This window comes from Mus musculus, chromosome X (genome assembly GCF_000001635.26).
Source record: "Mus musculus strain C57BL/6J chromosome X, GRCm38.p6 C57BL/6J".
Classification (NCBI taxonomy): Eukaryota; Metazoa; Chordata; class Mammalia; order Rodentia; family Muridae; genus Mus; species Mus musculus.
This window is the reverse complement of record NC_000086.7, coordinates 105228259-105372437: the sequence shown is the minus strand read 5'-3', so window position 1 is coordinate 105372437 and position 144179 is coordinate 105228259. Positions and strand designations below refer to the sequence as shown.

At 39.3% G+C, this 144179-nt stretch overlaps 1 long non-coding RNA gene, 1 other non-coding gene and 2 pseudogenes across 3 annotated transcripts; all 4 read left to right on the top strand.

Annotated features, from left to right (window-relative positions):
- Window positions 1–28068: 28068 nt before the first annotated feature.
- Window positions 28069–28156, top strand: Mir384 (microRNA 384). Its single transcript, NR_029910.1, has one exon. It is a non-coding gene; the product is annotated as a microRNA 384 (primary transcript).
- A 4784-nt stretch (window positions 28157–32940) lies between these two features.
- On the top strand, window positions 32941–85485 carry Gm50594. 2 transcript variants are annotated; one of them, XR_001782837.2, is made up of 4 exons: window positions 32941–42297; window positions 50800–50891; window positions 75481–75534; window positions 84691–85485. It is a non-coding gene; the product is annotated as a predicted gene, 50594 (long non-coding RNA). The 2 variants fall into 2 exon arrangements; XR_001782838.2 differs by lacking the exon at window positions 75481–75534.
- On the top strand, window positions 43962–44728 carry Gm14824 (predicted gene 14824; annotated as a pseudogene).
- On the top strand, window positions 93385–93855 carry Rpl30-ps9 (ribosomal protein L30, pseudogene 9; annotated as a pseudogene).

Genomic DNA, 144179 nt, shown 5'->3' with positions numbered 1-144179 from the left:
ATATGCCCCAGTACAGGGGAATGCCAGGGCCAAAAAGTGGGAGTGGGTGGGTAGGGGAGTGGGGGGAGGGTATGGTGGACTTTTGGGATAGCATTAGAAATGTAAATGAAGAAAATACCTAATAAAAAATTTTTAAAAAAAGAAAAATTAAACTAAACCCCATTTTTGAATGGGGAAGAAAGAAATAAACACAAACTCCATAAAACAACCAAGCAAAGCCCAGCAAAAGCAGAGTAAAAGTAAAGTATACTAAACAAGAAAAACTTTACCAAAAATAGAACATAAAGAACAAGGAAATCTAATAAGGAGAGAAAGGGGAAAATATTCTTAGCAAGAACAATGAAAAACATTGCAAGAATAAAGAAAAAAATGTAAAAGGCATTAAGAGAAGGAAAACTCATGATAAATATACAAGAAAAGAGAAAAGGAATGAGGCAGGGGGACTGGGTGTGTTAAACAAAAAAAAAAAATACTTTGGGAAAGATAGGAAGGATTTGCTTTTGATAGGTTTGTGGAGTGGGAGGTAAACAGCCAGAAAACATGGCTGGCTATAGTGCCCTTTGGGAGCTGTTGGAAGGAATGAAAGGGCATGTTATTGTAACATAGGCAGACAGGCATTTAAGTGGCTCATTACCACCATATTAACTTTCCCATGTGAGTCTGAGAAGCTGGCTGTTTTATACAAAGCCCCTGAGTCCTGTTTTATTTCACCAGGGTCTGAGAGATAACCATTTGTTGATGGGCCAGATCTATAATCTGTACTGGGCTTCTGCCTGCCCAGAGATAGATATGAATTCAACTTTTTCATTTTCAAAAGCTATTTTGACCCTGATATAGCTGTCTCTTGTTGAGACTATGCCGGGGCCTAGCAAACACATAAGTGGATGCTCATAGTCAGCTATTGGATGGATCACAGGGCCCCCAATGGAGGAGCTAGAGAAAGTACCCAAGGAGCTAAAGAGATCTGCAACCCTATAGGTGGAACAACATTATGAACTAACCAGTACCCCGGAGCTCTTGACTCTAGCTGCATATGTATCAAAAGAAGGCCTAGTCGGCCATCACTGGAAAGAGAGGCCCATTGGACACGCAAACTTTATATGCCCCAGTACAGGGGAACGTCAGGGCCAAAAAGTGGGAATGGGTGGGTAGGGTAGTGGGGGGGGGGAGGGTATGGGGGACTTTTGGGATAGCATTGGAAATGTAATTGAGGAAAATACATAATAAAAAATTATTAAAAAAAAAAAGAAAATGATGCAGGTTCTGTCTGGGCCATATCTAGGTAGGTCTTCCCTCCAAGTACTTTTGCTGAGTCAGGGTCCTGGAATTTGCCAACCAAACTCACCAGGAGCTAGAGGCCATTTTTGTATTCACTTAAAAACATGACTCTTCCCCACAGAAATGGGTATGTATATATCAGGATCATCATAAACAGCTAGGATTCCAACTAGAAACAGCCCGAAACAGTCACAGTTCCAAATAGGAATCTCAAAGGCATTCAGCTTTGGATTTAGAAGAGTGTGTTTATTTGGTCAGTATTATTCATTCTACCTTTGAAATTCTTCCTGGTTAAGATTAATATTTAAATTCCCTTTCATGATCACATTGCCTTTTAATTCATCAGTACAGGGTTGTGCCTAGAAGGAAGCATATCCCTAACATATCCTTTAGTTGTGTCCTCCCAACAAGGATCAGAATTTGATGACGATGATCATATTGGATGTACATTTGGACATGTAGGTTTCCTGATCTGTCTGGCCTTTATCTGGCTGGAATTGATAGCAACAGGACAGATGCAGTGATGGGACAACTTGGGAACAAATTTCCTACAGGTCACATCAGTGTGTGGTCAGGAGGCTGACATCTTTACACACACCACTCCCCCGCCACCAGCAAGGCTGTAATTTTTCTGTGACCTGAATCCTGGTGCTTCTTGGTTCTGGTATGCAGAATGGTGCTTCTGAGCACTTGGAGGGAAGAGAATGGGGAGCATTGATAGCACATGTTTCAGTGCCATCCAGCTGATGGATCATACTAAGAAGCTAAGTTAACATACATGGAATAGACATGGAAACTAGGGGAAGGACTAAGATCTAGAGTGAAGCCCAACCTGGAGGAATCATGTAATTTCAGGCAAGTCCCATAACCTCTCTAAACTTCTAGACAAGGAACATACCACATGGAAAATGAGTGTTATGACTTTTTTCCCTTGTGAGGAAAATTTTCAAACAGCTCCAAATAGAAAACATAACTATATAGTAGCAGAGATATTGGCCATTAAAGCAGGATGTAATGGTAATTTGAAGTTGTCATCATACAACAACAGAAAACAAAACCTAACAGGCTGAGAGATTGAGCCCAAGGCAGCTTGGTTCTCCACAGTCTTCCAAGTGCTCCATCTCTTCCATAGCTCACCCCACAAACATCCCATCCAAACCTTCCTATTTCAGATGCAGCATTCCCTGACTAACACTCCGGTGGCATTTTCAATGGATTCCAAACTTACGCTCGAATGAGAACTTGGGTAGACTGGTGATAGGCAGCAGGGGACTGGACTTGATTATTGTTTTTTCATGCCAAATATTTGCCCCCAAATACTGATGTGCCATGTGGAGCTTCTAATTTAGTTCCGCTGGTTATATTATAAAACATAGAAGACATTTAAAAAGAACAGTAACTTTCTAGGGTCATTATTTGCTGAAAGAAAAGATATTTTGACATTAAAAATAAATGATAGAGATGATACAATATCAGGATTAGAAAATTTAACTTTATGAAATAATCTGTACAGTCTTGCCTTTCTCATTTTCTTTTGGAACAGTGAAATGTTCAACATGAACAGCTGGCAGCTGGGTGCCAGTCTTTTCTCCCAGGCTAATATTAACACTCAGCTGTGCTATTTTCCCATCTGGGGCCTCACTTTTCTCATCTCTACAATAGGGGTGATTAGTCTGAATGAAATCCAAAGAGCTATCCAGATTCTAGAGCGTCTCTCTAGTCCTCATAGTCTTGAATTCCTGCTAGACACAAAACCTCACTTCTAATTACCAAACCCTGAACCAGGTGGCAGGTACTTCGAATTCCTGGCATGCATGAAGGAAAGGCTTTGCCAGCAGCCATGATGCAAGGCACCAGGCCTTTTGATGTCCTTCACAGTTTGGGAGGGGTTGCTTCTGTGCCTCCACAGTGCTGTTTCTTGAACTTTCCCTGTGAACTATCTTTTAGACTGTTTAGCTTCATGCTCACCCCCAAGTTGTCCAACTACAAAGCCTCTTGGGCTGCCTCTGCTCTGTGTGTATGTTTGGACTTAGTTGCTATAGAGAGATTTTTACCTCTTGTCTCTTTCTTCTCTCCCTTTCGTCTCCCCCCAATATGTACTTTCCATGAATTCCTCCCTATTGCTTTTTCCTCTTGAGACAGAAAGCATGACCTCAACTGTTGGCATGGTCCATAAATGGCATTATCTGAATTCTTGGCAAAATCCCAATTGGGAAATATTGGGCTCTAGTTGGTTCTAGGTAGTTGGAGGAAATATAAAATTAATTAGTAACATAATTTCAGGCTTTACCTGCCTTGTAAAAGTGCACTAGTGTTTGTACTAGAAAGCACTTTCTGGCTCTAATCCGTCTCCGCTGTTTTCAGAAGACTTGGAGTTTAAATGAGTCGTTTTGAGCTGAGTGGTCATTTTACTGGCAACCCAAACTTTACTAGTCCTGGGCAAGAAACACAAGAGAAAATGTGGGACTTGAAGACTACTGTCTTGGAGTTTAAGGCTAGCTCAGTCTGCACTTGTCTTCATTTGTCAGTCCTGCTTCCTTGCCTGTTCCCTGCATCCACTATCTCATTTCAGATTGTTTTCTTGGCATCTTACTGTGCAACATATAAAGAATGGGCCACTGAGAGAAAACAATAACCAATGAATGAATGAATGAATAAATAAACAAATAAATAAATAAACCAAAGAACCCCAAACAACTGTGACGTTCAAGAGGCAGCCCAAATTACAATGATTTCTATCATCATCATCATCATCATCAAATTTACTTAAAAATAAGCCAAAGTGATACAATCCCGAAATTCAATTTGGATTCAGTTCCTGTAGTTGTTCACTGTTCTGGGTGATGCACTGTTTTGTCTCTGGGAAGGCCCTACTTGAGGCAATTTCCCTGTGAGCCACAGCCTACCCAGCCCCCTGCCTTCCTTCCAATCCCAGCCTTCTTCAGTGCCTTAGATTTGGGCCTTCGAAGCCCAGGGTAGTAGAAACATGGCACAGTGCACTTCTGGATTCTTCCAGCTGTACTCTCACTGGGGAAAATCAACTTTGAAGTAAAGCTGGGGGCCTGCCAGGAAACTGAAAAGGGGTTATTAAAAATGGCCTTTTTCAAACCACCAGTGATGTTTTGCTAGCAGAGGGTAACAGGTTACTTGGAATCTGAACTGCTTTGGGTTTTGGATTAAATTGCAAAGTTGGCTGAGATTTCAGACCCCCAGGGTCTTGAGGGCTGAAGACACAATTGAAAGCATATTAGATGCTGGCTGCATCTATACAATACCAACCAATGAGTTAAAAAGGGAGAATTCACTAAAATCTGTTTATTTAGTGTCATGAACACAAAAACATAAGCTTGAGTTTAGCCTTGTTCTTTTTAATTTAGTTTTATTTTAATAAATCCAGACTAGAATATTTCGAAAATGAAAATAGCCTGCATTTCTACTAAGCATTATACTGCTTTGAATTCCACTATATTCTCCCTCTCAGCCCTCCCCCAACTTTAGGTAGGGAGCATTCTATCTTAAGGAACAATGAAGAGAGTCACATGGGGTTCTCTCCAGTGCTGCTGTTTTAGTCTCTCAGCTCTTCCTTGCTACACCCCAATGCACCTGCAATTGTAGAATTAACCCTTTCACCCTTTGTTTATTGAGGTCTTGGAAAGGCTTTGGTTTCCAAGAGTTGCTGTTCCAATATTTATGTTTGTCCAGGCTTTTTTCACTATCTCCTCTAGCTCATAGTTGAAATCCCTGGTAGTTCTTGAGCCACTTTCTTCAAGGTATTTCTCACTCACCTGGGATGTTAGTTCGGTAAAATTCTTAGGGAAAAAAAAATCTACTACAAATTTTATTAGTGTATAAACTGGCATCTCTGGCCAGAAAACCTGGAGTTTTAAGTTATTCTTGCTTTGAACAAGGCCACCTGGACTTTTATAATGAATTTGGTGTTACATGGCCCACTTGTGCTTCTCAGGACTTGGAGACCTCCAAGAAACATGTCCAAAGAGACCTGTGGCCAAGGGCTGTCAAGGTTGATAGGCTTTGGGTATGGGGTGGACAGTAACTTGTGTGTTTTCACAACTCAAGACCCCAGAAGTGACTTAAACCACCTGATTGAAGGAGGTCCCCAGAAGTCACCTCACATTTCTAAGATGGGAGAACCAAGGTTGCAATCCCTGTTTGGCTGAGGCATACTGTAAGTCAGTGGAGAATAAGGATGAGGGCTTTGCTCTGTGGAATAAGTTGTTTTAGTCTGTAGTTGGAAAGCAAGCAGTGCTTCTGAGTGTCAGTCTGTGGCCAGTTCTTCTCCCAAGAAACTTGATGCATTCTTCCTCCCAGTGTCCATTTACTAGGAGCAAAGGTAACACACAAAAGCAACAAGGACACAGAAGATGCCAACTCAGAGTTAGCACTTCCCATGTCATTCTAGTCCAGTTAAATCATCTTAGGCTCTGCCCTGGTCCTCCTAGTTGTCCCTTCCTATAGGATATCTGAGGTGGGGGGCTTGTCCTTCATTCTCCAAAAGCAGTTGATGGAGGGAAGGTGGGGGAAATTTTCTGCTGCCATGGAAGGCCAGTGCTGGCCAGAGGCCAACTTTCCTGAGTTTCTCCCAGGCGGATTCCACAATAGATGGGGGTAGGAGGAGGCACAATTGGCCCAGACTGTTTTTATTTGGTCTGCAGTGTGGGAGATCAGACGTTCTAAAGAGAATTGAAAACACTTTTTTCTTTGGATTCCTGGGGCTATGTAGGGGGAGCTTGGGCCCCACTTGGCACAGAGTTGATTACAACATTAAAAAAAAAAAAAACTCCAATATTGTTGCCCAAGGCTGAATGGAAAGTTTTCCTTCTAGTCAGAGCTGAGTCCTAAACCCCACACCTTCTTAAGCCTTTGATTAGCAGACACCTGCCACCAAGGAGACTAGAAAACAATTAAGTTTCAAGAGGCTGCTCACAAAGCTGCCCAGGGTGGATAAGCACCAATGGAGGCTGGATGGGAGAACAATGCTCTACCACCACTGCTAGACCCCAAAGGAACCCAAGCTCAGAACTCGTATTCCAATTAACAAAACAAACAAAACAAGCAGAAAAACAAATCTCTTTAAATATGCTGAGTTTTAAAAAAATTTTTCTTATTCATTTATATGTACTGAACTTACCAAAAATATGATTTCATTAAGTGGCACTGTGTCCAAACCATAACTTCAGCTGAAGGCTCTGTCTGAGGCAGGAATGCCAACCACCTCCCATTTTATCATTGCTTTTTACTCAGAATGTTTTAAGAGAAGAGAAGAGAGACAGGAAGATTGCTATGTTACTGATGACCACTTTGGGGGAGTTTGTGGTTGACAAGATGGTGCTGGAAGAAAGTTATGTAAAGGGAGAAAAATAACAAGGACTCACAAACAGAGGAACCTGCACTTATTAGATCTCTTGAATTAACTGGCAAACAAAAAACCTCTGGAGCTAAGCCACTTTTCATCAGTGCAAAGAATTTTGTGAAAATATTAATGATTACTTATTTATAACCCCATGTACTTTCAAAACATATTTTGGATCACAAGACATACGGATTTTGATCCAATGGGAGGTCATTGTAAAATGGCTCCTTCTGCAACTAGCCCTGATGATCTATTTACCCAGAGCAAAGCACATTGGCCCAGTTGTCTTGGTGATAGACAGCTTGGCAACAAGAGCTGTCTGCACAGCTCTGAGGTGGGGTTGAACTGTCTGTAATGGCTCCATTCAAGTTTGGCTAATTGAAATCAGGAAGAAAAATTAATGTAGAAAGAAGGAGGAAAAAAAAAAAAAAACAAACCTACACCTCCAGTCGGGTTTTGCACGCCTGTTAATGTGCTAGTTTTTTTTGAATGGTTTAGGGAATTCTGTTCTGTTATTTCTACTGTGTTATTGTTATACACGAGATGGCACATTAGCTTCCAAGACAGGGCTAGCAGTTGTGGCAACATGCTAGTTTCCCAAGGACCCCAAGTCAAGTTGAGTTAAGTCACTATCCACACTCCATCAGCAGAACATCTGAGGCAAAGAGCAAGGGTAAGTATGGAACCTGTTTCTGGAAGGTTACACTGCTAATTCCCTACTAAGAATGTTGTATGCATAGACAAGAAAGGAAACAATGTGTTCAGAGCCAAAAGAAACCAAGACGGGAGCCCTTAACATCAAGCCTATGGACCTCCAGAATTACATGCAAAAAGTTGTGTGTATTCATATTCATTTTTTTCTTGAGTCCTTGACTTTGATTATATTCTCTAAGGATGTGGGCTACTTCTACAGGTATTCCTGTTCCCAGGCTTAACCCTGTTTAGTTTTTCTGGTATGCAGTAATAGGGAGATAGGGAAATGGGTAGAAACTTTAGATCCATTATGTAGACATGCTATGTAGTTCAAGATAACTCGATGTGGAAATATGTAACTTAGCATATTATCTTTCAGATAAAATGAAAAGAAAGATTTCCCTTCCACTTATCATAGTATGTAACAGAATAAAGTTTAGACAAATGTAAAACCATATACAAATTTAATATTTTTCTGATTTTTAACTTATTGACTTCTTTCTTTATTATCTTATCTTTCACTTCCATGAGGTATTGAAATATTTCCTCATGTCTCCATTTCGTAAAGTTGATGCATCTTTAGGCAGCTGTTCGTCATAATGGCACCTCATTTTATGACACAGTTTCCCTTACTCTAGTACCACTAGCTAACCAGTTTCTTTTATTCTGGACCCTCATCATTTCCAGCTTAGTACTGGAGGCAGGGATTATGACTCACTGATAGAGCTGTTGTCTAACATTGGCTTTCTCTCTACCTCTCTGATGCAAACCAAACCTGGGGTCTTGCAAATGCAAACAGTGTACCACTGAGGAATATGTGTCTGCAAGTTGACTTCTAGGTTGTGTCAATCATACTTTTGAACATCCCCAGTTAAAGGAATGTTAAAACATCATGCATGAAATTGCAGTGAGGAATCCAACTGAAGATTTTCTGTAAACTCTGAGACAAAGAACAAAAGAACATAACGTTGCTCAAGTATCATTTCGGTTTGGAGTCATTGAATATATATAATCTAAAGATCTATGTAAACTCTCAGAGAATGAGAATATGGTTTTAAGATTTATTGATAGAATTGTTGAACTTTAAAGATGAGTAAAGGAGGCCAGGCCACCATTCTTTGTAAATGGAAAATATAAATATGCCAGCTCTACTCTGCACCCTGTATTTCACCTTCTGGTAAAGGCTAGCATCGGGGCAAGTCTCAGGGTAAGGACATCTGTTTTACACATTACTTGGTAATTTATAAAACTGACGAAAGCATGATGGTTTATTTATCTTAAGCCACATCAAAATGGCTGGGTAAAAGTAGCCCGGTCAGAAAGTTCCTGGCACAAAATGGGTGCATAAAAACTGGAACTGATGCATAAGTGCTGCCCTTTTCAGGGGTCTTTCTTAAATACCCCAGTCAAAAGAAACTGCTGTCCTTCTACTCCCGTAGGCCCCCTTCTGTATTCTATTCCAGCACATATTTTATAACCAACTAAATTACTTGTATGGATTCTTATGTTGTGAATTCTTAGAGAACATACATTCATCATGTCTGCTGGTGACTTTATGCCTTGTAGGAATTGACTCATTTATTTTTAAAATGTTTTATTTTTAAGCATATATTTAAAACTTTTATATATGTATATAAACACACACACATATATATGTACTAGACATTCTGATGTTGGGGGCTTCCTGATGAAAACATGTAGTTTTGCCTCTCAGCCTAATGAATATTTACTTATGTATTTTCCTGCTTTATTCTATTATTTTGGTTTAGAATAAGACAAAAATTGTGCAGGAACGTGTCCATATTCTTTTATCATTCTGAAGAACATACTATTTTCTGATTTTAGTCATTTGAAAAGAACTCATGATCATAGATGTTTCTTCACTATTACTAAAGAACATTTTGGTGCTAATATGGGCTGAGAAATTAAGGCCTTAAGTGCAACATTTTATCACAGCCAACTTAATTAGAAATTGTAATGCATTGTGGATGGAGGCAAGGTAAGACAGAGAAGAATGCATCCTAGAAAATGTAGAATGTTTCAGGAAATGTAACACACGGCTCTGTGGTCTTCATGTGAGTGGATGAAGAAAAAGTAGAGGTGTAAGAACATCTGCTTGAACATGGGTTTCCAACCTTATATATTCTGTAATTAAATCAAAGAGAGTTGGAGACACCCATGGTATGACAAGGGTATATATACTCATGAGATATATTCACTTTTGAACTAGAAGCATACAGGTTAATGGTTATACACATTCTGGATTTAATATTTAAGTGTACCTTTAAAATATTTACTGTATATCTACCCTGTAGAAATTTTGGTCAAATTTTCCTGAGTGATAGCTTTCTTACTAAGTAATCGTCAATGCACTGATGATATTGAGATTCACTTATAAAGTGATTTGTTACACATATAAATTCATTGAAAAAATCATTCTTTCAGTGGAATGTAAAAACTGGAATATTTCAAAATGTCAGCGATACAACCAAAATATCCCCACAGGCTATCATGAACTCATGATTTTTGTTAATGAATAGTCATTATTGGCAATTTTATTTTTTTTACAAAATGTTCTTTAAGGTTTTTATGAGTTTTCTTTAACTTGGCACACCCAGCACTTGTGAGACAGAAGCAAGAGGACTGGGCCACATCTCAAAAACACCCACCAGGATGTGTGTGTGTGTGTGTTTACATACACCCACAAGGAAAGTAATTTATCTCTAAGTTCATTTGTCAACATCTTTCCAGAACTCTGTGCCTTCCTGTCCTAAGCATCTTTTTTACTTATTTATCCTATGGAATGAATACAATCTATTATTAAATTTTGACTGACTGAATGGATTGATAAAACTAAAACAATGTTATACTGAATTAATTAGTTGTGAGACAGAATCCAGCCATTATTAAGCTGAATTATGTATTTGAATAAAGTCATCAATTATCCTGATTAATTGAATGGTTTTTAGACCAGAGTGACCTAGACATATACTTGGACATGAAAAGGTAGACTTGGATGTTTTTATGAGTAAATCAATTATTTTCCAGAGACAACTAACTTAATAACTTTAGTTTATCTGATAACTATGTTGGCTGTATGCAAAATCAGAAAGCACTTGCAAAACTGAACATTTTACATCTACTTTAAATATATGAATTTTAAAGGAATAACAATTAAAAGGCTGCTTGATAAGTTCAAAGCTTAAAAGGAACCCCATAGCCCCTGTTAGTTCTTTATCTACAGGCCCATTGGTCTGGTAAATTAGAGGCTCATGCTTCACTTTTCTTTTGAGAGAGTGCAGTTTTCCAAAAGCAACAACAGCAACTTTCTGTTGGGCACTGGCTTATTCCTGGAACCAGATAAAAAAGTTAAAATTAGTTATTGGGAATTGTGTGTGATCTACAGAAGCAACCAAAATAGCTCATTTCAAAAGTAACATCAGAAATAAATGTGTTGGGGGAGAGAAGAGAGAGAGAAAAAAAACATGTACTAAAAATATACTTAGAAGTACACTGCAAGTGTCATAAATTCAATTTTAACAGACTGTTAGAAACCAAAACAATACTTCTCTATCTGCTGTCAGATGAATGATTCTCATAGAGGTGAGGCAAGTTGAGCTAAGCCAACAGAGTGACCTTCCATCTTCAGATCAGGTTTTTTGACATGAAACTATCTGATGCAGTCCTTCCTCTCCATTTTGAGGTTTGTCCACCCAGAGGTTAAAATAAAGGTCATTTTTTTAATCCTTTAAAGTCATCCTTAACTCTTAACCTACATTAAAGCTCTGCCTTTCAAAGTACCTATTGTTTCAAGACCACACAACACTCTTCCAAGGACCACGGATTCCCTGTACACTGAGAATTCATGTGTAAAAATTAAACATTTGTTTTCTGAATACCATTCACCCTACTCTTTCTTTTTCTTCAGTTTTGAGTCAAAAATCTTGATGGTCTCTTCTGAACAGGTTTGGGAAATCCATAGTACATAGTCATGGCTGAACTGGCTTAAGAGGGTTGAGTTCCTCTTATTTACAATTCTAAGACAATGAATTGAAAAGTATGGGACAGTCATCTTTCATTCTCTGGTACTATTGCTGAGCCAAGAAAGCTTTGACAGTTGGTTTTCTCATCAAGCAGGAAAGCTCAGTAGGGATTGGGAAACAGCTTTTGAGGAAACCTTTATATCATCACATCTATTTGTGGTGTGTGTGTGTGTGTGTGTTGTGTGTGTGCATTTGTGTTTGTATGTATGTAGTTGGCTTTTATATTGGAACTATGTAAACCTGGTTACTAGAAAAAAAACACAGATTCCAAATTAATGAAAATATACTTAATCTTGAAGACCAGATGGCATACCTGAAGTGTTGGAATGCTCTCACGTGTTGGCCATATATGTTACAGTTTGAGACTGAGAATAGAATTTAGAGGCAATTCTCTCTCTGAGCATACTATGGTTCAGTTTTTAGGGTCTAGGCAGCCATAAAGCATGTGCATCTTATGTCTTTACTTTATGGATAACTTGACAGTCACTACCATAATCAAGTATAAGATAACTGCAAGAAGTAGTTGGTGTCAAAGTATCTATGATGCGCTAGGGTAATGTTTTAACTACTTCATATGAATTTTCTCACTAACCTTCAACAGAACTCAAAGAAGTATGTTTATTCATTCCATGTTTCATATGAAGAATGTGAGAAAAAAAATAGTCCCTAATCAGGTGACTGATCCAGGATTGAAATCCAAAGCAGCCTTTCTCCATGCAGTCAGCTCATATTAATTACCAACTATAACCATGAGTCTGCATTTATAAAATTACTCTATTTTTCCCACACAATATTTGAATATAAGACTATTTGTACCAACTTAGCCCAGAATGTATAATAGCTTAGGAGTTAAGTAATGAACAAAATGTAGGTGATATAATTTTTCTAAATGAGGAGACATGTATACAGATAAATTGATGCAGGGTAGATAGGACTGTATGCTGAGTTTACTGACTCATACAGAAATATATATATATATATATATATATATATATATATATATATATATATACGCACACACACACACACATATATATATATATTTGACAATTCTTGCAAAGCAAAGTTAAATGAAAGAGAATTTGAGGATAATTGAATGTGTAGTAATATTATTCCAATGTCATTAGAAGATACTGCTAGATCTTTAGTAGGAACTGAGATACACCATTTTAGTTGCTGGTACCACACAGACAAATGGGATGAAATTTTTACCAGCAAGGAACTTGCAGTGCACATGGAGAGTAAACTAGGGTTACAGTGGTATGACCCATACTATAGTGAGAATTGAGGCATACATAGAGCACATTATAAATGGCCTTCGGGAGTTACAGAGACAAAATTTGGAGCTGTGACGAAAGAATGGACCATCTAGTAGTGATTGCCATATCCATGGATCCTTCCCATAATCAGCTTCCAAACGCTGACACCATTGCATACACTAGCAAGATTTTGCTGAAAGGACCCAGAAATAGCTGTCTCTTGTGAGACTATGCCGGGGCCTAGCAAACACATAAGTGGATGCTCACAGTCAGCTATTGGATGGATCACAGGGCTCCCAATGGAGGAGCTAGAGAAAGTAACCAAGGAGCTAAAGGGATCTGCAATCCTATAGGTGGAACAACAATATGAGTTAACCAGTACCCCGGAGCTCTTTTCTCTAGCTGCATATGTATCAAAAGATGGCCTAGTCGGCCATCACTGCAAAGAGAGGCCCATTGGACTTGCAAACTTTATATGCCCCAGTACAGGGGAATGCCCAGGCCAAAAAGGGGGTGTGGGTGGGTAGGGAAGTGGGGGGGGGTGGGTATGGGGGACTTTTGTGATAGCATTGGAAATGTAAATGAGGAAAATACCTAATAAAAAATTTTAAAAAAATAAAAAATAAATGGCCTTCAGTATTCATAAAAGGTTCATGTTTTTATCCCCAAAACAATGCAGAACCATTTTTCTAATGCAGTAATCTTATTAAATCTGCAGGAAAAATTCACTCTAAGTAGAGCGAGCAGATTGGAGAAAAATGAGATTATATGCTCCCAATTTTGACCTTTTCCTGGTTTTATTATATAATTGACAACAATTTTATTTATTAGTATCTTGATCTATCCAAATATATTGATATGTCTAGTATCTTTGCTCGATGTAACAAATAAAAGAACTACCTTCAACAACCTCACAGCCAGCTGTGGAAACATTTATTACAATCATAGGTAGAGAGCAATACAGCCACCAGTATGTTTTTCTTGTTGTATATGCAGTCATAAAGAAACTAATGTGCCAAGTCTACCCTGTTGGTATGTAACCCTTCCTTGAGATCACACAAGTGTGCCTTTTGTCTATATTCTAGAATAAAGTGCAAGTAGATAGTAAGAGCTCAGAGGAAAGGTTTTGTTGTAATTTAGTATCTAGTATTTCCATTGACAATGAGCCCCATAGTGGCAGCTCAGAACTTAGATCTGTTCCCACTTCATTCTTATTTCAGATAACCTTTTGACCCCTTGGTAAATTAACTGTGTAAAATTGTGTTAAAATACTTTTATGGCTCATTCTTTTCTTCTTAACATAATATACAGAGTGGCTGGAAATTTTCAGTCACACATTGAGTAAGACCCGATTTCAGATGCCCAGATCTGTGACCTTATTCCTCTGGCTTTGGAAGCCTTGTTAGATAGGTTTCACGCTACATAAATTCAGAATCCTTAGGAGTTTTTAAGGATGGTAAGAGTCAAGCTCATCTATTTTCCAATATCAAGTTGGTATTCAGTAGAGGAATTTCAGCTGGACACAGAGAGAACTGAACTTACTGTCTTCAACTTAGTAATAGCCCTTTGGGAAGGCTTTGGAGGACTCCTCAAAGAAATCTGTTCAAAATCTGCCCTGGAAACCTTTCAGTTGTGCTCAGTACTGGAAAAGACTGTTGGATATGGACAACTGCTTTCATTTTGCCCTGGTTCAAAGGCGTTCACCACAATCCTGCAACTTGTGACTCCAACTTCCCTTTAATTTATAGCCAAATGGTAGTTGTTGACCCCAAGCAGTTTTCCAAACCTTTCAATACAAAAGCTGTATCATATCCTGAGTTTTCATGCAAAAGGATATAGTTAAAACCCAGGAGTGTACATTTAATGGAAACCAATATTTTCAACTTAAAGAATTATTATTTTATAGCCTTTTGTTAACAGGGGAGCCTCAAGTTGTCATATTGTCATTGGTGTTTTTTGAGTTGCTGTATGCTCTGTTAGGGGAGAAGTAGTTCCCATCTCTCATGCATAATTTCATAAGGGAGCTTAGTAGGTGATCTGAGAAGGAGGGAAGAATGATAGAGGAGAGAGAGAGAGGAAGAGAGAGAGAAGAGAGAGAGAGAGAGAATTTTCTATAATTCAATAGAAAGTAAAGGAATTCTGAAGAAGTCTAACAGGAATGTTGGAATTAGGCTATACTAAGCAAATGACAAAATCGTGTTGCCATTTTACAAACTATTCCTAAATTCCATCTTTCTGTCTGAGCAAAAATTTGCTTCTGGTAGTCATTCCCGTTCCAGGTGACTGACCCAAAACTCAGAGGGTGGGAGTGGAGGGAGATGAAGCAAGATGTTGTTTTTGACAGCAGTTCAGGCCTGATTCAAGCTGTCTTTATTTCTGCCCAGCTGTCTGAAGCAGAAGACCCATTTTGTTGGACTTTATTTGAGTGCTGTAGCTCTGAAATGGCAAGATATGTGGGAGCTGGCATGAGAGGACAATCTCAGAGGGTGCATCACCAAAGTTACTTTTACAATCACAGCACAGTACTTGCCATGTATTGTAAATAGTCATTTTTAAGTTCTAAATTAAAACTACTAAGAATATTAAGCAAAAGCAACATTGTAAGATTTGAATCATTTCCCAACTCAGAGAAATCATTGAAATTTTTTATTTGATTTGAACGTACATGACCCAATTTCCTTCATGGTATTTCTTTTCTTTTATTTTATTGGATATTTTCTTTATTTACATTTCAAATGTTACCCCATTTCCAGGTTTCCCCTCTGGAAACCTCCTATCCCATCCCTGCTTCTATGAGGGTGTCCCCCCAATCTCGCCTCCCTGCCCTGGCATTCCCCTACACTGGGTCATCGAGCCTTCACAGGACCAAGGGACTCTCCTCCTATTGATGCCTGACAAGGCCATCCTCTGCTACATAAGCAGCTAGAACCATGGGTCCCTCCATGTGTACTCTTTGGTTGGTGGTTTAGTCCCTGGGAACACTGGGGGCTCTGGTTGGTTGATATCGTTGTTCTTCCTAGGGGGTTGCAAAATTACTACAGTGATAAGCACAACCATTTCTTACATTTTAGAGTACTTACCAGACAGCCATTTTACAGTGGAGAATCTATGACAACTTGAGGTTTGTCTAGAGGCTTTTGCAGGATCCACATTTCCAAGCATAAGACCCAGTAATTTATTTCAAACTAGGAAGCCTGTAAGAGCTGACATTTGCAGCTCAGAAAACCCCAGAACATTGAGAAGCTGAAATGAAATTTCAAAGGAAGGATATGTAGTGGGGAATTTTGTTAGGAAGAAAAAAAAGTCCTGTTGTTTAGTGTGTACATAAGTGTTCACTTGTTTACAAATCTACTCTATATGGCAATAAAGCATGTTCTTAAGATATTTATATTAGATGACAGATTCTCAGAGTTGATAGAACTTTTTAATAGTATCAAGTCTATCTACCTTCTTAACCCCATGTTTGAATTATAATTGTAACTTCCTTTCCTGATAGTGATCTAGGGACACAGAAGTCTGTCTGTCTGTCTGTCTTTCTTTCTTTCTTTCTTTCTTTCTTTCTTTCTTTCTTTCTTTCTTTCTTTCTTTCTTCTTTCTTCTTTCTCTCTTTCTTTCTTAATTTCTTCTTTCCTTTCTTCTTTCTTTCTTTTTTTCTTTCTTTCATAAATCATAGTTTCATTTAAATAATATGGTCTTTGAGAGTTAGACATGAATTTGTATCCAGGATCCACATTGGGTAATATTATAAAAGTTTTTTTTTTCTCTCAGTTTGGACTTCAGTTAGCAAATTCTCTCACACATATGCCTTTATCTGGGTTCAAAGAATGCTTCAAGATCTTATAAGAAATCTTCTTTTAAAAAGATATTACTTTATACTTATAGAGAATGTTTCTTAAATGCTTCTCATGTTTGCACTTTAGGATAAAGCAGGTTGGAAGAATATGTACTATGAGTATTTTGACCCAGACTATGTTCCCTTTTAATAAATAGCAATCAGGATCATTCTATGTTTAATTTCCATAGTTAATGTACTATAAGCCCAGTAATCCATATTTTGATTTTCTTAGTATACGTAGTACTCCAAGTGAAAACCTGGATTTAAAATTAGGACCTAGTACTGAGTACTGGCAGAGAAACATTGCTCAACTGTGTGAAACTTTAGTCATTGTTTGTTATTGACTTGGTTTCTTCCAAGCTGAGTGTACTCCTTCCATAACCATATTTAATCAGTTCTATAGTTTGTCAGTGTCTTCAAAGATCTCAAGTCATGAAGCAGTCCCAGTTATGACTGTCATTTTTAACAGTAGAAAGAACATTGTCTTATTCTGTTTCTGCAGCTTTGCTCATGCTGTGCCCAAAACTTGGAATGCCATTTCATTCTCCTCTGATTCAACGTAAATCCCATCCATTCTTCAGGGTAATATTCAGTTTCAGCTTCCATCATGAAGCCTTTCTTGGTCGTTCCAAAACATGATGCTCTTTCCAAACACATGGAATTGATCATACGCATAATAACATTTACCCCACTCATTATGAAAATCCTTTTAAAGAAATTTCCCATGTGTGGAATACCTACTATGTGCCAAATTCTATAGTGAACACAAAAATTGAATGGAGTCTTAAAATGTATACATGGACAGAGCTAATTATTTGGGCTTAAAACAAAGCCACATTAACGGATTAGCATGAATGCTTTAACTGGCTTCTATCAATAGGTACACATTTATGAGAAGCATGGGCAGGATTGTTCTGACATGAAAGGGAGACATATTTGTAAGGGAGCTTGAAAAAAAAGCTGGAGAGGCTTGAAGATTTCCTAAGGCTAAAGATTCCAATAACAAGAAAGAGAATCTACAGGGGGAAATAATTGTATGTAGAAGAAAAGGTAAGAGAGATGTCTGATATTTGTTCTCAGAATGAGCTTGTAGGTCACCATTCTCATCCTCATAACCAGAAAAAATAAAAAATTAATTCTTCTTACATGTACCAGAGAACTGAAGTCCCAGAGAAAGTGCATTCCATTAGTTGGACAGATGGGCAGATACAGACGACCTTGGCTCATAAGAACAGAAATCTAGGAGAAAAACATCACCATTAGAGCCAGTTGTGGGATAGGAAAACAAACTTTAGTTGATGAATTGCTAGAGGCTCAGAATAGACAAGCATGAGAATTAAAAACTCCAATAGAGACAATTTTATTTGTATGAGTTTTATCCACAGGATCTGTTTGAGGTTATGCAGTCAAGATAGGGGGTGGGGAATCCCCCCTTTTTTTTCTCAAGGAGTAAGCAAGAGTAACCATTTGTAAATATACTCAAAGCATTCTACTAAATGCCTATAGTTCAGGGAAACTGTTCTGTCAGATCCTGACTGAGTGAGGTTTTATGAGTGCCCAGCTGACTTTGGGAAAGATAAATGCTCAACTCCAATCACCTTTATCCTTCCTGTATCATCTAAACAGGGGGGTAGGGGAAATCAACCTGAGGAGCACTTATGAAGGGAACACAGGCTTATGAAAAGATTGAGACCATGTTATAGGACTGCAGCATACTTCCCACTGCATCACCAAGAATTCTAAGCAACAAGAGACAATTTAGAAATATCTAGAGAACTGTGGGGGTAATTTATCACCAGTAGACCTTTCTTACAAGAGGTGTTGAATAATGTTCTCCAGAAATAGACAAAAATAATGAGATAAGAAATGTGGATATCTGCGAAGAAAGGAAGACTATTACAGGGTGAGTATATAGAGGTAAAATTTTTCATTTTTTATTTTCTCAAATATATGTTTCTTATTTATTCTTCTCTCATACACTTAAAAAAACAAAATTTCATTCTTATTCTCATTTGTCTACTAGGTGACAGCAATATTATAATTGGTGATTATCTTATAGCTAGGCAAAATGAATGACATCAGTATTATAAGGAATGAGAGGAATAATTTTGGAATCTTGTTATAAGATGTTTGTAATACTTGTTAAGTAGTGCAGTGTTAATTGAAAATGGAATCTGATCAGTTGCGAATATATGTTATAACATCAATTGCAAACAATAAAATATAAGGCTGTAATTGATCTAATGTAAACCCATGGTTTTATCTCCAGCAGTAAGGAAAAAGTATAGCTTACAAACCAAGAAAAAATGAAATTGAATCATAAATGATATACTGAAGGTAGAAATGGAGTAGAAGACTAAATAGAGTCTAAAATGGAGAAGCGACTAAGCAAGGAAACACATAAAATAGAGAAATAGTAGGAAATATGGTAGACACTAATCCAACTTTACCAGTTGTGGTTTCAACATCAATAGATCTAACTACTCCCAATTAAAAGTCATCTGGGGCTGGAGAGATGCTCAGTTGTTAAGATACATGTGCTACACTTGGATAAGACCCATATTCAGTTCTTCACTCCAATATTAGTCAGCTTATAACTACACTTCTAGGAGTAATCAACTCCTCTGTGCTACACAGGCTTCTGTACTTGTGTGCACATATCCACACAAATACATATAATTAAAAATAGTAAAAGTAAACCTTTAAAAATGAGATTGTTATTGTAGTTTTAAAAAAAAAAACAAGATTCAAAAGTAGGTAATTCTGTTAGTGTATTTCAAGATTTTCCTAAAGTTTATTAGTTCTTGACAGATACGGTAGGCAGAAAATCAGCAAGAATATGGTAGAAATAAACAAGACCACCAATAACTAGATCTAGCTGACATCTTATAGTACATCAACAACAGAGAATATTTCCTTTTATAGATCTCAAAGAATACCACATGGTTCACTTTCAGGATATAAAAGGAAACATAAGTTTTAAAGAAAAGAAACCATACAGTGTATGCTCTTAGAAAGTAATATGATTAAAATATAAATGGACAACAAAATGATAGTTTAAAATATCCACAAATACTTAGACCATAAAGAACAAAATTCTAAATAACATGTAGGCCAAATAGGTTTTTAGAGGAAATAAAAATACTTTTCATTAGATGAAAATGTAACTTATATCAGGCCTTGTGGGATTCAGCCAATGCTGAATTCATAGGCAAATTTATAGTACTAAATACTAAATATTATTAAAAAGTTTTAAAATCTATCATTTAAGTTTCTTCCATAGGAGACTATTTTGAAGAGTAAATGATACACAAAGAAATAAAAACATATAGATAATAAAAATTTTTAAAAATGAATGAAATAAAAACTGCAAATAAATGTAGAAAAATAAATGAAATTGAATGGTATTTCCTGGAAAAGATTAATAAAATTGATAATCATCCACCCAGATCAGATAACAAAGAAAAATGGTACATCTATACAATGGAATATTATCCAGCAACAAAGAATAATGAAATCATATCATTCTCAGGAAAATGGATAGAACTGGCAATTATCATATTAAGTATAATAATCCAAGTTTATAAAGACAAATATCACATTTTTTCTGAGATACAAAGTGTAGATTTTAAAACAGAGACAGAAAGTAGAAAGGGAACTGCTTGAGAAGAGAAAGAAGACTGGCAGGAGATGGGGGATGGTTGGAAATGAGAGGACAGCAGGGGATGAATAGGAAGGATTCAATTATATTATTGATATGTATAAAGATGTTTTAATGAGTAATACTTTGTGCAATTAATATATACTCATAGACAGTTCACATAAAAATATGAAAGAAAAGGCACAAATGACTGAAATCTGAAATTAAGAAAGGGGCCAAGCTATGGGTTTCATTATAGTAAGAAAATACTGTATCCACAAATATTATAACCTTGATGAAATGGACCATTCCCCAAAAGACAATCTATCAAACCCATTAATATCTAGCCTAACTAAAATTTTAATTCAAAAGGACAATCTTTCAAAACTCAAAGGGAATTGATTATTTTTATAGCCTTCTATCTACTCAGAAAATTAACTTGATACTTATCTTCCAAAAGGTATTAAACCAAAGTGAACTTGCCAGTGAATTTTACCAAAATTCCTCATAGAAGAACCTATACCAATTCTATACAGCCCACCTAAGAAAGAAACCAAAATCAGAAAGCTGTGTCCTAATTCTTTCAATAAGACAATATTCGGCATACCAGAAAGAATGCAGGATCATTACTTAACAGTGTTGAGTTCTGGTCTTGACCTCAGCTACTTAAGGCTATATGCAAATCACTAAGCCTATTAGCCTATTTCAGCTTCAGTCCTTATTGGTAAAGTTCAGGTAATAAGCTAGAGGTATACACCTATGATTCAAGTACTCAGAAGGTAGAGGGAGGAGTTCAGAATTTCAAGGTCAATGGGCTACATGTTACCTTGTCTCCAAAAACGTTTATTTGACAAAACTGCTATGGATTTGATTGTGCCCTCCTCCAAATTGATAGTTTGATGCCCTAACCTTGATGTGACTATATTTGGAAACAGAGGTTTTAGGAAGGTAACTAAGGTTAAATGAGATCATATTAGTGGAACCCTAATTTACTAGAACTGCAATCTTTATAAGAAGAGAAGAGACATCAGATCTCTCTCTCCCTCTTTCCCTTTCCCTCTCCCCCCCACTCCTCTCTATCCCTCTTTCTCCTCCCCTCCTCTCTCTGCATGAATACAGAGGAAAGTCCATTTGAGGACAGAGCGAGAAGACGATGGTTATCCACAAGCCAGAAAAAGAAGCCTCACCAGAAATCCTGATACTCTGAGTTTGGGTTTTCAAGCCCCTACAACTTCGAGACAATGAATATCTTCTTTACAGTCTATGATATCTTGTTTGGTAGACCAAGGAGACTAATCTATTACTTAATATTGGGAACATTACTTAGAAGCTAATGATCTTCGAAAATGGTAAAGTTATTTATGTTTGCTACTTTCATTCTTCCTTTCCTCTGTTGAGCCATTTAAAACAATGATACTGGCACTCATTTCTCTTTACCTTTCAGTATTTGATTTCTAACAGATGGCTAAGGTCTGACAAACACTGTCTTGATAATACACTACAGAGCGTTAGAGACAGACCCAGATTTCCATCCAAAGAGAGTATTCTAAGCTTGGGTGGTGGCAATGGAGCACTCTGACCTGTGAAGCACCATTCTTTGAAGGCTTCTTTTGTGATCCTCTTTAGATCACAGTTTGGAACTGAGTTACAGACTAGATCATATCTCCTCATTCGCTCCATTTGATCTTTCTTCCCTCATTAATTCCAAAGTATGCAAGCTATATGCTTTCTAGTGTTTTTCCCCCTTCACAGCCATTGTCTAGGCACCAAAAATAGAGATGGAAAGAGACAGGTTTAATCCAAAGCACCAGTTTCCATTACCTTAAGCTTCCTCAATGATTTTTCTGATGAGATGAAATTTCTTATACTTGGTCTCAGGCCCAAGGTATATGCAATACGTCAATGAAATTGATTGCGACACATTGAAGTGAGTGCCTGGGAACTATGAGTTCCTTAACTATTAAAAAAAAAAAAGGACTCAGAACTTCTTGTATAGGCACTGAATACAGAGTTTTCAGTTGCTATAAAGATCTACCCTGATGTTGAAAGTGTTTTGTTCTGTGACAAAAGTGTAAATTCCACAAGCTTCATGTGAAATCCTTCACATTATGGTGCTGCCCTCCCTCTCCATTCTAATCTCCTGTTATTCTGTATACTTCAGTTGACTTGCATATTTGTTTCTTTACAGTGTAGTTGTTGGCCACATAGTAGTCCTTGGGGCTAGAAAGACAACTCTATCTACAGGCCCTTCTTCCACACAGGCCAGAGTGCTTGGGCTCACAGGGGAACCTTCTAAAATGTCTCATGTGGCTAATGGCACTATAGAAGCTTGTTTCTCATAGAGAAGTCCCACATGAGGAATTCCATTTATGACAGCCTCATAGAAGGGATAAGGACCAGGGAACAGCCTTTTTTCATGTACAGTATTAAGTCTTGTTTTCTAGCTCTCTTGTGTTGGGTTTGAGCGATTACCTTTATGGGGCATACACAGGTAATAATACAACTTTTCTACTTCAACATAGGGAAGAGTTTAGCAATTTCACGGATTGAGATACAAGCAACAATGAATTTTCTCTCAGCAGTGAATATTTGTTCCTGAGGAAGATGTTTGGTTTTCATTTTAAGAAGTCCAGAAAACTATGGAAAGTGCTGACAGTCCAGAACACACACATTCAAAGGTCTCACCTTTCATCATCTGGGAATAATAGGTGCTCAAGTTCTACCTATTTTCCTTGATGTCCCAAGGAAGATCCTTGCTGCAACAGAGATGTGGATGTCCTGGCTGAGACAAGAGAAATGTGTTGAAGAATGTGGGCCAAGGGCTGCTGCATATCAAGGGGATGTGAGATCATGTCTAGTTTGACTTTGGCTCTTTAGTACTGTGCCCTATTGATAGTTGGGCCTGGGCCTCCAGGGGTCTCCAAAGCAAAGGATAGGGATGAGATACATGATGAAGGGGAAGAAAAGCTGCTTCCCAAATGGATGCTTGTTGTTTGGAGATGGGATGTTTGTTAAGGTCAAGATAAGATCCCCAGATTCAAGGCCTAGATCTGCCCTTGACTTCATGTATGACCTTGGGTAAGCCATTTCTAGGTTTTGAATCTCAGTTTCTTTACATCTTTAAAAAACGGGTTGGAGGCCAGATGTGGTGGTTCACACCCTTAATCGTAACACTCAGTAGGCAGAGGCAGGTATCAGTTGAGGCTAGTCTATATAGTGAGTTTCAGGCCAGTCCGGAATACATAGTGAGACCTTGTCTCAAAAAAAAAAAAAATCAAGAATGGTTTGAGGCTGGGACTGTAACCCAGTTGGTAGACTTCTTACCTAAATTGCACAAAGCTCTAGGTCCAAACCCCAGTGCTATATAAACAAGGCATGGTGGTAATATGCTTGTCTGTAATCCTAGATCTTAGGTGGTAATGGCAAGAGAATCAGAGGTTCAAGGTCATCATCAGCTACATTTTAAGTTTTGGGACATCCTGGGATATATAAGATACTGTCTTAAAAACAAAGAAAAAGTTCAGTTTATCTTTGAGGTACTCTCTCACACTGACCTTCAGTATTTTTGGACCCTCAAGTTGTCTAAGGAAGGAGCAAATGGCAAGACTATTATATTTAGACTGGAAGTTATAGAGTATGAAAAGACTAAAAGAAAAAAAAACATTTAAAGTACAAAACCACAAAGTATACAATGTTATTGGCATTTATCGGTATTTCCCACTATAAGTATTTTGTCCTATTGTTCCTGGGGAACAGTTGAAATGTCTTGGGAAACACAATTTTCATTGTTTCAGTTATATCTCCTAAATTGTTCATTCAACCAGCGAGGGCATCACCAAGTTTTTTGTTTTTTGGGTTTTTTTTGTTTTGTTTTTGTTTTGTTTTGTTTTTTAACAGGGACCAGTGTCAAATTTTTGTTTAAGGAAATATGGTCACCATAACTCTGTACCACTCGCCTTATCTTCTTTCAAGGTTGTTCTCATATGTGACAAGTTTTCTGTCTGTGTAATAAATGTTCAAGGAAATGGAAACTGATTAATATAATCTGTTGGGATCATTTATTATTCCCATCTGACATGTGTTTGGGAATATAAAAGAGTCATTCTTCTAGATAGGTATTACATGTATTGTGATTGCGATGGATGAAGAACCCAGTAGGTTCTTTTGCTATAACATTCTGGAGGTAGAGGGCAGAAGAAACTGGGCAGCAGGAGAAATTAGCAGTGGAAGCAGGAAGGCAGGAATTTCAAATATCCATTGTTTGGTGTAGCCTCTGCTGATAGTGAGTGGGGGACCAGCAGGTTTGGACTTAAGTAAAGGAACAGGCAAGCTGTGTCTGCCTGAACATTTGTGTCTAGCCCTGACCTCTCTCCCAGGCCAGAAAATAATTTTAAAATGTGTATTCTAATGCTGAGTCTGGCATTTGAAACATATTTTCTTCTCCTAAGATCTGTTCTTTTCCTGAATTCACTGTTCATGTTACTGGCATTACTATTTTCCTCTTATCACTATAAATGATAAAAATGGCATTTACATTTTTTCTCCATTGCCCTGATAAATCTAGTGGGTTGCTAACTCATGATACCAATCCTTCACCCATATTGCACTTCTGTACTTTTTATTAGGCCTCCATGACTTCTCATTGCAAACGCTGTGATTAACCCTTACCTGGTTTGTTTTCTCCAAACTTTATCTACCCTAGTCAATTAAAACACAGAATCCCATGTAACCACTAGCATTCTTTTCTCCCAGTTGCTAGGCTAAGTGTATGGAGAGATGATGTTAGTTTTCAGCAGTACATATGCATCTTACTTTAAAAGGAGGGAAGAAGGGGTTGTTTTTCAAGAATATTTGGAGGCAATTTCAGGAGCTCATACTGGCTTAAGGAAATACTGTACCTCTGAACTTGAATGTTCAAGCAGGTCTGACACCTGAGTTCTCCCATGCCCATGGCAGACTTGTATTCTTCATTTCTTTCTGTGAACACTTAGAACTGCTAAGTGCTTTCTTTTGTTTTTTACCCCAGAGCCTCATCTGATCTTTCTCACAGATGTTGGGGACTCAGGGATTCCCCGTAGGTTTGAGTGTCTTCTCCCTCATTACTGGCCTTGGACTCTTCCCATAGCTGTGTTTCCATCACTCACATGGACTTGGCCATGTGGCAGCTTTGCGGATGGGCTCTTCAGCCATCTTCCACAAACCCAGGCCAAGAGGTGACATTCAATCTATCCTCAGTGTGTACCTCCATCCTGCCAAAGTTGTAAAACTGTCTGGGATTATAGTCCCTACCAGTTATGTGCACGAGGAGGCATTGATCAATTCCCTCATGATCTCATGGCACAGCAGGTAGAGCTCATGTGGTTTGCAACAGGAAAGCCAGACTGTAGCAACTAGCCTAGTGCTTGCTTCAGGCTCAGAGCTCCTGAAACTCTCAAGTCATAAGGCTTGGGAAGTTCACTAGGTATTTTGGAACCCATCCCAAACACAATTAAATATGCAGGCAAAGGGGGAAAGAATACTTAGAATACAAATGGTCTAGCTTAATGAGGGTTATGGGGTGACCTGTCCAACTGGTGTTCCCATCCCAGTCACTACAGCTCTGCCATCTTCTCAGTGAGTCTGCTGGAGTCAGGCTTGTCTGTGTCTAGGGGCAGCTCTAGTGGGCTTGCCCAGTATCCCAGGCATGTGCAACACTTCCACCTAACTCAAACCACATGCAGAAGATCATGTCGTACTTGGCGCATAACCAATTGAGAAAGGCATCAGAGGGTGTCCAGACTTTAGCTTGTTTGAACAAATGTTCAAAAAAACATTTCTGAAGGGATATTCCAGAAAAACATACCCGCTCAAGGTCTTAAAACAGATGTTAGGGCTCTAGGAATGGGTTGCTTTGCAGCTACTATTATCAAATACAATAAGGCAGGACCAAATCACTTTAAGGTTTGAACGAGGGTGTATGTTTAACTTTCTTTTACATCTTTATTGTCCGCCATGGGAGGATGTGTCAGAGGGCAGAACATAATACCAAGAGGCAACATGCTATTGTGATTCACTCTCTGGCACAAAAGTAAGGCAGGCAAAGGCTTTGACCCCTGACTGGCTTTGTGTGTTAACCTATCATAGTCTCACTTTGTTAAACTACAAAACTAATAGCAACAGGGCTAACTCTATTGTTTTGTCAAGAGAACTAAAAACTGCATTTAAAGAGAGTGTATACCATGTATTGAGCACTCAGCAAGTATAGCACCACTATCAACTCTATCACCAGCAGAGCTTTAATGTTTATTATTACTACTACTTTTATACTATTAGCACTGCTGCCACTGCTGCCACTAAGACAGGAAACAGGATCTATTGCCAAGTTAGATGATGAGCTGGAGAGGGCCTCAGCTTTGTTTTTCTAGCTTATAGAGAAGGTAAGCATGCTGAGAAAGAAGATCACAGGATTATAATTCTGGATTGAAAGGAAAAGAATGAGAACAGTACAGAGTTCTTGTAGTTTATTTTCCTCATCTCAGACCAAAGCTCTACTATCCTTCATTAGTTTGCTGTATAACCTAGTTGAAATCACTTTAGATAATGGATCACTGGATCCTCTTGAAAGTAAAACCCCGTGGCACTTGTTTGCTGGCAAGTTGACCTGTATAAGAGGATAGTCTGTGACTGGAATGTGTATGAGCAACTGGTCCAAAACAGGCAAGGCAATAACTTCTAATTCTTATCAGCGAACCAGCTCACAATCCAGGTGTATGCTATAACCACCACCAGAATCATTTTTAGCTACTGACCAACAGTGATATCCTGGGCTCACTCCTAGAAGGGAAACTTTCTATATAACCATCAACTTTGTCGTGGTATCTATTTTATTATGTTGGAGATATGACCCCAGGAACTTGTATATGCTAGGCAAGTACTCTATTACAGAACAATATCCCAAGATATATCTGTAATAACTCTTTAGTGAACTTTATCCATCTATCCATACATCCATCATCACCTCCCCTACAACCATCCATTTACCATTCAACAGATATTGTTAAGCAATGACAACATCCAAAACATGGCTATAGGTGCTAGGAATAAGGCAGTGAACTGCTGTCATGAAGCTTACAGTCTAGCTGCCTCATCTGGACAAACACAGTGTATCATGAAAGTTCACTGGAAAAGTTTAGTCTAGATTTTTGAAACAAATGTTAGCCAGTACTTTTCAAAAACTGGACATGACTTTAGGGTGCTTGGGTGGAGAATGAAAGACTGTCTCGCATCCAGCCTAAGTAAAGGTTCTCGGGGTGGCCTGGGACAGGGCTTTAGGAACAATGTGGCTGGATTTTTGATTTCTTTGATGAACCTGGTTGAATCAAATTGTGTAGTTACTATGCTGTATAGCTAAGTTTTAAAATGTGATAAGAAAACAATGTGATTTTGTTACTGTCTCACTCATAAACTGGCTCGGAAGGCAGTTAGTTCTCAAAGCAGCATTTTAAAACTATTCTGAACAATGGCAACATCAGAACACATTTTCAGGGGGACTGCTTCAGACAGTTCAGTACATATCTTGAGTGTACAGATCCTAATCTATTTAAAAATAAAAATAGCTAGTAGGCAATTTGTTCAAAAATAGTGCAAAGAAAGAAATGTAGACTTACATATTTTAATTCATTTTTGAAATATTTATGCATTATATGTTTGGATTTGTGATTGCTGTAAAATTAATTCACTTTAAAAATAATGAAAGGAATTTTCCTTGGCATTTTTCTTCAGTCAGTTGATGCATTGTCTTCTGCATGTGACTCTTCAACGTGAACAGCCCAGCTACTTAGCCATTGTCTAAGTTTTATGTAAAAGTCAATCTTCCCATTACATGGCAGGCCTGCAGAAATGCTGCCTTCTGCTTTGAAGCCAGTGTATGATCAAATTTAAGTTAACTGGTTATTTCTCTTGCAGCGGAATGTTAAATCAGGAATTGTAAACAATTCCTAGGCAATGTGTATAATGTTGGTAAGTCATTCCTAGAAATTGTTCACAATGCCTGTAACATATATTCAGCTAGCAAGATTCCTGAAATACATAGGAAGCCTTCAAGAAGCTAACTGTACATTCCTAGAACATCTCTGGATCATGACATTTGTTTTTGTAATCAATTCTACTTATTTATTTGTTAATGTGTCTAGGTGTTAATAATTCTGATAATAGCACTACTACTTGATTTCCATAGTTCCCAAGGGTATCTGCATTATTTGATAGTACTTTGGTGATGCAGGGTTTTAGACATGCTAATTTTAAGAGGCATTAGAAATAAAAAAATCAATAATTAGGAGCAAAGGCAATTGTACTTCTTAGGTGAGCCAAAGCCCTAAACTTTCTTACTCCTTTACAAAAGCTTTAACTAAAGCTTCATTGCCTTTCTCCAACCTCACTTCCAAACAAATTTTGATATTCTAATTCCATAAGTCATGGGAAAGAAACAATAATATCTATCAACCTTACTGTCATGATTTTTTACCTTACCCTGTTCACTTATATGTTAATATGTTGATGTTTGCATAGTCATTATTTAATATGTATACTTGATTACTATTTATAGTTATCTATTTTCATTTACTATTTTGAAATGATCTGCCTACTGGTTTATATCAGCATAGCTGTGGGTTGTATCTTTTCTTAAATCAATTTAGAAATGAAAACAAAATGTTGAATGAGTTTTGAATGAGTTTTGGCCTTGAGTGTTATGATCATATCAAGCCACTGGTTGGGTTTCTTTGCATGTAGACAGTTAAGTGGATTCCCTTGACTTCTATTTGACTAGTGGAAATGGACCATCCTGGCAGCCCACTCAGATGAAGCCAAGAAATGAGCTGGCTATGCGGGCTTTGGATCAAGAAATATCAAAAGTATGGACAAAGTCTTTTGACAATTGATTTCAGCATCTGTACTGGTATACATTGGCTGATATAGTAATATACAGCTGAGCAATATTTTAAATGGTCCTCAGTTTGGTTAGATGATGACACTCAACCCCAGTCTCATCCCTACTGTATTCAGACATGACCCATTTCCCAAGGCCCAACGCATTTCTGTCTGTCAAAGTCCATCTAGTTGTTTTGGTCCTCTCTGGTGTATCTTCTTTTAATGCTTCTATTCACTTAAGTCCATTTTGCCTTTCAAACTGAATTGCAATGATCTATGTACTGTGTAATTTTCAAGAATGCCTTACACTTATGGTGACCATATTTTCTAACCAAAAATTAGAATATATCTTCTGAAAATTTAGGTAGGCTATTTGAAATTAGCTGTCCTTGGGAAAACATATGCTTATTCACTTCAGTGTCTCCTACCCATTGAACAGTCAGCATTGGGTATGACAATAGGAAGATAAAGACTGTAGATAACATTCACTAAGTTGCAAGTAAAAGGAATGGATGTTTTTGGAGTGTCTTGTATAGGCAGGCATAGCTTAAGTGCTTTGTTACTGTGCCTTAGGAATAACATATTGGTCCAGAAAATAAAAATAATAGAAGAAATGAAGAGGGACAACAAAAATACCCATAGTGGGAGACATAGTGGAAGGATTGTATCATACAATGCAGCAGGTAAGGGAAGTCTAAAAAGAGGAGGCCTTGTCAGAAAGACAAATACAGAAGTTCTTTGCTATATTTCTTAAAGGTATGATTAGACAGATTTTTCAACATCTCTGTGTACTGCTGATCTTTTTACCTTTACTCCTCAGATTCTGCCAATGCTTGGATTACAGGAGATGCTCCACCCCCACAAGTACAAGTGTGGGTTTAACAGCTTCGAGTAGAATATAAACACTGGCTCACTACTGAACATTATGTTATTGTTCAGGCAACCCAACTTTACATTTTGAAGGTTTTGTGTTTCATCTTGAACTCAGAATGAAAGACCTGGACCTTCATCTTCACAGTCCTTGATGTTTCATAGGGAATCTCTCCAGTCATGCTGCTATACTCTTTGAACCATACATGAGGTTTGATATGTAGAACAAGCATTTTGGAATTAAGCAAAAATATTTGAGGCAGAAATTTAGCTTCCAAAGACAAAGCTGTTTCTTGGGCTGTCTGACATGCAAAAAAGTGATGGAACATTCTTTTATATCTTTAGGCATTTTTTTTCTACTTGCCACACCTCTGTCCCTAATTTGAACCTTCAAATATACCTTGCTTATGTCATATTGACAGGGACTGCAATCTTCTGCCTGCAGTTTCCCTATACCTCTTTGCCATGAGCTGTAGATTTCTTTCCTTCTGAGCCTGTTCAAAACCATGGAACAATATACTGTCATTCCTTTTCTCCCTGAAAATGAAAAGGTAGCACTGCCAGATGATGCCAAAAAGATGGGAATGTTAACTTTGGGATGTGGGTAGATTACTTACAGGATCAGTAAGGATAAGCATGTTAAAGTAAATACTCCAAGGCTTTTTACCAGAGGCTCATCCCTTCTGATGTGTCATTAGAAGGATGAGTCACGAGAAATTACTGTAGCATGATTGAGTATTACTGAATTCCTAATCAAAGTCCAGCTGGGAAGACCAGCTGAAGGGAACTGGCCCATGCTAGCATCCAAGAAAGCTGTGGATTTGGCAGGGTGAAGAACTTCTTGGCTATGGAGGAATGAATCAGGGTTAACAAAATGTTATGCATGGTTTTACCAAAAGGCTAGCACTGTATATATGGCAGGCCTGTTGTCTTCTAGTGCTCTCTGACTGGTAGGTAAGACAAAGCAAGATCAACACCTGAAGCTTTTGAGATGCATGGCTAAGATCTGTTGTGGTGTGTCTTGTAAAATATAGCCAATGAATTAGATTCTCTCTGCAATTATTTCAAGATATTACTTGGGGATAAGACAAAAGTTAGAGTATGTTCTTCATGTACCCTTTTCTTCTTGGAACAGCCATATATCCTATGTTCATGTTGTACACCCTCTTCTATTTTTCAACATTTACCCTACTCCCCTGACAGAAAGCAGGTCTGAAAGATTTGTTCTTGCAGAATAACATCCTTCTCAGAAGACTTATCACAGAAGCCACTGGTCAGGTAGGCCGCCTCTGTCCTATTTGCTGGTAGAGTTTCTAAAGTTTCCAGTATTATTACCCACTGGAGACTGGGCAGGACTGGGAAGCAGCTGTCCCTAGCAGAAGTCTGTATTAGGAAACACTTTGCTTGGAAGTTAAGGTGAGAAATCATCAGGCAAGGAAAGTGTATGTTCTTAAGATCCAAAACAACTATAAAGTCACTTTTCCCAAAAGGTACATTGCATTATTTCTTGGACTGTGGTATTATGAGGGTGACAGTGGGAGTGGGGGTGGAGCTATGATGAGTAACGGTTTTGGAACATAAAGCCCTACAGTTTTTCCATTTTCTGTCTAGCTGAGATGGAATTAAAGAGACAAAAATAAATTTAAAACTACCTCAAGAAGCTCCCCCCAGAACATTTTCAGTTCTGTGACCTTGGGAAAGAATCTAATAAGAGTCCAAGTTTAATCACTTCCTGTGAAAACTCTGGCTTTCCGGGTCTCCTACAATGTGATGAGTTTTGTAAACTTGAAGGGAAATAGAGAACACCCACCAGTGTTCCACTTTCTTTCCTACCTCTTAACTTACTCCTGTTGTTCACTTTAAATAACGACACCTTGGGAACATGGCTGATGGTCATAAAAAATGTAGATGCCACAGAAAGAAGCGATCTTGAGTTGGGGTTGGAAGAGAACATAATAGAACACATGTGATTTATAAAAGCAGAATAGGGGACTATGTCGGGGAAAGGAAGAGAACCAGCCAGAGGGGGAGGGAACTATGGGTAGGGCAGTGGGGGCGGGGAGCAAATAAGAAGAAAGAATAAGAAGAAAGATACATTAACTAATGACAGAGTAAAGGCCATTACTTTATATGCTAAGTTAAAAATTTAACTAAATGGGACTGACCTAGGACCTCTACACATTTGTTACAGTTGTGGAGTTTGATTTTCTTGTAGGACTCCTGACAGTGGGAGCAGGGGTTGTCTCTGACTCTGTTCCCTGCCTTTGGGACCCTTTCTCCCTACTGGGTTGCCTTTCTGGCATTAGTAGAAGAGAAAGTGCCTAATCTTACCACAACTTGATATGCCATGGCTAGTTGAAATCCACTGAGGCTGGTCTTTTTCTGAAAAGAAATTGAGTAGGGCTAGATCTGGGGGGAGGGGAAGGGAAGGACTTGGAGGAAAGACAGGAGGGGAAACTGGTCAGGATGCAAAATAAATAAAATTAAAAGAAAATAAAAAGAATATTTCCAATAAATAAATAACAATCCCTGAAGCTGAAAACAAAACAAAAAATTAATTAAAAAACAATGTAAATATATTGACAGTTGATTGGGAGCTCAAATGTTAGCTCTTTGCAATACTTACAATATCTGTGATCATGGATAATCTATTTAATTTTCTTATAGCTCAATCTCCTTGATTGTAGAGATAAGACCTATCTTTTGAAGTTATTGGGTTGATTAAAAATATGTCTTGTTTCTTTATAGATAGACATCTAAATAAAATCAATGCTTGAATGTTCTGCTCTTATTAGGTGTGGGGGAGAGGAAATTGATAAATGTGGTTTCTTGCAGCCTCTTTCAAGTGAACAATTCTGGGTCTTTTTTTTTTAATCCAGGTTGGGACTGACAAGATGGCTCAGTTGGGTCACAGTGCTTTATACTAACTAAGCCTGATTACCTGAGTTCAATCCTTAAGATCCATAATGTAGAAGGAAAGAACCAACTGCTACATGATGTCCTTTGATCTTAACAAAGTGTCTCCTCCCACAAATAAGTGAGTAAAATGTAATGAGTTAATATGTAAACCATGCTAACCTTGAATTTGCAGTCATCCACCTGCCTCTGCCTCATAGGTGCTGGGATTAAAGATGTGCTTCATCAAACTTAGCTTGCCCATTTTTTAAAGGCTGGTGCATATTTGCAGTTCTATAGCTATGTACTTCCATCTTAGAATTTATAGTTTTTATTCATTTTGCATGGTCTCTGTTCCCTTTAATCTAACCTAGCAGTATTTCTGTTGATATAACCCATAGTTTCTTAATCAAGAAATAGAGTTCCATTTATCTGTAGGTATAAGGATAAATATTGAGAATACAATTGGATAATTACATTCGCTTAGGGAAATAGTAGATTCTCCTCTAAGGTCTATAACATCACAAGCCATGATTAGCTGTCTAGGCTGAAAGTACCAGGCAGAAATTCCTTCCTATTAAGGAAACCTTATGTCCAATTAGAGAGCTGTTGGTTACCTCCAAGATAAAGTGTCACTATTGCACAACTGGAGAGAGCTTGCTGGGCCAGTCATTGTTGTGATTCTTAGGCTTTACATCTAGATAGGACTATTGTTTGTTTCTCCCTTGGAAGTTTGCAAGCACCTCTAGATACTATGAGAGCTCGTCTTCAGGGAAGAGGCTTCCAGGTCAGTTCTGGCTCATTTTTCCAAGTTGTGTGTCCAAAGTGTCTAATGTCTTCTACAATAGAATCTTACCTTCAGCCTATGGAAGAGAACCACGGGAAGGCAATGGCAATAACCTAAATTGTTGTGGAAGTCTCTTGGATGCCTATTAACCAACAAGTCAAAGGAAGGTTTCCCCTGTTCTGCACTGTTTTGTTTTGTTTTGTTTTGTTTTGTTTTGTTCATCTATTAGGTAGCCTACAGCTCTTGTGGGGAACACTGCACCATGTGTCACTTACTATCATTAAAATATATGTATACCTCCAAATATGCATATACATATGTGTGTGATATGAAATTTTAAGGAAGCTTACAAAATAACATGCTTCCTTATGACATTTTGAAATTCCTGGGAGTGTGGAAAAGGTGCAGGTGAGTGGGGGTCTAAGTAATTTACCAGGATGGATTTATATACAGACTATGCATGCAAGGATGTAGACAGAGGAGGTGACCGAGGATCTAGATGGCTCACTAGGCTTGGCCATAGAACAGTCTGCTGGACATAGATAGGACTTCTGGGAGTATGAAGATGACAAGTGTATGAAAACGATGAGGAACATTCACACACACACACACACACACACACACAGAGAGAGAGAGAGAGAGAGAGAGAGAGAGAGAGAGAGAGAGAGAGAGAGCAGGATAAGCTGGTGAGCAGGCTGTAGGACCCTCAGCTAGGCATGACACTATGGTGATTATGTAAGCACTTAAGAATCTATGTCACTCACTTTGAGCTGGTGCATATGCTGCATGACCCTAAGTAGGCTGAAAAGTTTAGGGATAGTGCGCATGGGTGAAATTCTAGGGATAAATACAAGGCTATGCTGATAAGCATGAAGCTTGTTAGAAAGGATGGAAACAGACAGGGTGTGTGGAATCATTATCACTCACCAGGAAGTGATGTTACATTGCACAGGTTTTAAGACTTGAGATAAGTGTGGAATATGGGCACCATGCTGCCAGGCTGGAAATTGGGTTGGTTCCTAAGAAAGGCCAATGTGCAGGCTACAGGTAATTAATGAAGTCAGCAAATGTGGGTGCTGGTGAGATCATAGCCAATTCTGGGAAGAGGGCACACAAAGGACCCTTCAGGATATCAGAGCTGTGTGGACTGATGTAGCTATCAGATACAACCTAGGGCCATGCCCGTGTCCAAGACCTGGAAATGTCTGTGTTAGTTTCACTAGATTGGTCTACAACACAGATTTTCAGCAAGAATGTGAATTGCAAATTTAGGGGTAGGTATGTAAGGAATCGGAGTTCTCTCTCTGCTAGCTTAGTATGCAGGATGTATAAATGTATCTAAACATGAGAGTAGAATACCAACGAGGTCTTGGTGTGGGCCTGATTGAGGGAACAATGTGACTAGGCCACTAAAAAGGGTTGAGTTCTGTAAACATTTACAGAGCACGTGGATTATGGCAGTTGTTCTAAAAGTGTGGCCCAGATGAATTGTCTGAAAACACAGACTCTGTTACATGGCAATTCAGAACAGGAGGAAAATTAGTCATGAAGTAGAAAAAAGATAATATTAGGATTGGAGGTCACCACAAAGTGAAGAAACATATCATTCAGGACTGTTGAAGCATTGGGAATGTTGTGATCTGCTGCCTTATGGTGATAGAATATGTAGGGTGGCTTGGCTGATGTCAGGCTCAATGTCCCAGGAAGCCCTTTGTCCTGGGTGTGTTCTAACAATGGTGGTAGGTATTTACCTGTGTCACTGACTGAGCTTTGGTGTTGCATGGGCTTTTGGACTATAAGCAGGCCTTTATGGGGAACACATGGGTGAGTGGAAGGCACAGTCTACCTACCTCCAAGGCTGGTCTGACAGAGAACAATGGGATCCCATTTCATTCTGGGATGATTAAAACTGGGTAAAATACAGAGTTATAAGAACCTCAAATGACTGGCCAGGAGCACAAAACTGAGCAACACCAGCAAGTCCAGGGGACAATGGACAAAGTCAAGGAGAGTAGATGGGGTCACTAGACCCCATCTGATCCTGGGTGGTGAGGACTGCATGAACATGAACAGATGTGGGACTCATATAGATGAGGAACTTCCCACCCTAGGGCTCTGACCTTGGCAATCTGCTGCAAATGTGTATCCTAGGCACACAGAATCTGTATCCTCAACTCGGTCATGCATTGTGAAGACAGGGCTAGGCATGTGGAGAAATGGACTACTCCCTGACGGGTCTTGTGCACAAGGGGTGCAAATTCTTCTCGACCTGGCGGTTTGTGAACATAATCCTGTAAAGGCAGGTCTGTCTTCTTAACACTGCACAGTTTGAGCATAGGCTGTGGACTCCCCTACCCTGCCTGCACAGTTGAGTGTCTGGGGCACTCACCTTGCTGGGCTGTTGCACATGGCACCCTACCCAAGTTAGGTCTAAGCCCATAGAACACTGTAGGTGTATCATCTCCTGGACAGTGACAAGGCCTTGCTGGTTTGTAGGCTGTGTGACCCCAAATAACTTGGGATACATAGACAGCAGGTGTTGTGGGAACTTAGGGAGCCTGTGCCAAGGGATATTGTATGGCCATCTTGACTGGAGAAAGGCCTCTAATTACGAAACCCTGCTGGTGGACAGAGGTAGAGGTGATCCTCCTTGAGAGAATATTATGCAATCTTTAAGACACCAGCAAGGTCTAGCAGTATGGGGCCTCTTGAGTCCCAAGAAGTTTGTCCCTTTTTGGCCTATGGTGCTCTAAAGACTAAATTGTCAAGGCCTTGATGTGGGCCTGATAGAGGGAACCAAGGGATTAGACCACTTAACCTCTTGAGTACTGTGGAAAACCACAAAGTTTATGGATTATGTCAGTGGCTCTCAAACTGTGGGTCTTAAGCCAGAAATGATTATCTGAAACCACAGATTTATTTCCAGGACTATTCAAAATCATAGTCGTGCAGTAGCAATGGAAATAATTTTATAGTTGCAGGTCATCAAAATATTAGGATTTATATCATAGAGGTTTGAGGCACTGCAAATTTTGAACCACTTTCTTAAGGTTTTAGAGAATGTACAGTAGAGAGAACTGTGTCAAGATCTAGGCTTGGCAGAGGTAAGGCTCAATGCCACAGGAAGCCCTCTGTGCTGGGTGTGTTGCAACAATGATGGTGGGTATTTACATGTGTAACTTAAGTTTCGGTGTTGCACGGGCTCCTGGACCCTAGGCAAGCCTTCCTAGAGTATAGAAATCCCATGGGTGAGGGAAGATACAGGCAACCTCCCAGGCTGGTCTGACCTGGAGCAATGGGATCCCATTTCATTCTGTGATGATTAAAATTGGGTAAAAATACATAGTTAGAAGAACCTCAAATGACTGGCCAGGAGCACAAAACTGAGCAATACCAGCAAGTCCAGAGGACAATGGACAAGGTCAAGGAGGGTGAATCAGGGTCACCGAACCCCATCTGATCCTGGGTGGTGAGGACTGTAAGATCAGGTGGGGGTGTGGGACTCAAAGCTGGCTGGTCTGATGCAGATGAGGGACCACTTCAACTAGGCATCTAACCTTGGTGATCTGCTGTAACTGTGTGTCCTAGGCACACAGAATCTGTACCCTCAGCTTGGTCATGCATTGTGAAGACAGGGCTAGGCATGTGGGGAACTGGAGTGCTTCCTCATGGGTCTCATGCACAAAGAGTACAAATCCATCTAGACCTGGCTGCCTGTGAAAACAATCCTGTAAATGTATGCTTGTGGTCTTCACATTGCCAGGGTTGAGCGTAGGCTGCTGACTCCCCCTCTGCCTAGGGTTATGGGACTGTGTCTGTCGTCGATGATCTGGGGTACTCATCTTGCTGGGATGTTGCACATGGTATCCTACTCCAGCTAAGTCTAAGCATGTGGTACAGTGTAGCGGTGTCATGTGCTGGACACTGACAAGGTCTTGCTGGTTTGTAGGCTGCATCGTCCTAGCAACTTTTGGACAGACAGATACCAGGTGGATTGCAATCTGACACAGACTGGGCCATGCATGGGACATTGCATGGCCATCTCTACCCAAATAGGGCCTCAAATGTGGGAAGCAGGGCATTCAGGGTAGGGGTGATTCTTCCTGATAGACTATTATGCAGCCATCAAGACACCAGCACAGTCTAACAGCATGTGGCCTCATAAGTCCCATTGTGCTCTTTATCCTTCTCTGACCTGTGAGCTGTCCAGACTACATTGACTGAGCCTTGGTGTGGGCCTGGTGGAGGGAACTATGGCACACAACTGGTTGACTGCTGGGAAAATCCACAGAGCCCATAGATTATGGCAGTGGTTCTCAAACTGTAGTGTGTGTTTCTGAAAACACATACTGTTTTCCATGACAATTCATAACAGTAGCTAAATTGTAGTCATGAAATAGCAACAGGAATAATGTTACTGTTGCAGGTCGCCACAGTGTTAGGAATTGTATTGTATAGGGTGGAGGCACTGAGACTGTAGAGAATGGCTGTCTTAGGCTGATAGAGAATGTAGGGTAGAGAAAGCTGGGGCAAGCTCTAGGCTTGGCAGATGTAAGGTTCTATGCCCCCCAAAAGCATATGTATTGGTTAGTGGGCACAATTTTGTTGGATAGTTCCTGTGTCACTCACTATGCTTTGGAGTTTCACAGGCTAGTCAGGCCTTCATAGAATATGGGAATCACATGAGTGAATGAAAGTCTGGCCCATGCCCTAGGGTAGATAACCTTGAGCAGTGGGACCCCAGTTGATTCTGGGATGAAATGCAGAGACATAAGTGTGTCAACAGACTGGCCAAGAGCAGAAACTGAGCAACACCAATTAAGTCAAGAGAGCAACAGACAGAGCCAAGGAGGGAGAATTGGGGTCACTCCATATTTTGGGTGAGGGATGTAGTTGTATCGGATCCTGGGTAATAGGGTCTGCATGAACCTGAAAGCATGTGAGACTCAAAGATGGCTGGCCTGTTGCATATGTGGGACTCCAGCTATGCCTCAGTCTGAGGCGATGGGCTACAAATACATGTCTTGTTCCAACTCGATTGGACTAGCACAGAGAATCTGTGTCGTCAGCCTGGCCATGCATTGTGAAGTTAGGACTAGGCACGTGGAGAACTGGAGCACTTCCTTGCTGGTCTAGTGTATAAGGTGCACAAATCCATCTAGATCTAAGTGTCTGTGAACCTACCCTTTGACGATTGCTCTGGGTTTTAACATTTTTCAAATGGAGCTGGGACACTGGATCTGTAGTGGCCCTTTAAGCTGGATATTGCCTGAGGAACTGAGTAACTGAGGCATTCACCTCTTTGTTCTGGTACACATGACTTATGACCCTTGCTTGGGCTAAGAATATGGTGGATTATCCTCTTAAAATATGTCTGGATATGTAGAATACATGCAGAAATTGGTACTTGATGGTGTGGGCAAAGGTGTTAGATCATTTTGGGGGTGTCCATCATGAAGTCTTTTTCGCTGGTTACCATTTGCTTGTTTTCTCTGATGTTATTTTCCCTGTATCTGCCTTATAGTTTCCAGGGTTTTTTCCCTTTGATACTCCTGGTTAGGTATAGAATTTTTCTTGTTGTTCCAGCGTGTGCATTTTTGAACTATGAAGTCTGACCAAGGGATGTCTTTTCTGTATACATATTTTTTTCCCCGCATCCTCTTGTCTAACAGTGAAAGATACATTTCAGCTGTGTGGTTTAGCTATCACAAAACTTCTTAGACATAACAATTACCTTTTTGGTATTTTATGGTTCCTACTCTGTCTTTCATTGGCACTTCTGTTCTGATCTCTATGGCTCCCTCATCTCTTCTTACTTTATATTAGAAGAAGCTTTCCATGAGATGTTTTTCAAATTAAGATTAGCATGAACCCTGAAAAAATATTCTCTGCATTTTACTATTTCTGCTCTTTCTGCTTTGATCATTAAGTGTTCCAGATCCAGTTTTTTTTATCTAGTTGCCTGTGTTCTGGTCAGGAAGTCAGTCTTTTAAATCAACCATTTCCAAAGAGGTCATGTCATGTAGCTTTCAAAGGAAGTTTGCTACTTTTATATCTTCACCATCATTATTTATTCTATTCAGTGAGGAATTATTGCATGTGTCTTCCATAGCTGGATTTGTTTTGGTCACACAAGAGTCATCAATCTCTATGTCCTCTCAAGCTATAGCTGCCTTCAAATCATATTGATATTCATCAATATCTACTTCATATTCTTGTCCTTCCCATATATATTACTTTAATAGCTACTAAAATCTTCAACTTTCCCATCTTTCAAAGGCATAATTGTTTTGAGTGCTCCTATCCATGGCAATAACTGTGTGATGATGAAAATGGCCAACATTTTCCTATATACTTCATGAAATATATTCTACATGCTACATTTTCTACCATAGGCAATATTTTTAGCAAATATGACTATCTCATGCCTTTCTTAACCACAGCTTCTTGGTGTGGTGAAGAAGTTTTTCATATTAACTTTTTACTGAAAATGAGTAATCATAAGAGATATGATCCAGGTCTAAGTTTTATATTATCATTATGGACTTTGGCTTCAAAAAGAATATCTAGAATGATTTATTCACTCAAGGGTTTTTAAGTCATGATATAATTTTCCATGCCTATATATTTATAATTCACAACTACTTTCACAATAAATTGAATTCTTTGCACTCATATCCTCCCTGATGCTGGAATAAGCCATCTGTCACTATGTGTTTTCCTTGATATAGATGCTGTTGACAAGAAAGTGATGCTCAACTTCTATGTCCTCTCATTCAGTGCAGGGTCATAGCTGTAAAGTACCTTCCAAATCCATTTCATCATGAGCTAAAGTTGCTTGGTAAAGTAAGAAGTTTTCCATTACCATATCTTCCCATTTTATATCCACCCTGCTTAAGGAAATTCTCCAGCTTCTCTTCTCCCCTAGGCTCAACAAAGTTGGTCAGGAAAAAAATGTTTCCACCTCTGGCCAAGAAATAAGTTCTTTACCTGCATGCTTTTCAGGCACATATGCTTTGATAATGCAAAGAGCCATTCCTAGCTCATGCCTCTCAAAGTCTGTCTACTCTGCTTATGGGCTTGATCTTTATAAACATTGTATGTTATGGCTCCTTCCAGAAAAAAAAATGTATCTTTCAGTTTCCCCCAACTATAGCTATCTTTGTCACAGAGTTATTTTTCCATTATCATGGCTTCTCAAGTCATGGCAGTTTTGATCATGGGAGAAGACTTTCTACAGCCCATTCCTTGCAGTTTAGGATTTATGAAGTCTTCTAACTCCACACCTATCCAGCCATATCTATTTTTGTCAGATTCTAGTTTTGGTTTCCTTGGTTTCTTCATCCATACCTGTGTTTTCAAGTAGTAAAGTGTCTTGAGATCTAGGACTTCTGCTCCAGTTGCTGTTGATGTGAATGAAATCTGTTTTAGTGGCCACAGCGGAAATTTCCTTTTTTCCTCTCTGGCCATTTCTGCTCTGAGCACTGAAGATTTTTTTCTGGTTGTACATCTTATATGAGAAGAGCAGCTATTGATGTGTTTGTATTGAGATAATGTCTCATCAGCCAAGAAGACCTGAACTCACTATATTCTCCTACAATGCTAGCTAACAGGACTTTGATATGTGTATCTTAGCTTTAAAGCATCCACATATTATTAATAGATCTATTATCTCACAACCTTATTATTTATAACAAGAGCAGCTAAAATCTAGTTCTTTTTAAAAAAAACTAAGTACAATATGGTCTTATTAACTATAGTAGCCATGCTGCATTACATTATGTCTCTACACTTACTCCTCCTACACATCTGCTACTTCAGGATCCCCTTAGAACAGTTCTCTCAACTACAGCATAGTGGAGGTTCTTTTGCAGAGCAAGTATGAGTCCATCCTCCCACATTTCTAGCTTCATCCATGTCTTTGACAGTATATAGAGAAATATATAAAGGATATGTTAATCAGTACAGAGTTCTAGCCAAGGACAGCCAGGTAGATGAGCCCAATTTGTTCTCTTCTGTACAGTTTTGCATTTCTATCTTTGTCTATTTGTATTTATGTGTTTCATTTTCATGCTGTGTATTTTGGCACTTTACTCTGTATCCTGACTGCATCCAACCTAAGAAGGAGACTACACATGTAGCACAGGGAACATATTGTAATCATGACATGACAATGGCCAATTCAGCAGCTACTTCTCTAAAAGGTGAATCTCAGAAGCAAGCACAGAAACCTAAAATATGAAGAATTCACTGGAAGACGATGAGGCTTTCTATGGGCAAAGCCAATGTCTGCCTAGGATAGATGATCTGGAGATGTCTATCTGTCTCAGTTCAGCCCCTTCATCAGACTAAACGTAGCAAAAAAGGTCAGACTTATAACTTGTAAAAAGTCACCTGTGGGTGAAATATTCTTTCCATATACCATGAATACTGGCCTTGGTGGTATACACCTGAAATCCTATGACTAAAAGGAGCAAAGCAGTAGGATTACAGCCTAGCCTGGGTTGCATAAGAACCTGTCTAAAAAATGGTTAATATGTATTACTCTTACTTATATTTGCTGTTTTTTCTTTGGAATATCCCTGGATCTCTGAACCCCATTTGGCTCAACGTCATGTCTTTAACTCAACCGAGCAACATCTTTGGACACTTGAATCTGGATTTCCCTCAGGCTTGGATTTTGGTGTCCACTATGTAGACCTTCACACTGTAATTACAGGTAAGCGTCTTTCATGACTTATACCAAATTGCCTGATTTGTCTTTTTACCTAAAATTCCTGCCATAACAGCTTGGTTATACTGCACAAATCAGGGAGAATGCTAATCTAAATGTGGAAATGCATGCAAACTGCCAGATCAAAGGGAGCTAGAACAACTCCCCTGCTCCATTAGCCACTGCAACAATGCCAGTCTACCTCTGGCTCTCAGAAAAGGAAAGTGGGGCGCTCCAAGGACTGGCATTTTCATAAGTACTCCAAATATTATGCACTCCAAAGCACGTGGAGGAATAATCACAGTCTACTTGGAGCTACTGACAATTGTTAGCAGCTGATAGAAAGAAAGATAGTTTTCTTTAAGATTGGAGCCACTGGTAAGTTGACCATGGTCCAGTGCAAGACCTCAGATCCAAAACTATTGGAGCAGCATAAACTGGTCTTGAAAGGCTTTTTAAAAGATATAGAATTTAGGTGGATAGAAAAGGGGTGGATGGGAAGAGTTGCAGGAGGAGGGGTAAATATTATCAAAAAGTCTCAAAGAACTAGAAAAAATATGTAAATTATGCAACTGAAAGGCTGGTATTTCTAGAAGCTTGACTACTGAAGGCGCAGTTTACTATGAGAGATGGTCCTGTTTATTCCCTTGTATATGGAAAGATATTTCCTTAGTCACAGCACAATAATTATTCAAGGCTTACAGCTGCCCTCTCCTAACACTTGTCTTATTTATGTCAGATGTTTCTAACCAGAACTGTCACCTGTTAGCTCTGTCAAAAGGAGCAACCAGTCAACATGCCCCCTCATTCCAACAACTTACCTAGAAACTGACCACAACCCAAAGTTCCAAGATCACCTGGACATCAAGAATTACCTCTTCATATTTCTGTAAATGCTAGTTTGGCCGTACTTTTAATCCACACTACTTGGGAGGCTGAGGTCTCAAATCAAACCCAATAAAACATCAGAAAAGAAATCCACAGACTTTCTAGTGAGCTCACTGAGGAAAAAAGATTTTATTGTTCACTGTTAAGGGGTAATGCATTAATATTTTATATTGATGCTATTTTATTATTTAACCACAAAAATACTCATTCTGAACAACACACATTCTTGACTGATCTTTTAAAATGGGTGAGGTACTGGTGTGCATACATGTGATTGGGTAGTATTTATGGTATTTTATACTGATATTGTTATGTGTAGTATAATGATGGTGTGTTACAGAGCTTTTTCACTGTTCCTTAAGTTATGTAGGATTTGTATGTTGGAATTTAAAGGTAAGATGGTAGATTAGAAGCTACATCTGAGCCAGTGGATAAAGAATGTGAAGATAAAAACATAATAAATCCTATTTATATATAAGAAAGACTAAGAGAAATAAAGAGAAATAAGGCAATGTCTGCATTTCTCAATGAGCTGGGTCCACAAGAAATGAGTTGTGGTATTATTCCTGCTGACTAGCATCAGCTGTAGCTGCCAGCAGTGAATTCTCACAAGTGATGTCATGAAAGCCCAAGACAAAAGGTCTGGACTGTGTAAATACAACTGGATGGATAAAGAATCAATACACAGAAGAGGTTGGAGCATTGTAGGTGCTGGAGTGAGTGGGAGAAATGTGGTTTGAAAACATGAAGTTGAAGATCACTGCATATTAATAAAGGAAACACTGTCCTGATGGATATGCTGGAAGGTTCTGTGAGACAGATCGCAGTGGGTGTGCTTCTAGTCTTTACCACAATGGGGCTGTGTTCTAGGATGGAATCAATGGCTACTCCTGCTTCTGGGTGACTGGATACTAAGGCAAGCAGTGTGACTTGGAAGTGGATGAACGTGTTTCTGACTCATGCATGAATGAGAATGAGGCTGTATGCCTCAATGAGATAGAAAGATTCTTGTGTGTTTGCCCTCAAGAGTATTCTGGTGTACACTGTGAGTTGGAAAATGTGGATTCCAGCTATGTCTACATATTGCCATGTGCCAGAATGCTCTTGGGGCCTACTTCTGTGACTGTTCACCTGGATCCCTTGGAGATCACTGTGAACTCAACTCTGGTGAATGGGTCAGTCAGCCATATATCCATGGAGGTCTACATGTGGATAGAGGAAAGAACTACTACCATGACTGCACAGGTAGTAGATTCACAGGGACATACTGTGAGACTTTCATGCCTCTTTGTTGGTCAAAGCCTCATCACAATAATATAACATGTGAAGACACTGTTGATAGCTATATTTGTCACTGCTGGCCTGGATACACACAGATGACCTGTGCGAGACAGACATAAATGACTGCAGTAGCAAACCCTGTCAGCTAATTTGGGAGTGTGCCAAGTTGTCCTCAGAAGATCAATAGGGGATACATTGCAGGCCCACCTTCCTCCTTCAACAACCCTGGATCCTCAGGCTGTTTATATTTGTCAGCCTGAATGAACAGACAGAAGCCTAGCATAACTGTCCTCTGAAAGACTCCTCCCAGCAGCTGACTGAAACAGAGGCAGAGACTAACAGTCAAACATTAGACTGAGCTCAGGAACTCTTGTGGAAGAGTTGGGGGAAGGACTGAGGAACCTGGAGGGGATATGTACTCCATAAGAAGACCAACAGAATCAACTAACTTGGATTGACCTTGGGGCTTCCCAGAAATCAGTCCACCAACCAAAGAACGTATGCAGGCTGGACTTAGACCCCCTGCAGATGTGCATCTCAGTCTTTATGTGGTCCCCCAACAACTAGTGTGGGTTCTTTCCCTTACTCTGTTGCCTGCTTGTGGATCCTGTTCCCCTAACTGGGCTGACCTGTCTGGTCCCAGTGGTAGAGGATGTGGCTAGTCCTGCAGTGACTTGATATGCTAGGATGGGTTGGGACCCAAGGGGTCCTCCCCCTTCTCAGAGAAGAGGGGGGAGATCAGGGGCCATGTGAGGGGGACTGGGAGGAGGAGAGGGTCTACCGTCAGTATATAAAATGAGTAAATAAACTAATGGAAGAAAAAACATTAAATATTGTTAACATTTATATACCAAATATCAGGTACAATCAGTGGGAGATTTCAGTACTTTCATCTTTAGGCACTTATTTCAAACTAAAAATCAGCAAAGGAGCAGCATAAGTAAACAGCATGATAGAGCAATAGTGTTTAACAGATACTTAGAGTATTCCATCCAATAAATACAGAATACAATTATTCTCAACTGCACATGGGCCCTCCTTTATAACTATTCACATTATAGGACACAAATCAAAATTGACATAATTACATTTCATCAGATAATAGTAGAATAAAAGAAGCTAAGTAGTATTATAAAATACATTTTTGAGTGAACAGTGGGTCATTGAGGAAATCAAGGAAGTTTTTGAAATCCTATGAGTAAATGAAAATTATGACACAGCCTACCAAAGCAAGTAGAAAAAAGAATTCTTAAGAAGGATTATAGTTATAAGTGATTACATTAAAAAAATCAATGAGATCACAATAACCTAATTATACACCTCGAGGTTCTAGAAAAACATTAAGTCAAACTCAGATGACATGAATGTCATGAAGTAGAGATAATAAAACAGCAAATCAAACAAAAAGTTAGTTATTTGAAAAGATAAGTAAGTTGAGCAAATTTTAAAGAAAAATAGATACTATCCAAATTAAGAATACAGATAAAAAGGAAGCTATTACAGCGGTTTCTTATGAGATCCTGAGGTATATTAGGGAATACTTCAAAACTATATATTCAATGAAAGCTAGAAAAGTGGGGCTGGAGATGTAGCTCAGGGTAGAGGGCTTGTCTGGCATGCTCAAAAGCCCTGAATTTTATCCCTAGGATTAAAAAAACTAAAATGTTAGAAAACTTTAAAAATGGATGTATTCCTAAACTCATGTAACCTGCCAACAAAAATTCAAGGAGATAAGAATAACTTCAAGAGATGTAAAATAAGCAGTGATATTGAAGTCTTCCCACATAGTAAAGGCAGGGGTTGGATGGATTCACTGCTGAGTTCTAACAAATCTTTAAGGAAGTCTAGCATCAGCACTTCTTAAACATTTTTTTCATAAAATAGAAATGGGGGAGACAACATTAAACTTACTCTGTGAAGCAGGTATTATCTTGATGACACATTTCCCTGGTGAATAGATATTTAAAAAAATCTCAAAATACTTGTAAACTAAACTCAAGAACACACTAAGAAAAACATATACCATCACCTAATTGGTTTCATACTAAGGATTCAACTTTGGTTTAAAGCATGCAAATTAGTTAACATAATGCAGTATATTAATATACTTAAGTACAGAATCAGATGATAATTTCCAAAGACCAAGAAAAACCACTTTAAAGTTTAACATGTGTCCATGTTAAAAAGTCATGAATCTAGTAATCAAAGGAACATTTTTAACTTTCAAAAGGCTACATATGATAAACCCATAGTTAACATTATATTACATGGAGACAAATCAATACAATTTACTCTAAAATCTGGAGTAATACAGTGCCTACTTTTACAACTCTTAGAAAATATAGTGTATGAAGCTTTAGAGCAATAATACAAGAGAAAAAAATAAATGGATATAAATAGGAAAAGAAGTAAAATCAAATTACTGTTATTTGCAAATGACATGTGCTTCTACTTAAAAAACCCTTGACACCACAACCAAAGACTCTTAGATCTTATATTTTCAGCACTCTTTGTTAGAATATAAAATGATATCGTTACTATAGAAAATATTATGGTGATTCCTTAAAATATTTGTAAAAAATTATATAATCTAGCAATACTATTTGTGGATATTTACCCAGGAAGATTGAAAATAGGATCTTCAAGAGAAATCTGTATATCTTTAGTCATAAAAGCTTTTATTTACAACAGTAAAAAGGTAGAAATATCTCAAGCATCTACCAGTGGAAAAATAGATAAATTTGGCATAAATATATAGAAATGTCTTATTTACCCTTTCAAAAAGAGGGATAATTTACAGCTGTCACGATGTGGATAAACTTTGCAGATACTGTAGTAAAATAAATTAACTCACCAAAAATGATTTAGTGAATGGTTTCTTTAAGATGAATATCTGAAGTAGTCAAATTCATAGAAAAGGATATTAATAGAATAGTGGTCACCAGGGTAATTGTCTTAGTCACTGTTTTACAGCTGTGATGAGACACCAGGACCAAGGCAACTCTTAAAACATTTAATTGGAGCTGGCTTACAATTTCAGAGGTTTAGTCCATTATCAGCATGCCAAGAAGCTTGGCGGCATGTAGCCAGACATGGTGTTGGAGAGGAGCTGAGAGTTCTCCATCTAGATCTGAAGGTAGCAAAGAGAGAGAGAGGAGGAGGGGGAGAAGCGGCTGCAGCGGCACCACTCTGGAAATCAGTCTGGCGGTTCCTCAGAAAATTGGACATAGTACTACCGGAGGATCCAGCAATACCTCTCCTGGGCATATATCCAGAAGATGCCCCAACTGGTAAGAAGGACACATGCTCCACTATGTTCATAGCAGCCTTATTTATAATAGCCAGAAGCTGGAAAGAACCCAGATGCCCCTCAACAGAGGAATGGATACAGAAAATGTGGTACATCTACACAATGGAGTACTACTCAGCTATTAAAAAGAATGAATTTATGAAATTCCTAGCCAAATGGATGGACCTGGAGGGCATCATCCTGAGTGAGGTAACACATTCGCATAGGAACTCACACAATATGTACTCACTGATAAGTGGATATTAGCCCCAAACCTAGGACACCCAAGATATAAGATACAATTTGCTAAACACATGAAACTCAAGAAGAATGAAGAATGAAGTGTGGACACTATGCCCCTCCTTAGAATTGGGAACAAAACACCCATGGAAGGAGTTACAGAGACAAAGTTTGGAGCTGAGATGAAAGGATGGACCATGTAGAGACTGCCATATCCAGGGATCCACCCCATAATCAGCATCCAAACGCTGACACCATTGCATACACTAGCAAGATTTTATCAAAAGGACCCAGATGTAGCTGTCTCTTGTGAGACTATGCCGGGGCCTAGCAAACACAGAAGTGGATGCTCACAGTCAGCTAATGGATGGATCACAGGGCTCCCAATGGAGGAGCTAGAGAAAGTACCCAAGGAGCTAAAGGGATCTGCAACCCTATAGGTGGAACAACATTATGAACTAACCAGTACCCCGGAGCTCTGGACTGTAGCTGCATATGTATCAAAAGATGGCCTAGTCGGCCATCACTGGAAAGAGAGGCCCATTGGACACGCAAACTTTATATGCCCCAGTACAGGGGAACGCCAGGGCCAAAAAGGGGGAGTGGGTGGGTAGGGGAGTGGGGATGGGTGGGTATGGGGGACTTTTGGTATAGCATTGGAAATGTAAATGAGCTAAATACCTAATAAAAATGGAAAAAAAAGAGAGAGACACTTGGCCTGGTTTGAGCCCTTGAAACCTCAAAGCCCACCTCCAAGCCTATCCCCAGTGACACACTTCCTCCAACAAGGCCACACCTACTCAAAGAAGGGCACACTTAATCTCTCTCAAGTAGTGCCACTGCCTAATGACCAAGCATTCAAAAATATGAGCCTATGGAGGTTATTCTTATCCAAAGAGATGGAGAAAAGGACTTTTGTTGGTTTTGTCACTCTCTTCCTCCTCAATTTTCTCATTTTGTTCTTTTTTTTTCTTTTCCGACAATAGAGATTTACTTTTGCAACATGAAAAAAATTCTATAGATCCATTTTCACATAATGTGAATATAGTTATTACACTTGTGCATTTTAAAATGTTACAGATGTTTTATACACACCTATTACATTTGCCACCCTAATATTGGAGTCATTAGAAAAATGGATTGAAAAAATCAAACTATATTGTTGGGTGACTTTTCTTGGAGGATATAAATGTACTGGTTAGTTTTGTGTGTCAATTTAACACAAGCTGGAGTTATCACAGAGAAAGGAGCCTCCCTTGAGGAAATGCCTCCATGAGATCTAGCTGTAAGGCATTTTCTAAATTTGTGATCAACAGTGGGAGGGCCCATTGTAGGTGGTGCCATCCCTGGACCGGTAGTCTTGGATTCTATAAGAAAGCAAGCTGAGTAAGCCAGGAGTAGCAAGCCAGTAAGTAACATGGCCTCTGCATCAGCTCCTGCTTCCTGACCTGCTTGAGTGCCAGTCCTGACTTCCTTTGGTGATGAACATCAATGTGGAAATATAAGCTGAATAAACCCTTTCCTCCACAACTTGCTTCTTGGTTCTGATCTTTTGTGCAGGAATAGAAATCCTGACTAAGACAATCAAGAAATGACTATCCCACATAGAGTATCACTTATACACTAAAAACCTGACTCTACCTTAGTTCCAAGTGTTGCATCAGTGAATTGATTGGAGTTACTTATAGGAACATGGAGAGCTGAGCAGCTACATCATCAACAAAGTCCAACCCCAACATGAGTGGCCACTGCACGGGTGATTTGGGTAGCTGATTCACTGAACAATCCTACTCCAGCATATGTGACCACTCACAGAAGAGGAGTTCTAGCCTTAGTCATCCTTCCCCCTTCTTTATTCTCTAGAACATCCTAAGACCACATACAGATGAGAGGTAGGGAGTAGTGGGTAATGGTGCAGTGACCTTCCTTCTAAAAGTTAATGTTAACAATCTGATTATAATTAACATGTTATTTTGTTACTATGACTGCAGAGAGATAGGTCATCACAGCAATCTATAGGTCATCACAGCCTCACCACTGCTAAGCCATCAGTTGCTACAGAGCCACAGTCATACCTCAATGTAATGTTTTGATAACATGTTCATTATGAATGAATGTAGCCAAGCTAATTAACATATGAATCACTTCACATAGTTTCCATTTGGGGTAAGGAAAAAAATCAAAAAACTTACTTTAGGTAAAATGGTGAAAATAAATTAAAAGTGAAGCTCTTGACTCTAGCTGCATATGTATCAAAAGATGGCCTAGGCGGCCATCACTGGAAAGAGAGGCCCATTGGACACGCAAACTTTATATGCCCCAGTACAGGGGAACGCCAGGGCCAAAAAAGGGGAGTGGGTGGGTAGGGGAGTGGGGGTGGGTGGCTATGGGGGACTTTTGGTATAGCATTGGAAATGTAAATGAGCTAAATACCTAATAAAAAATGGAAAAAAAATTAAAAGTGAAATTAATAGTTGTAAAATATATTCTATATAAATAGTAGCTAAACTGGAGCTTAAAGGTTCCTGTTAAATAATAATCTTAAAATATTTAGAGTTCTAGAAGTTAGATTTAGATTATTACCCATTAATCTCTTTGTAAGCCCTTTGGGAGGTCACATGTCTTTCCAGGGCCAAAGGTATCACTCAGTTCTCATGTTTCTGACTTAAAACACAGACTGTGTCATCTATTAACAGACCTGAATATAGAAAAGGGTACCTATAAGGTATTTTAAAAGATTTAAGCTAGGAGTTGAATGAAGGTTTACATGTTTACATGGACTCTAGTTATTTGTAGTATTTCCCCTCCAGGTAAGATGAGTCTCCTGGCAAAGCTTTTTAATGGATAACTGTAGGATCTGAATAACACATTCAGAAGACTTAAGTCTATAAGAAGAATGAAGGTAATAACTAAGTCCCAGTGACTTAGCTACAGGATAAGTGATCTATAATAGAACTAGAATAATGATAACTATCTATGGAGGTTGGATGAAGGATAATCTTCTGAAAGTCAACCTGCAGTATTATTGAATTGTTATTTATACAAAACAGCATTAACTCCATCTTAATTAGTTAAGAGTTACTCTAAAGCTGGCTTGTGGTCTAATATAAAATTGGATGGTGATTAATTGGTGATGGTTACAGCTTGTACAGCATCTCAGTGAAGGAAGCTCAAGTGACCATGTTTTTAGGGAAAATTTTAGAGTATCTTTATAGTACAAGATGTAGTAACATTTTTTAATAGGATGAACAATACATTTTGCAAGAGCTACTGTGCTGGAAGTCTGGAATTTTTAATGAATGCTGGTTAAGAAGCCACCAGTGTAGTTAGCATCTGTACAAATTTGTTAGTTTTTCTCTGTACACTCTGTGCTCTCGTGTTCTTCTGAGTAGGTCCTATAAAAGTTGGCATAGTATTTAGAATCCCATTTAGAATCTAGTTTAGTTCACTTATTACTAATTACTCTCTTTTTTGTTTATTCATTTCTGAAGGATGTTTTAGACTCTGTACGTAAATAAAAGTTAACTTTTCTTTCTGTTGTTATTAAGGTTATCTGAGGGTCCCTTAGGGGTTAATTTTTACTGTTGTTAGTGGTGGTGGTCAACTCCTGAGAAAATTTATTGTTTTTAAAAAGTATATGTCATTTAGTATTTTATTTTATTCTGTATTAATGTTATTTTATTTTTATTGGATATTTTCTTTATTTACATTTCAAATGTTATATCCCCTTTCCCAATTCCCTACCCCCACCCCCAAAACCCCCTATCCTATCACTCTCTCCCTGCTTCTATGAGGGTGTTCTCCCACCCAGCTACCCATTCCTGCTTCCCTATCCTGGTATTTCCCTAAAACGGAGCATTGAACCATCACAGGACCAAGGGCCTCTCCTCCCATTGATATCCGACAAAGTCATCCTCTGATCCATATGTGGCTAGAGCCATGGGTCTCTCCATGTGGAATCTTTGGTTGGTGGTTTAGTCCCTGGGAACGTGGTGGGGGAGTCTGGTTGGTTGATATTGTTCTTCCTATGGGGTTGCAAACCCCTTCAGCTCCTTCAGTCCTTTCTCTAACTCCTCCATTGAGGACCCTGTGCTCAGTCCCATGGTTGGCTGCAAGCATCCACTTTTGTATTTGTCAGGCACTGCCAGAGCCTCTCAGGAGACAGCTATATCAGGCTCCTGTTAGCAAGCACTTCTTGGCATCCACAATAGTGTCTAGGGTTGGTGACTGTATATGGAATGGATCCCCAGGTGCAGCAGTCTCTGGATCACCCTTCTGTCAGTCACTGCTCCACACTTTGTATCTCCTCCTGTGGGTATTTTGTTCCCCTCTTCTAAGAAGGAACAAAGTATCCACACTTTGCTCTTCCTTCTTCTTGAGGTTCATGTGATCTGTGAATTGTATGTTGGATATTTTGAGCTATTGGGCTAATATCCATTTATCAGTGAGTGCATACCAAATGTGTGCTTTTGTGATTGGGATACCTCACATATGATGATATTTTCAAGTTCCATCCATTTGCCTAAGAATTTCATAAATTCATTGTTTTTAATAGCTGATTAGTACTCCATTGTGCAAATGTGCCACGCATTCTGTATCAGTTCTTCTGTTGAAGGACATCTGGGTTTGTCCAGCTTCTGACTATTATAAATAAGGCTGCTATAAACATTGTGGAGCATGGGTCCTTGTTATATGTTGGAGCATCTTTTGGGTATATGCCCAGGAGTGGTATAGCTTGGTCCTCAGGTAGTACTATGTCTAATTTTCTAAGGAACCACCAGACTGATTTCCAGAGTAGATGTACCAGCTTGGAATTCCACCAGCAATGGAGGAGTGTTGCTCTTTCTCTACATCCTCGCCAGCATCTGCTGTCACCTGAGTTTTTGATCTTAGTCATTCTGACTGGTTTGAGGTGGAATCTCAGGGTTGTTTTGATTTGCATTTCCCTAATGACTAAGGATGTTGAACATTTTTTAGGTGCTTCTTGGCCATTTGGTATTCCTCAGTTGACAATTCTTTGTTTAGCTCTCTACCCCATATTTATTAGGGTTATTTGGTTCTCTGGAGTCTAACTTCTTGAGTTCTTTGTATATATTGGTTATCAGCCCTCTATCAGATGTAGGGTTGGTAAAGATCTTTTCCCAATCTTTTTGTCCTATTGACAGTGTCTTTTGCCTTACAGAAGCTTTGCAATGTTATGAGGTTCCATTTCTCAATTCTTTTTTTTTTCCATTTTTTATTAGGTATTTAGCTCATTTACATTTCCAATGCTATACCAAAAGTCCCCCATATCCAACCACCCCCACTCCCCTGCCCACCCACTCCCCCTTTTTGGCCCTGGTGTTCCCCTGTACTGGGGCATATAAAGTTTGCAAGTCCAATGGGCCTCTCTTTCCAGTGATGGCCGACTAGGCCATCTTTTGATATATATGCAGCTAGAGTCAAGAGCTCCGGGGTACTGGTTAGTTCATAATGTTGTTCCACCTATAGGGTCGCAGATCCCTTTAGCTCCTTGGGTACTTTCTCTAGCTCCTCCATTGGGAGCCCTATGATCCATCCATTAGCTGACTGTGAGCATCCACTTCTGTGTTTGCTAGGCCAAGGCATAGTCTCACAAGAGACAGCTACATCTGGGTCCTTTCGATAAAATCTTGCTAGTGTATGCAATGGTGTCAGCGTTTGGATGCTGATTATGGGGTGGATCCCTGGATATGGCAGTCTCTACATGATCCATCCTTTCATCTCAGCTCCAAACTTTGTCTCTGTAACTCCTTCCATGGGTGTTTTGTTCCCACTTCTAAGGAGGGGCATAGTGTCCACACTTCAGTCTTCATTCTTCTAGAGTTTCATGTGTTTAGCAAATTATATCTTATATCTTGGGTATCCTAGGTTTGGGGCTAATATCCACTTATCAGTGAATACATATTGTGTGAGTTTCTTTGTGAATGTTTTACCTCACTCAGGATGATGCCCTCCAGGTCCATCCATTTGGCTAGGAATTTCATAAATTCATTCTTTTTAATAGCTGAGTAGTACTCCATTGTGTAGATGTACCACATTTTCTGTATCCATTCCTCTGTTGAGGGGCATCTAGGTTCTTTCCAGCTTCTGGCTATTATAAATAAGGCTGCTATGAACATAGTGGAGCATGTGTCCTTCTTACCAGTTGGGGCATCTTCTGGATATATGCCCAGGAGAGGTATGGCTGGATCCTCCGGTAGTACTATGTCCAATTTTCTGAGGAACCGCCAGACTGATTTCCAGAGTGGTTGTACAAGCCTGCACTCCCACCAACAATGGAGGAGTGTTCCTCTTTCTCCACATCCACGCCAGCATCTGCTGTCACCTGAATTTTTGATCTTAGCCATTCTGACTGGTGTGAGGTGGAATCTCAGGGTTGTTTTGATTTGCATTTCCCTGATGATTAAGGATGTTGAACATTTTTTCAGGTGCTTCTCTGCCATTCGGTATTCCACAGGTGAGAATTCTTTGTTCAGTTCTGAGCCCCATTTTTTAATGGGGTTATTTGATTTTCTGGAGTCCACCTTCTTGAGTTCTTTATATATGTTGGATATTAGTCCCCTATCTGATTTAGGATAGGTAAAGATCCTTTCCCAATCTGTTGGTGGTCTTTTTGTCTTATTGACGGTGTCTTTTGCCTTGCAGAAACTTTGGAGTTTCATTAGGCCCCATTTGTCAATTCTCGATTTTACAGCACAAGCCATTGCTGTTCTGTTCAGGAATTTTTCCCCTGTACCCATATCTTCAAGGCTTTTCCCCACTTTCTCCTCTATAAGTTTCAGTGTCTCTGGCTTTATGTGAAGTTCCTTGATCCACTTAGATTTGACCTTAGTACAAGGAGATAAGTATGGATCGATTCGCATTCTTCTACACGATAACAACCAGTTGTGCCAGCACCAATTGTTGAAAATGCTGTCTTTCTTCCACTGGATGGTTTTAGCTCCCTTGTCGAAGATCAAGTGACCATAGGTGTGTGGGTTCATTTCTGGGTCTTCAATTCTATTCCATTGGTCTACTTGTCTGTCTCTATACCAGTACCATGCAGTTTTTATCACAATTGCTCTGTAGTAAAGCTTTAGGTCTGGCATGGTGATTCCGCCAGAAGTTCTTTTATCCTTGAGAAGACTTTTTGCTATCCTAGGTTTTTTGTTATTCCAGACAAATTTGCAAATTGCTCCTTCCAATTCATTGAAGAATTGAGTTGGAATTTTGATGGGGATTGCATTGAATCTGTAGATTGCTTTTGGCAAGATAGCCATTTTTACAATGTTGATCCTGCTAATTCATGAGCATGGGAGATCTTTCCATCTTCTGAGATCTTCTTTAATTTCTTTCTTCAGAGACTTGAAGTTTTTATCATACAGATCTTTCACTTCCTTAGTTAGAGTCATGCCGAGATATTTTATATTATTTGTGACTATTGAGAAGGGTGTTGTTTCCCTAATTTCTTTCTCAGCCTGTTTATTCTTTGTATAGAGAAAGGCCATTGACTTGTTTGAGTTAATTTTATATCCAGCTACTTCACCGAAGCTGTTTATCAGGTTTAGGAGTTCTCTGGTAGAATTTTTAGGGTCACTTATATATACTATCATATCATCTGCAAAAAGTGATATTTTGACTTCCTCTTTTCCAATTTGTATCCCCTTGATCTCCTTTTGTTGTCGAATTGCTCTGGCTAATACTTCAAGTACTATGTTGAAAAGGTAGGGAGAAAGTGGGCAGCCTTGTCTAGTCCCTGATTTTAGTGGGATTGCTTCCAGCTTCTCTCCATTTACTTTGATGTTGGCTACTGGTTTGCTGTAGATTGCTTTTATCATGTTTAGGTATGGGCCATGAATTCCTGATCTTTCCAAAACTTTTATCATGAATGGGTGTTGGATCTTGTCAAATGCTTTTTCTGCATCTAACGAGATGATCATGTGTTTTTTGTCTTTGAGTTTGTTTATATAATGGATTACATTGATGGATTTTCGTATATTAAACCATCCCTGCATCCCTGGAATAAAACCTACTTGGTCAGGATGGATGATTGCTTTAATGTGTTCTTGGATTCGGTTAGCCAGAATTTTATTGAGGATTTTTGCATCGATATTCATAAGAGAAATTGGTCTGAAGTTCTCTATCTTTGTTGGGTCTTTCTGTGGTTTAGGTATCAGAGTAATAGTGGCTTCATAAAATGAGTTGGGTAGAGTACCTTCTACTTCTATTTTGTGAAATAGTTTGTGCAGAACTGGAATTAGATCTTCTTTGAAGGTCTGATAGAACTCTGCACTAAACCCATCTGGTCCTGGGCTTTTTTTGGTTGGGAGACTATTAATAACTGCTTCTATTTCTTTAGGTGATATGGGACTGTTTAGATGATCAACTTGATCCTGATTCAACTTTGGTACCTGGTATCTGTCCAGAAATTTGTCCATTTCGTCCAGGTTTTCCAGTTTTGTTGAGTATAGCCTTTTGTAGAAGGATCTGATGGTGTTTTGGATTTCTTCAGGATCTGTTGTTATGTCTCCCTTTTCATTTCTGATTTTGTTAATTAGGATTTTGTCCCTGTGCCCTTTAGTGAGTCTAGCTAAGGGTTTATCTATCTTGTTGATTTTCTCAAAGAACCAACTCCTCGTTTGGTTAATTCTTTGAATAGTTCTTCTTGTTTCCACTTGGTTGATTTCACCCCTGAGTTTGATTATTTCCTGCCGTCTACTCCTCTTGGGTGAATTTGCTTCCTTTTTTTCTAGGGCTTTTAGATGTGTTGTCAAGCTGCTAGTATGTGCTGTCTCCCGTTTCTTCTTGGAGGCACTCAGAGCTATTAGTTTCCCTCTTAGAAATCCTTTCATTGTGTCCCATAGGTTTGGGTACGTTGTGGCTTCATTTTCATTAAACTCTAAAAAGTCTTTAATTTCTTTCTTTATTCCTTCCTTGACCAAGGTATCATTGAGAAGAGTGTTATTCAGTTTCCACGTGAATGTTGGCTTTCCATTATTTATGTTGTTATTGAAGATCAGTTTTAGGCCATGGTGGTCTGATAGGATACATGGGACAATTTCAATATTTTTGTATCTATTGAGGCCTGTTTTGTGACCAATTATATGGTCAATTTTGGAGAAGGTCCCGTGAGGTGCTGAGAAGAAGGTATATCCTTTTGTTTTAGGATAAAATGTTCTGTAGATATCTGTTAAGTCCATTTGTTTCATAACTTCTGTTAGTTTCACTGTGTCCCTGTTTAGTTTCTGTTTCCACGATCTGTCCTTTGAAGAAAGTGGTGTGTTGAAGTCTCCCACTATTATTGTGTGAGGTGCAATGTATGCTTTGAGCTTTACTAAAGTGTCTCTAATGAATGTGGCTGCCCTTGCATTTGGTGCGTAGATATTCAGAATTGAGAGTTCCTCTTGGAGGATTTTACCTTTGATGAGTATGAAGTGTCCCTCCTTGTCTTTTTTGATAACTTTGGGTTGGAAGTCGATTTTATCCGATATTAAAATGGCTACTCCAGCTTGTTTCTTCAGTCCATTTGCTTGGAAAATTGTTTTCCAGCCTTTCACTCTGAGGTAGTGTCTGTCTTTTTCCCTGAGATGGGTTTCCTGTAAGCAGCAGAATGTTGGGTCCTGTTTGTGTAGCCAGTCTGTTAGTCTATGTCTTTTTATTGGGGAATTGAGTCCATTGATATTAAGAGATATTAAGGAAAAGTAATTGTTGCTTCCTTTTATTTTTGTTGTTAGAGTTGGCATTCTGTTCTTGTGGCTGTCTTCTTTTTGGTTTGTTGAATGATTACTTTCTTGGTTGTTCTAGGGCGTGATTTCCGTCCTTGTATTGCTTCTTTTCTGTTATTATCCTTTGAAGGGCTGGATTCGTGGAAAGATATTGTGTGAACTTGGTTTTGTCGTGGAATACTTTGGTTTCTCCATCTATGGTAATTGAGAGTTTGGCCGGATATAGTAGCCTGGGCTGGCATTTGTGTTCTCTTAGTGTCTGTATAACATCTGTCCAGGCTCTTCTGGCTTTCATAGTCTCTGGTGAAAAGTCTGGTGTAATTCTGATAGGCCTTCCTTTATATGTTACTTGACCTTTCTCCCTTACTGCTTTTAATATTCTATCTTTATTTAGTGCATTTGTTGTTCTGATTATTATGTGTCGGGAGGAATTTCTTTTCTGGTCCAGTCTATTTGGAGTTCTGTAGGCTTCTTGTATGATCATGGGCATCTCTTTTTTTATGTTTGGGAAGTTTTCTTCTATTATTTTGTTGAAGATATTAGCTGGCCCTTTAAGTTGAAAATCTTCATTCTCATCAATTCCTATTATCCATAGGTTTGGTCTTCTCATTGTGTCCTGGATTACCTGGATGTTTTGAGTTAGGATCCTTTTGCATTTTGTATTTTCTTTGACTGTTGTGTCGATGTTCTCTATGGAATCTTCTGCACCTGAGATTCTCTCTTCCATTTCTTGTATCCTGTTGCTGATGCTCGCATCTATGTTTCCAGATCTCTTTCCTAGGGTTTCTATCTCCAGCGTTGCCTCACTTTGGGTTTTCTTTATTGTGTCTACTTCCCCTTTTAGTTCTAGTATGGTTTTGTTCATTTCCATCACCTGTTTGGATGTGTTTTCCTGTTTTTCTTTAATGATTTCTACCTGTTTGGCTGTGTTTTCCTGCTTTTCTTTAAGGGCCTGTAACTCTTTAGCAGTGCTCTCCTGTAATTCTTTAAGTGACTTATGAAAGTCCTTCTTGATGTCCTCTATCATCATCATCATGAGAAATGTTTTTAAATCTGGGTCTAGATTTTCGGTTGTGTTGGGGTGCCCAGGACTAGGTGGGGTGGGAGTGCTGCGTTCTGATGATGGTGAGTGGTCTTGATTTCTGTTAGTAGGATTCTTACGTTTGCCTTTCACCATCTGGTAATCTCTGAAACTAGCTGTTTTAGTTGTCACTGTTAAGATCTTGTTCTTCAGGTGATTCTGTTAGCCTCTATAGGCAGACCTGGAGGGTAGCACTCTCCTTAGTTTCAGTGGGCAGATTATTCTCTGCAGGCAAGCTCTCTTCTTGCAGGGCAGGTACCCAGATATCTGGTGTTCGAACCAGACTCCTGGCAGAAGTTGTGTTCCACTCACTAGAGGTCTTAGGATCTCGTGTGGAATCCTGTGTGGGCCCTTGCGGGTGTCAGGCGACTCTGCTGGCAAGGTAGCCCGGGGCTCGAGTGGAGCGGAAGGGGTTTGTGCCCCAGATCAAGCCCAGGTAGCCTGCTTCCCTATGTACAGCAGTCTCAGGTTCCGCGCGATTGGATTGGGGCAGGCGCTGTGTTCCACTCACCAGAGGTCTTAGGATCCCGTGGGGAGTCCCGTGTGGGCCCTTGCGGGTGTTGGGCAAGACTCTGCTGGCAAGGTAGCCCGGGGCTCGAGTTGAGCGGAAGGGCCATTTCTCAATTCTTGATCTTAGAGTATAAGCTATTGGTGTTCTGTTCAGGAAATTTCCCCCTGTACCCATGTGCTCAAGGCTCTTCCCCACTTTCTTTTCTATTAGTTTCTGTGTATCTAGTTTTATGTGGAGGTCCTTGATTCACTTGGACTTGAGCTTTGTACAGGAAGATAAGAATGGATCAATTTGCATTCTTCTACATGTTGATGGCCAGTTGAACCAGCACCATTTGTTTAAAATGCTGTCTTTTTTCAACTGGATGACTTTAGATCCTTTGTCAAAGATCAAGTGACCATAGGTGTATAGGTTAATTTCTGGGTCTTCAATTCTATTCCATTGATCTACCTGCCTGTCACTGTACCAATACCATGCAGTTATTTATCACAATTGCTCTGTAGTACAGCTTGAGGTCAGGCATGGTGTTTCCCCCAGAAGTTCTTTTCTTGTTGAGAATAGTTTTCACTATCCTGGGCTTTTTGTTATTCCATATGAATTTGCAAGTTGCTTTTTCTAACTCTACGAAGAATTGAGTTGGAATTTTGATGGGGATTGCATTGAATCTGTAGAATGCTTTCAGCAAGATGGCCATTTTTTACTATATAAATCCTGCCAATCCATGAGCATTGGAGATCTTTTCATCTTCTGAGGTCTTCTTTGATTTCTTTCTTCAGAGACTTGAATTTCTTATCATACAGATCTTTCACTTGCTTAGTTAGAGTCACACCAAGGTATTTTATATTGTTTGTGGCTATTGAGAAGTGTGTCATTTCCCAAATTTCTTTCTCAGCCAATTTATCCTTTGAGTAGAGGAAGGCTACTAACTTGTTTGAGTTAATTTTATATCCAGCCAATTTTCTGAAGTTGTCCCTGATTTTAGTCATTTTGCCTCAAGTTTATCTCCATTAGGTTTGATGCTCGCTACTGTTTTGAATTTTGAATGAATTTTGTCAAATGTTTTTCAGCATCTAATGAAATGATAATGTGGTTTTTCTTTGAGTGTTTATGTAGTGGATTACATTGATGGATTTCTGTATATTGAACCATCCCTGGATCCCTGGAATGAAGCCTACTTGATTGTGGTCAATGATTGTTTTGATGTATTCTTGGATTCAGTTGGCGACAATTTTATTGAGTATTTTTCATCGCTATTCATAAGGCAAAATGGTCTGAAGGTTTCTTTCTTTCTTGGGTTTTTGTGTGGTTTTGGTATCAGTGTAACTGTGGCTTCATTGAATAAATTGGTCCTTCTGTTTATATTTTGTGGAATACTTTGAAGAGTATTGGTATTAGGTATTTTTTGAAGGTCTGATAGAATTCTGCACTAATCTCATCTGGTCCTGGGCTTTTTTTTTTTTTTTTTTTTTTTTTTGGTTGGGAGACTATTAACTGCTTCTATTTCTTTAGGGGTTATGGGACTGTTTAGATCATTTATCTGATCCTGATTTAACTTTGGTACCTGGTATCTGTCTAGAAAATTGTCCATTCCATACAGATTTCCCAGTTTTGTTGAATATAGCCTTTTATAGTAGGATCTAGTGATTTGTTTTGAATTTCCTCAGTTTCTGTTATATCTCCTTTTTCATTTCTGCTTTGTTAATTTGGATACTGTCTCTGGGCCCTCTGATTAGTCGGGCTTAGGGTTTATCTATCTTGTTGATTTTCTTAAAGAGTCAGCTCCTGGTTTTGTTGAATCTTTGTATAGTTCTTTTTGTTTCCACTTGGCTGATTTCAAACCTGAGTTTGATTATTTCCTGCTCTGTGCTCCTTTTGGTTTATTTACTTATTTTTGTTCTAGAGCTCTGGCCTTGACATTTATTTGTGTGCAATGATATGCACAATCCCATATATCACATTTATACTCCATGCAAGACGTACAAGACTGACACATAACTACACACACACACACTCTCACACACACACACACACATACACACAACTGGTACAGTGGTGTGGTGTTGTTGAAAAATTCCACAAAAGTCAAGTCAACTTTGGTTAATTACTGGTGTGTAGAGTAGCCCCAGAAGGAGCTGGTAGAAAATTCTAGATGTGGAATCTAGTGAGAGTTCCTTTTATCTGTGGGGATGAATATTGCTGTGACTCTTTTGGCATTTCTTGTGAGAAGGTTGTTGTGATGGTTTGTATATTTTTGGCCAAGGGAGTGACATTGTTGGGAGGTATGGCCTCGTGGGAGTAGGTGTAGACTTGTGGGCATGGGCTTTGTTCACAGAAGTAAAACCTTAACTAAGACAAGGAAAAAGCCTGGCTTAGCCCATTCTCTCTCTGATTCCACTATAGGTGTGATTATATGGTCACACATGTGATTCCTTCATGATGTACTATTCTCTGGGGCTGTTTGAACTCAGACAATCTGAATTTTCAAAAGTGTGATTTAAATAAACCCAAAGCAAGCACCATACTCTGTAATAGAAAACTAATACTGAAAGAATGCAAAATAGCCTTTGGAATGGTTGATATGAAGGTGATTCTGGTGAGGGTCCAGATGACCAGAATGCTGATAAAAATTTAAGGGCTAAAGGCTATACTGATGAGATCTTGGAAATAGATGAAGATTCTATTGGGAACTGGAGAAAAGGTCACTTGTTAAACTGTAGAAAAGACCTTGGCTATATTGCACTCATGTGCTAAGACTTCATGGAAAGCTAAATTTAAAGTTGACAGATAAGTTTGGCAGAGGTGGTTTCCACCCCCACAACCCCCCCCCCCAAATCTTTCAAACTGAAACATGGGTATTCTTGGCTATTTTCTGCCAGTTTTATAGTGATCAAATGGACAGAGTGGAAAGATTTAGAATTTCAGAGTCTGACTAATCTGATGATGGAAACAGCAAAGAAAAAAAGCCAAGGATGTTGCGGTTGAACAGCAGTTTTAGGCGCATTGGCAGAACTCATCATCATCAGGACATCAGGAAAGATGTTTTCAGGGCATTTCAGAAATGTTTGGAGCTTCGTCCTGACATGTTCTTTCTCTTTGAGTTTTTTGACATTTAGTCTTTTCTTTTGGTCAGGTTTCTCAAGGCACATAGTTGACCTGGAGTTGTCTTCCAGCTTCAGCTTACTGAATGTGAGAATTGCTTTAGTTTGTCTAATTAGGGTTTTTCTTTTTAATCTTTCATTATTAATTCTACCATTGGCATATAGGCAGTCCTGGTGCTGGAGGAGCTGAGAGTTCTACATTTTCATCCATAGGCAGCAGGCAGAAGACCTGCTTGTGCATATATGAAACCTCAAATCAACCCACTAGTGAGACATCTCATCCAACAAAGTCATGCCTATACCAACAAGAACACACCACCTAATAGTGTCACTCCCTATGGGCCAAACATTCAAGCACATGAGTCTACGAGAGCCACACTTATTCAAATCACCACAGATACCAATAACTTTTAATGGAGAAAAGAGATCAACAAATTTTGCTGAGATAAATTGGTACCTGCGTAAAGAATGATTAAGTCAGCCCTATTTCACATCGTACACCAAAGTGATATCAAAATGGATTGGTGACTTAAATGGAAGAGCTGAAATTATATTCTTCCACACTAATGTAATAAAACCATCAGAGAAATAGCAACAACAGGATATATGTATCTTTAGAGATAGATCTGGATTGTTTAAGGATGGAATCCACATAGTCCATAATACATAAAACTGGCTGGCAAGCTGGATATTCAGTGAAGAGCCAAAGTTGACATTGAAATCTAAAGTTCATCTGCTGTAGACTTCCCCCATTCCTTGGAGGAAGGTCTCTCCCCCACCCCCTCTCTCTCTTGTTAAGTTGTCAATGGCTTGGGTGCAGTCCATACACATTACAGAGGGTAACAATTTACTCAGGGACCACCAATTTAAATATAAACTTCATCATAAAATGCACCAAAAGAAACATCCAGAATACTGTTCCATCACATACTCAGAGTTATGTGGTCCAGTCAAGTCTCCAGAAAATTAATTACGACAATATTTTTTTAAAAATAATTTTCATTATTTGGATGTTTAATACACTAGGGCTGGAAAAATGGCTCAACAGTAAAGAACATTTGCTGCTTTTGCAGATAATTGGCCAGGTTCACTTCCCAGAATTCACAGGATGGCTCATAAACACTTGAACTATAGAGCTAGGATATTGTTCTGGCCTCTGTGGTTGTACATGTACATGGTGCACAGACATACATATAGATAAAACACACACACATAAAAATAAATCTTTTAAAAAAATGAATCTAAGAAGACTTTAGAAAGTTCCATACATGTATACTTTTAAAAGAAAATACAGAGTCTCTTCCCCATCCCTGTAGCCAACTACTTACTATGGCCTGGCCTACCTATCTCCATTAACTTGGTCCTTGAGTCAGACCAGCCTTCCTTTCTAGCCCCATCCCTTTGTGTCAGCCACCAGAACCCTGAGGCATTCTCTCCCTGGTAACTCATTGGTCACATGCCTAGGAATCAGGTAGTTTATCTTTCTTTTCCTTCCTGTTCTCCTATTCAAATTTCCCAGTCTCATCCACAGCTCTCTCACAGTCTACTTGCAGGGACGTGTTCTCCCTCTTTTACTCCACTCCCTGGGAAGACTCAGATTTCCTCCTCCCTGGAGGACCTTCTCAATGCCCCTTTGTAGATGATTCCCATTCTCTCCTGAGAGCCCTTAATACCTAGTGTCTTAGTTAGGGCTTTACTGCTGTGAACAGACACCATGACCAATGCAAGTTTTATAAAAGACAACATTTAATTGGGTCTGACTTACAGGTTCAGAGGTTCAGTTCATCAAAGTGGAGACATGGCAGCATCCAGGCAGGCATCGTTCAGGAGAAGTTGAGAGTTCTACATCTTCATCTGAAGGCTACTAGTGGAAGAATGACTTTCAGGCAACTAGGGTGAAGGTCTTATGCCATGCCCACAGTGACACACCTACTACAACAAGGCCTCACCTCCTAATAGGGCCACTGCCTGGGCCAAGCATATAAAAAAATCACATCTATAACTATGTTTTACCTAGAACCCCCAGGGGCTACACCTGTCAGGGACTCAGAAGCACTCTCTACAAGGCAATCCACACTCATTACACCTTTTTAAGATCTAGAAAGGGCAATAGAAACCAAGGAATGGAACATCCACCCAACAAGACAAGACCAGATATTAACATCTAGAATTCCAATAATCTCAAACCTGGATGCCTAGACACCAGTGTGAAAACACAATTATTAACACCCAATATGTTATCTTCATAACCCACCAACTCAACTACAGGAAACCTTAATGCAATTTAGCTGAAGCACAAGACAGGGACTTCAAAAGTAGCTATTGTGAATATGGTAAAAGACTTTAAAGAAAGTATGAATAAATCCCTCCAATGGAGTCTGTCAAGCACAACAAAAAAAAAGAGTTGAAATGATAAAAACAGTCCAAGACATGAAAGTAGAAATAGAATAACTAAAGATAACCAAAACTGAGGTGAAACTGGAAATGTAAAATTCAGGAAATCAAACAAAATCCTCAGAGGTAAGCCTTATCCACAGAATATAATACATAAAATAGAGAATCTCAGACATTGAAAACAAGATAGAAGAAATGGACACCCCAGTTAAAGAACATGTTACAACCCTAAAAAATCTAGGCACAAAATGTCCAGGAAATCTGGGACACTGTGAAAAGACCAGATCTAATTAGGAAGAAAGGCATGACAGGAAACTCAGGTCAAAGGTACAGAAAATATTTTCAACAATATCATAGAAGAAATTTTCTCTAACCTATCCAAGAATATGCCTACCAAGGTACAAGAAGCATTCAGAATACAAAATAGACTTGATCAGAAAAGAAATAACTCATTGCACATAATAGTAAAAACTTTAAATGCACAGAACAAAGAAAGATTATTAAAAGCTACAAGGGAAAAGGAACCAAATAACATATAAGGACAGACCCATTCAGAATAAGACCTAATTTAAAAATACCTGACGTTAAAAGCCAGAAGAGTCTGAACAAACTGAAGAGAGTATAGATGCCAGGCCACACTACCATACCCAGAAAATCTTTCAATCACAAGAGATGGAGAAAGAAAAAGATTCTATGGTAAAACCCAATTTAAGAAGTATTGTATAGAGAATATCTTGTGTATTTATATAGATGCACCACCTGTCAATTAAAAAGCTGATGGCCTTTCAGCAAACGCTTGCTAGTGTATGCAATGGTGTCATCGTTTGGAGGCTAATTATGGGATGGATCCCTGGATATGGCAGTCTCTAGATGGTCCATCCTTTTGTCTCAGCTCCAAACTTTGTCTCTGTAACTTCTTCCATGGGTGTTTTGTTCCCAATTCTAAGAAGGGGCAAAGTGTCCACACGTTGGTCTTCGTTCTTCTTGAGTTTCATGTGTTTTGCAAATTGTATCTTATATCTCACTATACTAGGTTTTTGGGCTAATATCCACTTATCAGTGAGTACATATGCTCACAGTCAGCTATTGGATGGATCACAGGGCTCCCAATGGAGGAGCTAGAGAAAGTATCCAAGGAGCTAAAGAGATCTGCAACCCTGTAGGTGCAACATTATGAACTAACCAGTACCCCGGAGCTCTGGACTCTAGCTGCATATGTATCAAAAGATGGCCTAGTCGGCCATCACTGGAAAGAGAGGCCCATTGGACATGCAAACTTTATATGCCCCAGTACAGGGGAATGCCAGGGCCAAAAAGTGGGAATGGGTTGGTAGGGAAGTGGGGGGGGGTATGGGGGACTTTTGGGATAGCATTGGAAATGTAACTGAGGAAAATACGTAATTAAAAAAAACAAAAAAGCTGATGGCCTATGGCTTACGCAGGAAATAGAGAAGGGGAATCCTGTAGAGAGAAAAGATTGTAGAATAGAGGGAGTTTTGCTGGGGAGTGTCTGGAAAACCCATAACATAACAACAAAGTTACAGGACTCAAAAAACACTGCTTACTGATAACTCTTAACATCAATGGTCTCAATTCCCTCATAGAACGACATAGACTAATCAATTGGATTAGAAAACATAATCCATTCAGCTGCATTCAAAAAACACACAACATTAAAGATAGACATCACTTCAGGATAAAAGGTATAGGAAAAGATATTCCAAGAAAATGGATCCAAAATGCAAGCAGGTGTAATTATTTAATGTCTGACAAAATAGAATTCAAACTAACTAATCAAAAGATAAAGGGAAAGACACTGAGATAATATTCAGCTGCTAAAAATCATGGAATTCACAGGTAAATGTATCGAGCTAGGAAAAAAATCATTCTGAGTGAGGTAACCCAGACCCCAAAAGAGAAGTATGGGATGTACTCTTATATGTGGCTATTTTTGATAAGCATGGTACAATTTATATAGTCACAAAGTTATTTATAGAATAAGGAACTAGGAAAGGGAAGAATTTCTTTAGGGAGTAGAACTAGAATAAGATAGCCATGGATGGAGAGGAGAGGTGGGAAATTGGAATTGGGTGGTCAACTGAGGACGAGGAGAGAAGAGGTGAATAAGCACAGCTAAACCAAAGGCAATTTAAGGGGTTGTATGAAGAGTAAATACAGTAGAAGCTTCTTAAAATATATAAACATACGAGAAAATTTTAAATGAGATCACCAAATAACAGGAGAGACAAAGCCTCAGCTAGCCATCTCTCTCCAGCACATGAAACTTTACGAATGAGGATGAGTTACATCTAATCTAGTTGTTGGCCAATGGGGGCTATTTCTAAGGTTATTGGTTATTCTCCACAAATTAATGGTAATACCTATCGCTGAAGACAACACTTACATGACTTATTGAACATGTAAAATTTGAGTTGGTGCCTACCTACAACCTTCACCCCTACTGGCTAGTTTCATGGTACTGAAAGGTACTCTGCATACTACCAGAGAAGAAAGGTGAATACAAACCTACTTACAAATTCTTTGATCTACATTAGTGACCTGCCTTCAAGATATGCTGGTACAGTAGGGGCACAAGAGTTGTGGGAGTAACTATCTACTATCTAATTGGGATTAAGGCCCACTACATGAGAGGGAATCCATCCCCATCTTGGTCAGGTAGGACTAGACAGGCCATGGACCTGTGGGAAAACCAAATACTAGTGTTCTACTAAAGGAATGTGGCAATAAAATGATATTAAATAACATTCTTCTATACTTATAGCAGTGCCTTGCTCAGCCATCATCAGAGAAGCTTCCTTCTGCAGTAGATGGGAACAAATAGAGTGATAATATACAGAGAGTGAGAGATCTTGAAACATTCTAAAAGTATCTTTTATTTGCCTGATGTAACTGTCCTCTATTACTGTCTTTGTCTATTAACCTAGGCCTAGTTCTGAAAGCTACTATTCTCCATAAAATCTTATCTGTGCTCATATGTTTTTAGTATCTGAGACTTATTTGTCAATAAGCTCACCCTTTCTAGTTTTTTTCTGAGTTCTGGCTGGCTGACTCAACTCAGTTGTTCTGGATCAAAACTCTTCTCCATGCTAACTGATTCAATATGGATTCTTTCTCTTGGCCTCATAAAAACTTTGTTAATCAATTCTAATCTTGTGACTTCTTCTCATTCTCTGGCTCATTATGTCTTCACTTGTGTCTAGCTTGTTCTCTCTCTCTCTCTCTCTCTCTCTCTCTCTCTCTCTCTCTCTCTCTCTCTCTCTCTCTCTGAAACAAATACAACTGTGCCAGTAAAACTGCATTCCCTGTCTCCCTGCACTGCCCCTCAAGTAGCTTTCCTCTCCTCTCTTTTCTTCTGAGAGTTGGGCACATCCTATTCTGTCAAATCTTTCTCCAGTTTGTCACTTTGTCTGCCACTCAATAGGACATCACTTTCAAACATGGGTGCCTTCTTCTACACACTAAACTTTACCTTTATTTATACAAATTAAAGGTGTATGTATTCCAGCCAGAGGGAGAAAAAGTGTGTACTAAGGGCCTAGCCACACCATAAGTAGAAACAGTTTTTTTTTTTCAGTAATAAAAAAATCTCAAGGTTCACAGTGTAATCAAATATCCTACATACTCAGTTCTAAATGAGATTTATCCATGAAATACCCCTCCTCAGGACTCAGGGAACCCTGTGGAAAAGGAAATGGAAAGATTGTTAAGAAGCAGTTGGGATGGGAGGCATCAAGGAAACAAGGCTTTCTAGGCACAATAGGATGAATGCTCAATGAATGCACAGAGACTGTGGCAGCATGCCCAGATGGGGATCCCAGTGTTTTTAGAAAGGAAGTGGATGGACATAATCTCCCATGCCTAACCTAGAAGCTATCTCCAAATTCTCACATGGGAAAAATTATATTTCTCCAACTTAATTTCACTGGGTTTACAAGCCACACCTAAAGGGCATGCTCTATACCCAGGCACAAATGATCAATACAAAATGAATTCAGTGGTATTTTGGGAGGTTTCTTATTCTTTGTTTGTTTTGTCTCATTATGCTTTCTCTTATAATTCTTTTTATCTTCCAAGTCCTTTGCTTATATACTATTGCTTCCAATTTTGTGTTTTTATGGGATTTCTCTGTGTGTAAATGAGTATGTACCTGTGTCTATATGTGTTTCTTGCGCTTTTTCTTTTACTCTTTCTCCACATTTGTTTTGTCTGGCTCATTTTTATTGTGTCTTATATTATTATTATTATTATTATTATTATCACCATTAATTATTATTATTAGTTTAAATGCCTGTTGTTTTCTAGTTGGAGAGAAAAGAATGTGTAGATTTGGGTGGGTGGAAAAGTAGGGAGGTTCTGAAAGGAATTATGGTATGGGAAACCACACTCAGAATATATCATATGAAAAATCTACTTTCAGTTTAAAAAATAAAAAAAAATAGTGATGAAGCTACACTGTTTTGTATTTGGCAATGGTTTGTTACCCCTGATACCATTATCACAAGCAATAAAACAAAAAACAAAATATATTTGAAAATTAAAAATCTGTGGATCAATGATATTATGAAGAAAGTGAAAAGAAAACAGAGTGTTTGAAAATACTTTCAGGTTATATGTTACATGTGGTTATAGTGTGGATAACTGAAAAACTTTTACAATTCCAAAACAGTCCTATTAGAATTGACAAAGAATTTTAAAAGGCATTTCTCTAAAGAAGATATGTGAGTGGTCAATAAACACTTGAAAAATATTTAACATCATTAGTTGTCAGGAAAATGCTAATGAAAACCACAATGAGATACTATGTCACACTCACTAAGGTAACTAAAGTGACAAAGGGAAAAATGGTGGTGAGGATGTAGTGAAATTGAAACTCTCATACATTGCTGTTAGGAATGTGAAATGGGGCAACTGCTATAGAAAACAGTAATTTGTTCCTCAAAAGTTAAATATATAATTACTATATGACTCAGCAGTTCCGTTTGTTGGTACAACTCTCCCCAAATAATTGAATAAACAATCAAACAAATAACTGCATACAAGTTCATAGCTCATAAAAGCAAGAAACAATTTAAATGTTTTAATAGTAAATAGATGTATAAACAAATGTACTATATTCATAGTGTAGATTTTAGCTATAAAAATCATTGAAGTCTTTTTCTTGCTTTTTTCTTTTTTTAAAATTAGATATTCTCTTTATATACATTTCAAATGCTATCCCGAACATTCCCTATACCCTCCCCCGGGCCTGCTCCCCTACCCACCCACTCCCACTTCTTGGTCCTGGCATTCCCCTGTATTGGGGCATATAAAGTTTGCAATACCAAGGGGCCTCTCTTACCAGTGATGCCCGACTAGTCCATCTTCTGCGACATATGCAGCTAGAGACACGAGCTCTGGGGGTACTGGTTAGTTCATATTGTTGTTCCATCTATAGGGTTGCAGACCCCTTCAGGGTACTTTCTCTAGCTCCTCCATTGGGGGCCCCATGTTCCATCCAATAGCTGACTGTGAGCATACACTTCTGTATTTGCCAGGCACTGGCATAGCCTCATACGAGACAGGTATATCAGGGTCCCTTCAGCAAAATCTTGCTGGCATATGCAATAGTGTCTGGGTTTGGTGGCTGATTATAGGATGGATCCCCAGGTGGGGTAATACCTGGGTAGTCCATCCTTTCGTCGTGGCTCCAAACTTTGTCTCTGTAACTCCTTTCATGGGTATTTTGTTCCATATTCTAAGGAGGAATGAAGTATCCACCCATTGGTTTTCACTCTTCTTGATTTTTTTGTGTTTTGCAAATTGTATCTTGGGTATTCTAAGTTTCTGGGCTAATATCCACTTATCAGTGAGTGCATATCATGTGTGTTCTTTTGTGACTGGGTTACCTCACTAAAGATGATATCATCCAGATACATCCATTTGTCCAAGAATTTCATAAATCCATTGTTTTTAATTGCTGAGTAGTACTCCATTGTGTAAATGTTCCACATTTTCTGTATCCATTCTTCTGTTGAGGGACATCTGGGTTCTTTCCAGATTCTGGCGATTATAAATAAGGCTGCTATGAACATAGTGGAGCATGTGTTCTTATTACCAGTTGGAACATCCTCTGGGTATATGCCCAGGAGAGGTATTGCTGGATCTTCCAGTAGTATTATGTCCAATTTTCTGAGGAACTGCCAGACTGACTGCCAGAGTGGTTGTAGAAGCTTGCAATCCCACCAGCAATGGAGGAGTGTTCCTCTTTCTCCACATCCTCACCAGCATCTGCTGTCACCTGAGCTTTTGATCTTAGCCATTCTGACTGGTGTGAGGTGGAATCTCAAGGTTGTTTTGATTTGCATTTCCCTGATAATTAAGGATGTTGAACATTTTTCAGGTGCTTCTCAGCCAGGTATTCCTCAGTTGAGAATTCTTTGTTTAGCTCTGTACACCATTTTTAATGGGGTTATTTGAATTTCTGGAGTCCAGCTTCTTGAGTTCTATATATATATTGGATATTAGTCCCCTATCAGATTTAGGACTGGTAAAAATCCTTTCCCAATCTATTGGTGGCTTTTTTGTCTTATTGACAGTGTCTTTTGCCTTACAGCAGCTTTGCAATTTTATGAAGTCACATTAGCCAATTCTTGATCTTACAGTACAAGCCATTGCTATTCTGTTTAGGAATTTTTCCCCTGTGCCCAGATCTTCAAGGCTTTTCCCCACTTTCTCCTCTATTAATTTCAGTGTCTCTGGTCTTATGTGGATGTCTCTGATGCACTTAGACTTGAGCTTTGTACAAGGAGATAAGAATGGATCAATTCGCATTCTTCTACTTGATAACCACCAGTTGTGCCAGCACCAGTTGTTGAAAATGCTGTCTTTTTTCCACTGGATGGTTTTACTTTGCTTGTCAAAGATCAAGTGACCATAGGTGTGTGGATTCATTTCTGGGTCTTCAATTCTATTCCATTGATCTACCTGTCTGTCACTGTACCAGTACCATGCAGTTTTTATCACAATTTCTCTGTAGTACAGCTTGAGGTCAGGCATGGTGATTCCACAAGAGGTTCTTTTATTGTTGAGGATAGTTTTTGCTATCCTAGGTTTATTATTATTCCAGATGAATTTGCAAATTGCTCTTTCTAACTCTTTAAAGAATTGAGTTGGAATTTTGCTGGGGGTTGCATTGAATCTGTAGATTGCTTTCGGCAGGATAGCAATTTTTATGATATTGATCCTGCCAATCCATGAGCATGGGAGATCTTTCCATCTTCTAAGTTCCTCAATTTCTTCCTTCAGAGAAATGAAGTTCTTATCATACAGATATTTCACTTCCTTAGAGTCACACCAAGGTATTTTATATTATTTGTGATGATTGTGAAGTGTGTCATTTCCCTAATTTCTTTCTCAGCCTGTTTATCCTTTGTGTAGAGAAAGGACATTGATTTGTTTGAATTAATTTTATATCCAGCTACTGCAATGAAGCTGATTATCAGGTTTAGGAGTTCTCTGGTGGAATTTTTGGGGTCACTTATATATACTATCATATTATCTGCAAATAGTGATATTTTGACTTCTTTCTTTCCAATTTGTATCCCCTTAATCTCCTTTTGTTGTCGAATTGCTCTGGCTAGAACTTCAAGTACTATATTGAATAGGTAGGTAGAAAGTGGGCAGCCTTGTCTAGTCTGTAATTTTAGTGGGATTGCTTCAAGTTTCTCTCCATTTAGTTTGATGTTGGTTACTGGTTTGCTGTATATTGCTTTTATTATGTTTAGGTATGGGCCTTAATTTCCTGATCTTTCCAAGTCTTTTATCATGAAGGGATGTTGAATTTTGTCAAATGCTTTCTCAGCACCTAAGGAGATGATCATGTGGTTTTTGTCTTTGAGTTTGTTAATATAGTGGATTCCGTTGATGGATTTCCATATATTAAACCATCCCTGCATCCCAGGGATGAAGCCTACTTGATCATGATGGATGATCATTTTGATGTGTTCTTGGATTCGGTTTGCAAAGATTTTATTGAGTATTTTTGCATAGATATTCATAAGGAAAATTGGTCTCAAGTTCTCTTGCTTTGTTGGATCTTTGTGTGGTTTATGTATGAGAGCAATTGTGGAATCGTAGAATGAATTGGGTAGAGTACCTTCTGTTTCTGTTTTGTGGAATAGTTTGAGAAAATTTGGAATTAGGTCTTCTTTGAAAGTCTGATAGAACTGTGCACTAAATTCATCTGGCCCTGGGCTTTTTTGAGTTGGGAGAGTATTGATGATTGCTTCTATTTCTTTAGGGGAAATGGGACTGTTTAGATCATTAATCTGATCCTGATTTAACTTTGGTACCTGGAATCTGTCTAGGAAGTTGCTCATTTCATCCAGGTTTTCTAGTTTTGTTGAGTATAGCCTTTTGTAGTAGGATCTGATGTTGTTTTGGATTTCTTCAGGTTCTCTTGTTAGGTCTCCTTTTTTTTTTTTCATTTTTGATTTTGTTATTTAGGATACTGCCCCTGTGCCCTCTAGTTAGTCTGCCTAAGGGTTTAACTATCTTGTGGATTTTCTCAAAGAACCAGCTCCTGGTTTGGTTGATCTTTGAATAGTTCTTTTTGTTTCCACTTGGTTGATTTCAGCCCCGAGTTTATTTCCTGCAGTCTACACCTCTTGGGTGAATTTGCTTCCTTTAGTTCTAGAACTTCTAGGTGTGTTGTCAGGCTGCTAGTGTACACTCTCTCTAGTTTCTTTTTGGAGGCATTCAGGCCTGTGAGTTTTCCTCTTAGGACTACCTTCATTGTGTCCGATAAGTTTGGGTATGTTGTGGCTTCATTTTCATTAAACTCTAAAAAGTCTTTAATTTCTTTCTTTATTTCATCTTTGACCAAGGAATCATTGAGTGTTGGTCAGCTTCCATGTGAATGTTGGCTTTCTATTATTTATGTTGTTATTAAAGATCAGCCTTAGTCCATTGTGATCAGATAGGATGCATGGGATAATTTCAATATTTTTGTATCTGTGGAGGCCTGTCTTGTGACCAATTATATGGTCAATTTTGAAGGAGGTACCATGTGGCGCTGAGAAGAAGGTATATCGTTTTGTTTTAGGATAAAATGTTCTATAGATATCTGTTAGATCCATTTGTTTCATAACTTCTGTAGTGTCCGTGTGTCTCTGTTTAGTTTGTGCTTCCAGGATCTGTCCATTGGTGAGAGGGGGTGTTGAAGTCTCCCATTATTATTGTGTGAGGTGCAATGTGTGCTTTGAGCTTTACTAAAGTTTCTTTAATAAATGTGGCTGTTCTTATATTTGGAGCATAGATATTCAGAATTGAGAGTTCCTCTTGGTAGATTTTACCTTTGATGAGCATGAAGTGCCTCTCCTTGTCTTTTTTGATAACGTGGGTTGGAAGTCAATTTTATTCGATATTAGAATGGCTACTCCAGCTTGTTTCTTTGGACCATTTGGTTGGAAAATTGTTTTCCAGCCTTTCACTCTGAGGTAGTATCTGTCCTTTTCCCTGAGTTTGGTTTCCTGTAAGCAACAAAATGTTGGTTCCTTTTTGTGTAGCCAGTCTATTAGTCTATGTCTTTTTATTGGGGAATTGAGTCCATTGATGTTAAGAGAAATTAAAGAAAAGTAATTGTTGCTTCCTGTTATTTTTGTTGTTAGAGTTGGGATTCTGTTCTTGCAGCTATCTTCTCTTAGGTTTGTTCAAGGATTACTTTCTTTTTCTATGGTGTAGTTTTCGTCCTTGTGTTGGTGTTTTCCATTTATTATCCTTTGAAGGACTGGATTCGTAGAAAGATATTGTGTGAATTTGGTTTTATCATGGAATACTTTGGTTTCTCCATGCATGGTAATTGAGAGTTTTGCTGGGTATAGTAGCCTGGACTGACATTTGTGTTCTCTTAGTGTCTGCATAACATCTGTCCAGGATCTTCTGGCTTTCATAGTCTCTGGCGAGAAGTCTAGTGTAGTTTTGATAGGTTTGCATTCATATGTTACTTGATCTTTTTCCCTGCTTTTAATATTCTGTCTTTGTTTTCTGCATTTGGTGTTCTGATTCTTATGTGTCGGGAGGAATTTCTTTTCTGGTCCAGTCTATTTGGAGTTCTGTAGGCTTCTTGGATGTTCATGAGCATCTTTTTCTTTAGGTTTGTGAAGTTTTCTTCTATAATTTTGTTGAAGATATTTGCTGGACCTTTAAGTTGAAAATCTTCATTCTCATCTACTCCTATTATCGGCAGGTTTGGTATTTTATTCTCATTGTGTCCTGCATTTCCTGGATGTTTTGAGTTAGGTTCTTTTTGCAGTTTGCATTTTCTTTGATTGTTGTGCCCATGTTCTCTATGGAATCTTCTGCACCTGAGATTCTCTCTTCCATCTCTTGTATTCTGTTGCTGATGCTCACATCTATGGTTCCAAATTTCTTTCCTAGGGTTTCTATCTCCAGCATTATCTCATTTGGGGTTTTCTTTATTTTTTCTACTTCCCTTTTTAGGTCTTGGATGGTTTTGTTCAATTCCATCACCTGTTTGGTTGTGTTTTCTTGTATTTCTTTAAGGACTTCTACCTCTTTAGCAGTGTTTTCTTGTATTTCTTTAAGTGAGTTATTAATGCCCTTCTTAAAGTCCTCTTCCAGCATCATGAGATATGATTTTAAATCCGAGTATTGCTTTTCAGGTGTGCTGGTGTATCCAAGACTGGCTGAGGTGGGAGTGCTGGGTTCTGATGATGGTGAGTGGTCTTTGTTTCTGTTAGTGAGATTCTTATATTTGCCTTTCGCCATCTGCTAATCTCTGGAGTTAGTTGTTATAGTTGTCTCTTGTTGGATCTTGTTCCTCCTGTGATTCTGTTAGCCTCTGTCAGCAGACCTGGGAGTCTAGATCTCTCCTGAGTCTCAGTGGTCAGAGTACTCTTTGCAGGCAAGCTCTCCTCTTGCAGGGAACATGCACAGATATCTGGCATTTGGACCTGCCTCCTGGCTGAAGATGAAGGCCTGAAACAGGGCCTGTCCCAGAAGATGTGTTGCCTCTGCAGTCTGCATGCTCACCTGCACAGACTGGTCTCCAAGGGATGCAGGACTCAAGATGGCTCTCTCACCTGCTCTGGTGGTCCAAGCCCTCCCGGGTGGGCAGACACCTCTCCTCTCGAGGGGAAAGTGCCTGAATGTCTGGAGCCTGAAACAGGGTCTGTCCCAGAAGCTGTGTCTCTTCTGCCTGTCCCAGTAGCTGTGTCACTTCTGCAGTCTGCTTGCTCCCCCTTTGCAGTCCGTGAGCTGACCTGCGCAGACTGATCTCTGAGAGACCTGGGACCCAACATCATTGAAGTCTTGAATTGTTAAAATGTGTATGGAGTTTGGAAATGTTTGGCTAAGTGAAAGAAGAAGAAAGGTCACATTCATTATTTCATTTCTATGAAATGCCCAAAACATACAAATCTTTAGAAGTAGAAAGAAAATTGGTAATTCTGACAGGATATAGGGAGCATAAAATTGGGTATAAGAATTTAAAGGTACAGGGATTAAAATGGCATAGGTGATAAAAATGCTTGATATTCAATCAATACTGTAGATTTACTAAATGTCATTAAATTATAAACTCTACAAAATGGTTAATTTATGTTGCAGAAATCTGTATTAAAATAAACAGAATTGGAAATGAAATTTGTCTATTTTTTGTCTCGCTCACTGGCTCATCATATTGTACATCTCTTAGAGTACAGAAGATCCTTATTTCTAGTTTTCTTTCCCTTCCTTTTCAAGCATGTTGATGAATCAAAAACAAAGTCTTTTTAAAGAAAAAAATGTGCACAATATATTCAGGCATTCCTCAGATCATCCCCACCTCCTCGACACTCAACTTTGTATTTTTCTCTCTTTAAGGAAACAAACAAAAAACAGAAATAAACAAAACACAAAAAGAAGGTCAGTAGTGTTAGCTAACCTGGACCCCTGGGAGCTCCCAAAGACTAAGCCACCAACGAAAGAGCATACAGGGACTTGTCCAAGGCCCCCTGCACATATGTAGCAGAGAGATGCCTTGTCTGGCATCACTGGGAGAAGATATACTAATCCTGTGATTGGGTTATCTCAATCCTGTGATGTTCCAGGGAAGGGGGCATCCTCTCAGAGGCAAGGGAGAAGAGGAATGGGGGAGGGGGAGAATTATGCAAGCAGGCTGGGAATGGTCAACATTTGGCATGTAAACAACAATAATTAATTTTTAATTTTTTTTTTACTTTTTTATTAGGTATTTCCTTTATTTACACTTCAAATGTTATCTCCTTTCCTGGTTTCCCTACCAAAAACCCCCTATCCCCTCCCCCTGCTCACCAACCCACCCATTCCCGCTTCCTGGTTCTGGCATTCCCCTACACTGGGGCATAGAACCTTCACAGGACCAAGAGCCTCTCCTCCCATTAATGACCAAATAGGCCATTCTCTGCTACACATGCAGCTATAAACATGAGTCCCATCATGTGTTTTCTTTGGTTGGTGGTTTAGTCCCAGAAAGCTCTGAGGTTACTGGTTAGTTCATATTGTTGTTCCTTCAATGGGGCTGCAAACCCCTTCAGCTCCTTGAATCCTTTCTCTAGCTTCTTCATTGTGTATCCTGTGCTCCATCCAATGGATGGCTGTGAGCACCCACTTCTGTATTTGTCAGGCACTGACAGAGCGTCTCAGGAGACAGCTATACCAGGCTCCTGTCAGAAAGCTCTTGTTGACATCCAAAATAGTGTCTAGGTTTGGTGGCTGTATATTGGATGGATCTCCAGGTGGGGCAATCTCTGGATGGTCATTCCTTCAGTCTCTGCTCCACACTTTGTCTCTGTAACTGCTTCCATGGGTACTTTGTTCCCCCTTCTAAGAAGGATTGAAGTATTCATACTTTGGTCTTCCTTCTTCTTGAGTTTCATGTGATTTGCGAATTGTATCTTAGGTATTCTGAGCTTCTGGGTTAATATCCACTTATCAGTGTGTGCGTATCATGTGTGTTCTTTTGTGATTGGGTTATCTCACTCAGGATGATATCCTCCATATCCATCCATTTACCTAATAATTTAATAGATTCATTGTTTTTCATTGCTGTGTAGTACTCCATTGTATAAATGTACCTCATTTTCTGTATTCATTCCTCTGTTGAGGAACATCTGGGTTCTTTTCAGTTTCTGGCTATTATAAATAAGGCTGATGTGAACATAGTGGAGCATGTGACCTTATTGCATGTTGAACATTTTCTGGGTATATGCCCAGGAGTGATACTGCTGAATCATCCTGTAGTACTATGTTCAATTTCTTGAGAAACTGCCAAACTGATTTCCAGAGTCTTTGTAAACAGCTTGCATTTCCACCAGCAATGGAGGAGTGTTCCTCTTTCTCCCCATCCTCTCCAGCATCTGCTATCACCTAAGTTTTTTATCTCAGTCATTCTGACTGGTGTGAGGTGGAATCTCAGGGTTCTTTTGATTTGCATTTCCCTGATGAGTAAGGAGGTTGAACATGTTTTTAGGTACTTCTCAGCCATTTGGTATTCCCTAGTTGAGAATTGTTTGGCTATGTACCCCATTTTTTAATATGGTTAATTGGCTCTCTGGGTCTAATTTTTTGAGTTCTTTGTATATATTGGTTATTAGGCCTCTCTCCGATTTAGGAATGGTAAAGATCTTTTCCCAATATGTTGGATGCTGTTTTGTCCTATTTTATGAGGTCCAATTTGTCAATTCTTGATCATACAACACAAGCCATTGGTGTTCTGTTCAGGAATTTTTCCCCTGTGCCCATATGTTTGAGGCTCTGCCCCACTTTATCCTCTATAACTTTCAATGTCTCTGGTTTTATGTGGAGATCCTTGATCCACTTGGACTTGAGCTTTGTACAAGGAGATAAAAACGGATCAATTTTCTTTCTTCTACATGTTGATGGCCAGTTGAGCTAGCACCATTTGTTGCAAATGCTGTCTTTTTTCCCCACTGGATTGTTTTAGCTCCTTTGTCGAAGATCAAGTGACCATAGGTGTGTGGATTCATTTCTGGATCTTCAATTCTATTCCATTAATCTATCTGTCTGTCACTGTACAGGACCATGCAGGTTTTTGTTTGTTTTTGTTGTCGTTTTTGGTTTTTTTTTTAAATCACAATCGCTCTGTAGTACAGCTTGAAGTCAGGCATGGTGAGTCCCCCAGAGGTTCTTTTATTGTTAAGAATAGTTTTAACTATCCTGGGCTTTTTGTTATTCCACATGAATTTGAAATTGCCCTTTCTAACTCAGTGAAGAATTGAGTTGGAATTTTGATGGGGATTGCATTGAATCTGTAGAATGCTTTCAGCAAGATGGCCATTTTTACTATGTTAATCCAGCCAATTCTTGAGCATGGGAGTTCTTTCCATCTTCTGAGAACGTCTTCGATTTCTTTCTTCAGAAACTTGAAGTTCTTCTCATACAGATCTTTCACTTGCTTAGTGAGAGTCACACCAAGGTATTTTATACTATTTGTGACTATTGTGAAGGGTGTTGTTTCCCTAATTTCTTTCTCAGTCTATCCTTTGTGTAGAGAAAGGCCACTTATTTGTTTCAGTTATCCAGCTAAATCTCTGAAGTTGTTTATTAGGTTTAGGAGTTCTCTAGTAGAATTTTGGGGGTCACTTATATATACGATCACATCATTTGCAAATAATATGTTGACTTCTTTCTTTCCATTTTGTATCCCCTTGATCTCCTTTTGTTGTCTAATTGCTCTGGCTAGAACTTTAAGTAGTATATTGAATAGGCAGGGAGAGTGTGGGCAGCCTTGTATAGTCCCTGATTTTAGTAGGATTGCTTTAAGTTTCTCATTTAGTTTGATGTTGGCTACTGATTTGCTGTATATTGATTTTACTATGTTTAGTTATGGGCCTTGAATTTCTGATCTTTCCAAGAATTTTATCATGAAGGGGTGTTGGATTTTGTCAAATGCTTTCTCAGCATATAATGAGATGATCGTGTGGTTTTTGTCTTTGGGTTTGTTTATATAGTGGATTACATTGATGGATTTCATATGTTGAATGATCCCTACATGACTGAGATGAAGCCTCCTTGATCAAGATGGATGGTCGTTTTGATGTATTCTTGTATTAGGTTTGCAAGAATTTTATTGAGTATTTTTTGCATCGATATTAATAAGGGAAATTGGTCTGAAGTTCTCTTTCTTTGTTGGGTCTTTGTGTGGTTAGGTATCAGTGTGGCTTCATAGAACGAATTGGGTAAAGTACCTTCTGTTTCTATTTTGTGGAATATTTTGAGGAGTATTTGTATTAGGTCTTCTTAGAAGGTCTAGTAGAACTCTGCACTAAACCCATCTAGTCCTAGACAATTTTTGCTTGGGAGACTCCTTGTGACTGTTTCTATTTCTTTAGGGGTTATGGGACTGTTTGGATCATTAATCTGATCCTGATTTAACTTTGGTACCTTGTATCTGTCTAGATAATTGTGCATTTCATCCAGGTTTTTCCAATTTTGTTGAGTATTATAGCCTTTTGTAGAAAGATCTGATGATTTTTTGGATTTCCTCAGATTCTGTTCTTATGTCTCCCTTTTTATTTCTGATTTTGTTAATTAGAATACTGTCCCTCTGCCCTCTAGTTAGTCTGGCTATGGTTTTATCTATTTTGTTGATTTTCTCAAAGAACCAACACCTGGTTTCCTTGATTCTTTGTATAGTTTTTTGTTTGTTTGTTTCCAATTGGTTGCTTTCAGCTCTAAGTTTGATTATTTCCTGCTGTCAACTCCTCTTGAATGAATTTCCTCCTTTTTGTTCTAGAGTTCTCAGGTGTGCTCTCAAGCTGTTAGTGTATGTTTTCTCCAGTTCCTTTTAGAAGGCACTCAGATCTATGAGTTTTCCTCTTAGGACTGCTTCTATTGTGTCCCATAAGTTTGGGTTTGCTGTGGATTCATTTTCATTAAACTCTAAAAAGTCTTTAATTTCTTTCTTTATTTCTTTCTTGACAAAGTTATCATTGAGTAGAGTGTTATTTAGCTTCTACATGTATGTGGGCTTTCTATTATTTATGTTGTTATCGAAGATTGGCCTTAGTCCGTGGTCATCAGATAGGATGCATGGGATTATTTCAATCTTCTTGTATCTGTGGAGGCCTGTTTTGTGACCAATTATATGGTCAATTTTGAAGAAGGTACCATGAGGTGCTGAGAACAAGTTATATCGTTTTGTTTTAGGATAAAATATTCTATAGATATCTGTTAAATCCACGTGGTTCATAACTTCTATTGGTTTCATTGTGTCTCTGTTCAGTTTGTGTTTCCATGATCTGTCCATTGATGAGAGTGGGGTGTTGAAGTCTCCCACTATTATTGTGTGGAGTGCAATGTGTGCTTTGAGCTTTACTATAGTTTCTTTTTTTTTATTACGTATTTTCCTCAATTACATTAGTACACTTTCTTTTATGAATGTGGATGCCCTTGCATTTGGAGCACAGATGTTCAGCATTGAGAATTCATTTGGTAGATTTTAACTTTGATGAGTATGAAGTGTCCCTTGTCTTTTTTGGTAAGTTTGGTTGAAAGTCAATTATATTTGATATTAGAATGGGTACTTCAGCTTGTTTCTTGGGAACATTTGCTTGGGAAATTGTTTTCTAGCCTTTTACTCTAAAGAAGTGTCTATCTTTGTCCCTGACAGAAACTTTCCTGTATGTAGCAAAATGGGTTTCCTGTATGCAGCAAAATGTTGGGTCCTGTTTACATAATCAGTCTGTTAGTCCATGTCTTTTTATTAGGGAATTTAGTCGATTGATATTAAGAGATATTAAGGAACAGTAACTGTTATTTTTGTTGTTTGAGTTGGGATTCTGTTCATGTGGCTTTCTTCTTTTAGATTTGTTGAAAGATTACTTTCTTGGTTTTTCTAGGACTTAGTTTCCCTTCTTGTGCTGGAGTTTTCCCTATATTATCCTTTGAAGGGCTGGATTCATGGAAAGATATTGTATAAATTTGGTGTTGTCATGGAATACTTTGGTTTCTCCATCTATGGTAACTGAGAGTTTTGCTATGATAATTGAGAGTTTTGCTGGGTATAGTAGCCTGGGCTGGTATTTGTGTTCTCTTGGGGTCTCTATAACATCTTTCTAGGATCTTCTGGCTTTCATAATCTTTGGTGAGAAGTCTGGTGTAATTCTAATAGGTGTGCCTTTATATGTTACTTGACCTTTTCCCCTACTGCTTTTAATATTCTTTCTGTGTTTTGTGCATTTGGTGTTTTGATTATTATGTGATGAGAGGAATTTCTTTTCTGGTCCAAACTATTTGGAGTTCTGTAGGCTTCTTGTATATTCATGGGCATCTCTTTTTTTAGGTTAGGGAGGTTTTCTTCTATAATTTTGTTGAAGATTTTACTGGCTCTTTAAGTTGGGAATCTTTGCTCTCCTCTATATCTATTATCCTTAGGTTGGTCTTCTCATTGTGTCCTGGATTTCCTGGATATTTTGAGTTAGGAGCTTTTTGCATTTTGCATTTTCTTTTACTGTTGTGTCAATGCTTTCTATGGAATCTTCTGCACCTGAGATTCTCTCTTCCACCTCTTGTATTCTGTTGGCGATGCTTGCATCTATGGCTCCTGATTTCTTTCCTAGGATTTCTATCTCAGAGTTGTCTCTTTTTGTGATTTCTTTGTTTCTACTTCCATTATTCGATCCTGGATAGTTTTGTTCAATTCCTTTGCCTGTTTGACTCTATTTTTCTGTAATTCTTTAAGGGATTTCTATGTTTCTCTTAAGGGCTTCTAGCTGTTTACCTGTGTTCTCCTGCATTTCTTTAAGGGAGTTATTTATGTCCTTAAAATCCTCTACCAACATCATGAGATATGATTTCAAATCCACATCTTGCTTTTCTGGTGTGTTGCACTATCACTGTAATGGGAGTACTGGGTTCTGGTGATGCCAAGTAGTCTTGGTTTCTGTTGGTAAGATTCTCACATTTGCCTTTTGCCATCTGGTAATCTCTGTTGTCAGATGTTCTTGCTGTCACTGAATGGAGCTTGTTCCTCCTGTGAGTCTGTTAGTCTGTGTCAGCACTCTCTGGAGGCAATCTCTCCCCTGGCAAGACCAGTACACAGAGGGGTGCAGAACAGCCCCACCTCCTGGGTGCAGGTGTAGGACCATAGGACCTGTCCTAGCTGCTGCTTCTGTAGCCTGTGTGCTCCCAAGTAGTCCTGCCTTAGAGAGTCATTGGAGAGAAATGGCGATCTCACCCAAGTCCCGGGGTCCGACACTTCCTGGAGGCAAGCTCTCCCCTAACAGGAAAGGTACACCAATTAATTTTTTAAGAAAGAAGAAACACACATTCATAAAACTACCAAAATGAAAACCAAATGCACAAGCAAAAGAGCAACGGTACCAAAAAGTCTGCCTACGAAAAGCAAAAATGAGACCAAAAAAAGTCTATCAAAACTCTATTGAGTTCATTTTGTGCTGCACAACTATTCCTGAGCTAGTATTCTTACTCTAAGTGTGATTAATATACCCAGTGAGATTCCACTCAAAGACTTAAATTTTCCGTTGCAAGCGTGTACTAATCTGCAGATAGCTTCTAGGTTAGATGTGGGAACAGGATTTATTGTGCATACTGTCACAGTCTCAGTGAGTTCAAAGATGCATATGACCTGTTGTGTCTGAAGGACACTATTTCCTTGGAGTTATTAATCACAACTGGCTCTTAAGACTTTTGTGCCTCATCTTTGGCATAGATCCCCGAGATTTGAGGGGAACAATTTATAAAGATATCCTCTTTAGGATTGAGTGCTCCAAAATCTGTCTCTCTCCACATTGCATAATTGTGGTTGTCCATGAAAACAAAAAGTATTTGACAAGTGCGTCCTCAACTTCTCTTTCTACATTAGGCATGTTGGTAAGAGAGTCTGGATCCTAATAGAAGCAGTGATTTCAGTGAGAACATCAGATAAATAGAGATAGATTAAATAAAGGAAAATGGATTATACTAGTAGACTAAATTTGATTAAAGCAATGAGAATGTGAAACTGTCAAATTGGCTTGTGAAACTGTCACATAAACAGATGGAAAAGGCAAAAAAGGGATATAGTTCCTGGAGAAATGTCTTGGGTCCTCTTTTTGACTATGTTAAGTTTGAGATACTTATAAACCAGTGATGTTAAAAACAAATGAGGCACTCACTGCCTGGTAAGTGAGGACATTTAATTCCAAGAACTCTGTCTCCACAGACTTGATATGTTCTTGGCTCCTAAAATAATTTACTCATCAGTCAGTTAAGAAGTATGTAGCATATGTTCCTTTAGGACACAGGGATTCTGGAATTAAAGATACAGTCAGAGTCCTCAAGGAATGAATGGTAGATTGGGAGAGAAGTACATAAAAGGAGGGATTACAGAACAGCATGTTATAAACAATGAGAGAGTGAGGACAAAATGTCCTTTAATCATAGGGAAAGAGACCAGATTTACATCTCTAGGAATCTGGTATGAATTCAGAGGATCTGGGAGATGTAGTTTAACATAAAGCATTTGTCTATCATGTGCAATCTTCAGTAATGAAAATAAAAAAGAATCCACAGAGGAGGTGGCATTTGTGCACATCATAAATTTTGTTCTCTACATGGGATATGTAGTAAAATCATGAGTAAAGCTTACTGGAAGAGAAATGATTAATTTCCATCCCTAAAATTTGGATTCAAAATTCCTAGAACTTGGGCCCTAGAAGGTCTCTGGCGATTCTGTTGCACAGACAGGTTTAGAGTACAGTTTAGTGAAGTGTTGGGTAGTATATATTAGACTGAGTTCCCAAGTGCAACAGAACTGAATGTGTACCTTCTATTAAAAGGGGTTACATTGTAACTGTTTACAATTTACATTCTTTCTTGTGTGTTACCAGAATGGCTTACAACCAATAGGGGCTGGGCAGCCTAGCCCAAGCCACCAGCATGCTGGAGGAGCTAAAAATCTGGTAGCTGTTTGGTCCATAAAGCTGGATGTCCTGAAAGTACCAATCTTATTCTGAAAGCCTGGAAGAGTATACCCAAGATATAAGATACAATTTGCCAAATGCATGAAACTCTAGAAGAATGAAGACCAAAGTGTGGACACTGTGCCCCTTCTTAAAATTGGGAACAAAACACCCATGGAAGGAGTTACAGAGACAAAGTTTGGAGCTGCGACAAAAGGATGGACCATCTAGAGACTGCCTTATCTAGGGATCCACCCCATAATCAGCTTCCAAACGCTGACACCACTGCATACACTAGCAAGATTTTGCTGAAAGGACCCAGATATAGCTGTCTCTTGTGAGACTAGGCAGGGGCCTAGCAAACACATAAGTGGATGCTCACAGTCAGCTATTGGATGGATCACAGGGCCCCCAATGGAGGAGATAGAGAAAGTTCCAAGGAGCTAAAGAGATCTGCAACCCTGTAGGTGCAACATTATGAACTAACCAGTACCCCGGAGCTCTTGACTCTAGCTGCATATGTATCAAAAGATGGCCTAGTTGGCCATCACTGGAAAGAGAGGCCCATCGGACACACAAACTTTATATGCCCCAGTACAGGGGAACGCCAGGGCCAAAAAATGAGAATGGGTGGGTAGGGAAGTGGGGGGGAGTGTATGGGGGACTTTTGGGATAGCATTGGAAATGTCATTGAAGAAAATACGTAATAAAAAAAAAAAAAAAAAAAAAGCCTGGAAGATTCCTGAAGAGCTCCTGTATTGGGTCCACACTGAACAGAATCCAAAGAACCTGGATTCTGAGATAAGTAGAGAATGGTTGATGGCAGCAGAGTTAGGTACAGTCACCAGAGAGAAGGCACTCAGATGTTTTTATGTCTGGGCCATTTCATGAAGATGTTGCCCACTCTGAGGGAGAGTCTTCTTTTTCAGTTAACCCTTTCAGGAAATACCCTCCTAGACTCACCCAAAGGTAATGCTTTCAATTGATTTCAGATCCAATCAAGATGACAACCAAGATTTATGGCCTCAAGTCCACTCCTCCTAAACTTGTCATCCAATCACATTTTGTGCTATCCTTAACTTTCAAATGAAGACAATAGCAAGATCATAACTCTTTCTAAAGTGACTTAACTTTCCCATATGCAAATGAGTATATAGTATTCTTTCCCCAGAGCAGATGATAAAGTTATTTGAGAAATGCTAAAGGATTTTAATATTCTACAACTTCAAAATACTATATCTTTATCAATATTTAACTACTGACACTCTCAATTGGTGTGCTAATTGATAATGGAATATAAGAGAAGCACAAATATCTACTATATACATATGTGTATGTATATATGTTATGTGTGCAAATATGCACAAACATATTCTTTATCTGTTTTTAGCCAGAAGATCAAGAAGTGATATACACTCAGAAAGTAACTCAGCAAGTCTTGATTCTTAAATTAGAGGGGTTACTCACACCTTCATTCCTAAAGTGTCTAGGCCATTTATCGTCTTGTCTGGATTGTTGTAGTTTCCTACTGACCTTAACCATAGAACACTGTAATATCAATAGACACCCTAAAGGATCTTCTACACTCCAGACATACTCATCCTTATCTCCATTCTGGAGAAGTGGACTTACTTATCTTTAGCAATAAGGATCAATAACCTCTTCTAAAGTTATTATTCCTTTCTTAGCCTATTGGTTGGCTTATGTGCACCAGAAGTCTAATGTGGTCAGGGAGAAATCTTAGCTTGCAGCACAAAGGGATGCTTCTTGGGGTTTCTGGCAGAAGTGCTTTCCTTTCTCGAACCAAGACTTACAGGCCAGCAGAGCATAACATCATAGGAACAGAATGCAAACATTTTTTGCTAGTGGCCCAACAGGGGTTATGGTAGGTGGAGCCATTCTATTGTTATCTCCTGGCTACAGGAGAACTAGTGAAATATACTGACCCTAACATTCCAGGTTATTGTCACTCAGTTTGTGCTATAACTGTGTCTTTAAAAAGGTCATTCTTCAAGAACACTAGAGGGGGAACGAGATATGAGTGAAATGGGGAAAATGTTGCAAAGAGTTTTAATTGGGAATAGGGGAAGGAAGGAAATACATAAAAGTAGGGAGAGAAGGAGAAAATATGTAACACTAAGGATATTTGAAGAATACATAAGATCATAATATTTTATTTATTAAAAGTACCTATAATGCATAAAAATGTATGTGTATACATATGCACATATTGTTTAAGTGAAGTTATGCCACTTGGCCTGACAATACTTCTCCCAAGGAGCTATGGACAAGCTAAGAAAATCCCCAGTACTAGGCATGATAAGAGTTGTTTGTCAGGGGAGTTCAAGAGACTCCCAAAACAACATAAGCTATTGTTGCTGTTGTTACCCTAAGTTGCTTACCAGAGATTGAAGGTAAGACCCTTCTGATGAAGATACCCTGCAGTTTAGATACGGGATTCAGAATATTCAAGTTGGATTTGACCTAAAGCCTCCTTCCTAAATATCAGCTTTCATAGTATCCAAAAGGTGCTATGCAAGTTTTCAAGTGAGGGAAACAATCAATAGTACTATACAACTGCTATGCCAATGAAGCACAACAATGACCATCATGGCAAGATATTGCTTGGGGTATAATAATGATACTCATATCTTGGCAGTAATCACCAGATATTTAGTTGGACACAAGGCCCACTCGATAAGAGTGAAATTGTGCCTGATACTGTAAACCCAGCTATTTCCTTGGGACTTAGTGAGGTCATGAATCCTTGAGGAGAACCTATTATCAACATGTTACCAAATAGCATAATTTCTAACTGCCACCTAAACATTTATCCTCATACCCACAGATAACTGTAGCTCCGACTCCTTACCACAAATACTTCTCTTTATAGCAGAGAGAGACCATTACAGAAATCTACAGCTGACCAAAATGCAGAGAACTGCTGATATGGGGGTGCCCAGCTTGAACTTATAAATCTACAGCATAACCTTTGCATATAAGCCTCTTGGGAAGGGGCTGGAGAGATGGCCCAGTGGTTAAGAGCACTGACTGCTCTTCCAAAGGTCCTGAGTTCAATTCCCAGCAACCACATGATGGCTCACAACCATCCGTAATGAGATCTGGCGCCCTCTTCTGGGGTGTCTGAAGACAGCTACAGTGTACTTACATATAATAATAAATAAATCTTTAAAAAAAAAGACTCTTGGGGAACATTGATGGAGAGTCAGTGGAAGGAGTTTAAGAGCCAGAGGAACAGAGATTGTGTCTCTTAGAAAAGACAGGGAAGCCACATCCATTAAACATTAACAATGTGGCTAGAAACAAGACCTGAACAATGTCAATAGCAGTGGACAGGCTTAGGTGGACAGGAGAAACCTCATGGGACATGTAACCCTAGGTGAAGATGTACAGACAATTAAAGACTGCTGAGAGAGGAAGAATTAGTCTTCCCCTAAAAGGAGCCACCTAAATAATTATTCAATACTGATGGTCAGCCCTGAAATCACACACACACACACACACGTGTGTGTGTGAATATATATATATATATATATATATCACTAAATGTACTTCAGCAGGTTGCATTTATATATTTAGGAATGCATATACACGTATAACAATAATAATTAGGTGACCATGAATTTGAGGAGGAGTACGGGTTTCTGGGAGAGGTTGCAGGAAGGAAGGGAAGTGGGCAAATGCTATAATTATATTTTAATTTTTAGTAAAAGTAATGCTGGCACATTATAAAGCTAACTACTTTGGTATGATGGAGAACATGGTTAGACCGAATTCCATGAACATCAGTCCTACTGCTGTGCTACTTTTACTGTGAATTAAGTTAATTGTCTGAAACAATGCTCTCTGAGATACTATGATTGTCAATAAGGGACTCTGTAGGTCCATGGATGGTAGTTTTGACATAATTGCACGTAAGACAGGAAAAATTGTATCTGGAATAAATATATATTGCCATAATGATAGAGCACTGAACTTTCCATAATGTAAGTGCCCAATATAGCCAACTTTCCACAAAATCACAGGCTGGTCACCTGAGGGGATGATGGCACATTGGGGGCTCAGTGTTATTTTCTGAAATAGACAGCATTGGCACTCAGCAGCAGCAGTGTCCAGGTGTGTTAGTTTTTTTTTTTTTTCTGTTGATATGATAAAATTTCATGACCAAAAGTTCCTTATGTAAGAAAGAGTTGATTTTGGCTTATGGTTCTAGAAGGAGAAGGGTCCATCATGGCAGGGAAAGCAGGGCAGCAAACAGCAACAGGAGAAAGCTGAGAGATCACGTTCTCAACAGCAAACATGACTCTGAGACCGAAACTTGGGAGTAGGGCAAGGCTGTGAATTCTCAAAGCCTACTCTCTCCATAGCCTACTTCCTTCAGCAAGTCTACACCTCCTAAACCTCTCTAAATGGTGTCACCAACTGGGGGCCAATAATTTAAATACTCTGATCCTAGGGAGATGTTTCTCATTCAAACTACCATATTAGGTCAGCCTTGGTGTGTAGAAGTCCATGCAGAAATCCACAGATGGGGTATCATATCTATTTGATTACTGAACTCTTCCTTTGCTTGAGGTCAGCTTCGTGTATTTATGAAGGACACGTGTATGTTCACAGCTTTTCCATTTTGAGAGATCTAGCTACATATTTCTGTCATAAATATCTTTCTCACTAATTTCCCAATCATAGTCCTTCCAAGTTCCTGATCATATATACAAAGCATTTGTTATAGCCTATGAATCAGGATATAATTGTATATTTGAGCATCTTGCCTTCCAAGCAAAAATTATGATCATGTACACTTTACAAAATTCAGCCAATTGTGAATATTTTCCTTCATCATATAAGTATGTGTATTTATGAGGCATTGACCTCATACTTTTGACCTGAATCTCTGGGTTTACATAACTAGGCACAAGTTCTTTCCTTTAAAGTGGAAGTCAAATCCAATCAGAAAATGGTTAAGTTACTCTCATAATAGTCATGTCACTGTTGCACTAAAGGGTATATCATATCTAGCAGGTCATTATTGTAGAGCAGCTGACTAAGACTGTTGATGGTCTTTTCCCTCCTAACACCTGCACAGCATCTTCTGTGACCATGAAGATTAGTTGGCATGGAGGAAGTTTCCAGTTCATCTCCACAGGTTGATTCCTCTATGATCTGTGACCAACATCTGTAGTGTCTTCAACAGCAGGGTCTTACCATCAAGTTCTGGTGAGCAACCAAGAGCAATGGCAATAGCCTATATATTGGGTATTTGGGGGAGGGCAGCTTTGGGAATTCCTAGACCAAACTCATAGAGAGCCACCCCCACATGGCACTGGCGTTTTTATTCAATAGCCTATTATCCCTTCTTGATAAGTATCTCCATTCACATTATCTTTAGATTGATTTTTAATAAGCTTATTAAATACTAGGTTTCCATATGGATTTTTCACATATCCTTAGTTTTTATTGCCCCCTCCTTTCTACTCCTCTTCACTATCTTCCCACCACCTTTTCTATTTAGACACTTCTACCCCCATTCTTCTTCTTCTCCATTTTTCATGACTGATGTCTTCCACTATCTATGTACCACATTTTCATTATTCATTCATCAGTTGATGGACAACTAGGCTGATTTTACTTCTATGTGATGGATGATACTGATTAATTTATATATGTTGAAGCCAAATTGATCAGGGGCAGATCTTTTATGTACTCTTAAATTTGGATTCCAAGTATTTTATTAAGGATTTTTTGCATCACATGGGCACTGAGCAAGCCACATGTGTAGTGCTACAACTCTGCTTTTGAAGTGTATCTGGGACATTTCCCCTTAGGTCTTCAAGTAAATGTATATGTCGCATTAAAAAATTAACTTCCTGAATATGCTTGTTAATGTTGATATAGTATTTGAAAATGAGATAAACACTCAAAAGAGAGTTCTATTCATTCCTAGTTTAAAGAGGAGAGAAAGATGGCCAAGGGGAGCAGGGTAGAAAGACATGAGTGATGCAAAAGATATTAAGGAGAATCTGTAGTTGGGTGGTATGTTGGATCTGAAGTCTTTGGGCACAGAGCAAAGGAGACAAGTCATTTTGAATGGTGGAACTCAGGGAAGCCCTTGCTAGATGGTCTCAGGTGAGGCTGGAGAAACTGTCTAAGGCCACTTCCACAAATGCTTTGCAAACTGTCAGGAGTTTACAATTTTGTCAGAGGGTATGAAAGTCACTAAAGAGTTCAAAGTAGTAATGTGTCAAAAAATCTATCTTAAGAGAGAAAGAAAGTATAAAAATGTGTGGCCAAAATATTCATGGATACTGCGTAAATGTGTGTGCAAATGGAAACACACAGAGCTTGAAGCTAGATGAAGTCACTGCCTATGAGCTGTCATGGAAAAACCTAAGCTAACAAACTGTTTGGAAATTTTAGTATACTCATAAAATCTAATGAGCAAGCAGATTAAAAATTGTACAGAGATGTGGATACATAAAAGACAGCCTGGGGACCTGAAGAGATGGTTCAGAGGGTAAGAGCACTGGAGGCTCTTCCAGAGTACCCAGATTCAATTCCCAGCAGCCACATGGCAGCTCACAACTGTCTGTAACTATAGATCTAGGTTATCTGACACTGTCACAGAGATATAAATGCAGGAAAATACATACACACACACACGTATGTGTGTATATATATATATATATATATATATATATATATATATATATATAATTATTAAAAACAGCAGTATGACATTAGCTCTCAATGGCTGATAATTGATAATATACAAAATAAATAATAAATTATATTAATGTCTATTGGAAAAATTAAATGCATACCAATACATACTACTGTAAAAAAATAAAGAAGAAAAGGAAGGAAAATGACTGAATGCATGAAGAAAGAAAGAAAGAAAGAAAGAAAGAAAGAAAGAAAGAAAGAAAGAAAGAGAGAGAGAGAGAGAAAGGAAGGAAGAAAGAGAGAGAGAGAGAGAAGGAAAATATTTTTCCTTGCCAAAGAATTCTAACTAAATGTGGGAGGAAATAGGAAAACCATCATGTGAACACCATAATAATAAATGCCAATGCAAAGATTCTCTGATTAAAGCTAAAATTAGTAGAAACAGTATATTTGAATAGTCTTAAAGTATAATATTAAAATTCATTAATTACTGTTACTGTGGTAGTTTTAACATATGACATTTCAATTTCTAGAACAGAACCTTCATTTTTCATTAGTTGTAAAGTCTCAGATCCTAGGGACTTCCTTTTGTTTAGGACAAAATGTAGCCCATGCTCTCCTTAATTTTCAGATTGTCCTATCTTTTAGGTGCTGTATGAGTCAGGTGGACATCACACCTGACTCATACTTACTTGTCATAGAAAGAGAATACAAAGTATAAAGGATGAGTTTTACAATGAAGGAACCACCTGCTTCTGCCTCCCAAGTGTTTGGATTAAAGGTGGTGCCATCACTACCAACATCATATAACTTCTTATACTATGTATTGAGAAGGACCTGTCAGAGACTTAGGAACTATAGACAAACCTCGTTGAGGGACATTCTATAATATTCATGAGATTTGGGGCAATACTGTAGAGAACAGAAGTATTCAAACCATCAACCAAAGAATACACATGGAGTGATCCATAGCTCCAGCTGCATACATAGCAGAGGATTGCCTTATCTGGCATCAGTGAGAGGGGAGGCCCTTGGTCCTATGGAGGCTCAATGCCCCAGTGTAGGGGAATTCAAGGGTGGGGAGGCAGGAGTGGGTGGGTGAGGTAGGGAAGCAACCCCATAGAGGCAAATAGGAGGGGGAATGTGAAAGGGGGTTTGCGGAGGGGAAACCAGGAATAGGGATAACATTTGAAATGTAAATAAATAAAATAATATTTTATACAAAAAATACAAATACAAAAAAATACAAAAAAGTAATATTTTCAGTAGTAAGATATGCTGATATCATATAACTTCTTTTTTAAGAGACAGGGTCTTATTATGTAGTCTGGGCTAGCCTGGAGCCTGCTTTGTAGGCCAGGCTAGCTTTGATGCTACAGTAAAGTATTGCAGTAAATCTCCAAACCAAATATGCCCCGGCAATGAAAACACAACTCAGTTAATATGAATACATGCTGTGCACCTAGATTGGGCAGAGCTACCGCTACACTACCATCTTCCATATCTATGAGACCCATTAGAACTTGCCGTTTCTCCAGGTCATGTGCTTCTGCTCTGCATTTCTTCTTTCTCCTCTTCTGTGTCCTCTTTCTCTCCCATTTTCTCCTTCTCTCCCCAAACCTTCCACTCCACCTTCCCTTTATCTGCCCAATCATCAGCTCTCCTTTATTTTACAAATTAAGGTGGGAAGCAGGTTTACAAGAAATCACCTGAGTGCTGACTCATTCCTTGTCCCCAACCCCTCACAGGAGAACAGAATTAACAACAAATATAATTAACCTAGGGCTATCGCAACAATAAAGAATTAGAAGTAAAAATTAAAATTAAAATTAAAAAAAAAAGAATTAGAAGTAAAGACATTAAACAATACTTACAGATTATCTGATCTGCCTAGGCAAACCAATGAGATCAATAAAATGTTATATTTAAAATAACAAGCTTTCTCGCTCCCTGGCCATCTTGGCGGCTGGTGTTGGTTGGGGGTTGTCCCACACCTAAGGCAGGAAGATAGTGGCCGCAAAGAAGACGAAAAAGTCTCTGGAGTCGATCAACTCTAGGCTCCAACTTGTTATGAAAAGTGGGAAGTACGTGCTGGGCTACAAACAGACTCTGAAGATGATCAGACAAGGCAAAGCGAAGTTGGTTATCCTTGCCAACAACTGTCCAGCTTTGAGGAAATCTGAAATAGAGTACTATGCCATGTTGGCTAAAACTGGGGTCCATCACTACAGTGGCAATAATATTGAACTGGGCACAGCGTGTGGAAAATACTACAGAGTATGCACACTGGCTATCATTGACCCAGGTGATTCTGATATTATTAGAAGCATGCCAGAACAGACTGGTGAAAAGTAAACAAGAAAGTTTTCCTTTAATAAAACTTTGCCAGAGCTCCTTTTGAAAAAAAAATAAATAAATAAAATAAAATAAAATAAAATAACAAAGTTCAGAAAACTAGAAAGATAAATACAGTATAAAATCACTCACATATTACATCAATAATAACAAGAAATTATAATAGTTATCAAAATAGCATTCACAAATAAAACAAAATACTATAAAATTGTAAGAGTTTAGCAATAAAAACTATTCAAGGTATTTGTAGAGAAATTTTCCAGTGCTAATTAAGACCATAAAATAGTTTTGATCAAATGTAGAAAGAATACATTCTCACCACACACACACACAGACACACACAAATGAAAAATAAATAAAAATCAATGTTAAAGAGAAAACAAACAGGAAACTTGACATATAACATATATAAAAGGTATAATAGAGTTATAGTAAAAAATTATAATTCCATTGGCAGAAAATCAGATTATGTATGCATGAAGAAAACCCACATTAATGACAAAGGAGGTGAACACATAATTTTTCAGGTCAAAAATATAAAAGCCAAGAATTATTCAATGGTATTTTCTCCTCAAAAGTTAAAAATAAATCTACCATATCACTCAGTTATACCACTCCTCAGCATATAGACAAAGGACTCAGCATCCTATTTCACAGGTACTTGCTCAGCCATGTTCATCTCTGCACTAGAAACAACCTAAATGTCCTTCAACCAACAAATGAGTAGTGCAAGTGTTTATATATCATACTATTCAGCTGTAGAGAAAAGAAAGTCATAAAATTTTCAGGTAAATAGATGAAACTAGAAAAGATGACATTGAGTAAAGTGACACAGATCCAGAAAGACAAATATTCCATGTTCTCTTTCCTCTGTGCTTCCTAACTCCAAATCCTCAGATGTGAGTACACAATATGAAGTAACAATAGAAAATAGGAAAGTATAAAAGGACCATGGGGCCAGAGAAGAAGTTCTAGAGAGGGTAATGGCAAAATACAAGTGATAGGAACAAGGAAATAGGAAAATTGAGGGGACTTTAATTAGGGACTGGGAGATAAGTACAGCAGAAGGAGGAAAGAGAATAAAACAACAGTTAGAATATCTGAAAGTCATAAGATATAATTATAGAGTCACCCAAATTAGATATGATACATATAAGTCTGGATATACATATATAGTTGAAATGACATTTTCCTATTTGGGCAGACAATGCTCCCCCAAAGTACCATAAACTAACAAAAACCCCAATACCAGACATACCAAAGTCCCCTTTTGTTGATCAAAGTTGTCCAAGAGACTCACAAAACATTTCAGACTATTGCTTTTGCTCTTGGTTGACTCTCACCTAATCCTGCAGAGGGAAGGCAAATCCCCATTGCTAACATACCACACACACACTTTAGACACAAGACCCAGAGGACCTGAGCTGGATCTAACCAGAAAGCTTCTTCCATTAAAAACTAGCTTTCATGATACCAGAAGTTACCAAAAAGAGAGAATCAACCAATAGTCCTACCCAGCTAAGACATCTATAAACTAAAACAACCATCAACATGGCACAATATCCCTAAGAGTGCAACAGTGGCGTGCCCACATTAGCAGTAACCAACAACCCTCTAACTGGACATAAGGCCTAATCAACCTGAGTGTTCTGGGAACCTAGGAAACTCCCCAGGGCCAGTGTTAGAGGATCCTGCTCCTAAGGTTGCAGTCTACCATGCCTGGATAGCTCTCTGAGCTCAAAATGGAGGACTCCCTTTCTCAGTGGAATTTCCTCTTCTCAGACTAACCTTAATTGGAAAGTGTCTCTAAGCACAGGCGCCTGACCTTATTTAAAGGATAACCAGATAAAGCTTTTGGCAAATGCTACAAGATTCAGCAGTCTTACTCTTTCCCTTCCTCACATATGATAAAGAGGTAGTGCATTACGGCCAATCAGCCCTTCTTGCCCATAACCCTATGAGCCCTTACCTCTGCAACAATAAAATGAGCTGTCTCTCTGAAACTGACTCCTGGAAGTTCTTTTAGCTATACTCATGCTGCATGCCGCTTCTGCTCCCTTTACCATATGGGCCAATCAATGGTGAACAATCAACAAGGAAAAGGGGGACATGCAGACCAGTGAAGTCATGGATCTTGGAGGAGAGCCTACACTCTCCACTTTACTGAATCAGCATAATTCCTAACTCCATTCTAAATATTTTTCCTTATACTCATAGGTATAAAGTTACACCCTTCATCAAAGAAATGTCTCTTTCAACAGACAGAGAGCATTATAGAAAACAACTGATCAAACAGCAAAGAGTGGGTGACTGTGTGGTGCCCAGCCCCAGTTGGTACACCTATAATAATACATCTTTGCTCTTTATGCTCAGGGATTATGCCAGAAATGAGAGCTAAATATTTGTAAGAGCCAGAGGAACAGGAAGTTTGCTGTGATATAGCATATCCTAAAAATGACAGGAAAACTACACCTATGAAATGTTATCAACATGGCTGCTTAAACATGACCTGAAAAAAAAGAGACAACAATAGACATGCTAACATGGAAGAGGGAAATGTTATAGGACCTCAACCTTAGACAAAGAACCACAGGCAATTATGGGATGCTGACAGAGGAGAAATAGTCTTTCTCAGAGAAAAGCCCCCTCACAGTTGGTTATCCAATATCAAATGGTCAGCCCCGGAAACATACACACAAATAACACTATATGGACTGAAAAGCTGTATTTATATACCTAAAAATATAAGTGTGTGTCTGTGTACATGCACACATGCAGACAAGAGATCCTGAAATTGAGAGAGAGAAAGGGGGGAATGTACATGGAATGGGTGGAGAGAAAAAACGGAAAAAGTAATAATGTAATTACATTTTAATTTCAAAAGACAAAAATAATGATAAAAAGATATTTTCTAACTCATAATCAGAGTAATGCAAAACTAGTAATATGATAACACTATATCTGTTAGACTGGGTGATGAGAGTAGATAGGTGCAGTGTTTCTAGAAATGAATTTTGAAATATTCACTGAGGATATATATATATATATATATATATATAGTATGTGTGTGTTATTTATAAAATGGCTCAGTCATTTTGACATTAGGAATATATTTTTAAAATATTTGCATATATTTGCAAATATAAGCACAAAGGGTCATGTGTGAGAGTATGTCATTTTTCTGGGTTTTTTAAAGACTTATTATTTTATTTATATGAGTACACCATAGTTATCTTCAGACACACCAGAAGAGAGCATTGAACTTCATTACAGATGGTTGTGAGCTACTATGTGGTTGCTGGGAATTGAACTCAGGACTGCTGATAAAGCAGTCAGTGTTCTTAACCTCCAAGCCATCTCTCCAGTCCGAATATGTCATTTTTCAAACATTTTTATTCTTTGTGAGTTTCACATCACACACCCCAGTCCCACTCATCTCCCTATTCCCTCATATCTGTCCTTTGCCCTTGGAACCTCCCCCTCAAACAATAACAACAAAAGCATAGAAAACATCTCATTGTGGAGGCTGTAGTATGTCACAGGATCCCTCTGTCCATACATCTTCACTTGCAAATGTTCATTGTAATGAATCATTGGTCTGATTTAAGATCTCTGGCTTCTGTGACACCATCATATTGGATCCTCATTGGGACTCCTCCCATTTATCCTGTTGTTATCCTGTGTCGTGGAGATCCTGCAGCTTTGGGACAGCAGGACTGGCCTTTTCATGCATCACAACCTTTTGCAGATGATGTAGATTTTGGAGTGGGCAATCTCAGAGCCCTGGATCTGGGCCTGGGTGGTAGCAGAAGTGGTCAGCCTGCTGGCTCTTCCTTACCTGCACCACCAGGATGAGCTCCCCAGTACTCTGGTGCTTCCATCAGCAGGAGGCAGGGCCAGCTCACCAGCACTCAAGCCCTCTCACCCCTACTTCCAGAGCCAGCTCAACTGTGCTGCCCACTCAGGGCACAGGGCCTACTCTCCCAAGTGCTGCAGCTTGGTGGTGACTGGCCAGCTGTCCCTCTCTCACACTCTTGGGGCTGGCTCACCTGTGCCTTTGCCATCACGGCCAGCTCTACTGCGTTGCCCAAGAGAGGTACAGGGCCTGTTCTCTCAAAGTACTATAGCCAGTGAGGCAGGGCCAGTTCTTCTACTCTCATGCCCTTGGGGCCAGCTCTCCTGACTATGACAGGTAGTGAGGAGCGAAGGGAAGAGGGCATCACTACTGTACCCACAGCACCTCATGGCATATGAGTGGCAGGACCAACTCTCCCTCATTCTAGTCCTCGGGGCTGGCTCACTTTCATTCCTCTACCAGGGCCAGCACAATTCTGGTACTCAGGAGAGGTACACGGCCTGATCTTCTGAATGTTGCAGCTGGTGATGGACAGGGCCAACTCACCCACTCTCATGACCACTAGTCCAGCTCTCCAGACTGCTGCATGTGGTAAGGGGCAAGATGGTAGGAGGCTTTCACCCCAACACCTGCACCACCTCTCAGCAGATGAATGTCAGGCTCAGCTCTCCCATTCTTTTGCCCTCAGAGCTGGCTCATCAATGCCTCTTGACCAGGGCCAGTCCTACTGTGCTACCCTGGAGAGATATAGGGCCCACTCTTCTGAGTATTGCAGCTGGTGAGGGGCAGCACCAACTCTACTGCATTCATGATCCTAGGGCCAGCTCTCTGGACTGTCACAAGTGGTGAGGGGTTGGGAGAGAGACATCACCCATACTACCTCATGGCAGATAAGTAGAGTAGTGGGGACAGCTCTCTCATGCTCTTGTCCTCTGGGCTGGATAATCTGTTCCTCCACCACTTGAGTTGTCTCTGTTGTGCTGTCTAGGTGAGGTGCAGGGCCTGCTCTCTTAAATAATGCATCTGGTGAAGAGCAGGACTAGTTCTCCAGAGATCATGACCATGTGGGCAGCTTTCCCAATGGCTAGAGGTGGTGAGGGGCTGGGGGCATCATCTCTGCTCCTGTGCCACACCATGGTAGAGGAGTGGTGAGGTCAGCTCTTCCACACTCACACCCTCAGGGTGGTTCTCTAGCACCCCCACCATCAAGGCCAGCTCCACTGTGCTGATTAGGCAAGAGGCAGGGCCCACTCTTAGAGTGCTTCCAGGAGTGAGAGATGGGTCCAGCTCTCCAGAGCACCCCATTCAGTGAGGGGCACGGCCAGCTCTGCACAGCCCTTGGATATTCAGGTGGTCCCTGATGGGTGCCCTGACTCCTGTCACTGCATAGCCACAGACTCAGACATGGCCCCCAGCAGCAGCTCAGTCTGGGATCTCACTATGGTCGCAGGTGGTGGGGCTGGCCACTCACAACAGGCAGTTACTCCTCCCCACCCTCAAGTCTCCAGTTCCATCTCTCTTCATAATGCTCAAGCTGCTCCACTTCTCTTTCTCTGCCATCTGACAAGCATATACTCGCACGTTGTGGTGGCTCCAGCTTCAGGATGGCCACATGGCTGGCAGGCCCGTGGGTGACATTCTCTGTCCATGCTACATGGCATGACAGCCAGCAGGTGTCTTCGGTCCACCTGTGCAATTCACTAGAGGGCAGGACTATGGGTGGCATGACAATCCATCTTCCTCCTTTTGTGCTGGGCTGCCTGGATTTGATTTTATTTGATTTTTATGAGTCCTATGCATAAAACAGCTTTGGTCACTCTCTTAGGGTTTCCATTGCTGTGAAGAGACACCATGACCAAGGCAACACTTATAAAGGACAACATTTAATTGGGGCTAGCTTATAGATTCAGATGTTCAGTCCATAGGCCAGGCGTGGTGGCACACGCCTTTAATCCCAGCACTTGGGAGGCAGAGGCAGGCGGATTTCTGAGTTCGAGGCCAGCCTGGTCTACAAAGTGAGTTCCAGGACAGCCAGGGCTATAGAGGAAGCATGGTAGCATGCAAGTTATAATTATAAAAAGATAAAAAAATATAAGAATATGTTCTATGGGGGTGTGGTGAGGTGTGGGGGAAGGGCATGTCTCAGCAGGCCCATGCCAAGGCATCCCTTCCCCCTGAGGGACCAGCCACACAATGGTATAGTGTAGAATAGAGTTTTTTTAGGGCATGTGGAGGGGAGTTAAGAAAGTGGGAGAGAGAGAGAGAGAGAGAGAGAGAGAGAGAGAGAGAGAGAGTAGAGATGTAGAGGCCGGCCATGACCACGTGGACGGGAGGTGGGGAGGGCGGGATGAATGGGGAGAGAGTGGAAGTAAGGGGGGAAGAGGCAAGGGAGAGGAGGAGGAGTAAGAGAACAAGGGGGGCAAGCAGCCCCTTTTATAGTTGGCCAGGCCTACCTGGCTGTTGCCAGGTAACTGTGGGGAAGAGCATACCTTGCTGTTGCCAGGTAACTGTGGGGAGGAGCATACCTTGCTGTTGCCAGGTAACTGTGGGGAGGAGCATACCTTGCTGTTGCCAGGTAGCTGTGGGAGTGGAGTCCATTCCCTCATTTTGGTTTAAAATTAAAAAAGAAAAAATTAGAAAGAGGTGATGGCGAAGTAGGAATAGAGTCGCCGTGATATCTGGCTGCTTCATGCTGACATTGAGGAAACATGTCTCTGGGGACACCAGAGGGTATGGGGGATATATGCCCAGTCCTAGGAGAGTTGGCTGTTTCCTTGCTGTCCAGGGTCTGTGGAGACATGTGAAGATAGGTCAGAAGGAACAGGTCTTGTAAGAAGCGTTTGTGTCTGAGAAGAGATTGGAGCATCTGAAAGTTGCTTCTCTGGAGCTGTCCTGGATGTAATAAAGACCTGGATTTGACAAGATGTTGAAACAATTATAGATAGAAAATAAGATTAAGTACATTTGGGGGAAAGAAAAATGTTTTCTTAGGATGTATAGTTGAAACCCAGAGGAATCCCACCCTCTGGAATAAGTTAGTCAGATGTACTTATCTGGATGGAGCCTTTTTGGTCCATGAGAGGTGGATCTGAGTGGGTTTCCTGTAGCTTATAAGTTTGTAAAAGAGATAACATGAGTTAACAACATGAACAGTTTTTAAGATAAGGCTTTTGTGAAGCAGAAGGAACAAGATGAAAAAGTTGGATCATATAGTGGAATGTTTTATTAGAGTTAGGCAAATTTATAGGAACTCAGATAATGTTAGGACAGTGGCATAGCAAGAAGAGGAAATATCAAGCATTTAATTAATTGAAACAGAGTTTAAGTAATGAGGTAACAGATTACATCTGTGAACGTTTAGCTGTCAATGTAGTCAGAAGTCTGAGAAATAAACAAAAATCTACCAATTATTTAAAAAAAAAAAAGACAGAGTCCACTAGTCAACAATTCCTGTGGTCTCTATGGCAACGTAGGCTGTCAGTCTGGCTTTCAAGTGCAGAAGATGCAGGGCTTTTTCTCTGTGGAATGGATACGCGTGACATGAGAAATGGCTTACCTTGTTTTAGCCAAGTCATTTGACTCAGAGTATCTATCTGGTTTTGTCCACTGCATATTTTAGTGATTATCATATCACAATCCAGACAGCATCCTGTAGCTGTGTCCACATCTTCTTAGACTTCGTGGGAGAAACTGTTAGAAGCTTTTGAAAATTCTGTGTCATAAACTTAATAACTAACAAACTTCTGACAGGATTGAGTGCTATATAGAATGGTTATAACTGAATAGAATTTAATAGCAGTAGTAAAAATCTATCAAGACAGGATAGGAATAAAAACCTTAGATAACTTTGACAGGTTGTGTAGGTAGAGGAAAATATATTTTGTATTAGCAAAGAAATATTTGGCTAGGACTAGAATAAGAAAGCTGGCAGCAAGTGGCATAAGATTATGGTGACAGAAAATGAGTTTGTCCTGAGACACAAACTGAATACACAGGCTGTGAGAACAGGCCAGGGGTGTGGGAACATGGCTAGGTAAGGGCTTGGGCCCTTTCAGTGGCATAGCCCACAAGGCAGAGGCTAGGTGGCAGCAGTTCCTGGGGGAGCTCTCTTCGCAGCAGGAGTGGACAGCCAAGCCCTTTCGTGAGAAAGCATCAGGTGGTCACGTGCACGTGAGAAAACAAGTTCTAACAGACTGGACCTCTGGCAGGATGCAAGAGATGGGGACCCACTTTTCAGAACTGAGAACAGAGAGGGAAGAACAGCAAGTAGGGCGTCTGGCACGGGGTGGAACCAAACTTGCTTCTCGGGCAAACCTGCTGAAGCAGCAGGCCACAAATGAGGGGGTGGGGGAGGAGGAAGTCTAAGCTATGGGTCGATAGCAGACTGACCCAAGGGCAAGACACGTGGGGGTTATAAAGTCTAACGCTCAGAGCTGGTGCTGCTGAGCCAGAGAGCAGGCCTGGCCTGGAATTCTCAACCATGAGAAAGAAACTGTCTCCAAGGAGAGGGAAATCTCACCCAAGGGAAAGAGTCCTAAAACGAGGGTCAGGTCAGCACAAGGGTAACTCTGAGCTCAAGAAATCTTCTCAGGGACCATGCAGATGATCACTCTGACCAGTGGGAATGGGGGCTTATCTGGGCTAGCGAGCATGGATCTAGTGTGGTAGCTGAGGTGGGAGGCAAACCTGCAGAGTTTCTAGATCCGAGTTGCAGGGCACCAATGTTGTAATTATAAAAAGATAAAGGGATATAAGAATATTTTCTATGGGGGTGTGGTAAGGTGGGGGAGAGGGGATGTCTCAGTGGGCCCATGCCAAGGCATCCCTTCCCCCTGAGGGCCCAGCCACATGATAGTATAGCATAGAATAGAGGTTATTTAGGGCATGTGGAGGGGAGTTAAGAGAGTAGTAGGGGGGAGAGAGAGAGGGAGGAGGGGAGGGGAGGGGAGGGGAGGGGAGGGGAGGAGGGGAGGGGAGGGGAGGGGAGGGGAGGGGAGGGGAGGAGGGGAGGGGAGGGGAGGGGAGGGGAGGGGAGGGGAGGGGAGGGGAGGAGAGGAGAGGAGAGGGGAGGGGAGAAGAGGAGAGAAGAGAAGGAGGCTGGCCATGATCACATGGAGATAGGGGAGAAGGGAAAGAGGGGAAGTAAGGGGGCAAGAGACAAGAGAGATAAGCAGGAGTAAGAAAGCAAGGGGGGTCAAGCAGCCCCTTTTATAGTGGGCCACGCCTACCTGGCTGTTGCCAGGTAACTGTGAGGGTTGAGTCCAGACAGAATACCAACAATGCAGGCAGACATGGTTCTGGATAAGGATCTGAGAGTTCTACATCTTGTTCTGAAGGAAACCAGGAGAAGACTGACTTCTAGGCAGCTAGGAAGAGGGTCTTAAAGCACACCCATACAGTGACACACTTTCCCCTACTCCAAAAAGGCCACACCATCTAATAGTGCCACTCCCTGGACCAGGTATATTCAGACCACCACAGTCACCAAGCCAGGCATCAAGCTAGGATGAACAAAGGCCAGCCAGCCTTGGCTACCTCATGAGACCATCTCAAACAACCATAACTCTAAAAGACAAAAATAATCTTGGGGTCCATATACCATATAGTGACTAGAAGAATCTTTTTAGCATTCAATTATAGCCGTAGTAAGAAGTCATTTTAGTACCCCTGACCTCCTCTTGGTCCCCCTTTACTTTCCCTATTTCTGTGATTATGTCAGGTTATATACTAACATTTAAAGACTGGATCCACCAATAAGAGAGAAAATGTAGCAAATGTCTTTCTGGGTCTGGATTACCTCATTTGGTATAGTGTTTTCTAGTTCCATCCATTTAACTATAAAATTCAATTACTTTATTTTTCTTTACAGATGAATACTATTGTATTATGTATATGTACATCATCTGTTGAAGGATATTTAGGTCATTTCCATTTCCTAACTACTCTGAATAGAGCAGCAATGAAGATGGTTGAGCAAGGATTTGGTCCTTTGGGCATATGCCAAGGAGTAATATAGAGTTAGCTGTGTCATATGGTAAATCTACTTTTATCTGTTTGATAATTTTCCACAGTGACTGTACCAGTTTGTAATACCATCAACAGTTAATGCTCTGGAGTTCCCCCTTACCCACATCTTCATCAGTACTTGTTGGCAATTGTTTTCATTGTCTTAGTCAATTTGACTGGGACAACATGAAATCTCAGAATATTTTAATCTGCATTTCACTGATTGCTAAGGATGTGGAACACTCTTTAAAACTTAACACTTTGTGTGTATGAGTTGCTTTGCCTGCATGTAAGTCTATGCACCATGTATGTGCCTGGTATACCACGTATATGCCTGGTGCCCATCGTGGCCAGATTACGGAGTCAGATCCCCTGGAAATGGAGTTTCAGATGGTTGTGAGTCATCATGTGCATGCTAGAAATGAAACCCAAATCCAGCAGAACCAGTAGCTAGTGCCATGTGCTAAGATGAGCAGCAGAAGGAGCACGAGGCACAGCACAAAGAAGAAATCCAAACCCAGACTGGAAAACTGAAGTGGAACTGGTAATGTATGCTTGAAATTGGCAGTCCCCAGAAAACAGAGTTTAGAGAAAATTAAGTACAGAGGGAGTTTGGGAGTGGTAAAATAGAAATAAGAAAACACACATAGAAATAGAAAGTGCAGTATCCAAAGGAAGGAGAAAGAAAATAAATAAAAATGTTTTGAGAGGTGCAGTGATGCTAAATAAAGTAAAGAAACTGAAAATAGACAGTTATTAGAAAGAAATACTGAGTTTAGATATAAAGAGTAAAGTCTCTGAAGGAAGAAGAAAGAGAAATAAATAAAAATGGTCTATAAATGCACATAAAGTCTCTAAAAGAAGGAGAATGAAAGGGAAATAAAGCTGTTTTGTAAATGTCCATAAAAGGTAAAATCTCCAAAGGAAGGAGAGTTAGAGAGACTAAAAACAAAATATTTTCTGTGTTAGAAAAAAGAAAGCATGGGCTAGAGAGATGGCTCAGCGGTTAAGAGCACTGGTTGTTCTTCCAGAGGTCCTGAGTCCAATTCCCAGCAACCACATGGTGGCACACAACCATCTGTAATGGGATCTGATACCCTCTTCTGGTGTGTCTGAAGACAGCTACAGTGCAATCATATACATAAAATAAATAAATAATTCTTTTAAAAATTTGGAAGCACAATGACAGAGGGCATTTGGACCATGTATAATTTTGTTTTGATTATCAGCAAAAAAAATACTTATATATTTGGTAATGATTGCAATTTTATTGTTGTTGGTTTTTTTGTTTGTTTGTTTGTTTTTGTTTTTGTTTTTTTGGTTTTTCGAGACAGGGTTTTTCTGTGTAGTCCTGGCTGTCCTGGAACTCACTTTGTAGACCAGGCTGGCCTCGAACTCAGAAATCTGCCTGCCTCTGCCTCCCGCGTGCTGGGTTTAAAGGCGTGTGCCACCACGCCCGGCTCGATTGCAATTTTATATGTCCTCTTTAAGAAAAATCAGAATAAAACATATTTAGATAATGAAAGGACTGATGAGTGGATAACTATATTAAAGGCTGTGGAACAGAGATTAGAGGATTCTTTAAATCAGAATAGAGAAGCTTCAGGGGAATCCAATCTGGGGCCTACAGTGCCACCTTGTGACAAGATTTCAGAGTGACAGCCCATAGAAATGTTAGACAAAGAGGCTTCAATTATAAATCAACATAATCAGTCTAGATATCTGGATTCTTTCCAACTTCTGTCTATTATGAATAAGGCTGCTATGAATATAGTGGAGCATGTGTCCTTATTACCAGTTGGAACATCTTCTGGATATATGCCCAGGAGAGGTATTGCAGGATCCTCCGGTAGTACTATATCCAATTTTCTGAGGAACCGCCAGACTGATTTCCAGAGTGGTTGTACAAGCTTGCAATCCCAACGACAATGGAGGAGTGTTCCTCTTTCTCCATATCCTCGCCAGCATCTGCTGTCACCTGAATTTTTGATCTTAGCCATTCTGACTGGTGTGAAGTGGAATCTCAGGGTTGTTTTGATTTGCATTTCCCTGATGATTAAGGATGCTGAACATTTTCTCAGGTGCTTCTCGGCCATTCGGTATTCCTCAGGTGAGAATTCTTTGTTTAGCTCTGAGCCCCATTTTTAATGGGGTTATTTGATTTTCTGGAGTCCACCTTCTTGAGTTCTTTATATATATTGGATATTAGTCCCCTATCTGAATTAGGAATGGTAAAGATCCTTTCCCAATCTGTTGGTGGCCTTTTTGTCTTATTAACAGTGTCTTTTGCCTTACAGAAGATTTTCAATTTTATGAGGTCCCATTTGTCAATTCTTGATCTTACAGCACAAGCCATTGCTGTTCTGTTCAGGAACTTTCCCCCTGTGCCCATATCTTCGAGGCTTTTCCCTACTTTCTCCTCTATAAGTTTCAGTGTCTCTGGTTTTATGGAGTTCCTTGATCCACTTAGACTTGAGCTTTGTACAGGGAGATAAGAATTGATCAATTCAAATTCTTCTAATGGTTACAGAAAATGTGGTACATTTAGACAATGGAGTACTACTCAGCAATTAAAAACAATGAATTCATGAAATTTTTAGGCAAATGGATAGATCTGGAGGATATCATCCTGAGTGAGGTAACACAATCACAAAAGAACACACATGATATGTACTCACTGATAAGTGGACAGTAACCCAGAAACTTAGAATAGCCAAGATACAATTTGCAAAACACATGAAACTCAAGAAGAAGGAAGACCAAACTGTAGATACTTAGTTCCTTCTTAGAATGGGGAACAAAATACCCATGAAAGGAGTTACAGAGACTGCCCCACCTGGGGATCCATCCCACATACAACCACCAAACCCAGACACTATTGCATATGCCAGATTTTGCTGACAGGACCCTGATATAGCTCTCTCTTGTGAGTCTATGTCAGTGCCTGGCAAATACAGAAGTGGATGCTCACAGTCATTTATTGGATGGAATACAGGGCCTCTAATGAAAGAGCTAGAGAAAGTACCCAAGGAGCTAAAGGGGTCTGCAACCCTATAGGAGGAACAACAATATGAACTAACCAGTACCCTCCAGAGATGTGTCTCTAGTTGCATATGTAGCAGAGGATGGCCTAGTCAGCCATCAATGAGAGGAGAGGCCCTTGGTCTCGAGAAAATCATATGCTCCAGTACAGGGGATCGACAGGGCCAGGAAGCAGGAGTGGGTGGGTTGGGGAGCAGGGAAGGGGGAGGGTATAGGGGACTTTGGGGATAGCATTTAAATGTAAACGAAGAAAATATCTAATTAAAAAAGAAAAATCTAAAAGGACAAGATGAATATAAAAAAATCAGTATAGATACTTATATGCCAAGGATCAGTTGCTAGACCAAAGACAATATGTTGAATTAAGAGTACAGATTATGTTTAATGATGCCATCTAAGAGCAATGTCATATGATAACTTATGTGGTCATTTTGGAAAGTTTGAAAATTTAAAGTATGTACATATATTAATACATCATACAATTGATTCCTATTCAGGATTTCTAGGCCCTTCTTTCTTAAGTTCTGAAAAGGATGATTCTGAAATTGCACATGTATAAGAAATGGTGGCTATATTGTAGATGCTTTTGCAGACTGAAGCTGATAATGTTCCAATATATGTATCTAATTGAATACAAGCACAAAACATGTTACAGATATATCTGACAATCCTACCAGTCAAACAACTGTAAAATGATTTAACTACACTTTAACTTCTGCTCATAGAACAGACGGAGGCATGAGATCTCCCAGAGATAGATTAAATGAATTTAGGAAAACTTCAAAATAAGATGGTCCAGCCTCACAGATTGTTTCAGCCAGGACTTCAGTTAAGCCCTGCACTTGCCCATCACACAGAAACTGGACAGCAAATGATACCAATAGCTCTGCCAAGACTTGGCCAATATTCAAATTTTCTTAAGGCCCCCCAAAAGATGTTATCACCCCCATATAGGAAAGAGAAATTTTAAAGAAATGATGCCCCCATTCTCAAGACATAGGATGGGTGGTTTTTTTGGTTATTCAGTCTGTTATGGGTGTGTTGTGATTTAGTGAGATTGGTTGAAAATTGTTTATGGTTTTGGTCAAGGAAGAAACAAATTAAAAGAAGTTAGATTCGGGGATCACTTTCTAGCTTTTTCTTTCTCTCCTAGGTAGTATTAAGGGAAAAGATGGGAGGAGCAATGAAAAGAAAAAGAGGTACATAGGAATGATAGGATAAAAGGGTAGATTGTTGAATCTACTTTTAAACTAAAAATCAACTTCTTGCCTCAAAACTATTTTATATTGATAGAGATTATTGCATATTGATAGAAATTTAATGTTATATTTTGCTACAACATTTTATATATTTTTCAACTCCCTTGTGTTAGGTATTGTACTTATGCAAGTTGTTTAAAATGTAATGTACCTGGGCCTTTTTACCTTGGGAATGAACTCCATAGCCAGTCCCACAGCCCACAGAGGAGGCTCCACTCCCAGACACTCTAGCACACCAAGGATCACAGGATCCTAGGATCAGAGGAACTTGATCAAACCAGGATCTGAGGGTCTCAGAGGCTGCTTTACTCCCAGGAAATCAGACACACCCAGAATCTCAGGATCACAGGATCACAGAGACAGCTGAACTCTGAGGAGTTCTGACTCAACCAAGATTACAGGAAGGATAGGCTCCAGTCAGATATATCGAGTTCAGGAAGCACTACAGATAATCAGATGGTGGGGGGGCAACAGTAAGAACAGAAGCAACAGAAACAAAGGTTACTTGGCACCATCAGAACCCAATTCTCTCACAATAGCAAGTCCTGGATACACCATTGCACCAGAAAAGCAAGACTTGGATCTAAAGTCACTTCTCATTACAATGATACAGGACATTAAGAAGGACATAAATAACTTCCTTAAAGAAATACAGAACACAGGTAAACAGAGAGAAGCCCTTTAGGAGGAAAGACAAAAATCCCTTAAAGAATTACAGGAAAACACAACCAAACAGGCAAAGAAAATAAACAAAACCATCCAAGATCTAAAAACAGAAATAGAAACAATAAAGAAACCACAAAGAGAGACAACTCTGGAGTTAGAAATTCTAGGAAAGAGAACATGAGTCAGCACCAACAGAATGCAAGAGATAGAAGAATCTCAGGTGCAGAAGATACCATAGAAAACATTGACACAACAATTTTAAAAATGCAAAATTCAAAAAGCTCCTAACCAAAAACATCCAGGAAATCCAGGACACAATGAAAAGACCAACCTAAGGATAATAGATATAGAGGAGAGCAAAGATTCCCAACTTAAAGGGCCAGTAAATATCTTCAACAAAATTATAGAAGAAAACCTCCCTAAGAGATGACCATGAACATACAAGAAGCCAAAAGAACTCTAAATAGACTGGACCAGAAAAGAAATTCCTCCCGTCAAATAATAATCAAAACACCAAATGCACTAAACAAATATATATATATATATATATATATATATATATATATATATATATATATTAAAAACAGTAAGGGGAAAAGGTCGAGTAACATATAAAGGCAGACCTATCAGAATTACAACAGACCTCTCACCAAAGACTATGAAAGCTATAAGACCCTGGGCAGCTGTCATACAGACCCTAAGAGAACATAAATGCCAGCCCAGGCTACTATACCCAGAAAAACTCCCTCTCTCTCTTTTAAATTAGGTACTTCCTTCATTCACATCTCCAGTGCTATCCAAAAAGTCCCCCACATCTCCCCACTCCCCCACCCACCCACTCCCACTTCCTGGTCCTGGAGTTCCCCTGCACTGAGGCATATAAAGTCTGCACGAACAATGGGCCTCTCTTTCCACTGATGGCAAACTAGGCCATCCTCTGATACATCTGCAGCTAGAGACACAAGCTTCGGGGGGCACTGGTTAGTTCATATTGTTGTTCTACCCATAGGGTGGGAGACCCCCTCAGCTCCTTGGGTACTCTCTCTAGCTCCTCCACTGGGGGCCCTGTGATCCATCCAATACCTGACTGTGAGCATCCACTTCTGTGTTTGCCAGGCCCCGGTATAGTCTCACAAGAGACAGCTATATCAGAGTCCTTTCAGTGAAATCACACTTGTGTATGCAATGGTGTCAGCGTTTGGAGGCTGATTACAGGATGGATCGCCGGATATGGCAGTCTCTAGATGGTCCACCCCTTCGTCTCAGCTCCAAACTTTGTCTCTGCGATTCCCTCCATGGGCTTTCCACTCCCAATTCTAAGAAGGGGCAAAGCGTCCACACCCTGGTCTTCATTCCTCCTGAGTCTCATGTGATTCGCAAATTGTATCCTACATCTTGGATATTCTAAGTTTGTGGGCTAATATCCACTTATCAGTGAGCATATATCATGTGAGTTCTTTTGTGATTGGGTTACCAAACTCAGGATGATGTCCTCCAGGTCCATTCATTTGCCTAGGAATTTCATAAATTCATTCTTTTTAATAGCTGAGTAGTACTCCATTGTGTAAATGTACCACATTTTCTGTATCCATTCCTCTGTTGAGGGGCATCTGCAAAGCTTCTGCAAGGCAAAAGATACCGTCAATAAGACAAAAAGACCACCAACAGATTGGGAAAGGATCTTTACCTATCCTAAATGAGATAGGGGACTAATATCCAATATATATAAAGAACTGAAGAGGGTGGACTCCAGAAAAACAATTAACCCCATTAAAAAATGGGGCTCAGAACTGAACAAAGAATTCTCACCTGAGGAATACCCAATGGCAGAGAAGCACCTGAAAAAAAATGTTCAACATCCTTAATCATCAGGGAAATGCAAATCAAAACAACCCTGAGATGGATGCTGAGCATTTTTTCAAATGCTTCTCAGCCATTCGGTATTCCTCAAGTGAGAATTCTTAGTTTAGCTCTGAGCCCCATTTTTTAATGGGGTTATTTAATTTTTTGGAATCCACCTTCTTGAGTTCTTTATATATATTGGATATTAGTCCCCTATCTGATTTGGGATAGGTAAAGATCCATTCCCAATGTGTTGGTGGCCTTTTTGTCTTATTGTCGGTGTCTTTTGCCTTTCAGAAGCTTTGCAGTTTCATGAGGTCCCATTTGTCAATTCTCGATCTTACAGCACAAGCCATTGCTGTTCTATTCAGGAAATTTTCCCCTGTGCCCATATCTTCGAGGCTTTCCCCCACTTTCTCCTCTATAAGTTTCAGTGTCTCTGGTTTTATGTGGTGCTCCTTGATCCACTTAGATTTGACCTTAGTACAAGGAGATAGGAATGGATCAATTTGCATTCTTGTGCATGATAACAACCAGTCGTGCCAACACCATTTGTTGAAAATGCTGTCTTTTTTTCCACTGGATGGTTTTAGCTCCCTTGTCAAAGATCAAGTGACCATGGGTGTTTGGGTTCATTTCTGGGTCTTCAATTCTATTCCATTGGTCTACTTTTCTGTCGCTATACCAGTACCATGCAGTTTTTATCACAATTGCTCTATAGTACAGCTTTAGGTCAGGCATGATGATTCCAACTAAGGTTCTTTTATTCTTGAGAAGAGTTTTTGCTATCCTAGGTTTTTTGATATTCCAGATGAATTTGCAGATTTCCCTTTCTAATTCGTTGAATAATTTAGTTGGAATTTTGATGGGGATTGCATTGAATCTGTTGATTGCTTTTGTCAAGATAGCCATTTGTACTATATTGATCCTGCTAATCCATGAGCATGGGAGATCTTTCCATCTTCTGAGATCTTCTTTAATTTCTTTCTTCAGAGACTTGAAGTTCTTATCATACAGATCTTTCACTTCCTTAGTTAGAGTCACGCCAAGGTATTTTACATTATTTGTGACTATTGAGAAGGGTGTTGTTTCCCTAATTTCTTTCTCAGCCTGTTTGTCCTTTGTGTAGAGAAAGCCCATTGATTTGAGTTAATTTTATATCCAGCTACTTCACTGAAGCTGTTTATTGGTTTTAGGAGTTCTCTGGTGGAATTTTTAGGGTCACTTATATATACTATCATATCATCTGCAAAGAGTGATGTTTTGACTTCTTCCTTTCCAATTTGTATCCCCTTGATCTCCTTTTGTTGTCGAATTGCTCTGGATATAACTGCAAGTACAATGCTGAATAGGTAGGGAGAAAGTGGGCAGCCTTGTCTAGTCCCTGATTTTAGTTGGATTGCTTCCAGTTTCCTCACCATTTACATTGATGTTGGCTACTGGTTTGCTATAGATTGCTTTTATCATGGTTAGGTATGAGCCTTGAATTCCTGATCTTTCCAAGACTTTTGTCATGAATGGGTGTTGGATTTGGTCAAATGCTTTCTCCATATCTAACGAGATGATCGTGTGGTTTTGTCTTTGAGTTTGTTTATATAGTGGATGATGTTGATGGATTTCCATATATTAAACCATCCCTGCATCCTTGGAATGAAATCTACTTGGTCAGGATGGATGATTGTTTTGATGTGTTCTTGGATTCGGTTAGCGGGAATTTTATTGAGTATTTTTGCATCGATATTCATAAGGGAAATTGGTCTGAAGTTCTCTATCTTTGTTGGGTCTTTTTGTGGTTTAAGTATCAGAGTAATTGTGGCTTCATAGAATGAATTGGATAGAGTAACTTCTGCTTCTATTTTGTAGAACAGTTTGTGCAGAACTGGAATTAGATCTTCTTTGGAGGTCTGATAGAACTCTGCACTAAACCCATCTGGTCCTGGGCTTTTTTTTTTTTTTTTTTTTTTTTTTTTTTTTTTTTTTTTTGGTTAGGAGACTATTAACAATTCCTTCTATTTCTTTAGGGGATATAGGACTGTATAGATCATTAACCTGATCCTGATTTAACTTTGGTACCTGGTATCTGTCTAGAAATTTGTCCATTTCATCCAGGTTTTCCAGTTTTGTTGAGTATAATAGCCTTTTGTAGAAGGATCTGATGGTGTTTTGGATTTCTTCAGGATCTGTTGTTATGTCTCCCTTTTTTATTTCTGATTTTGTTAATTAGGATGCTGTCCCTATGCCCTCTAGTGAGTCTCGCTAAGGGTTTATCTATCTTGTTGATTTTCTCAAAGAACCAGCTCCTCATTTGGTTGATACTTTGAATAGTTCTTGTTTCCACTACTTGGCTGATTTTGTCCCTGAGTTTGATTATTTCCTGCAGTCTACTCTTCTTGGGTGAATTTGCTTCCTTTTTTTCTAGAGCTTTTAGGTGTGTTGTCAAGCTGCTAGTGTGTGCTCTCTCTAGTTTCTTTTTGGAGGCACTCAGAGCTATGAGCTTGCTTCTTAGAAATGCTTCCATTGTGTCCCATAAGTTTGGGTATATTGTGGCTTCATTTTCATTAAACTCTTAAAAAGTCTTTCTTTATTTATTCCTTACTTGACCAAGGTATCATTGAGAAGAGTGTTGTTCATTTTCCACGTGAATGTTGGCTTTTTATTATTTATGTTGTTATTGAAGATCAGCCTTAGTCAATGGTGATCTGATAGGATGCATGGGACAATTTCAATAGTTTTGTATCTGTTGAGGCCTGTTTTGTGACCAATTATATGGTCAATTTTGGAGAAGGTACCATGAGGTGCTGAGAAGAAGGTATATCCTTTTGTTTTAGGATAAAATGTGTAGATATCTGTTAGATCCATTTGTTTCATAACTTCTATTAGTTTCACTGTGTCCCTGTTTATTTTCTGTTTCCAAGATCTGTCCGTTGATGAGAGTGGTGTGTTGAAGTCTCCCACTATTATTGTGTGAGGTGCAATGTGTGCTTTGAGCTTTACTAAAGTTTCTTTAACGAATGTGGCTGCCCTTGCATTTGGAGCGTAGATATTCAGAATTGAGAGTTCCTCTTGGAGGATTTTATATTTGATGAGTATGAAGTGGCTCTCCTTGTCTTTTCTTAATAACTTTGGGTTGGCTTTTGATAACTTTTGGTTTCGATATTAGAATGGCTACTCCAACTTGTTTCTTCAGACCATTTGCTTGGAAAATTGTTTTCCAGCCTTTCACTCTGAGGTAGGGTCTGTCTTTTCCCTGAGATGGGTTTCCTGTAAGCAGCAAAATGTTGGGTCCTGTTTGTGTAGCCTGTCTGTTAGTCTATGTCTTTTTATTGGGGAATTGAGTCCATTGATATTAAGAGATATTAAGGAGAAGAAATTGCTGCATCCTAATATTTTTGTTGTTAGAGTTGGCATTCTGTTCTTGTGGCTGTCTTCTTTTAGGTTTGTTGAAGGATTACTTTCTTGCTTTTTCTAGGGCGTGGTTTCCGTCCTTGTATTGGTTTTTTTCTGTTATTATCCTTTGAAGGGCTGGATTCGTGGAAAGATATTGTGTGAATTTGGTTTTGTCATGGAATACTTTGTTTTCTTCATCTATGGTAATTGAAAGTTTGGCTGGGTATAGTAGTCTGGGCTGGCATTTGTGTTCTCTTAGTGTCTGTATAACATCTGTCCAGGATCTCTATCTTTCATAGTCTCTGTTGAAAAGTCTGATATAATTCTGATAGGCCTGCTTGTATATGTTACTTGTCCCCTTTCCCTTACTGCTTTTAATATTCTATCTTTATTTAGTGTATTTGTTGTTCTGATTATTATGTGTCAGGAGGAATTTCTTTTCTGGTCCAGTCTATTTGGAGTTTCTGTAGGCTTCTTGTATGTTCATGGGCATCTCTTTCTTTAGGTTTAGGAAGTTTTCTTCTATAATTTTGTTGAAGATATTTGCTGGCCCTTTAAGTTGAAAATCTTCATTCTCATCTACTCATATCATCCGTAGGTTTGGTCTTCTCATTGTGTCCTGGATTTCCTGGATGTTTTGAGTTAGGATCTTTTTGCATTTTGCATTTTCTTTGACTGTTGTGCTGATATTCTCCATGGAATCTTCTGCACCTGAGATTCTCTCTTTCATCCCTTGTATTCTGTCGCTGATACTGGCATCTATGGTTCCAGAATTCTTTCCTAGGGTTTCTATCTCCAGTGCTGCCTCACTTTGGGTTTTCTTTATTGTGTGTACTTCCCTTTTTAGGTCTAGTATGGTTTTGTTCATTTCCGTCACCTGTTTGGATGTGCTTTCCTGTTTTCTTTAAGGACTTCTACCTGGTTGGTTGTGTTTTCCTGTTTGTCTTTAAGGACTTGTAACTCTTTTGCACTATTCTATATTTCCTTAAGTGAGTTATTAAAGTCGTTCTTGACGTCTTCTACCATCATCATGAGATATGCTTTTAAGTCCAGGTCTAGCTTTTCAGGTGTGTTGGGGTGCCCAGGACTGGCTGAGGTGGGAGTGCTCGGTTCTGATGATGGTGAGTGGTCTTGGTTTCTGTTAGTAAGATTCTTACATTTGTCTTTCGCCATCTGGTAATCTCTGGAGTTAGTTGTTATAGTTGTCTCTGGTTAGAGCTTGTTCCTCTCATGACTCTGCTAGCCTCTATCAGCAGACCTGGGAGACTAGATCTCTCCTGAGTTTCAGTGGTCTGAGCACTCTCTGCAGGCATTCTCTCTTCTTGTAGGGAAGGTGCACAGATATCTGGCATTCGGACCTGCCTCCTGGCAGATGATGAAGGCCTGAATCAGGGCCTGTCCCAGAAGCTGTTAGCTTCTGTAATCCACACTCTCACCTGCGCAGACTAGTCTCGTAGGGATCCAAACCAAGATGGCTTCCCCAGGTGCTCTGGCAAAGCCCTCCCAGGTGGGGAGGACACCTGTCCTCTGGCAGGGAAGGTGCCCGGATGTCTGGAGCCCTAAATGGGGTCTGCCTCAGAAGCTCTCTTCTAGGGACCTTGGGGGTGTCCTCTGACTACTCGCACAGGTGACCAGGTGCTGGCGCTGACCAGAAGGGACTTGTGACCCTGGTCAGGCCAGGTTTACTGCTTCCCTAATGCTGTCTCAGGTCCTTCACAATTGGAATGGATCAGAAGTTGTGTTCCACTCATCAGTGGTCCTAAGATCTCGTGGAGAGTCCTCTAGGGACCTTGGGGGAGGGTCCACTGACTCCATGCCCAAGGTGACCTGGTGCTGCTGCTGACCAGAAGGGACTTGTCCTAGCGAAACTCTTAATTACCATAGATGGAGAAAATAAAATATTCTTTGAAAAAAACATAATTTACACAATATTTTCCCACAAACTAGCCCTACAAAGGATAATAAATGGAAAACACTAACACAAAGAGGGAAACTACACCCTAAAATAAGCAAGAAAGTAATCTTTCAATAAACCTAAAAGAAGGTAAGCACACAAACATAATTCCACCTCTAACAAAAATTACAGGGAATAACAATCAATTTTCTTTAATATCTCTTAACATCAATGGACTCAATTCCCCAAAAAAGACATAGACTAACAGACTGGATACAAAAACAGGACCCAGCATTTTGCTGCATACAGGAAATGTACCTTAGTGAAAAAGACAGGCACTAACTCAGAGTTAAAGGCTGGAAAACAATTTTCCAAGCAAATGGTCCCAAGAAACAAGCAGGAATACCCATTCTGATATCAAATAAAATCGACTTTCAACCTAAAGTGATCAAAAAGGATAAGGAAGGACACTTCATACTGGTCAAAGGAAATATCTACCAAGATGAACTCTCAATTCTGAATATCTATGCTCCAAATGCAAGGGCACACACTTTCATAAAAAGAAACTTCACTTAAACTCAAAGCACAATTGCACCCCACATAATAACACTGGGAGTCTTTAACACCCCCTTTATCATGATGGAAACAGAAACTAAACAGAGACACAAAGAAACTAGCAGAAGGTATGAAGCAAATGGATCTAACAGTTATTCATAGAACATTTCATCCTAAAACAAAAGAATATGCTTTCTTAAAAAAAAAAAAAGAATATACTTCACAGCACCTCATGGTATCTTCTCCAAAATTGACCACATAATTTGTCACAAACCAGCCCCAACAGATAGAAAAGTATTGAAATAATCCCATGCAACCTACCAGATCACCACAGACTAAGGCTGGACTTAAATTCCAACAACAACAAAGTAAATCACACATACACATGGAAACTGAACAACTCTCTACTCAATGATAACTTGGTCAAGGAAGAAAGAAATAAATTAAAGACTTTTTAGAATTTAATGAAAATGGACCTTGCCAGCGGAGGCACCCAACACCCGCAAGGGCCCACACAGGATTCCCCACGGGATCCTAAGACCTCTGGTGAGTGGAACACAGCCCCTGCCCCAATCCAATCGCGCGGAACCTGAGACTGTGGTAAATAGGATTGCTGACTACCCGGGCCTGACCTGGGGCACAAGCCCCTTCCGCTCCACTCGAGCCCTGAGGTACCTTGCCAGCAGAGTCTCACCCAACACCCCAAAGGGCCCACACAGGAGTCCTCACGGGATCCTAAGACCTCTGGTGAGTGGAACACAGCGCCTGCCCCAATCCAATCGCACGGAACCTGAGACTGCGGTAAATAGGGATGCAGACTACCCGGGCCTGACATGGGGCACAAGCCCCTTGCGCTCCACTCGAGCCCCGAGGTACCTTGCCAGCAGAGGTGCCTGACACCTGCAAGGGCCCACACAGGATTCCCCATGGGATCCTAAGACCTCTAGTGAGTGGAACACAACTCCTGCCAGGAGTCCAGTTCGAACACCAGATATCTAGGTACCTTCCCTGAAGGAAGAGAGCTTGCCTGCAGAGAATACTCTGCCCACTCAAACTAAGGAGAGAGCTACCCTCCCAGGTCTGCTTATAGAGGCTAACAGAGTCACCTGAAGAACAAGCTCTTAACAGAGACAACTATAACAGCTAGCTTCAGAGATTACCAGATGGCAAAAGGCAAATGTAAGAATCCTACTAACAGAAATCAAGACCACTCACCATCATCAGAACACAGCACTCCCACCCCACCTAGTCCTGAGCACCCCAACACAACCGAAAATCTAGACTCAGATTTAAAAACATTTCTCATGATGATGATAGAGGACATCAAGAAGGACTTTCATAAGTCACTTAAAGAATTACAGGAGAGCACTGCTAAAGAGTTACAGGCCCTTAAAGAAAAGCAGGAAAACACAACCAAACAGGTAGAAGTCCTTAAAGAAAAACAGGAAAACACATCCAAACAGGTGATGGAAATGAACAAAACCATACTAGAACTAAAAGGGGAAGTAGACACAATAAAGAAAACCCAAAGCAAGGCAACACTGGAGATAGAAACCCTAGGAAAGAGATCTGGAACCATAGATGTGAGCATCAGCAACAGAATACAAGAAATGGAAGAGAGAATCTCAGGTGCAGAATATTCCATAGAGAACATCAACACAACAGTCAAAGAAAATACAAAATGCAAAAGGATCCTAACTCAAAACATCCAGGAATTCCAGGACACAATGAGAAGACCAAACCTACGGATGATATGAGTAGATGAGAATGAAGATTTTCAACTTAAAGGGCCAGCTAATATCTTCAACAAAATAATTGAAGAAAACTTCCCAAACATAAAGAAAGAGATGCCCATGATGATACAAGAAGCCTACAGAACTCCAAAGAGACTGGACCAGAAAAGAAATTCCTCCCGACACATAATAATCAGAACAACAAATGCACTAAATAAAGATAGAATATTAAAAGCAGTAAGGGAGAAAGGTCAAGTAACATATAAAGGAAGGCCTATCAGAATTACACCAGACTTTTCACCAGAGACTATGAAAGCCAGAAGAGCCTGGACAGATGTTATACAGACACTAAGAGAACACAAATGCCAGCCCAGGCTAATATACCCGGCCAAACTCTCAATTACCATAGATGGAGAAACCAAAGTATTCCACGACAAATCCAAATTCACACAATATCTTTCCACGAATCCAGCCCTTCAAAGGATAATAACAGAAAAGAAGCAATACAAGGACGGAACTCACGCCCTAGAACAAGCAAGAAAGTAATCCCTCAACAAACCAAAAAGAAGACAGCCACAAGAACAGAATGCCAACTCTAACAACAAAAATAAAAGGAAGCAACAATTACTTTTCCTTAATATCTCTTAATATCAATGGACTCAATTCCCCAATAAAAAGACATAGACTAACAAACTGGCTACACAAACAGGACCCAACATTCTGCTGCTTACAGGAAACCCATCTCAGGGAAAAAGACAGACACTACCTCAGAGTGAAAGGCTGGAGAACAATTTTCCAAGCAAATGGTCTGAAGAAACAGGCTGGAGTAGCCATTCTAATATCGGATAAAATCGACTTCCAACCTAAAGTTATCAAAAAAGACAAGGAGGGACACTTCATACTCATCAAAGGTAAAATCCTCCAAGAGGAACTCTCAATTCTGAATATCTACGCTCCAAATGCAAGGGCAGCCACATTCATTAAAGACACTTTAGTAAAGATCAAAGCACACATTGCACCTCACACAATAATAGTGGGAGACTTCAACACACCACTTTCATCAATGGACAGATCGTGGAAACAGAAATTAAACAGGGACACAGTGAAACTAACAGAAGTTATGAAACAAATGGACCTGACAGATATCTACAGAACATTTTATCCTAAAACAAAAGGATATACCTTCTTGTCAGCACCTCACGGGACCTTCTCCAAAATTGACCATATAATTAGTCACAAAACAGGCCTCAACAGATACAAAAATATTGAAATTGTCCCATGTATCCTATCAGACCACCATGGCCTAAGACTGATCTTCAATAACAACATAAATAATGGAAAGCCAACATTCACGTGGAAACTGAACAAAACTTTTCTCAATGATACCTTGGTCAAGGAAGAAATAAAGAAATTAAAGACTTTTTAGAGTTTAATGAAAATGAAGCCACAACGTACCCAAACCTTTGGGACACAATGAAAGCATTTCTAAGAGGGAAACTCATAGCTCTGAGTGCCTCCAAGAAGAAACGGGAGAGAGCACATACTAGCAGCTTGACAACACATCTAAAAGCTCTAGAAAAAAAGGAAGCAAATTCACCCAAGAGGAGTAGACAGCAGGAAATAATCAAACTCAGGGGTGAAATCAACCAAGTGGAAACAAGAAGAACTATTCAAAGAATTAACCAAACGAGGAGTTGGTTCTTTGAGAAAATCAACAAGATAGATAAACCCTTAGCTAGACTCACTAGAGGGCACAGGGACAACATCCTAATTAACAAAATCAGAAATGAAAAGGGAGACATAACAACAGATCCTGAAGAAATCCAAAACACCATCAGATCCTTCTACAAAAGGCTATACTCAACAAAACTAGAAAACCTGGATGAAATGGACAAATTTCTAGACAGATACCAGGTACCAAAGTTGAATCAGGATCAAGTTGACCTTCTAAACAGTCCCATATTCCCTAAAGAAATAGAAGCAGTTATTAATAGTCTCCCAGCCAAAAAAAGCCCAGGACCAGACTGGTTTAGTGCAGAGTTCTATCAGACCTTCAAAGAAGATCTAATTCCAGTTCTGCACAAACTTTTTCACAAGATAGAAATAGAAGGTACTCTACCCAACTCATTTTATGAAGCCACTATTACTCTGATACCTAAATCACAGAAAGATCCAACAAAGATAGAGAACTTCAGACCAATTTCTCTTATGAATATCGATGCAAAAATCCTTAATAAAATTCTAGCTAACTGAATCCAAGAACACATTAAAGCAATCATCCATCCTGACCAAGTAGGTTTTATTCCAGGGATGCAGGGATGGTTTAATATACGAAAATCCATCAATGTAATCCATTATATAAACAAACTCAAAGACAAAAACCACATGATCATCTTGTTAGATGCAGAAAAGGCATTTGACAAGATCCAACACCCATTCATGATAAAAATTTTGGAAAGATCAGGAATTCAAGGCCCATACCTAAACATGATAAAAGCAATCTACAGCAAACCAGTAGCCAACATCAAAGTAAATGGAGAGAAGCTGGAAGCAATCCAACTAAAATCAGGGACTAGACAAGGCTGCCCACTTTCTCCCCACCTTTTCAACATAGTACTTGAAGTATTAGCCAGAGCAATTCGACAACAAAAGGAGATCAAGGGGATACAAATTGGAAAAGAGGAAGTCAAAATATCACTTTTTGCAGATGATATGATAGTATATATAAGTGACCCTAAAAATTCCACCAGAGAACTCCTAAACCTGATAAACAACTTCAGTGAAGTAGCTTGATATAAAATTAACTCAAACAATTCAATGGCCTTTCTCTACACATAGAATAAACAGGCTGAAAAAGAAATTAGGGAAACAACACCCTTCTCAATAGTCACAAATAATATAAAATATCTCGGCATGACTCTAACTAAGGAAGTGAAAGATCTGTATGATAAAAACTTCAAGTCTCTGAAGAAAGAAATTAAAGAAGATCTCAGAAGATGGAAAGATCTCCCATGCTCATGGATTAGCAGGATCAACGTTGTAAAAATGGCTATCTTGCCAAAAGCAATCTACAGATTCAATGCAATCCCCATCAAAATTACAACTCAATTCTTCAATGAATTAGAAGGAGCAATTTGCAAATTCATCTGGAATAACAAAAAACCTAGGATAGCAAAAACTCTTCTCAAGGATAAAAGAACCTCTGGTGAAATCACCATGCCTGACCTAAAGCTTTACTACAGAGAAATTGTGATAAAAACTGCATGGTACTGGTATAGAGACAGACAAGTAGACCAATGGAATAGAACTGAAGACCCAGAAATGAACCCACACACCTATGGTCACTTGATCTTCGACAAGGGAGCTAAAACCATCCAGTGGAAGAAAGACAGCATTTTCAACAATTGGTGCTGGCACAACTGGTTGTTATCATGTAGAAGAATGCGAATCGATCCATACTTATCTCCCTGTACTAAGGTCAAATCTAAGTGGATCAAGGAACTTCACATAAAACCAGAGACACTGAAACTTATAGAGGAGAAAGTGGGGAAAAGCCTTGAAGATATGGGCACAGGGGGAAAATTCCTGAATAGAACAGCAATGGCTTGTGCTGTAAGATCTAGAATTGACAAATGGGACCTAATGAAACTTCAAAGTTTCTGCAAGGCAAAAGACACCGTCAATAAGACAAAAAGACCACCAACAGATTGGGAAAGGATCTTTACCTATCCTAAATTAGATAGGGGACTAATATCCAACATATATAAAGAACTCAAGAAGGTGGACTTCAGAAAATCAAATAACCCCATTAAAAAATGGGGCTCAGAACTGAACAAAGAATTCTCACCTGAAGAATACCGAATGGCAGAGAAGCACCTGAAAAAAATGTTCAACATCCTTAATCATCAGGGAAATGCAAATCAAAACAACCCTCACACCTCACGCCAGTCAGAATGGCTAAGATCAAAAATTCAGGTGACAGCAGATGCTGGCGTGGATGTGGAGAAAGAGGAACACTCCTCCATTGTTGGTGGGATTGCAGGCTTGTACAACCACTCTGGAAAGCAGTCTGGCGGTTCCTCAGAAAATTGGACATAGTACTACCGGAGGATCCAGCAATACCTCTCCTGGGCATATATCCAGAAGATGCCCCAACTGGTAATAAGGACACATGCTCCACTATCTTCATAGCAGCCTTATTTATAATAGCCAGAAACTGGAAAGAACCCAGATGCCCCTCAACAGAGGAATGGATACAGAAAATGTGGTACATCTACACAATGGAGTACTACTCAGCTATTAAAAAGAATGAATTTATGAAATTCCTAGCCAAATGGATGGACCTGGAGGGCATCATCCTGAGTAAGGTAACACATTCACAAAGGAACTCACACAATATGTACTCACTGATAAGTGGATATTAGCCCAAAACCTAGGATACCCAAGATATAAGATACAATTTCCTAAACACATGAAACTCAAGAATAATGAAGACTGAAGTGTGGACACTATGCCCCTCCTTAGAACTGGGAACAAAACACCCTTGGAAGGAGTTACAGAGACAAAGTTTGGAGCTGAGATGAATGGATGGACCATGTAGAGACTGCCATATCCAGGGATCCACCCCATAATCAGCATCCAAACGCTGACACCATTGCATACACTAGCAAGATTTTATCGAAAGGACCCAGATGTAGCTGTCTCTTGTGAGACTATGCTGGAGCCTAGCAAACACAGAAGTGGATGCTCACAGTCAGCTAATGGATGGATCACAGGGCTCCCAATGGAGGAGCTAGAGAAAGTAGCCAAGGAGCTAAAGGGATCTGCAACCCTATAGGTGGAACAACATTATGAACTAACCAGTACCCCGGAGCTCTTGACTCTAGCTGCATATGTATCAAAAGATGGCCTAGTCGGCCATCACTGGAAAGAGAGGCCCATTGGACAAGCAAACTTTATATGCCCCAGTACAGGGGAATGCCAGGGCCAAAAAGGGGGAGTGGGTGGGTATGGGAGTGGGGGTGGGTGCCTATGGGGGACTTTTGGTATAGCATTGGAAATGTAAATGAGCTAAATACCTAATAAAAAAATGGAAAAGAAAAAAAAGAATTTAATGAAAATGAAGACACATCATAGCAAAAGTTATGGGACACAATGAAAGCAGTCCTAAGAGAAAAACTCATACCTCTGAGTGCCTCCAAAAAGAAACTGGAGAGAGCATACACTAGCAGCTTGGCAGCACACCTGAAATCTCTAGAACAAAAAGAAGCAAATACACCCAAGAGAGGAGACAGCAGGAAATCAAACTCAGGACTGAAATCATCCAAATAGAAACAAAAAGAACTATACAAAGAATCAACAAAATCAGGAGCTGGTTCTTTGAGAAAATCAACAAGATAGGTAAAACCTTAGCCAGACTGACCAGAGGGCACAGATACCGTATCCAAATTAATAAAATCAGAAATGAAAAGGGAGACATAATAACCGAAAACATGGAAATTCAAAAAATCATCAGATCCTAATACAAAGGTTTATACTCAAATAAACTGGAAAATCTGGATGAAATGGACAATTTTCAAGACAAATACCAGGTGTCAAAGTAAAACAGGGTCAGATAAAAACATCTAAACAGTATCATAGCCCCTAAAGAAATAGAAACAATCATTAATAGTCTCCCAACCAAAAAAAGCCCAGGACCAGATGGGTTTAGTGGAGAATTCTATCACACCTTTAAGGAAGATCTGATACCAATACTCTTCAAACTAATCCACAAAATAGAAACAGAACGTGCACTGAATTCATTCTATGAAGCCACAATTACGCTTATAACTAAACAACACAAAGACAAAATAAAGGAGAACTTCAGACCAATCTCCCTTATGAACATTGATGCAAAATTTTTCAATAAAATTCTTGCCAACCAAATCCAAGAACGTATCAAATGATCATTTACCACAATCAAGTAAGCTTCATCCCAGGGATGCAAGGATGGGTCAATATATGGAAATCCATCGATGTAATCCACTATATAAACACTCAAACAAAAAACCCAACATGATCATTTCATTAAATGCTGAAAAGGGATTTGATGAAATTCAGCATCCCTTCATGTTAAAAGTCTTGGAAAGATCAAGAATTCAAGGCCCATACGTAAACATAGTAAAAGCAATCTACAGAAAACCAGTAGTCAATATCAAATTGAATGGAGAGAAACTTGAAGCAATGTCACTAAAATCAGGGACTAAACAAGGCTCACTCTCTCCCTACCTATTCAATATAGTACTTGAAGTTCTAGCTAGAGCAATTAGACAACAAAAGGAGATCAAGATACAAATTGGAAAGGAAGAAGTCAAAATATCACTATTTGCAGACGACATGATAGTATACATAAGTGACCTCAAAAATTCAAACAGATATCTGTAGATTGCTTTCAGCAAGACAGCCATTTTTACTATATTAATCCTGTCAAACCATGAGCATGGAAGATCTTTTAATCTTCTGAGATCTTCGATTTCTTTCTTCAGAGACTTGAAGTTCTTGTCACACAGATGTTTCGCTTGCTTGGTTAGAGGCATGCCAAGGTATGTAGTATTGTTTGTGACTGTTGTGAAGTATGTTGTTTCCCTAATTTCTTTCTCAGGGAGAGAGAGAGAGAGAGAGAGAGAGAGAGAGAGAGAGAGAGAGAGAGAGAGAGAGAGAGAGAGAATATATATCATATATATACATATATATAGAGAGTGTGTGTGTGTGTGTGTATATATATATATATATATATATATATATATATATATATATACAGAGAGAGAGAGAGAGAGGGAGAGATTTGTTGAAATCTGCAACTGAAAACTGTTTAGGATAATTAAGAAATGCAAGATAATAGTCAATCAAACTTATGGTTATGTTAGATACTAGTTTAGTTAATAGAAACAAGCAACAGGGTTGGTAAAGATCTTTTTCCAATCTTTTGGGTGCATTTTTGTCCTACTGACAGTGTCTGTTGCCTTACAGAATTGTTGCAATTTTATGAGGTCCCATTTGTTGATTCTTGATCTTAGACCATAAGCCATTGGTATTCTGTTCAGATATACTTTAGATAGATGATCTTCAAACATGTCAGAGATCTACAGAATATGGCATTTTAAATGTTTTAATATCAGACTCCTGCCAGCAAGCACTTGATGGCATCCACAATAGTGTCTGGAGCAGTCTCTGAATGGCCTTTCCTTCAGTCTCTGCTCCACACTTTGTTTCCATAGTTCCTCCTAGTGGGTATTTTGCTCCCCCCTTTAAGAATGACTGAAGTATCCACACTTTGGTCTTCCTTCTTCTTGAGCTTCATTTCATCTGTGAATTGTGCCATGGATATTCCGAGCTTCTGGGCTAATATCCACTTATCAGTGAGTGTATACCATGTGTGTTCTTTTGTGATTGGGTTACCTCACTTAGGATGATATTTTCTAATATAGCTGTCTCCCAAGATGTTCTGCCAGTGCCTGACAAATTCAAAAGTGGATGTTCTCAGCCAACCATTGGACTCAGCACAAGGTCCCCAATGGGGGAGCTAGAGAAAGGACCAAAGGAGCTGAAGGCGCTTGCAGCCCCATAGGAGAAATAACAATATGAACCAACCAGTACCCCCAGAGCTCCCAGGAAATAAACCACCAACCAAAGAGCATACATGGAAGGACCCATGGCTCCAGCTGCATATGTAGCAGAGGATGGCCTTGTTGGATATCAATAGGAGGAGAGGCCCTTGGTCCTGAGAAGGCTGGATGCCTCATTGTAGGGAAATGCCAGGACAGGGAAGCAGGACTGTGTGGGTTGGTGATCAGGGGGCAGGGGGATGGGATAGGGGGTTTTCAGTGGGGAAACTAGGAAAGGGGATAACATTTGAATTGTAAATAAAGAAAATATCTAATTAAAAAAGATGTTTTCATAATATAAGGCTTTTCCTGACAGCGAGACAGCACCTGGCAGTACCCCCATACTACTTCAAAGAAGATGATGAACATCAAAGCGTATCCATGTGGAATTTGCTTCAAATGTGGGAAAGCTAGCCACTGGGCAGAAAACTGCCCTTGCCTAGACTGCTGGCAGCATGATGTCCAAACCATGGGCAAGCAGGACATGGATGAAATCAACTGCCAAACTTTGCCAAGACAGGTAGGCCAGTCCTTCATAATTCCTGCTGCACAAAAAGTCTGTTAAATAATCCGGGCCTGTAGGACAAAGAGGGATGCTCCAGCATTGTAGCGGATTCTTGGATGCCTGTCCAACCAGCCAGCAATTTGTCATTTCTATAGTTTTGGAAGCTGCTTGCTCTACAGCTCCTGTTTACTCAGGTAATATTTATCCTCAGGTCTCTGATAGGGTTGAAGACTAGATAGTTATAGTTCACATATAAGCTTAAGTTGTTTAGGATCTAAGAAAATATCTTAAGGTCTTAAAAGACATTTTTAGGTTGATAAATGCAAATTATGATAGAAAGTAACTTAGTTACAGAACTTTGGACTCAGATGGGGTATATAGTTGAGTACTTTCTTCAATGTTGCCAAATACCTGATAGTTTTTATAATTGTTCTTTTTTTATTATTATAAGTATGCCAGCACCTTTCTTTTCTTTTTTCTTTATTTCTGATTTTTCATTATTTTCTTTATTTACAATTCAAATGTTATACCCTTTCCTAGTTTCCCCTCCTCCTTCCCCCTCCCCCTGATCCCCAACCCACCCACTCCTATTCCTGGTCCTGGCATTCCCCTATACTGGGGCATAGAGCCTTCAAGGACCAAGGGCCTCTCCTCCCATTGATGACCGACTAGGCCATCCTCTGCTACAAATATAGCTAGAGCTACAAGTTCCACCATATGTTTTCTTTGATTAGTGGTATAGTTCCAAGGAGCTCTGAGGGTACTGGTTAGTTCATATTGAATTGTTCTTATTGTATATAATAAATGAGCCTTTTATTGGACTGAAGGGGGTAGATGTTGGGATAATCTCTTGTGCACTGTGTTAAGGTTGTCTTTGTTTTATTCAAATGTTTATTTCTATTCAGACAGAGAATTGAATACAGACCAGACTTTGGTATTGTCTTGGTGTTTTGCAAACATCTTCTCTATAACCTTCTGATTGGTTTAATAAAGAGCTGATCAGCCTATAGCAAGGCAGGTGAGGATAGCTGGGACATCCTGCAGAGATAGGATGCTGAGAAAGAATCCGGTGCAGGATTCACCAGCTAGATGCACAGGAAGAAACAGGTGTCAGTACTAAGGAGAGGTAAAGATCCATGTGTCAGAATATAGATTAGTATAAATGGGTTAATTTAAGTTATATCAACTAGTTGGGAACAAGCCAACTAAGGCCAAGCTTTCATAATTAATCAAAGCTCTCCATGTTATTACTTGGGTGGCTGGTGAGTCAAGATAGTCTGGTGATATTTTTGTAAGTTCATTTTATAGCCTAAAAGTATTGATTATTTCTAGAATTTTTCTTGTGAAATATGTGGGGTCTCTTATGTGTAATATCACCTGCAAATAAGGATAATTTGACTTATTTTTCCTATTTGTATCCTTTAACCCCCTTCTCTTGTCTTATGGCTCTAACTAGTGATAGAAGCACTATATTGGAAAGGAGTGGGGATAATAAAAACCTCTGTCATGTTCCAAATTTTAATTACATACCTTCAAGTTTTTTTTCCATTTAAGATTATGTCGAGTTATAATCCCTCCAATCCTACACTCTCTAGGACTTTTATCATGAAGTCTTGGTAGATTTTGTCAAAAGGCCTTTTCTTCATTTATTGATACAGTCATATGAGATTTTACTTTAAATCAATTTTATGTTTATTAAATTTATTGGCTTATGTTGTACCATCCCAGAATAGCATGAATAAAGTCATTTTGATCATGTTGACCTTTTGGATATATTCCTGTATTGGTTTGCAAATGTTTTGTTGAGGATTTTTGCATCCATGTTCATCCGGTATACTGACCTATTATTTTCTATTTTTTATTTTTTAAAATTATCCTTAATCTTTTTTGACAGTCCAGTTACACCCCTCCTGGTCTGCCCTCTGACAGTTCCTCATCACATTTCTTGTCTCCTGTCTCCAGGAGGATGTCCCCACCCTCCCCTACCCTGCCAGACCTCCCTACTCCCTGGGGACTCAAGTCTCTTGAGAGTTAGGTACCTCTTCTCTCACTGAAGACATACCAGGCAGTCCTCTGCTGTATATATGTCAGGACCTCATACCAGCAAGCTGTTGAGTCTTTACCTAATTTTTTGTATTAGAGTAATACTGGCTTTATTGAAATTTGGAAGTGTTTCTTTTTTAATTTAAGAGGTAATGGTTGCTGATCTTTTAATGTCTGGTAGAATTCTGTTATAAATCTATCTGAACCTGGGATTTTTGTTTTTATACAGAAGGCTTTTTGTTACTGTTTTAGTTTTTCTATTATGATTCTACTCAAATTCTTATCCTCTTGTTTGTTTAACTTTAATGGTATGGAAGAAGATCATCTATTTGTTTTACATTTTTCTAACTCAATGGAGTATCTGCTATAGTGTTGAACTCATAGTAGGTGTGATTGCCTATACAAGACCTGCACATAATTAGGCAAATCAATATCATTTTTTTCCATTTTTATTAGGTATTTAACTCATTTACATTTCCAATGCTATACCAAAAGTCCCCCATATCCACCCACCCCAACTCCCCTACCCACCCACTCCCCCTTTTTGGCCCTGGCGTTCCCCTGTACTGGGGCATATAAAGTTTGCATGTCCAATGGGCCTCTCTTTCCAGTGATGGCCAACTAGGCCATCTTTTGATACATATGCAGCTAGAGTCAAGAGCTCCGGGGTACTGGTTAGTTCATAATGTTGTTCCACCTATAGGATTGCAGATCCCTTTAGCTCCTTGGCTACTTTCTCTAGCTCCTCCATTGGGAGCCCTGTGATCCATCCATTAGCTGACTGTGAGCATCCACTTCTGTGTTTGCTAGGCCCTGGCATAGTCTCACAAGAGACAGCTACATCTGGGTCCTTTCAATAAAATCTTGCTAGTGTATGCAATGGTGTCAGCGTTTGGATGCTGATTATGGGGTGGATCCCTGGATATGGCAGTCTCTACATGGTCCATCCTTTCATCTCAGCTCCAAACTTTGTCTCTGTAACTCCTTCCATGGGTGTTTTGTTCCCAATTCTAAGGAGGGGCATAGTGTCCACACTTCAGTCTTCATTATTCTTGAGTTTCATGTGTTTAGGAAATTGTATCTTATATCTTGGGTATCCTAGGTTTTGGGCTAATATCCACTTATCAGTGAGTACATATTGTGTGAGTTCCTTTGTGAATGTGTTACCTTACTCAGGATGATGCCCTCCAGGTCCATCCATTTGGCTAGGAATTTCATAAATTCATTCTTTTTAATAGCTGAGTAGTACTCCATTGTGTAGATGTACCACATTTTCTGTATCCATTCCTCTGTTGAGGGGCATCTGGGTTCTTTCCAGCTTCTGGCTATTATAAATAAGGCTGCTATGAAGATAGTGGAGCATGTGTCCTTCTTACCAGTTGGGGCATCTTCTGGATATATGCCCAGGAGAGGTATTGCTGGATCCTCCGGTAGTACTATGTCCAATTTTCTGAGGAACCGCCAGACTGCTTTCCAGAGTGGTTGTACAAGCCTGCAATCCCACCAACAATGGAGGAGTGTTCCTCTTTCTCCACATCCATGCCAGCATCTGCTGTCACCTGAATTTTTGATCTTAGCCATTCTGACTGGTGTGAGGTGGAATCTCAGGGTTGTTTTGATTTGCAGCAAATCAATATCTTATCATGTCTCAAGGTTCCCTATTCAGCCCTGAAGGTTTATGTAGTTAATGAGAAAGATATTTTATTCAGTGGTGAAACCACTGATAAGGTGGTCAGGTTTCTGTAAACAATCCTAATGAAACTTATTGAGCCACACACTAAAAAACAAAACAAAAATCAAAACAAAAACAAAGAAAAAAACAAGAAAGTAGGCGAGGGATTAGTTGGGAAGAAGAACAGAATCACCAAGAGTGGGAGGGGGTACAAGAGAGAATAATGGGTGTGAATGTGATAGAAATGTATTATGTGTATTTATAACATTGTCACAATGAAACCAAATTCCATGTATAATGAATATATTCTAGTAAAATGAAAAGCACTTAATAAATCTCACCAAGGAAATGAAATACCACCTCCGTGAATATTTGTATGCATCAAAGAAATTAAAGACATCCCTAGAAAATGAAAATACTATACTCCTGGATTGGCAAAATTAATATCACGAAATTAGTTTTATTATTAGGAAGAATCTATAGATTCAATGCTATTGCCAACCCCCAAATTACAGTGACATTCTTTAATAACATAAAAAGAAATCCTAAAGCTCATAGAATAATAAAACTCCATGTTTAGATGAAGCATTACTAAACAAAAATCTAATGGTCAAGTTATCACAGTATCTGATTTCAAGTCATATAATACAGTCATACTAATAAAAGTAATATATTACTAGAAAAAAAAAGGGATGTAGATTAATGGCATAAAAGACCTAGAGATAAAACCCTACAGCAAAAATCATATAGTTTTTATAAAAATGCAAAAAAGAAAAAAAGAAAAATAGATAATCTCTTCCAAAAATAATCCTAAGAGTGGCCGGGCAGTGGTGGCGCACGCCTTTAATCCCAGCACTTGGGAGGCAGAGGCAGGCAGATTTCTGAGTTTGAGGCCAGCTTGGTCTACAGAGTGAGTTCCAGGATAGCCAGAGCTATACATAAAAATCCTGTTTCGTAAATAAATAAATAAATAAAATTTTAAAAAATTAAAAAAATAATCCTAAGAAATCTAGATATTTACCCATAGATTATTGAAGGTATCTTAGTTAGGGTTTCTATTGCTATAAAAAGACACTATGACCAAGGCAACTCACATAAAGGACAACATTTAATTGGGGCTGGCTTACATACTCAGAGGTTCAGTCCATTATCATGGTGGGAAGTATGGGAGTGTTCAGGCAGGCATGGTGTTTGGAGGAGCCAAGAGTTCTACATCTTGATCCAACGGCAGTCAGAAGACTGACTTCCAGGCAGCTAGGAGGAGAGTCTCAAAGCCCATGTTCACAGTAACACACTTCCTTCAACAAAACACACCTACTCTAACAAGGACACACCTCCTAATAGTGCCACTCCCCATAGGCCAAGCATATTCAAACCATCACAGAAGGCAAATTTGTATCTCCTGCCTTGTACTAAAAATTCAATTCAAAGAAGATCAAAGACTTCCATGAAATAGCTGAAATTATAAAACTGTTAGAAAAAAATAGGAGAATTGGTTCAAGATATAGAGGTGTGGAGAGATTTTTAAAAAGACTCAGTAGTAGCTCAGGAAATAAAAATAATATGAATGTGTGAAAGAAAATATTGTTCATAAACCAGAGGAAACATTATAAAATAGCCTACAGAATGGGAGAAAGTGTTTGATAGCTATGTGTGTGACAGAGGTTAATATCTAGAATATTTAAAGTTCACAACCCAATCAATAAACAAACTAATGAAATCATACTTTAAAAGATTAAGTAAAATGGCTTATCACTGCTTAGCTAAATTGACAAAGCATACAACTATCTCCTAAGAATTTTTATTTATACTCAGAGACAAATCTACTCTCAGACATCCTCAGAGAAGCTCCAGTGAATGGTACTAAATGCAGAGACTCATAATTGCTCAAGGTACTGATAATAACAGGCCATTGGCTTCTCAGCTCCAAACAAGATACTTACATTATGCTCTTTAAAGCTTAGGGAACACTGAAGAAGATGGGGCTTTCCGTGAGGTCACACAAGTACCAGGGACCCAGGCCATGGTAATACTGGGGACCTCAGAGGCAAGGTTAGCACCCAAAATCCCAGAAGCTATGCAGGCCACAAAAACTCCAGGGGAGACACCTATTGGGCCTAAAGACTTGCTGGTCACCAGAATCCTAGACTACTCAGGCCAAGGACAAAAAGGAAACAGAAATTAAGGTGGGGGGGGGCATCAAAACATCTTCCCACCCAAAAAAGATAAACTCAGAAACCAGCATTTACACCTATACTAACTTCAAAAGTCAGATGGCTAATGGCCATCATAAGAGCACAATCAACAATAAACAGCCAGGGCAACATGGCCCCACCAAAGCCCAGCTATCCTATTACAGCAAGCCCTGGATATTCCAACACAGCTGAAGCACAAAAAAAAAAAAAGACTTTAAATCCAATCTTATGAAGATAATAGAGGCTTTTAAAGAGGAAATGATTAAATCTCTTAAAGAAATACAAGAAAATACGAAAATAGGTGAATAAATATGTGAATAGGAAATGAATAAAACTGTTCAAGACCTAAAAATGGAAATAGAAGCAATAAAGAAAACACAAACTGGGGGACTACAGAAGATGGAAAACCTAGCTAATGGCACAGAAACTATAGATACAAGCATCACTGACAGAATGCAGGAGAAGGAAGAAAGAATCTTAGGTATAGAAGATATAATAGAAAAAAAGATACATCAGTCAACAAAAAATGCTAAATCTAAAAAGTTCCTGATACAAATCACTCAGGAAATCTGGAAAACTATGAAAAGACCCAACCTTAGAATAATAGAAATAGAAGATGGAGAAGATTCCCAGCTCAAAAGTCCAAAAATTATTTTCAACAAATTCAGAGAAGAAAAATTTCCTACTCTAAATAAGGACATATCTATAAAGGTACAAGCAGCTCTTACACTAATTAGAATGGCTAAGATCAAAAACTCAAAGGAGAGTACATGCTGGTGAGGATGTAGAGCAGGGGAACACTCCTCCACTGCTGGTGGGAGTGTAAACTTGTACAACCACTTTGGAAATCAATTTGGCAGTTTCTCAGAAAATCTGGAATAGTCCTACCTCAAGACCCAGTTAAATCACTCCTGGGCATATACCTGAAAGATGCTTCACCATAATACAAGCTCAACTATGTTCATAACAGCTTTATTTATAATAGACAGAAACTGGAGACAACTCAAATGCCCCTCAACTGAAAAATGGATACAGAAAACATGGTTCATTTGCACAACGGAATACTATTCAGCTATTAAAAACAAATACATCATCAATTCTGCAAGCAAATTGATGGAACTTGAGAATATCACCCTGAGTGAGGTAGCCCAGTCCTGAAAGGACTTGCACAGTATGTACCCACTTATAAGTGGATAATAAGCCATAAAGCACAGAATACTCACGATACTCCCTACAGGCCATAACAAAGTTAAACAAGAAGGAAGGCCCAAGTGAGGATGCTTAAATCACATTTAGAAAGGGGAACAAAATGTCATAGGAGGCAGAGAGAGGGAGGTGAGTGGGTGGGAGAGGAAGGAGGAGGAGAATGGTGGCAGGGTTATGTGTGTGGAGAGACAGGAGAGAGACCTGGAGGGCCAGGGGAATGAATGGAAATCTGAAGCTGCCAGGAGTTGGGGCTGGGGGGAATATTTAGGAAGTCCCAGAGACATGAGATGGGGAAACTCCCAGGAATCAATGTGGGTGACCTTAGCAGAAATGCCTAACAGTGGAGACATGGAACCTGAAGAGGTCACCTTCTGTGGTCATGCAGGACCCCCAGTGGAGGGATAAGGACATCAACCCACCCACAAAACTTTCAACCAAAAAATTGTCCCATCTAAAACAAACTGTATGTTTAAGCCTTTGCATTTGTATATTTCATTATCTGTAAATATTACTAAAACTAATTAACATACATTTCTAACATACATTGAACTGGAGGGGGTAGGTTTGTTTCTCATGGTGTTATATGATAGCAATTCTGGAACATTTATGCAAATAATTGTGAAACATAAGTCAAATGTCTTTCATTTGCAGAATAGAGATTAAAAAATAGAGAAAAGGGAAGTCTTGAATATATCCTACTATGTTGGCATAAAACTTGAGGCACTGGTATGACCACTTAATTTTTTAAAGATTTATTTATTTTATGTTTATGAGTTCTCTATCTGCATATACATCTGCAAGCCAGAAAAGGGCATCAGATCCCGTTATACATGGTTGTAAGCCACCATGTGGTTGCTGGGAACTGAACTCTGAAAGAGCAATCAGTAAGCTATACCATCTGAACCACTGAGCCAACTCTCCAGGCCAACCACATAATTTTTTAAACCTAATATTTGTATTGATTTTTTGAGAATTTCATGTAATGTACCCTGATCACCATTATTTCTCATCCTTCCAGATCTGCCTCCACCCCTTGTGGCCTCTGCTCCAAAATAAGATAAAAACAAAAATAAGTCCAATTTGTGTTGTCCATCTAGTCACTAGTATATTGTCAAACTTCCAGTGGGCAGTCCCTTAAAGAAGTGATTCCTTCCTCAGCCCTGCCCCCACCAGTAGCCATTAATTGTAGAGAGTGTAATTAAGTGTAGGATACTTTGTTGTGTCCGGCCAGCAGACCACAACCTGGGTTCTACCTGGAAAGGCATTTTGGAAACCTGGAAGAGAAGAGGGGCTAGGTGGTGAGAGAAAGAAATGTAGCCAAGACAGTTATTCTGATCAAAGCTCAAATTTTACTGTTGCGACACTCAGTTATGAAGGAAGGGGGAGGGGACCCGATTCCCGCCGAATAATCTCAGGTCCAGTAGAAAGGTGAGCAAGTGTGTGGCTCCAAACAGCAAAGCGGCAGGTTCCAGCAGTGGGCGTGGCAGAACGAATGAGCAGGAAGCTCCACCCCTGAGCAAGCAGGTTTCAGGCTGGGGGAGGGGAGACTACAATACTTCACTGTCTATCCTTATCACAATTTGTAAGAGTTCTCTTTGAAGGCTTCCTGTCTAGATCGTTACTTTGGGGCGGTGCAGAGAGGAGATTGTCACAGAAGCTTTCTACGTCTCTCTCAACTGGGCCACATGATATTTAATAAATGCCTTTAGGTAGTTTCCTTCCATGTGGATCTGAAATGGCTTGTAACTTAAGTGAGCCAATAGGTGACTGAATAGGTGATAGTTCCATGCCTTCTAAGATCATACATTTAAAAGGCCAAGTACCTTTCTCTTCAGTGCTTTAGGAGGCTTGAACTGACAGGTAAGAATTCTGAGTGCCCTGATGGGGGGACCAAGTAGACAAGCTAAATGGAGAGGGAAGCCCTCCTAGTCCCTCTAGATAGCCAGCTGCTATAGAACTATAATAGAGCAGAACACTTGGAGTGAGGCCAGCAGAGGAACTAATCAGTTGAGCCCAGCAAACCTTCCATCAATGAAAAAAAAAAAAAAACATTTGTTTTCTATAGACAATCACTTTAGAGTGGTTTATGCAGTTATAGATAACTGAAATGATAAAACAAGTAAGATAAAATATTAACAGTAGTAACCCAATCTATGAGAAAGGTATATGGGAGCTCCTGGATTATTCACACAACTTTCCTGTCTACTTGAAATTATACAAAGGTAAAGTAAATTAACAACTATACAATACTGCATTTACACAATTAATTACAAATATTTACCTATAACTGTTAAACAAATCCAATAAACAAAAAAAAACAAGAAAAATGAACTAAAACCTATCCACAATTATTCAGAAGAATTTCATCATTCAAAAAATACTGACTTTTTTATAAATAATTATTTTAGATATAACATTAATTCAGAAGTTAGCAATGGAGTAAGTTGGTTTGAAATTTTTTTCAATGTCAGGCCCAAAATGTTTTAAATGTCAAAAGAGAGTAAGAGAAAACATACAATCACTGCAAACACTGTGGGAAACTGCACTGAATTTCAGCTGAATGAGTATCAAGAGTGCATGAGCCTCCTTTAGATCTGAAACCCTGTGAGAACAGTGCTTTTCATCTGCTTTCTCATTAGCATTTTTGCCTTCTGACCTCCCACCAGAATGCCCTCCTAAGCTCTGTCTTCAGTATCCTAGCTCTTCTGTAGTTCACACTTTTCCAAATCCCTTATAAAAGGCTTCTGTATTACATATTCAGGTGGTTAGAGAAATGATCCCACTGTATTACCTGTTAGCTGCATTCTCAGCCTTCTCTTTGCTGTGACCAAATGTTCGACCAGAACTTAAAGGAGGTAGAGTTATATAGGGTCATGAATTCAGTACATGCATTGAAAGGGCATGGCAGAGCAGAGCATCTCAGATTTCAGGAACCAGGAAGCAGAGATAATGTTAGTTCCAACCAGCTTTCTACTTTGCTTCATAAGGGCCTTCGCCCTACAGACAGTGCCACCCACACTCAAGGCAAGTCTGGTCCCCTTTAGTTTAATCTTTCTGAAAATTCCTAATCTCTTAGGCAGTTCTCGGTTCAGTCTAGTTGATTCAAGATTAAACATTATAGGGCATCTTCCTTTCCTTTCCTTTCCTTTCCTTTCCTTTCCTTTCCTTTCCTTTCCTTTCCTTTCCTTTCCTTTCCTTTCCTTTTTTCTTTTTTCTCTCTTCCTTTCTTTGTTTCTTTCTGTCTTTCTTTCTATCTATCTATCTTACTTTCTGCTTTTGGACAAGTACAACTATCAGGTGGACACGTGGTTCCATGAAATTTTTTGTAGACGCTGAGATGTTAATTGTTTATAAGCATAAAGTTTATAAGCATAAAGTAGAACCATCATATTCTACAATTTGAAGGGCTCCATAGAAAGCCAACGGAAATGATGGCAGTGCCTAAAGCATTTTCCACTCTTACTTTTCATCTTTATTCCAGACAAGAAAAGAGCCCCACTGGGTAGTGAATCTGAGAAAGAAAGGGTCAATGATGGATCAGCTCTTACGTAAATGTGCAGATTAAGTAAGGCTTCCTAAATCCAAGATAGGACAGTACAAAATTCAAGTATAGCTGTGTTGGCTACTTTTCTTCCTATTGTTCTGATAAAACACCATGACCATGATAACTTAGAAAAAGAAGGGTATATTTGGGCTTATGGTTTCAGATAGTTAAGTGTCCATCACTGTCATAGTGGGGAGGCATGGTAGTAGACAGCCAGAATGGCAGCTGAATCAGCAAGCCAAGGGCTCAAACACGAAACAGAGAGAGCAATTGGAAAGCACTTGAGTCTTTAAACACTCAAATCTCACACCCAGTGACATACTTCCTCCAGCAAGGCCATATGTCTAAAACTTTCCCATTCAGCACCACCAATTAGTGATCAAGTGTTCAAATACGTGGGACTTTAGGAAATATTCTCATTTAAACCACCAGTCCACTAGCTGGTTCCAACAAATTTCATAAGGTAATCCCCATTAAGTAACCAGTCAAAAACTCAAGGCATTTAGTTCTAGTTGACAAGAGTTAAATTACAGAATAGGTTGACAGTAAGATATGAGCTAGTGATTTGTAAGTAAAGGAAGCTGTAAATCTCAAATAGTTAAAAGTACAAGCAGAAATAGAGCGAGAGCCATCCCTTATGTCTCCATTCCCTAGTTTAGAATGGTAGACCTTTCTAATTGGTAGGCTACTAATTCACCAGACAACAGATAATAAGACCAAACTTATATAGACACTATAAGGTAGGTCAAGAATTAGTCATTTGTTGAACAAATATTTCTTTAATTTTTAAAGATTTATTTTATTATGCATATGAATGCCTTTATGTGTATGAGTTTCTGTGTCTATGTATGTGATCCACATGTGTGCCTGGTTATCATGGTATTTAGAAGAAGGGTTGGATCAACTGGAAGAACTAGAGATTCAGGGGGTTCTGAGCTACCATTCACATGCAAGGAACTGAACTTGGTTCGCTACAAGAGCACCAAGAGCTCTTAACCACTGAGCCATCTCTCCACAGAAGTTTTTGAGTTCTTTCCACAAGCAATGATCTAGGCACTGGAGAGGTGCGTTAGTCCATTTTCATTCTAAGAATTAATATCTGAGGCCAGGCAACTTTATAAAGGTTTATTTAGCTCTCAGTTCTGGAGGTTTGAGGGTATAGAACTAGCTTAGCTCAGTTCTGTTGACAGTCAGGTTGGTGGAACTGTATTCAGCAGCAAGAAAATATCACATACTAGACAGAAAGCCAAGGCATGATTCTAAGGTTGAGTAACTCACTGTCACTCTAGGAGACCAGCATTTTCTTAGGAAGGTGACACTCCCAATGATCTAAGAGCTTCCCACTTGGCTCAACTTCTTGAAGCTTCCATAATCTCCCATATCCTTACATTGTGTACTATGAAACAAGCACATAAACCCTTATAGGAGACCATTAAAACTATAACAGGTGGTAAAGCTAAAGAGCAGTTGGTTATGTGAATGAAGGGAGAAGACAGGTGGAATGGTTCAGAATATAAGTTCCCGGACTCTAAATGCAATCTGTGTTTCTGAACTCTGACCACAGATCTCAAAGGAGTTTCTCTTTAAGCCCCTGCAGTCTTTGTGCTGCTCTCCAACGCCTTCAACTGTCACATTTGCTATTATTGAAGTGCCCTCTGCTTCTTTTGTTCAATCTATTCAAAGCCATTTTGTCATTAGGACCCATCTGAAATCTCTTCTCTTCTGGGAAGCCTTTCCTGAGAACTGTATTTCTAGATAGAGGATCATTTAAGAGTCAAAACATGTGCTTTATATTAAACAGATATTTGTTTGAATCTCTGCTCCACCATTTATTAGCTGTGTAATGTCTTCTGATGCTTTGCTCACATTTAAGAAGATAATATCTTCCTTGTAGAATTTTTATAATAATTTAAATGTGGTACCACTTTGAGCTTCAGTTTTCCCGTTTATAAGGTGAGAAAAGATGTTAGGAATGTTCTAGGTCTAATTTTTGATGTATCTAGTTTTCTTTTTGCTCCATTTCAGATTCCTGAGGCCCTCACACTCTCTTTCTTTACATGTTCTAACTAGGGAAAGCCTCATTTCTAGGGATTTGCCCATCTGTGTTAGTGAAGTAAGCCCTGGGGCATGCATTCTGAGATACACTCTCAATGGAATTTCAAAGGGAACAACCCTAGGGAAAGTGTGTTCAGGACTCAGTCTACTTGAGGGCTAAGTGAGAATACATTAGTGACTATTCCTTAAAACATACTAGTTGGTAGGCCATGAAAATTATATGATTGTAAATGTTACCTTAGCTAGAAGAGAAAGATCATAGACTCTCAAAGGCAGCCTGAGGACAAAGACTGTGGCCAGAAATTGTAGGCTATCAAAATGAATTGAGTTCATTTTCCTAACTCTCCTGTTATCTCAGAGAAAGTCATAATCCAGGCAGCCAATAAATATTCTTCTCATCTTCTTCAATGTGCCGACAACTCCCACCTACAGTTAGGTGGAGAGACAACAGATAACAAATGCCTAATGATTCCCGCCTGGAGGAGGAACTCTTGAAAACAGGGTCACAAAGTAGGGAAAACCCCTCTCTGCAGGTGTAAATCAAATCAACTAAGATAAAAAGGGTCTGACTGGTTAGAGATGTGATCCAGGGAGCCCAAAGGAGGGGACTGATACTTGTTTCCTACTGATATCTTAACAATAACTGGAGTAGTATACCCAGTGGCAATGACAGAGGAGAGACACTAGTGTGATATTCCCAGTGAATGACAAGTAGGAGTCAACGATCCAGAGGTCAACATTTTGACACATCTCATACCAGAAGTTAGAGCAGGGAGGAGCCCACAGTGAAGCCAAGATCTGGCAGTAGTCATACAGGATGGAGATCAGTCTGAAAAAAAAAAAAAGCTGAGAAATCTGGAATAGTGTGATGGAAAAACAGAGACTGAAAGAAGCCAAAATCATCCACAGCCAGGTAATGGTTCACTTGACCAAGCAGGGAAGAGAGATATCGATGATTTGGTCTGACATAAGTCATTTCTGAGACACCTCTGATTTTTAAAGTGACAACCATCTGAAAACAACCCTGGGAGCAGCTTCAGAAATAGGAAGAAAGTGAAGGCATAACACAATACCAAATATACTAGTTCTATGAGAACAGAAAAGAGAAGGGTGGCCAATAGTAGACTAGAAAAAAAAATACACATATTCCTAGCAACAGTAAAGAGGGATCTTGAAAGCTAACTAGATATCAGACTACATAATGCCAGGCACACTATTCTGTATCTTACATGTGGGACTTAATGTCCTGTAGAAATAAAATTAAAAAGAAATAAGGGCTGAAGATACAGTTCAATCATCAGAGCTTGAAGCTTTGGGTTTGGGCCATAGTACTGAAAAACCATGAAGAGAAATGGACAGTGGCAAATGGCGGTATTCCATTTCCTATCTTATTAGTGACTTCCAGAAATGCAAAGGTTAAAATCCAACTGGCAGAGAAGGCTGCCTATCCAAACCTTCTTTTAGTCATACCCACTTTTAAAGGGTGAGGTGAGGTCTAGGGAGTATCAGGGACAACTGTATACTCTTGAAAGCATCTAGCATAGTATGAACACTCACTGTTGTTAGGTAAGTGAGGATAAGGTAGGTGGTCAAACTATGTGTATTTTCTTAAGTGCAGTATGCATTTTTTAACCTTTCCATACATTTGCATATTATGCCTACATCAACAACTTTACTTGTTGCTGTAACAAAATATATGACAACCTGAGAAGTAAAGGCTTTCTTTGGATTACAGGCCCAGTGGATATAAGCTATTACAGCAGAGACGATCAAAAGCAGGAGCACAGGGTAAGCTGGTCACATTGTCTACACAGGAAGCAGAGAGATAAATGTTCAGCTCAATTTCTCCTTTTTATTTAGTCTTGGATCCTGTCCCATGACATGATGTCACTCACATTTAGGGAAGATCTTCATACAGCAGCTAATCTAACCTAGATAATCCCTTATAGACACAGCCAGAGATTTATTTACATAGTGATCTTAAATCCCATAAAGCTAATGATCAACCTTTATCATAAGCATTATATATAGAATTCTCTATCCTACTGCTAGGCTGAAGGGGCCAAACATTACCTCTTTGAATTGTTCCTTTCATCTGTGATCTCTTCTTACTGAGCAAACTCTTAAGGCTTATATTGAGTAATTTATTTGCTTATGTAGCCTTTCCTATCCTTGTCTACAAGTTATAAATCCACTTAGAAAATCAAATAGAAAGTAGTAACTTTAATGCCAAAAATTTCATATATACTTACATAGTAAATATTTTTTAGCTCTCTGTACTTTCCCATGAATATCACCCACTAATTCTCATTGCGAATCCATTTTGCACTGTGAGCCCACAAACATGCTGGCCACATCTTTAGCACCTTTTCATTACTATAGTATAGATAGCATAGAGCCTGGAAAAAAAATGAAAAAAATATACTGAATGTTGGATAGAGTGAGACAACACAAAAGAAGTATAAATTATAGCTGTTATTGAGAGGCTTCTAGTTTGGACTGCCATTTCCTCTCTCTATCGTATTTCAATGAATAGTAAACTCCCACACCTTAAGTGATCCATTTGAACATACTATTCTTGTTTGAATGAGGTGCATTCTATTAAACATGGGTTTGTGGTTTTCCACCCTGAGGGAGGTTAATAACTTCCCAAAGCTTCAATTTCTCATTAAAGTGAATACTAGTAGTGACTCCTTGAGAATGGCAAGGGCATCATATGAAAAAAAATGCAGAAAAAAATACAAACAGTAACATCAGGATGATGAAAATTTGTAATTTTCAGTTATAACTAACAAATTATTATGGTTTCTTAGACACTGTATAATCACTTGAGAGAGAATTTGAGGAAGCCCTTGTTACAGCTTCAAAGGTTTTGTGTAGCAAGGAGGATTTGAGAAGTGTTGCCCATAAGAATAAATGTTCTGGGTTGGTAGCAGAAGGTTTCCAGTCAAAGAGGAAGAGGGAACTTTCTCAAGTTTTTAATGGATTCCTCTGTTGTGGAATCATATCCTGATCATCTAAGACAGAGCAAAAAGCTAATATTGCCTGGAAGCTAAGGATTAGTTTAGAAGGTACAAGAAAATCCCCTGGTGGGAGGTTTTGTGTGTGTGGGGGGGGGGGTTGGGTTGGTTTGGTTTTTGTTGTGTTTTGTTTTGTTTTTTGTTTTGTCTTGGTTTTTTTGTTTTGTTTTGTTTTGAGATAGTGTTTTTCTATATGACCCAGTCTGGCCTCAATCTTAGGGCCCTTAGCCTCCTAAATCCTAGGATTTCAGCTATACACTGTCATGTTTAGCTGGAAGGATTCTTAATGCATAGATTTATGATCCTCAACTCCAGGAATTTTGATACATTAAATATATGAATTTCTAACAAGTACCCATTTGATGACAATATTCATCTTAGGACTAGACTTTGGAAACTACTGGTACAGGCTTAGATATTATGTGTTAGCAGGTGTGGTGTGAGAATTGATATGCTGCAGTCCTATGGAGCTCCCAAATGATGCAGAGGCCACACTTTGATTAGCTAGAAACTAGATTCCTAGATAGCTAAGATACATATTAAAGTGTGAGAAGAAACACTGTTCCCTTGTAACTTCAAGTCTTCCTGCTTGGAGACTTCAGGTTCATTCAAAGTTAGAGTAAACATCATGCCATTTTCACACATATATTTGCCTGAATATTTTCCACTGAAATATTTGATTACTAATATATAAAAGTCATATAGTAGACTTTTTAGATGATAGACAGTTTCTTAAAGAGCCTAGTATATATGGGAGTATGTAGCAAGAAAGAAAGACTGGGAAATTATTATTTATATCTATACTGAGGTTATCTAATTGCCCCAAGTGAACTTATTAAAACCATGTCAGAGCAGAAAATGTAAATGAAATGCAGCTGAGGCTCAATTTTTAAATGTCATATTTATTTATTTGCATATAGGCATGCATGTGCCACCAAGCATGGAAATCAGATGAAATTGGTGGCAGTTGATTCTTTCTGCCACATGTGTACTGAGACTCGAACTCAGGACATAAGATTTGGCAACAAGTGCATTTCCCCGCTGAGCCGTCTCACTAGCCTATATCTAGACTCTTAATTGTGAAAATCAGAAGGAGAAAGCTTTTAAGTTCTCATCAATGGATATCTGTGACTCTAGTCTCCAAATTCCTGGACTGTCTCTCCAAAACACATAAAATAAGAGTCTTAAAACTTGAGTGCCATAGTTAGAGTCACAGGAGCACAGGAGCAATGATTTCTGACTTAGATTGTGCCAGGATGTGAAATCATAAATTAGAAATTTTCACCAGTAGTTTAAATTATTTGGTGTTGATCAAAATGTGAAGAGGATAACAAACATAGTCAGAGCCTCTTAGGACAAAGTCTTTTTTTTTTTTTTTCTCTACTAAGGCAAACCTTTTTTGAAATTAGTCTAATTAGTTTTAAACCTTTAAAAGTTATGACAACTGTGGTAAGAAGATTAAAAACAAATCACCGAAGTATGAGCAGTAGACAAGAGGTCTAAGAGAATTCCTGCCTTCTTATATATCAAGAACTGTGGTAGCATTTTGCAATATTCATACAAGAGAATGAGCTGGAATCGGCAACTGTTCCAGGAATTCTGGCCTTTAAAATTTATGGCCTTTAAGATTGATTGAGCTTAACACCTGGAGTTGTACTCCAAAGCAAACAGCGGCTGCTTCAGTCTTTCCCGAGAACAGGAGTCATGGGCTTGGAACAGCTTTATTCTCAAGGGATAAGACAAGAGGAAATGCACCCGGGACTGGTAAGGGGAACCCCCTGTCTGTAAGGATCTTTCCTCCCCAAGTAGGGCCCTTTCACCTGTATCTCTGTAGTCCATTCCACCACACATAAAAAACACACACTCTCAAGTGTGGAATTTTTTTTTACTCACTATGTGATTTGGGCTCTAGACAGTTTATATTTTAATAAGCTTATTTTTAAAAACACCAGCTCTAAGCTGAGTGTGATAGCTCAGACCTGTAATATCAGCATTCAAACCGTACAGAAGGAGCAGAGGTTCAAGGACATCCTCAGCTGCATAGCAAGTTTGAAGCCAGACTGGACTACAAGAGATCCTGACGCAAAAAAACCTGAAAGCAAACAAATGAACAACCCCCACCTCACCCCCCGCCAAAACAACCCTTGAGTACCAGGACTGGAGAGACATATAGCCTTAACTTGTGCTGGGGGAGTAACATAGTGCAATGGTCAGTGAGCTGAGATTCAGTAGTTATAGGTCCTAGCCAGGCAATT